This window comes from Wolffia australiana, chromosome 8, assembly GCF_029677425.1.
Source record: "Wolffia australiana isolate 7733 chromosome 8, ASM2967742v1".
Taxonomy (NCBI): Eukaryota; Viridiplantae; Streptophyta; class Magnoliopsida; order Alismatales; family Araceae; genus Wolffia; species Wolffia australiana.
Genome location: NC_135842.1, coordinates 13,966,494 through 14,110,672, shown reverse-complemented (window position 1 = coordinate 14,110,672; position 144,179 = coordinate 13,966,494). Strand labels below are relative to the sequence as shown.

The 144,179-nt window shown below is 40.5% G+C and overlaps 5 protein-coding genes across 6 annotated transcripts; 2 read left to right on the top strand and 3 right to left on the bottom strand.

Annotated features, from left to right (window-relative positions):
* Positions 1 to 12,141: 12,141 nt before the first annotated feature.
* On the top strand, positions 12,142 to 16,263 carry LOC144706678 (transcription factor BHLH148-like). Of its 2 annotated transcripts, none has more exons than XM_078579680.1 (3): positions 12,142 to 12,250; positions 13,353 to 13,631; positions 14,440 to 16,263. In XM_078579680.1, exon 3 carries the CDS (start codon positions 14,565 to 14,567, stop codon positions 15,840 to 15,842), a length of 1,278 nt encoding a protein of 425 aa, XP_078435806.1. In that variant the 5' UTR covers positions 12,142 to 12,250; positions 13,353 to 13,631; positions 14,440 to 14,564; the 3' UTR covers positions 15,843 to 16,263. The 2 variants fall into 2 exon arrangements, with proteins under 2 accessions (XP_078435806.1, XP_078435807.1); XM_078579681.1 differs by having other exon boundaries at positions 12,148 to 12,250.
* Positions 16,264 to 29,396: 13,133 nt separating this feature from the next.
* LOC144706707 (transcription factor BHLH148-like) lies at positions 29,397 to 32,363 on the bottom strand. The gene is made up of 3 exons (XM_078579705.1): positions 31,854 to 32,363; positions 30,463 to 30,741; positions 29,397 to 29,654 (listed from the first exon to the last, which is right to left on the bottom strand). Exons 1-3 carry the CDS (start codon positions 32,205 to 32,207, stop codon positions 29,550 to 29,552), a joined length of 738 nt encoding a protein of 245 aa, XP_078435831.1. The 5' UTR covers positions 32,208 to 32,363; the 3' UTR covers positions 29,397 to 29,549.
* A 34,327-nt stretch (positions 32,364 to 66,690) lies between these two features.
* On the bottom strand, positions 66,691 to 77,327 carry LOC144706526 (CRM-domain containing factor CFM3, chloroplastic/mitochondrial-like). Its single transcript, XM_078579526.1, has 9 exons — positions 76,435 to 77,327; positions 74,609 to 75,086; positions 74,398 to 74,528; positions 70,849 to 71,199; positions 69,121 to 69,277; positions 68,717 to 69,009; positions 67,299 to 67,358; positions 67,133 to 67,225; positions 66,691 to 67,047 (listed from the first exon to the last, which is right to left on the bottom strand). The coding sequence occupies exons 1-9, from the start codon at positions 77,209 to 77,211 to the stop codon at positions 66,838 to 66,840; spliced, it is 2,550 nt and encodes an 849-aa protein (XP_078435652.1). The 5' UTR covers positions 77,212 to 77,327; the 3' UTR covers positions 66,691 to 66,837.
* Positions 77,328 to 85,550: 8,223 nt separating this feature from the next.
* On the top strand, positions 85,551 to 126,938 carry TPR10 (ankyrin repeat family protein). The gene is made up of 13 exons (XM_078579274.1): positions 85,551 to 85,675; positions 85,758 to 85,820; positions 85,897 to 86,070; positions 100,531 to 100,662; positions 114,129 to 114,268; positions 114,672 to 114,758; positions 122,272 to 122,397; positions 123,265 to 123,417; positions 123,564 to 123,620; positions 124,153 to 124,254; positions 124,807 to 124,977; positions 126,045 to 126,124; positions 126,780 to 126,938. The coding sequence occupies exons 1-13, from the start codon at positions 85,645 to 85,647 to the stop codon at positions 126,832 to 126,834; spliced, it is 1,371 nt and encodes a 456-aa protein (XP_078435400.1). The 5' UTR covers positions 85,551 to 85,644; the 3' UTR covers positions 126,835 to 126,938.
* An 8,436-nt stretch (positions 126,939 to 135,374) lies between these two features.
* Positions 135,375 to 135,731, bottom strand: LOC144707139 (ethylene-responsive transcription factor 4-like). The gene has a single exon (XM_078580256.1). It carries the CDS (start codon positions 135,729 to 135,731, stop codon positions 135,375 to 135,377), a length of 357 nt encoding a protein of 118 aa, XP_078436382.1.
* Between the last annotated feature and the right edge of the window lie 8,448 nt (positions 135,732 to 144,179).

Below are 144,179 nucleotides of genomic sequence, written 5' to 3'. Positions count from 1 at the left end.
ATTTCAGCCTCAAACTCCTTCTGGATCATAAGATATCCTCGTTTCATTTTGGAGTAATCTGAGACCATCCAATTTTCTCTCTCTTCTGATTTTATTTCTCCTTCGATTTGTGTTGCATGTAAAGCAATTCTGGGAGTTGAAAAATCCACGAATTAATTCATAATATGTTAATAAATTAAAAAATATAATTTTCGGACATATAAAGTTATGTTCTTTATCAATTTAATGTCAGAAAATTCCATACAAATAACAGAAAATCCAGAAAAATAAGAATATCATTCTATAAATATAATGAACCGTTATAAAATTTAAGTAAATCTAAAATTTTATATTCTGACTTATAAATATATTTTCCTTATGAAATTTATGTCTGAAAATTATGTTAAATATAATAAAATATAGACAAATCAGAACTTGATTAAAAATTTTAATAAATAATTTTAAGCCTAAATAACATAGGTTTATGATTATTTTGAATGGTAACAAAAACATAAAATACATGAAGTTACAATGAAAACTAGTATGTTATTTGTGATTATATATAAGCCACATTGTATTTCTATAGTCTACCCCTGATCATAATATAATATAAATATTTACTCCTTAATTACTCTTTTCATTCCGAAATCCCCTCTCTTATGCCCTCCCTCTCTTTCTAATTAATTTAACTCTATGGAAAATCAAAATATATGTTCTCATATCCTATATCTACAATCCACCTCATCCTTTATATATATATATATTTATATATATATATATATATTAAAATAATATTTTTCTTATTATCATTAATATTCTTATCCCTCTCTTCACTTTGTCCTTACTCTTATATGTTACTGAAATAAAATTCCTTATTCAGTACCAACCTAAATTTTAATGTCCTTTACTTACTATATCTATCTATTCTACCCAACATGTAACCTAAGTATCACTAAAAATAAATAAGAATACATTAAATATCTTCTACTAAGAATATTATCATATTATCTCGATAACTTATCACTCTTAAATATTAATTAAAAATCTACAAAAAATCTTCCACAACCTACATTACTCCCTTCTTTCAATATAATATTGTTAATAAATTTCTTTTCCCACTTAACTCCCTACTCTAATATCTATAAAATTATTACTGCTCATAATAATGATATAAATAATATATTCTTCATAGAGAGATACTACCTCTACCTAAATTAATTATTATTATACATAATCCTAATTTATCCATTATGATAATTACTTCTTTCTAGTTACCTACCTTCCACCTTTTCACTACCTTCTTGTTATCGCTTTATTACTTCTATTCTTCTACTTTATAATTAATATCTCATATTACTCACATTATCATCTTATTTTTCTTAACTCTAGCTCGATTATTATATCTATCTATAAAGAGAAGTCCCTGTGGAGACGACCCCATGCCTACAATAAATATTTGAATGAGTTTATACAATTAACAAATTTTATTTGATTTAGGTGAACTAAATTTACAAGGACATTAAAATTAACATTATATTTTGCCTTCGTATGACTCCATCGATGAAAAAGGAAAAAGGGTGAGAGATGTTGTTATATGGTAGAAATAATTTGGTCTCATGTGACATTGCATCTAATTTATTCTAAAATTGAGTCATTTGGGGACAAGTCAACGCCGACAACTCAGGCTCCATATCCCTTTCAGCTTGCCAGATTATGTGATTGACGTTCATTTTTGGGTTTCATTTTTATGCATTATATTTCCTATTTAATTGTCTAAAATGAACATAAAATAAGAAAAAAAAATTATACATGAATAGTGTGTGTGTAAATTCATGAAAATGCATTATTTTACTAACTAATATGCATACAATGGTGATAAATTCCATAAAAATTTAGGATATGAATGTATGTTATCATTTATACTCTTACACAAAAATCGACATAGTGTTTGTGGTTATTCGGAGCACATCTTTCTCAATTAATGTCTAAGAGTTAATGTATAGTTTTTGGGGTGTGTGTTCCTTCTCTCTTCAACATGGAAATATAATGGAATATTTGTAAATTAATTTTTACAAAAAATCATTCCATATAGCCTCCTTGATGTGAGACATCATGATCATAAACTATCACTGATGTTTTAGTTTTAAAATTTGATACAGATAGGTCTCACCAACACATGTTGAGTTATCCAGATTGGTAGTAACCTGAGAGGATTTGATCTAGCTATTTAAAATTTTACAAATGTTGAGTTTATCCAGATCGGAAATAATCTGAGAGGATATGATGAGGTATTCAAAATTTTTAAAGGAAATTCCATGTAGGTACCTTGTTATTAGACATTTTCACTTTGGCCTTGTCCACCTCAAGCCCATGTCTCAGACTAGATGCCCTAAAACTATTTCCTCTTGAACGATAAAATGGGAGTGAGACATTTCCCAACTAAGGACTAGCTTTTTCTCCACCCATATCTGCAAGACATTTTCTAAGTTAGTCAATCATGCATCAAAATCCTCACCGAACATAGAAAAAGTTGTCCATAAAGATTTCCCTCCAAAACAAGGTCTGAAAATGGGGCAGTCTTTCATTTGTGAAATCTAGCTGGAGCACATCATAGTCCAAAAAACATTCATCTAAATGCAAAAGTTCTAGATGGATAAGTAAATGTAGAATTTTGTGTATTTATGGTGAATATCTATCTGAAAATACCCTGAATATTCATCTAGAAAACATAAATAATTTAGACCCGCTATTTTTTCTAAAATTTGATCAATATAGAGCAAGGGCTAATTATATTTGTTAGTCGCTGACTTTAACTGCCTATAAATAATGCATATTCTCCAGCCAGTTGGTAACCTAGTTTGGATTTATTTCTTTTGTTCATTCTCAGTCACTGTTATTTCTGTTTTCTTAGGAACTTCATGCTCATGACTAATCCAAGGACTATTAGAAATAAAAAAAAAGAATCCAGATCCTAACCATTTCAGTTTTCTTTCCAAACCAATTATTGCATGAAATGATTCGATTTGATTTGGCATTCTCTAGTAGGCTTAGTGTTATTGTCAGTGAAAATTCTATGGACACATGTAATTGCACTAATTCTTCAATATCATAAATGGACCAACGAATATAAAAATTTATAGTTCCTAAGCATGGACGGCAATTTACTACCTGAATCAAAATAAAAGATGATGAAATAATATCATGAAACTCGTGATTTAGTCCTAAAAATGTGTATTTGAATTTGAATGTAGATGAAAATGATATCAAATATATATTTGAATCAGTAGAACAATCATTATGCTCAAAAGTTAAACTACCTTGCAAATGATGAGACGAGGAACACAACAACATAATCAATTTCATCAAAGGAATGAACTAGGCCAATTTCCTCACAATACTTTTATAGATATTTTGTCAACTTAGCCATATTTATTTCTATTTTTTCTTCTCCCACTTTCAGTTCAACAATCCTTTTTTCCCCAATCTGTGTTTTCCCTAGCTGTGGCTTAGAAAGGCCGGCCTAAGATTATAGGGACATTCTTAAGGTCTTTGGTGACTTTCATGTTGGTTACAATACATCTACCTGGAAATGAAAGTGTTCTCTTTTTATAACTACATCTTCCAACAATCCGTAAGGTTACCTAATGGAACCATCCAGTAGCTGAAGATAAGATATGATCATTTAGATAATATGGATTGCACTTTTCTATCTATCCTAAGTTAGGATACGAGCTTATATGGGATATTTTGTTCGCACAAATTTTCTATTCACTCGTGTCAAATATCTCTCTAGCATTTAATGAAACTAATAAAGCAAAAGTAAATGTAAATCTAACTATTGGCCCAACTATGTAGGCGCTTATCTTAAAGAGGCTCCTTAATAAACCAATGAATATTATTAATGATATTTTGTTAGTATAAATTAATAAATTATTTATTTAACCCAATAGATAGGTCCAGCTGCCCACACCTGAAGTGCCAAGCTACTCTACGTTCTCTTGAAGGTACAAAGGAGCTAATTAGCTATTTTGGCAAACCCTTATATCATTGGTTATTGTGCATGCATAATAATTAATCTATGTGATAATTATGCATAATAATTATAAGTCAACAGTCAAACCCAACATTTGAATTAGGATTGATACATTGGCACATCATTAAAGTACTAATTTCTTTATAGTTCCACTACCTTGGCCTATGACTTCAGCGCATCATCTTCATAAAGTCAGTGTCCTCTTATACCAGGGGTAGACAATCCCATCTAGACTGGAGTTTTTTTTCAGAGCTTAGCATGTTTGGATTAAAAACATTATCAGGGAATCATATGTAATTATGAAATGCAACCATCCATCCATAAGACATTCTTAATCTACAACGTAGAAGCACCACTTGAACAAAAGAGGCATGAATCAGCCTGGTTTACAATTAGGTATAAAACCATCAAAGGAATCATATGGATCAATTGATGAAATATCTCTGTAAAGAACACCTACTATATCTCCTTAATGTATACTCACAAATGAATATGGGATCAACCATCCAGTAGTAGCATTTAATATTATTTTATTAGATATTTTTATGCCCTTCTCGAATATCCTATGAATAATAATGTTTAGGATACATGTCTCACGATAAGTAATCATTACAGTATGATCTAATGATGAATTCACATATTATTGGTATTCATTGTAGGCATCACTAAAGTATTATAATGAATATTGTTTGTATTAATGAATGTTTTACAAGATGTTGAATGTGGTATTGGATTGCAGCTTTATATAGTTTCATTAGGGCACCAATGCTAACCTTAAACTCAGCTGCATTTGTCACAATTCCACACACATATGTATAACCAGTGTTATTTAATTAATATATGGTGTGTGCAATCACCAAACTAGAAAACACCTACTATTCCATTACTGATTAAAAGAATGATAACACTAGTTATAATATTAATCTCATAATTTTTCTATTTTAATGAAATGATCATATATGCCTGATATGAGGCTCAAAATGACTTAATATATTATTATAATGATTTTATGTATTTTTTAGATTTTGATGGAAATTTATGACATATTCATAAGGAATATAATTTTTAAGTCAGAAAAATATTATCAGGGATTTATCTAAATGGTTTTATGAATTTAGAATATGATTTATTTTGAGTAAAAACTGTCACACCACATGTCGTATCTAAATCACTATAACCAATCATTGGTTGTGATCAATGATTGCCTGCCCCAATCATTACAAAAAGGTGCCCGTATGTCATTAGAATTCATGATGCCATTTTGTGACAATGATTTAACTAAAATTTCATTTTTTCATTGGGTAGAGGCATGTGGCGACCAAAAAATTTTGGGGACTTAAATCACAATAGATGCAATTCAATGCATCAGACACTTATGAGCAGCAGAAAAGGGTCACGGTTAAAATCACAAGACTTGGAGATTTGAGGCCAACACATGCATGCACATGGTGAAGTGATTCGATCAGAGATAAAATGTGTAAATTCTTTCGCAAAAACAAGTTTAGGGGTGTGATTAAATCAGATATAAATGTGCAGAAAAATTAAAACTGTCGCAAGATACATGTAACAACATGAACAACCCATCAAATAGTGCATGCGACTCTATCATAATCATGACCTCCAACTTTTTTGGTCGATTTCACGATATGTATGGCGGGTAGCAGTCTGCTCGTGATTTTTGTTTGGTTTCATCAACTGTTTATGTGGAGGCATTATCAGAAACATGCCATGTGTTTTCCTCCCTCTATTTCATTTTGCTTCGGATATTGTGTTGTTCGGATCATGGTATGTGATGGCCTTTCCTGGCTTCATGCTCCATCATTTCTATTGAATACTTGATATGCACCTGAAAGACACAACATGGCACACACAACTGCATCTCAAGTAAACTTGGATAGTGGTTAGGATTAGAAGTAGATCCTTTGGTTCATAAATAAACTCAGGAACCATTCAAGTACAAAACATTTGATGGCATGCAATTTTTTTATGATTATAAACCCTGGAATCTATTAGAATACCTAAGACTATGATGTTTATAGATTTGAAAGGAATTGACATGTGACTTGGAGGCATAACACAGTCAACCAAGTAGTAATAGAATGTGACTCTCAAAATAGCAACACAAAAATTGTAGTAGTGTGCAGCTAGGATATATTCCTCAGTCCATTGACTTGATATCCAAGATGTGCATTTGAGGAGGGTTAGCATTGACCTTTATTAGGGAAGGGGCACATTTCACCATTGGTTTTTGCTTGAACACAATAGTCAGTTGCTTTGATGGGCTCACTTTTGCTGCATTCACTTCATGTTGAGCTTGGGTTTTATTTTGGGGAACATTTTTGAGTGCTTCCCTGATTGATATAATGCCCTTTTTCCTGAAATTGTTCAACAACTTACTTCATGTGGTCTTTGGCATGTTGATGGGCATTTGTAGATGTCTTCATGCTTGCAATAACATGTGGAATTTTTTTCGTCAATTTCCTGCATAAGCCTCTTTCCCGCTTCTAGTCATGGTTCCCTCAGTCATCTTCACATACTCAAATAGCAAGCCCCAGACTAAGACGTATACTCTGGCTTTCCCCGGTACAGAGTCTGTGTACTGCATTGATTATCATATATCTATGACTTCATGATTGACCCTGGATATTCCCATCCTATCTCACTTTCTCTTCTGCTAGAAGAATATAAGCTGTCTAATCTTTTGGAATTCTCATTCCATCATGTAAGACCTTTCGAAAAATACATTATGAGATCTTACAATAAATGTAAACTAAAAAATACATCATGTCTCATTACAACATAAAATACTTATTGAACAAGATATATTTACATTTCATTTCGTCCATTGAAATTTTGAATTGTTTAATAATTCAAATTTTGAGACAGAAAACATACCTCTTGGCTTACCAGTATCTTGTCAATGATTTTATTTTTCAGCCATGGATTTAAAGTATTTAGGGTATGTCACACCTAATTTGTCCATGCGGCATCTGCCTTTCTCTTGAGTTGGTAAATATTATACCCTGCAAAACAAAACATTCTTGTTTTTGTTTATGTGTCTTATAATCTGATCCCACCAGTCTTTTAGTTTCCATAAAGAGCAGATTTGATTTTGTATTATTTAAAAAAGTGCTGCAGAATCAGATTCCACAATTACTTTTTTGATGCCTTTACTTTCACATAGTCTTAATCCATCAAGTAGTGACCAGCATTCTGCCTCCATATTAATTCCTTTTGGGTATTCATAAGAGAAGTAAAAAATCATCGAATGTTGAGCATGTCTTACTATTCCTCCTGCTGCTTTCCCAGGATTCCCTTTTGATGTGCCATCCGCATTATGTTTATCCATTGATCCTTGGGGTGGCCTACAAGTAATGAGTATAATATTGTGTTTGTATTGAAGTGGTACCGGATTGATATTCCAATTTATCAAGCTTTGAACATCTTTGTGTGCTGTGATTTTTTGTGGGTGTAATGTTAGGTTCAATAATTTTTATCCATTCCTGTATCTTATGAATGACAGTCCAATATCCCTTGTCTCCATTTTCCCATTTCCTTAGATTTATTTTCTTCCATATTACCCATAGTAATTGTTGGCATCAACATTTCTGTAAGATAGATGCTTTACTTTCTTTGAATGTAGGTCTCACTAACCATTCCTTTGGTGAAAAATGCAAATTATGAGTCACATTTCACTTCTGCATTAGCCAAGTACAGAGAGGTCGCTCCATTCCCCTACAAAGAAAAGGTAATATCTATCCTCTATGCAAGGGTTCCGCTGGTAGATTGAACAATTTGATACAAAATGGACCCCAATTTTATGTATACTCTTGTCCACTGGCAAGACATCATTGAAAAGTCTCCACATGAAAAAGTTCATCTTAGAAGGCAAGCTAGTTTTCCATATTGTTGTATTTAGAATATCTTGGCTTTTCTTGCTGTGGAAACGTTGCCATGATGACTTCGTAGTAAATTGCATGTGTGTAGAACGAGTCCAAACTGATGTGTACTAAGAGTCTGTCTATCTATCTATCTATCTATCTATCTATCCATGTATCTATCTATCCATCTATCTATCTATCAATCTATCTATCGATCTATCTATCTATCTATCTATCTATCCATCTATCCATCCATCTATCTATCTATCTATCTATCTATCTATCTATCCATCCATCTATCTATCTATCTATCTATCTATCCATCTATCTATCCATCTATCTATCTATCTATATATCTATCCATCTATCTATCTATCCATCTATCTATCTATCTATCTATCTATATATCTATCCATCTATCTATCTATCCATCTATCTATCTATCTATCTATCTATCTATCCATCTATCTATCCATCTATCTATCTATCTATCTATCTATCTATCCATCTATCTCTCTACCCATCTATCTATCCATCTATCTATCCATCCATCTATCTTTTTTTTTTTTTTAAAGCAAATTTCATCAAATATAAAAATTTGTACATCAGTTTGTTGGAGCTGACCAGATGTCAAGCACCTGAGAGAGATGGGATAGAAAATCAAAAAATATTTGGCAGCATCTCCCCTGTTTCTTTTCCCTTCAGCTAAAACCAAAGTAGAGTAATCTAATCATTTTCCTTGTCAGATTTTCCTTCCTCATTTTGTTGATGTTTGGGTTCATTTGTTGGCTGTCACGTTCTTTTCCTGTTGTCTTCTCTCGTATGTCGTGGTTGTTCCCTATGGTTCGTATTTAAAGTGTATTCGATCACCGCGGATGCTTGGACTCAACCAAATCTTCTTGGGACGTTGCGGTGCTGTAATTCTTACCTATTTCTGAAATTATCAAGCTATGTCTCAAGGCTAACCTTGAACTTGGAATTTTGATGCCAAGTTTATTGTCTTAAATTTGATTGAACTTCTTCACAAAGGTTTCTCGATCTTTTTAGTTTGTCGAAGATATGGTAATCCCATCTGCTCTGTCCTGATAGCCCCCTTGCATGAAAGTGGTAATTCTTGCATAGATGAAAAAAATATTTTCCTACCTAGCCTAATGCCATGGTTAGCCAGCGCATCTGCAACTGAATTCCCTTCCCTATATATGTGTTTGATTGTCGGTATCCCTTCAAGCAGTTTTAAAATTTTATTCCATCTTTTTTGTTCTTTCCAAATGGCACAATGCTGCTTTTGTACCATTTCAACCAGTGACTGTGAGTCTGTTTCAACAATTATATTCCTTATTCTTAGACTTCTACATAGTCTTAGTCCATCCAAAAGCGCTCTGATTTCTGCTACCATGCTCGTTTGCACTTTGTAGTCTTTTGAAAATGCAGCTACCACGAAACCTCTTTCATCTCTGATTACTCCTCCTCCTGCACTTTCTCCAGGATTGCCTTTAGAAGCTCCATCAATGTTAAGCTTGAGAATACCCGTTGGAGGTTTCTGCCATGTGACTATTTTAACGGAATGTATATAAATCTTTGGGCCCTCGGTGAGCCCCCAGTTTTTCAGACTTTTTAATTCTTGAATACACGTGATTTTCTTTGGTTGGACTTGTCTATCCATGTACTTGATTGTATTTAGAAGCCTATATCTGAAAGCCTCATTCAAAACCTGACCTTTCCATTTTCCATTATTTCGTTCCTTCCAAATTTCCCACAATATTGTAAAGAAAGAGTTTCTTTTCAATATTTGGGCTTTTGATTCCCTGATGGATTTTTTACAAAAGAATTGAAACCAACCACCAAATGTCTTTGTACTTTTTTCTGGCAACTCCCATTGATTTAAAAACCAGTCTCATGTATTATTGGCACTTTGGCTATTGAAGAAAAGATGTAATCTGTCTTCTATTTGAGGCCAATTATTGCAACATACACATTTTGAGGCTAAACTGATTCCTACATTCTGGAAGTTTTTGTCAAGAGGAAGTTTATTATGGAGAAGCTTCCACATGAAGATACTGATTTTTGTGGGTAAGACTTTATTCCAAATAGTTGAGAATAACAATGATTTTGCATTACTATCCCTGCAAAATGCCCAAGCTGATTTTGTGGAAAACTTTCCTGAATTTTCTATACTCCAGATTGGTTTATCATCACGGTCTGAGAGACTGACTTTTTTCTGCTTAATTGCGTGAATATAAGCTTCGGGAAATCTAGCTCTTTTCAATAGTTCTTCCCAATTTTGTCCCAAAAATTCAGCAACAGAGGAATTGCATATTTCACGAGAGATATTTCCTATGTCACAAAGTCTTCCCAATCCTGTCCAATTGGTTTTCCAAGCATCGATGTTTCCTTTTCCAACCTCCCATTGAATGATAGGCATCATTTGTAACCATACACTATGCAATGATTTAATACAATGCGGTAAAGTTGAGTCCTCTGCCCAGTCCTCTATGTGACCATATTTGGCAATTATTAATTGACTCCATAAAGAGGAGTTATTAAAAAGATTCCATACCCTTTTCATTTTTAGTGCTTGGAGTATATCTTCTACCTTTCGAATGCCTAGTCCCCTTTCTGCATATGGCCTACATACCATTGACCAACTTATCCATGATCTTTTATGATTCTGAAGGTTTCCAGCCCAAAAAAATGTAGCGAGATGCTTCTTGATAGACTTCAATATAGATTTTGGTGGATCATATACTGATAGAGTGTGGATTGGAAAACTATTTAGCACACTATTCAAAAGAGTCAATCTACCTCCTACAGACAAAAGTTTTCCTTTCCATCCCTCTATCCTCTTTGTAATTTTTGTAGTCAAATGCTCAAAGTAAGATGCTTTGGATCTATCTATCCATCTATCTATCTATCTATCCATCTATGTATCTATCTATCTATCTATCTATCTATCTATCTATCTATCTATCTATCTATCTATCTATCTATCTATCTATCTATCTATCTATCTATCTATCTATCTATCTATCTATCTATCTATCTATCTATCTATCTATCTATCTATCTATCTATCTATCTATCTATCTATCTATCTATCTATCCATCTATCTATCCATCTATCTATCCATCTATCTATCTATAATGTGCGAGTGTGTCCTTTCTTAAAAGTATCTTCAATTCTTTCTTGCCCTTTTTTAAGTTTCGATTAAGCGGGCTACACTTATGAAACTCTCTCTGGGAAACGATTATCTTTCACGACGCGTTGGACAGCACGTTGCAAAACTGAAAACTCTCCCAGCCAGACAGCACGTTTCGAAAGTGCCATCTGTAAACGAAAACGAGTAAGAGAATGCTGGATATAACGAGTTGGACTAACTTTACTCGGTCTGCTTGCTATCGCAACAAACCCAGATACTTAAAAAATAACATACAACACTTCTCTTTTTATTTATGTTTTTATCCAGCAATATATCAGTGTATCCATCTATAATTTAATCAATATATCTATCTATTGATTACTGTGTGAGTGTGTGGTCAATGCCAAAAATTCTCTAATTCTCTCTTCCTCTCTCTTTCTCGTTTTGTTAATGAGGGCTCCACTCATAAGCCTATGTCTGGGAAAGGTTCAAGTATCTTCCACGAAGCGTACGAGATTCCATCGGTAGACACGACGTTTCAATTCTTTATAATTGTTTGTAAAGTGCTAGCCGTAAACGAGAACGACTGAAAGCTTGCTGGATATACCGAGTTAGACCAACAAACCCGCGTACTTAAAAATAAGATAACATACTGCACAAGTCCTTTAAAGATGAGTGAAGTTCCCGCCCGCGTTCGTTTTCTAAGGAGAAAAAACACAGCGTGGAACACGTTTTAGTTTACCATCTTGCAGAAGAGTCCGTTATATGTGCCTCGAGAGGGAGAAGAAAGAAGTAAATTCTACAGTGCAGGTGATGAAGAAGGATCATATCGTAGCCCAACGCTGCGATATTTTGTTCGAGGAGAAAGATGGGGGGAATGGATCAGTTCCCTTCGTTTATGGAGTCTTTCGCGGCGCCATCTATGGACGAGCTTATGCTTTGGGCAGACTCGGTGATCGCGGCGCCACCGCCGAAGATTCCGTGCAGTGCCTTTGAGTGTTATAGGAATCAGAAGAGGGATCTTGGTAGCTCCTGCCAAGGAAGCGGGATGAATGTTAATGCGAGGATGTTGGAGTATTTGAGGAAAATGGCAGCGGAGAAGAGAGAAAGGGAGGGAGTGCATCAAGCGTATGAAGCATACGACGAGAGAGAGGCACCGGCGGGAGAGGCTGAGCCAGAGCTACGCTGATGTCTACCGGATGATTGGTCCTCAACGCAAGGTTCTGGTCTTCTCTTTCTCTGTTATCCCTTTTTTGCGAGGAGCTAAGTTAGAGAGAGAAACAAGGAAAGAGAGTTTTTACGGCAGACTTGTTTCGTAGAAGGGGAGGGATAGAGATAGATAGATAGAAATCTAGATTGATTGATATAGAGATAGAGATAGAGAGGTAGATTGTGTGGGTGTGTGAGAGGACAGGAGAGAGGGGGATCGACAGATGGATAGATAAATAGATAAAAAAGTTGGAGAGGTAGGGGAGGAAGAAGACAGAGGGAGAAAGGGAGAGACTGAGAGAAGATGAAAGAGAGAGGAGAGAGGAGGAGAGATGTAAAGAGAGCGAGAGAGACAGAGAAGAAGAAAGTGAGATGGAGGGAAAAAGGCGAGAGACGGAGAGAGTGGGAAAGGGAGAAGGGGAGTGAAAAAGAGAGGGAGAGAGAGACAACGAGAAGAACAAAGAGAGAGGGAAAGAGAACTGGGAGAGAAGTAGAGAGGGAGAGAAAAGGAGAAAGAAAGAGAGAGAGAGAGGGAAAGAGAGAGATAGATAGAGAGAGAGAGAGAGAGAGGGAGAGGTAGATAGATTCAGGGGGGAGAGAGGGAGGGAGATAGATACAGGGAGAGAGAGATATAGATAGATAGATACAGGGAGAGAGAGATATGATAGATAGATTCAGGGGGAGAGAGAGAGATAGATAGATAGATTCTGGGGGAGAGAGATAGAGATAGGTAGAATCAGGGGGAGAGAGAGAGAGAGAGAAAATAAACAGAAAGATTGAGAGAGAGCGAGAGAGCACGAGTGGAGTGGAGGGGATAAACAGCACAGAGGAGAGACAGAGATAAGTTTTTTAATTTGGGGTGTGTGTTTTCTATGTGTCTACATTGTCTTCCTGAAATAAGGAGGACGGGACAGAGAAGCCCTTCAAAACATTTTCTTCAATGCCCTCCTCGACAACCGAATTTTTCTCTCACCAGCTCGAAAGAACAATAAAATGAACGCATTTCCTCCTCCCATCATTAACCAACCTCCCTATCCTTTGCAGTCTTCAATCTCGACAAAACCCACTAATCCGCATTTCTCTTTCTAAACTTCTCTCCTCTTCTACTTACAGACGGGCAAAATCTCCATCGTAAGGGAAGCAGCGGAGCATCTCCGAGGGCTATGGAGAACAAGAGACGCTCTTCAGCGGCGCAGCCACGAGCTCCGCGCCGCCGCGGGAAGAGTGGACGGCGGGGAACCCATCCGGCTACGCGTGGGCAACCCCCTCTCTCCCGTCGATTCTATCATCGCCGTTCTCGAGAGGCTGAAGAGTCTCGGCGTACGAACCCAGTCTATACGCTCCTGCGCCCAAGACTGTGAGCTCACTGCCGCCATTGACGTGCAGACCGAGGTAACGAACCATCATCGCGCTTTGTCCTTTGCTATGTTTTTCGACTCGGTCTTGCGATCCAAGAGTCCTGATCACCATCACCATCGCAATTGTCTTACGCATCATCATTATCATCATCGTCATATTTATTATCGTCGGGTTTGTCATTCTCATCATGGTTATCATCATTGTCATACTCATCATCTTTAGAATCATTGTCATACTCACCATGATCAACACCATTGTCATGCTCATATTCATAATTGTCATTGTCATATTCTCCATCATCACCATCGTTAACATATTAATCGTCATCATTGACAAATCATCACTCAGCATCATCATCATCATCATCATCATCGTTAACATAATCCTCATCATCATTCTCAAACTCATGAACACATTCACCAGAGGTAGCATCATTAACAGATTCATCACCATTATCAGCCGCATTGTCATCACCAGCACCAGCATCATCATCATCAGCATCATTATCATCATTATCATCAACATATTTATCATCATCGTCGTCATTATCATTATCAACATTATTGTCATCATGATCAGCATCGTTGTCATCATCAATTCATCCTCTCTACCATAATCGTTTTTATCGCTTCATCAACATGCATGCAAACCAAGATGAATATGCAATTATGCGTACAACCATCATCGTATTCGCTCATGGATCATTTTTTATCGGCTTGCTCATCGGATCAAACTATCGTGATCATCGTAATCCACCACATCCCTTATCTGCGGTTTTCGTTATCATCATAGTCACAGTTATCCGATCAGTCTATGTTGACAGGGTTTTATTTATATGCAGTTGCGGACGGATGAAGTGCAAGCCGCCCTTCGACGTGCCGTCGTAGAAGTTGAATGGAAACTTCGGAAAAGATTAAATAGTCAAAGTTTTCTTTATTTGAGTTGACTAGTTTTCCACGTAACTGTATGCTTTCATTAAGTTATGTCAATAGCCGTTCGTTATTTTGTCTTACATTGCTCCACCATTCAAACATGTTGGCTGTAAGTAGGGAAGGAGACGGTATGACCGAAATTCGGTCAGACCGGACCGAACCGGACCGTCGGTCAGCCTTTTTAGGGCTGACCGAACCTTCCCGACCGGTCGAAACCGGACCGAAGACCGGCCCTTTCTCTCACCCTCTATCCCTCTCTAGCTCTCTTTTTCTCGCCCTCGCCCACCCTCTTCCTCTTTCCTTCCTGTTTTCTCTCTCTCTCGTCATCTCTCCCTCTCTCCACTTGTTCTCTCTCTCTCTCGTCCTCTCTCCCTCTCTCGTGCTCCTCTCTCCCTCTCCCTCTCTCGCTCTCGCTCTCTCTCCTCTCTCTCTCTCACCCTCTCTCCCGCTAGTTCTCTCCACCCTCTCTCACCCTCTCTCACCCTCTCTCCCGCTAGTTCTCTCCTCTCTCTCTTTCTCGTGCTCTCTGTCTATCGCCCCCTCTCTCCCCCTCTCTCTTTCTCGTTCTCTCGGTCCCTCGCCTAGTTCTCTCCCCCTCTCTCTTTCTCGTTCTCCCTGTCTCTCACCATCTCTCTCCCCCTCTCTCTTTCTCGTTCTCTCTCTCTCCTCCCCTCTCTCTCCCGTAGATCCAGTCTCGTTCTCCCAAATATTTGCTCTCCCTCTCTCACGTTTCTTACCACCTCCCTCTCGCCCTCTCCCCCTCTCTCACTCTCTCCCTCTCGTTTTCTATTATTCTCTCTCCCCCTCTCGTTTTGTTTTCCTCTATCTCTCTCTCCCTCTTGCTTTCTTTTCCCTTATCTCTCTCTCTCGTTTTATTTTCCTCTCTCTCTCTCTCTCTCTCTCTCTCTCTCTCTCTTATGTCCTCTCTCCCTCTCTCCCTCTCCTCCGCTACTTCTCTAGCCCTCTCTCTCGCTCGTTCTCTTCCGCTCTCTCCCTGTCTCTCTCTCCCTCGTTCCGGTCTCACCCTCCCTCCTTCCATATCGCCCTCTCTCCCGCTCTCACTCTCTCCCTCTCCTTTTCTTTCTCTCTATCTCTCTCCTACTCTCCCATTCCTCCTCCCTCCCTCCTCTCTCACCGGCTCTCCCTCTCCTTTCTCAAGTCCCTCTCTCTCTCGCCCTCTCGCTCACCCTCTCTCCTGCTCTCCCTCTCCTCCTCTCTCACCCTCACTTTCTCTCTCCCTCTCTCTGTCAACCTCTCTCCCCCTTTCACTCCTCTCTTCCTCTCGTTCTCTGCTCGCTCGCCCTCACTTTAGTTCTCCTTCTCTCTCTCTCTCATACTCTCTCCCTCGAGCCTGCTCCCTCTCCCTCGCGCACTCTCTCCCTACTGAACTCTCTCCGTCTCGCCTGCTCTCTCTCCCTCTCACTTCCCCTCTCCGGGTCTCCCTTGTTAAGGATAGTCCGCCACCTGGCTCCTCAAATGATCACGCCTCATCGCCAGGTGGCAGGACGTCACCAGAATCTTCTAGAAGCCCGACGTCACAAAGATCAGCCGGCGTATCCATCCGCCACCTCGAGTCCAGCCCGCCGCCGCCTCGAGCCACGACGCCATAATTACCGTTGCATTAATTCACTCCAACGTTCATCCTCCTTCTACAAATAGCCACACCTTGTACACTTCGAACCAGCTCTCTTCTTCTCATCTATTCCATTTTACGTTCAATAGATCCTTGATCATTTTATCTTGTCACTCTCTCTCTACCTCATATTCTAACATCCCTCTTACCCTTTCCTCTCTTGCTCTCTCCCTCTTCTACTCTCCTTAACTACTCCCTCTCTTTCTCTCTCTCTCACACACACACACACAGAGTCTCGCCCTCTTGTGAAGAGGAGTTCAACTCGCCAAATCGTCAAGACAAGCTATGAGGACTCAACGATTGGCGAGCTCCTGATAGGGACTTAATTAAGATTAGATAGTAAAATTAATCATATATTATGTACCCATTAGAAACTTAGAAATAGGATCAAATATAGGTTCAAATATAGAATAGGATTAAACATAGGTCGGATCAAAGATAGGATAGGATTAAACATAGCTAGGATCAAAGATAGAATAGGAACGAACATAGATAGGAACAAGGCCAGACCGAATGAATGGGTACACAACAACGATCAATGGTCAGGATTGATGCACCCGGAGAGTTATAACGATCGAGATTAAAAAGGGTACACGATACCGATCGAACGGACGAGATCGGTGCGCCCAAAGAAGTTATAACGGTCGAGATTTAAAACGGCCGTTCGAGTACGCGATACCGATCAAACGGACGGGATCGGTACATCTGAAGAGGTTATAACGGTTGGGATTTAAAACAGCCGAATATATTTGAAAAACCGTTGGGGTAGCTACAACGGACATATACGATTTATTCTATATATTCTCAACCAATGTACGGTGATTCTTCGAGGAAAATAACGATCTAATTCGCTCTTTTCTTGGTGTTCTTTTCTTTCTCCTTCTTCCATCAATCTCTGTCTGTCCGAATTTCTTGTGCAACGGCCAAGAAATCTCAACACCTCTCACTCTCACTTTCTTACTCTCTCCTTCTGATATTCTCTGTTTTGCACTATCTCAGTCTCACTCTCACTCTCTCAATCTCTCCCTCTCACATTCTCACACTCTCACTCTCTAATTATATTCCTCTCTTTCTCTCTCCCACTCTCTCATCATCCAATATTGCTTTGGCTACGGAGAGAGATAGAGGGAACTTAACATGTAGATGTGGCGACACGGCCAAGTCAACTTAACATGTAATTGCACATTGACTAGTCAACTTGACCTACCAAAGACTGGACCGGACCGAGACTGGACTGAGACTAAGACCGGACCGAGAATGAGACCGGACTGAACTTCAGGTCTAGGTTTAGGTTTTTGGTAAAACCGGACCGAGACCGAACCGTGTCCTTCCCTAGCTTTAAGTATAGTGCAGGGACACGAACGGGATGGTTTTTTTGTTCCAGGATGAAAAAATCGTCCCGTCCACGAGGTTGGAGGAAAATCGGGGCTGAAATTCATCACGAGACCTCCGGACAGGATGGTCTTCGTCCACTTTGACAAAAAAACCATCCCGTCCAGAGGTCTCGGACGAAAAAGCCATCCTGTCCATGTCCCTGCACTGATTCCAGACGTTGGACGGGACGATCTTTGTCCCATCCCGTCCATCAGCCACATCCCGGACGATCTGGATCTAGAGAGTGCAGGGATGCGGATGGGACGGTTTTTCATTTCAGGACAAAAAATCATCTCGTCTGCGAGGTTGGACGAAACTCCGGATGGAAATTTTTCCCGAGACCTCTGGACAGGACAGTTTTCGTTCACTCGAATGAAAAAACGGTCCCGTCCAGAGGTCTCGGACGAAATAACCATCCCGTCCACGTCCCTGCACTGATTCAGGACGTCGGACGGAAGGATCTTCGTCCCGTCCCGTCCATCGTCCATGTCCTGGACAATCTGGAACTGTAGCTGTAAGGCGATCAAAGAAAAATGCAAATATTTCATCCCAACCGTTGACGTGAACCAGATCATGGGTGTCTGATCTGATCGTTGGAAAGGTCAAGTACTAGGATGCCAAACTCTGTCCCTGCTTTCTATCTGATAAGAATGGGTGAAATAATCACTTCTGTAAATACTGTTTCCGTTTAGGTTACAATAATATATTGTTTAATCCCACAGTAATGACATGAAAACAATAATGTACATCAATGCAACTCTTATACAAGTGCTTGAGCAGATATAGCTAAGCTCAGCAGAGAGGGTAGAGATCATTAGTATCACCTCCATTAATTTTGTTAACCAATAATATAAAAACTACCATTGGTTTCTGAGTCATCTTAAGGCTTTATTAAATTAGGGAAATATGTAGTATCCAGAACTCAAATTAGAGAGTGGCGACACCATCAGGTCCTCTCCAGAACCTTTCATTTTGGATGGAATTTCTCGATCTTTAATATTTAACTCTCTTTTTTGGTGTTGGATAGAGGCCTTTGACTTTGATATCTTTGATGACTCCTCGGGGATCCTAGATGAATAAGGCATCTAATTAGATTTTAGTGACAGGTTATCAACATGAAAGTTTTGTATGAACTTTGGAGGCCAAAGGAGGAGTTTGCCTTTTGATCTGGAATAAAACAGGTACAGACTATCTAAATTAGCATGTTGTAGTGAAGTGCCTCCTAACAATATAGGTGGACAGAGGGATCGGGGTTAAAATTCAAGGATAATAAGGGTAAGAATATCACCAAATTTTTTACAGATTTCTCTTGGTAGTTTCAATAACTCTAGTGACAATGAAATATAAGAGAGTATCGCGTTAATAACCATTTTTTGAATGATTTATATCACCACCCATTCCACTCGAGTGACAATGAAATATCAGAGAGTAATTGGTGGAAGACCACCTCCTGTTTTTTGCTCTGCGGCTCATTTTTATTATGGCATCACATTGATCATGGAAGATTTAGTATTGAGATATTATATATATGCCCCCCAAAGTTACAAACATGGTAAATTATCAAAACAGGTCTCATAGCCTACACAGCCTTGTATACCAAGTGTTGTGGAAGTCCTTGATTGAGCCTCCAACATGCCTAAAAGGTGCACACTAACGAGGTGGTAGATGATATGGGAAAGTTGACCACTGCCATATAGAATTTTTCCTATATTTGTGTGCTCTCACTTGTTAAGCTCGACTAAGCCTGAAAAGAGGGATCCAAGCAAAAGCCCAATCCGATCGGGTCAGATTGGATCTGATTGCAAAGAACAAATAATATTTATTTTTTGAAAGGTTTTGAATTTTGAACCTGAAATAAAAAACATTAAATATACTCATAATGGCCCTTTTATGGACGTAATGATGTCCTTGATATAGTTTTTATAAGACAACTAGTCATTAGATTAATCAATAATCTCACTTTTGATTGGGCCCTCCTTGAAAATCAAATACTATTTCTGAAAACCATCATTAGATTCCATTTGAAATAAAATTAAAATAAGAAATGCATAGTTAGGAGCCAGATTAAACGTCATCAGAAGTTCCGAATAGCAGATTCATTCTATCTTCTTTCAAATCACTAATCTATACAAATCAGAGTATCCCAAAATCAAACTAGTAGTATTTACAAATGAAATTATGGCATTTACAGGATAATCATTTTGACCCTGAATCCTAGTATTCTATGATATAAACTTGGTCTCAACATGGAAGAATAGGAGTAAACCAAAATGATATTTGATGTTCCTTGGATATCTTATATTTTGATAAGATCAATATATCTTAACAAATGAATTATTGGGTATCTTACATAATGATAACAAACAAACTATTGGATTATTTATATGTACTATTTATATATATGTATATATTGTGCATCAAAATGATTATTTATGTGTGTTATCAAGCTTAAGATGACTAAAACTATTTTTATTCAAATTATGATTCAATTTATGAAAATTTTAACAATTTGTTAAAACTACCTGTTTATTTGTAAATACTACTTCAGAGTATATATTTATTATGTTTTCACGACATAACTGATTATATATTGATCAATAAATATATTTTTTATCTTCAAATTGCGCCTTACCATGTGTCACCATTCGACTTGATTAAATGCCATAATGGCCGATCAATGACTGAAGCCTTTTTATTTTTTTATTCATAGGGATGATGTGGACAGTTAGAGAAAAATATCAGATTTAAATCTTTATAAACGCAATGTGAAGATTGAGAGAACAAGTTATAAAATATAATTATTTAAAGGTTGAAAGGTGAAAAATTGTTGAAGTATATATGTAACGCATAAGTTTAATACCACAATTGGTTAAAAGTTCAATGATGCTGATGTGTCATGCGGAAACGCGTCACCACATCATCTGATTATTGGGTGTCTCCTGCCTTATATGGCACAAATGACACATCAGAATGTCGTTTTAGAAAGAAAAAAAGAGAGAGAAAGAACTGATGTAGCGCAAGATGACACGCTGCCATATCACACAATGATAGTTAATAAAAAGTACATTTTCATCTTCCTCCACACAGGGACACATGGCGCACTTTGAGTTGGTGTTTGCAACAGGTGAGTGATTCGTGCCAGTCATTGAAAGAGGATAACATTGAATTTTGAACCACAAACAGAAAAGGAGGAAAGGACAGTTCCGCTGATCAAGTGAGAGAAACTATAGATGTCTAGGATTTCTCAAATTTCAGACTTCATATCAACAATCCAGAAGGATGATTGAGCTAAAATTTTGAGGGTAGCTTCATCCTTCCCCCTCTTTCCATCCATGAAGAAATTGAGGTTGTTGATAGGGTGATAAGATTAAGACGATTATAGTAGATACTCAGATCCATCAAGCTTGTTCTTGGTGTCTTGGGTGTGTGAGAAAAGGCAAGAAAGAAGAGGGGGAGCTTGCACTCCCAAGTTGTTGTGATCTTGGCAGAACATAAGGATATACAATTAGCCTCCTCACCTTACTCCATTATTTTCAGCATTATCGTCAGCCTAGATTCATTTCATCATTCCATTCTACCAGACATTACGTCTTCATATCTTTCAGTCATGTCTTTGCCCTTTCACTTCTCTGTATGTTTGTAATGTTACCATCATCCCATTTACTCAAACCATTCTTCCATCACAAATTTATCTATCGATTTACTACCTTCTTTCCTAATTCTCACTCTCTTCTTTGTGGCAATCATTTTTATAATATCCTATCTATCATTATCTACTATAATCATCTGAATTTTAGTACCCTCTCACCTTGAATTTTTTCATCTTTCAACCCCATATGTTTTACATATATCATATCATCTCATTAATCACTATATAAAAAATATTAAATCCTAAATTATCATTCCCGGTGGAGACATTCTGACCTCATCACTACCTAGATTTACTTCACAAAGTACAGGTTCATACCTTTATTGATTTAAATAAAAAACACCAAAAACAAATTAAAACCCTAATTTGAGTTTGTCATCTATCTCATTAACTTTCCTCCTAAAAGATACGACCTTCATAAACCTCAATCCTAGATGACCCAATTCATGTACACTGTAAACACCCCTGCCAGAAGTAGGTAAAACATTTTAAGTCTATAAAAAATAAAAATTTCTCCAGATTAATATGGAAATACCAAAATAGTAATCACAAGTTCTTTCTACTAAATATGTTTCAAAATACATTTTTCTTTAATACTAAATGAAATACCTAGGTCTTGAGGCACTAATTTTACTAATTTTGCATGAATGCATCATTATTCACGAATGAAAATAATAATTAAAAATTCAAAGTTATAATGAACTTAAGAGTTACGTTTTGGATATAACTAACCAGAAAATCACGAGGAGAAATTGCTGTCAGAATAACAACATTGAAAAATAAAAAGAGTTAGGAATTTCCATGAGTTATAGTATATAAAATACTTTTTTACATTTTAATAGGATTCATAGATGAAATACATTTAATTATGAATAATAAATCCGATGTTGTCATGTTGATTAATTCTTATATAAATTTTTGTTGGTGATCTCATGTTGTTTTTGTTGTGATGCTCTCTTAAACATTATATATTAACCATTGTCTGATGTATGATTTTTTTATATGATAATTCTTATAGGTTTTAATAACATGCAAAGAAGAGCTAATAAAATGCTAATTTCATGCTTAAAAACATGAAATAAGAAATTTTTAATGCATGTTAATGCTTAAAAACATTAATTTTTAATGCATGTTATCATGATTTCAGGTTAAAATAAGAAATTTCTTAAATTTCAAGTTAAACAACACTTTGGACAAATAATTAAGTCAATTTATACATTTTAAACATTTTCTAAATGATGTTTATAAAAAACAACAAGGGATGTTAGAAGATTTGTTGCCATCATATGCATTTGTTTTTCCATTAGTTTCCTGCAAAAAAGATTTAAAAGTATTATTCATATCTTCCATTTTTTTACCAATCTTGCTCATGCCTCTTTCCAATTCATTCATTCTGATCACTGGTTCAACTGCTTTGACGTCAATGATTCCTCCATGCTTTGGGTCTGCATTTCGGTTAGTATATGAAAAACTTTGTCTATATGTCCAATCTTCCACTAAGTTTTCCATAAGTTTCATGGATTCATCTGCATATATCAAGGAACATTCCTCCACTAGATATATCCACTAAGTGTCATTCCTGATCATTCAATCCCCCATTAAAAATTTGAACTAACTCATGATTATAGTGCTGGGACGCGGACGGGACGGTTTTTTTGTTCCCGGACAAAAAAATCGTCCTGTCCGGGGGCAAGGACGAATTCTGGACAAAAATTCGTCCGGGGGACCGCTGGACGAGACAATTTTCGTCCTCTAGGACAAAAAAATCATCCGTCAGGAGGTCTCCGGGCGACGGACGGACGAATCCGGATGGGAAACCGTCGGATTCACATCCGACGGTTGAGATGTTGACATGTGGCCTGGCGAGGACAATGTATAATATATTTTAATATATTATTAATATATAATGTATTTTTTCGTCCGGGACAAATTTTGGGATGAAAATTCATCCCGGGAGGACTGGACGGGACAAATTTTTGTCCCGGGATTATTGGACGGGACGGTTTTTTTGACCGCAGACGAAAAACCGTCCCGTCCTTCGTCCATACTCTAACATGGGAGGTAGGACGAGACGAATTTCATCCCGAACCGTCCACGTCCCATCCCGTCCGCGTCCCTGCACTATACTCATGAGATGGAATTCCATGATGTGGAAACTTCCTAGTAAGTGCCATGAACCTTTCCCATGCTTCTCCAAGGGTGTCAGTTCCTTGATAGAATTCTCTTATAGCCTTCCTAATTGAAGTGGTGTTTCCATAAGAATAGAATTTCTTTAAAGAACCGGATTACATCTCACTCCATGATTAAAATTCTTGACCTATTCCTTTGAACCACTCCTTGCCCTATCTTTCAAAGCAAATTGGAATAGCCTAAGTTTCAGAATTTCTTGAGGGACACATGCATAGCTATAAGCAGAACATATCTGGTTATTTTCTTCTAAAAACTCATAAGGTTCCTCATTGAATCGTCCATAAAATTTAGGTAGTTGATTAATCATATTTGGGTCAGTTATAAAGTTGACATTTTCAGGTAGAGGGGCAGAAATTTTAGTGTAGGTTTCACTCTCTGCAGGATCAGAATACTCTGTCAATCTCATTCTTCTCATTCCTTGTTCAGCGCTACAATTCTGGTTATCCTCCATTCTCTCACCGATTTGTTGATTTTCTCCTTCGGAGCTCTCAAAAATATTATCGAAACTAGGACTTCTTCTACTGATCGTCTCTAGGTTCACTAAATGGGGATTTAAGGATCTCCTACCGTTCATGCAATGTCAATCACACAAATATTAAAGACAATCACCTTGACCGAACAAGAAAAATCAACATAAGAGAGAAAGAAATGACAAATTTGCAATTTTCACTATTTGTTTTGAAAATTCTAGAATAAATGCAAAATTGAAATCAAGAATGTATCAAAAACAGTTTGGCACACTAGATATAAATATTCTTGATGTATAATTTTTAATACTCACCGTGCCTCCCCTGCAACGACGCCAAATGATAAGCCTAAAATTGGTGTGTAATAATGTCATTGTTTGAGCTTTTAGACTTATGGAATATAATTTATAATATCCCTTAATCACTAAATACTATGTATAGAGTAAGAAAGGAGTCGAACCATAGGGAGGCACTAAGCAAGAGTTTTTATCCAATTTAAAATTAATTAATTCAAGAATGAATTAATTTTGCATTAAATAGACTTTAATTATGTTTAATTCTGTTTATAATTAATCAAAATTAATTAGAAACTTAATTTTGATATTAATATTTTCGGTAAAGATAATTTTGATAGGATAATATTGATTATTTTATCAAATTAATTCAGAGTTCTAATATTTAAATTAGGCTGATTTATGAAGACAATTTTTATCCCTTAAAATTTGGGAATTAATAATCGAAAAAGGGGGTTTTCAAATTGGACTTGAAGATGGATGAATTTTTGGATGACATTTTGGACTTAGATTTTATATATATTGAATTTAACTTTCCAACAAGAAGTTTTGAAATCTAGAGAGAGCAACTAACTGATCTAACCTAGAGAGAGAAAGTAGATGAATTTGGGGGAAAATGGATTAGAGAAGAAATTTGACCCTAATTTAAAAATCTAAAACTGCAAAAGGGATTCAAATCAATGTAAAAATAAATATTAAAAGTCATATCTTGAATCAAAACCAAAATGCAATACTAATTTCATTTCAAATCAGCTTTAAGGGCATGTACATTTCACCCATGCCATGGCGTTTTAGAATCTTTCAAGAAGAAGTTCAAAAAGCAAATTAGAAACTTACAACTTTCAATGATGAATCAGGATCTGTCCACTTCCAAAGCAAGTCATGTGTCCTTCCTGGCCAAATCCTTGGGGACATCTTCAAAAAGTGATTTTCCCCTTCTTTCCGACCTCTATTTCAAAATCCAACCGTCTAGATTGCAGAGGGGGGAAAGACCAACTTAAAATTGCAGCTCAATCGGACGGCTAGATCTCAAGATATCACCATTTTACTGGCGTTTAATCTCAACCGTTGGATCATTTTATCTCTCTTCCATATATCTAAAAAATGGCAATTTCTGATTGGCTAATGCTTTTTTCTCATTTTTGCCATCCTCGGGTCTCCTTCTGACATGTGTTTGAGCACTTCAACAGGTTGCAATCATCACGAAATGATGGTGCATTTGAACGGAGGAGAATGTGCCACGTTGCCCTTGTATTAAAAAAATATATAAGAAAGACAAAAATGCCTTTTCATTACCATTATTACATGCTGTTTTCTATTTCCCCACGCATTTAATGCACACGGCGAATCGATTACCTCGTGTGTTAAATACGGCGAACGTGGTGTTGCTTGCTGGATGCAATAAATGCACATGGCTACCCAACTGTGTGTACGAGGAACAATTGTATGTCATAAATGCATGCGGCTACCCAATCTCCGCATGCATTTATTACATGAAAAAGTTAATAAAAAAACAAAAACCAAAAGACAAAACGTACCTTTTTCCTCGCCGCGCCACGTAGCCTGCGTGCACTTTTAAAAAAAAATATGATTTGCTCATTATGGCATCGCCCTTTGCGATGCCATAATGAGCCAATAATGCACTCATAAAAGGCATCCAATCATTCGCCCAAATTTTTGGGCGAACGACGTGGATGCCACAAAATTCAATAAAAACTCATTTTAAAAATCTTAAATAATTCGTAAAAATATTCTTTTAGTTCTAAAATTCATTTCTTGGCTAAAATAATGGTCAGAAAATTATAAACAAATACGGAACAATTCCATAAAATTAGTAAAACCCTTACCAACCTCTAGCCAAGTATTTTATGCCCTGTAAAAAATATTTCTTCTATGCACTGAGGTTAAATACTATATAAAAATACTAGAAAATTAGAAACAATAATAAAATCAAAATGTAAGTGGATGATCTCCATTTATATATGATAACATGCAAATATGACCATTAAAACACATAAATGTAAAGTAATATCCATCAATTAAACAATATAATTGGCAAGTTATCACTAAGATCACCTCAGATCAGCAAATCATAACCACGACTTGCGAGTAGGGCATATTTGCAATTTCAAATTAACCGAGGTAAAATTGAAAAATGCAGTTAAACATTACCTTCTGATTTTTAATCCGTGAGGAATTTGGCTAGACTTTGCAAAAAGGGTTGGTAATAAACCAACTAGCATTTACCATCTGTTCCAAATCATTTCTAATTCAGTGAATAACCCAAAAATATAATTCAAGCTGAATTAAATCTTTTGGTTAAATAAATGAAGCATGATTAATGAGCAACATCTGATCTCAATTTTAGTAATGCTAACATCCTAAAAATCTAAGATCAACTGTACACATAAACAATCTAGTTAGGTGATTAGTTAGTAATTCTTATCAAGAATTTCTAACTAATCATAAATTTGGTTCTCATCGATAAAAAATTTAGAAATTGATCTCTATTAATTGATATCTTTGATAAGGTTGTATAAGGTTGAATACATGTCATCTTAATCAAAATTATATTTCTAACTCCTACGTCGATAAAAATTGAATTTTACCATCGCCTCCCTAGGATTCGACCCCTTACTAAAGCACTACGGGATAAATACATTTTATTGATTAAGTTCGAAAAAAACCCCCAAAAATGACATACATAAAAAGGTATTTTTGAACTTATCAGGTTTCATGTCATTTATTTTTACCTGTCCATAAGTTTTAAAATATTCAATGTGGCATGTTGTCGACACGTAAATTAAGAATTTCAAAGAAGGGAACCCCAAGCTAAAAAGGAGCTTAAATGTTTTTTACATTAAATACCTATTTAAGAACACTATTATTTGTCTCTACTTTAAATATTTGGAGAGCCCAGGCCATGACCAAGCTTGTGAATTATAAAAAAATATGAAGATCCAAATTAATAAACTAATTTTTCGATCGTTAAGTTCTTGGATTTTCTTCATGAACTTCGGAGGAACAACTGTTGCTGGAAGACACCTGATCTTGGAGACACTTAAAGACTCAAGGCTAATCTTCCGTGTTTATTTAAATTATTTATGTATTAAAAAAATATTTTTAACATATTATATTTTAATCTTTCCCTTAGGAAAGTTCTCAATAATTAATCTCTTTAATATTTAGACATCTTACTGATTTTATTTAACTTTTTATTCTCTTGAGCTTCTCCATTTAGGGGCGATTTCTTCATCCTAGAGTTCTCTTATTCACGTTTTCTCACCATTCACCATATTTCTTCTAATTCTCATTTTATAGCCGGCTGATATTTTGGAGACCTAGTTCCCTGTCAATACTAATAATTACCTTGATATAGATCCTGATAAAAATCTCATACCTTATTTTAATCAAATTTAGAAGGATCAGAAACCTTCTAAAACCATAACGCAGACTTAAAAATTTCAAAAGTAGATTAGTTTGTTTGTACATGTCACTTGTCATGCAGGACTTTTACATGCATCAAATCATCAAATGTTGACAAATCTATTACTTAGCTTTTCAATAGACATTATAAAGAAACTTATCAGAAATGTTACAGATATTTATAAATCCTAACTTTATTATGCAACATTGATTAATATAATTCAGTTTCTTTAAAATTATGGAACGAATTTCATTTCATAAATATATTTTGGCATAAATAAATTATTTGGACATACAGTGAAGTATTCAAATAATTAACTGAGATAAATAAATAACATATTGGATATTTTTTAATTTTACTATCAATAAATAATCATCTTTTTCGCTCCTAACTCAAATATGAATTTCGTTTTAATTTCTGACACTATGTTTTTAAGAATATCCATGATTCCTGGGATACTAATTCATAAAAAATCACCCTTTGTATGTAGAATCTTTTACTTTTGTTAAATATTATATTGTTAAAAATAACATAATGTTTCCCTAACTTAAACAAGAATTGCATGTCGTATAAAATTTTAGGAATGAATATTTTTGTTTTACAGACCTTTCACATCTTTCCTTAATCAGAAGTAAGAATTTTGATGGTTATTATGTGGGCATAATCATATCATTTTACGAATCAGGGAATATCATAACTAATATATTAAGTTCAGACACCAAGAGAACTAACTTCTATTATACCTGCTACACAGGTATCAAGAAAATGTAAAAGAGACATTAAAACCAATGGCTGTGTTTATATTGTCGATTTTTTAAATTATTTTCCATAACTCCAATGAATACGGTGATACTGATGCTGTCCTACCATCTTCACTGAACTTAGATTTCTCTGGTCAAGCAATATTTAAAAGGTTACAGAAGACAGAGTTGCATTGATGCAATTGCACTCTTGCAAGTAAAGTATTGTTTTCATGGCATTACTTCGTCAGTATGCAATATAAATCGGAACTAATAAATATACAAACGATTATTTTATTAAAGTGAGTGATAGAGTTAACGTCCTAGTATTTCTCCTCAATAAACTACTCAATTCGGATATTATGATAATTCAGCTCTATTATAATTTACATGCACGTATTCAAGATCCATTTGTTGAACGGAAGCCTTAAAGTGACTCAGAATTCAATGGACGTGTTTACATTATTGGTTAAGAAAAATTAATGGAGTGATACTAATGATCTGTACCAGTTCTGCTGAACTTAGATTTATCTGCTCATGAAATACTATTACAGTTCCATTGATATTAACTGCAGATCGGCATGCACATGTTTATTGTTTTCATATCATTACTCAGACAGTAAACAACTGATTATTCTATAACAAATGATTATGTTATTAAAGGGAGTGATACAGTTTGGCGTCCTAGTATTTCTTGTCATTAAACTGTTTATATTTATGTGAATTCCTCTCTGTTATACTTTCTATGCACATCTTCAAGATCCATTTGTCGAAGCAAAGTCTTAAGATGACTCAGAAACCAATGGCTGTTTTTATATTATTAGTTAACAAAATTAATTTAGGTGATACTAATAATCTCTACCACTCTGCTGAACTTAGCTTTATCTGCTCAAGCAATACTATACGAGTTGCATGGATGCACATTATTGTTTTCATGCCATTACTATGACAATAAACAATATATTATTGTAAAATAAACGGAAACAGTACTTACATGTCTGCATATTTCACCGATTATTATCTGATCGAAGGCGGGGACTGAGTTTTGTATCCCTGTACTTGACCTTTCCAACGATCGGATCAGATACCCATCATCCGGTTCGCATCATCTTTTGGGATGAAGTATTTGCATTTTTCTTTGATCGCTTAACAGCCAACATGTTTGAATGGTGGAGCAATGTAAGACAAAATAACGAACGGCTATTGACATAACTTAATGAAAGCATACAGTTACGTGGAAAACTAGTCAACTCAAATAAAGAAAACTTTGACTATTTAATCTTTTCCGAAGTTTCCATTCAACTTCTACGACGGCACGTCGAAGGGCGGCTTGCACTTCATCCGTCCGCAACTGCATATAAATAAAACCCTGTCAACATAGACTGATCGGATAACTGTGACTATGATGATAACGAAAACCGCAGATAAGGGATGTGGTGGATTACGATGATCACGATAGTTTGATCCGATGAGCAAGCCGATAAAAAATGATCCATGAGCGAATACGATGATGGTTGTACGCATAATTGCATATTCATCTTGGTTTGCATGCATGTTGATGAAGCGATAAAAACGATTATGGTAGAGAGGATGAATTGATGATGACAACGATGCTGATCATGATGACAATAATGTTGATAATGATAATGACGACGATGATGATAAATATGTTGATGATAATGATGATAATGATGCTGATGATGATGATGCTGGTGCTGGTGATGACAATGCGGCTGATAATGGTGATGAATCTGTTAATGATGCTACCTCTGGTGAATGTGTTCATGAGTTTGAGAATGATGATGAGGATTATGTTAACGATGATGATGATGATGATGATGATGCTGAGTGATGATTTGTCAATGATGACGATTAATATGTTAACGATGGTGATGATGGAGAATATGACAATGACAATTATGAATATGAGCATGACAATGGTGTTGATCATGGTGAGTATGACAATGATTCTAAAGATGATGAGTATGACAATGATGATAACCATGATGAGAATGACAAACCCGACGATAATAAATATGACGATGATGATAATGATGATGCGTAAGACAATTGCGATGGTGATGGTGATCAGGACTCTTGGATCGCAAGACCGAGTCGAAAAACATAGCAAAGGACAAAGCGCGATGATGGTTCGTTACCTCGGTCTGCACGTCAATGGCGGCAGTGAGCTCACAGTCTTGGGCGCAGGAGCGTATAGACTGGGTTCGTACGCCGAGACTCTTCAGCCTCTCGAGAACGGCGATGATAGAATCGACGGGAGAGAGGGGGTTGCCCACGCGTAGCCGGATGGGTTCCCCGCCGTCCACTCTTCCCGCGGCGGCGCGGAGCTCGTGGCTGCGCCGCTGAAGAGCGTCTCTTGTTCTCCATAGCCCTCGGAGATGCTCCGCTGCTTCCCTTACGATGGAGATTTTGCCCGTCTGTAAGTAGAAGAGGAGAGAAGTTTAGAAAGAGAAATGCGGATTAGTGGGTTTTGTCGAGATTGAAGACTGCAAAGGATAGGGAGGTTGGTTAATGATGGGAGGAGGAAATGCGTTCATTTTATTGTTCTTTCGAGCTGGTGAGAGAAAAATTCGGTTGTCGAGGAGGGCATTGAAGAAAATGTTTTGAAGGGCTTCTCTGTCCCGTCCTCCTTATTTCAGGAAGACAATGTAGACACATAGAAAACACACACCCCAAATTAAAAAACTTATCTCTGTCTCTCCTCTGTGCTGTTTATCCCCTCCACTCCACTCGTGCTCTCTCTCGCTCTCTCTCAATCTTTCTGTTTATTTTTCTCTCTCTCTCTCTCTCCCCCTGAATCTATCTATCTCTATCTCTCTCCCCCAGAATCTATCTATCTATCTCTCTCTCTCCCCCTGAATCTATCTATCATATCTCTCTCTCCCTGTATCTATCTATCTATATCTCTCTCTCCCTGTATCTATCTCCCTCCCTCTCTCCCCCCTGAATCTATCTACCTCTCCCTCTCTCTCTCTCTCTCTCTATCTATCTCTCTCTTTCGCTCTCTCTCTATCTATCTATCTCCTTTTCTCTCGCTCTCTCTACTTCTCTCCCAGTTCTCTTTCCCTCTCTCTTTGTTCTTCTCGTTGTCTCTCTCTCCCTCTCTTTTTCACTCCCCTTCTCCCTTTCCCACTCTCTCCGTCTCTCGCCTTTTTCCCTCCATCTCACTTTCTTCTTCTCTGTCTCTCTCGCTCTCTTTACATCTCTCCTCCTCTCTCCCTCTCTCTTTCATCTTCTCTCAGTCTCTCTCCCTTTCTCCCTCTGTCTTCTTCCCTCCCCCTACCTCTCCAACTTTTTTATCTATTTATCTATCCATCTGTCGATCCCCCTCTCTCCTGTCCTCTCACACACCCACACAATCTACCTCTCTATCTCTATCTCTATATCAATCAATCTAGATTTCTATCTATCTATCTCTATCCCTCCCCTTCTACGAAACAAGTCTGCCGTAAAAACTCTCTTTCCTTGTTTCTCTCTCTAACTTAGCTCCTCGCAAAAAAGGGATAACAGAGAAAGAGAAGACCAGAACCTTGCGTTGAGGACCAATCATCCGGTAGACATCAGCGTAGCTCTGGCTCAGCCTCTCCCGCCGGTGCCTCTCTCTCGTCGTATGCTTCATACGCTTGATGCACTCCCTCTCCCTTTCTCTCTTCTCCGCTGCCATTTTCCTCAAATACTCCAACATCCTCGCATTAACATTCATCCCGCTTCCTTGGCAGGAGCTACCAAGATCCCTCTTCTGATTCCTATAACACTCAAAGGCACTGCACGGAATCTTCGGCGGTGGCGCCGCGATCACCGAGTCTGCCCAAAGCATAAGCTCGTCCATAGATGGCGCCGCGAAAGACTCCATAAACGAAGGGAACTGATCCATTCCCCCCATCTTTCTCCTCGAACAAAATATCGCAGCGTTGGGCTACGATATGATCCTTCTTCATCACCTGCACTGTAGAATTTACTTCTTTCTTCTCCCTCTCGAGGCACATATAACGGACTCTTCTGCAAGATGGTAAACTAAAACGTGTTCCACGCTGTGTTTTTTCTCCTTAGAAAACGAACGCGGGCGGGAACTTCACTCATCTTTAAAGGACTTGTGCAGTATGTTATCTTATTTTTAAGTACGCGGGTTTGTTGGTCTAACTCGGTATATCCAGCAAGCTTTCAGTCGTTCTCGTTTACGGCTAGCACTTTACAAACAATTATAAAGAATTGAAACGTCGTGTCTACCGATGGAATCTCGTACGCTTCGTGGAAGATACTTGAACCTTTCCCAGACATAGGCTTATGAGTGGAGCCCTCATTAACAAAACGAGAAAGAGAGAGGAAGAGAGAATTAGAGAATTTTTGGCATTGACCACACACTCACACAGTAATCAATAGATAGATATATTGATTAAATTATAGATGGATACACTGATATATTGCTGGATAAAAACATAAATAAAAAGAGAAGTGTTGTATGTTATTTTTTAAGTATCTGGGTTTGTTGCGATAGCAAGCAGACCGAGTAAAGTTAGTCCAACTCGTTATATCCAGCATTCTCTTACTCGTTTTCGTTTACAGATGGCACTTTCGAAACGTGCTGTCTGGCTGGGAGAGTTTTCAGTTTTGCAACGTGCTGTCCAACGCGTCGTGAAAGATAATCGTTTCCCAGAGAGAGTTTCATAAGTGTAGCCCGCTTAATCGAAACTTAAAAAAGGGCAAGAAAGAATTGAAGATACTTTTAAGAAAGGACACACTCGCACATTATAGATAGATAGATGGATAGATAGATGGATAGATAGATAGATAGATAGATAGATAGATAGATAGATAGATAGATAGATAGATAGATACATAGATGGATAGATAGATAGATAGATGGATAGATAGATAGATAGATAGATAGATAGATGGATAGATAGATAGATAGATAGATAGATAGATAGATAGATAGATAGATAGATAGATAGATAGATACATAGATGGATAGATAGATAGATAGATGGATAGATAGATAGATAGATAGATAGATAGATGGATAGATAGATAGATGGATAGATAGATAGATGGATAGATAGATGGATGGATAGATAGATGGATGGATAGATAGATAGATGGATAGATAGATGGATGGATAGATAGATAGATAGATAGATAGATAGATAGATAGATAGATAGGTAGATAGATAGGGCAGAGTACGGGAGGAACTATTGGCGGAGCTTGGGCGGAGCAAGGGCCAATTTTATGGGGGGATATATATTCGGATGTAGATTTAAATGGTGATTTAGGTGGATATCGGCATCGTCTACGGTCAGGGTGGGTGGTAGAGCAGCTAGAGTCTGTAACTGGGAATCAGATTGAGAAAAGGGTGGACGATAAATGTGAAATCTGGCGGGTGAGCAAAGGCAGCGTACGGTGTCACATTGGCGGGAGAGCTGAAGCATAATGAAGAAGGAGATTATGTTGATGTGAGAAGACGACCTGGCAGAAAATATTTACATTTGAAATGTCAAGAGAATTCAAATCGGTGGAAGTTTGATCAGAAAATGCCATCAGAGGAAGAACAGAATTCTGCAGCGATCTCTCATGAGGCCATGTTGAAGTGGTTTCCCCGCATCAACAAGGACCATAATTGGATCCAAGTTGAAGAAAAATACTGGCAAAATATCTTTCGAGGAAAGAAGCGATTCAGGTATCCTCTCAGGTATGGTCAAACTCAAAAAGATTAAATTTTCAATTTTTTTTTAAAGGCTCGTGAAAGATTTAAAGATCCGTATAACATTTCAATAGTCGAGATTTAAAGGTTCGATCGAAATAGCTGTGTTTTGTTTTTTTTTGTGGTTTCAACTAGAAGTGAGCTCATTTGCTGTCTATCTGGTTTAGTTCAATCTAAATTTAAGCTAAATTAGACTTGACAAACTATACGTAGAAACCTTCGTTAGAAGCAAAAACAGAAATTGAAATCAATTTAAGAGTCTTTCTTAGAATAATAACTATATGTATCGTTAAAGAGAGAGGGGGAATCTTTAGGACGACAAAATATAAAGATCTAATTAAAAATCTTTTAATTACAAAATGAAAGAGTTTAAAACCCTAACCGGGTTCTCACAATGCATCAAACGTAGGAATTTATCTACGGAACGAAAAGATAGATGCAACTCCCGTATCCAAAGCTTGGAAAATAAACTTGTGATTGTTAGTGGGTCAATTTTGGGAGATCTTGATTTGAGGAAAAATGGAGAATTCCTGAGAGAAGCTGGGTTATGGAAGTTAACAGAGATCAATTATGAAGAACCCATTTGCAGAGAAATTATTATCCAGTTATTTGCAAACTATGAACCCAAGGCACGGAGAAGTTGGGTACACGAATCTAGGATATCGATGAGTAACTGGCATTGACTGGAAAAAAGAGAAATTTCAGAATACTCGATTGATTCAATCAGATATGGTACCAAGTGATTGGGCAGAGAATACCATTATGCTCACAAATATCCTCTCAAATTGGTATGACTTATCCTTTACTGCGGATCAGAGAGTCACTTATGAGTTATCAACCGCAAAAAAATTCTTAGAGGAAAAAAGATCTCATCGGATAGAATGGAGCTCTATCATATGGTCTTTAATGGAACATGAGATCCTTGCAGAAGAAGGCCCTTATCTATGCCGCTTTGCTCACTTATGGCAAAATATGGTTAAATTCCAAAAGCACAAATTATTCATAGAGATCTCTATGCCGAAAAATTTTACTGACAACAGAATCAATGAGGAACAATTCGTGGAGGTAGATGATCTGCGAGATAAAAGAGATATAGAAGTAGATCACTGCACCAACAAGAACAAAGATCAGGAACAAAATTTTACCATAGAGACAAATGAGAACAACATGATCGGTAGAACTCCAAACCAGGAAACTGAAATGGAAGATAAGAAATGTTAAAGGAATAGACTAATGGAGTCATGGAGAATACATCAACTGACAACACCCGATATGAGAACTAAACTGGACGTACGGAGAGATAGTAACCATTCCCAAGGAGCATAAAAAAAAGTTGTAATGGAAAATTGAGAAATAAACACTATAGGTGTTTTCCCTTTAACTTTAAAAATAATACAATTAAACGGTCACAAGAAAAAAAAAGAGTATGCTCTAAGTTTAAGTCCCAAAATACCTTAAAAGTCCATATAGTTAGATCTCAGTTACAACAGGATACAAACCTATTAGACAAAAAGAAAACACAGGACAACAATTTGGATGAAAAGAAGTCATATAAGGACATCCTTAACAGCATTGAAGGAAAGAAAAATAGTCCCATCCATGAAATTAGGAATGGATTTATTCCCAAATTCATAACTGATATCCCACCAAGGGAATATACCATACAGGATGGACTTAAAATGATTAGTTTTTCAGATGAGGAAATTAGATCCATGGCCAAATCCTTTGAGGATAAAATTGTCGGAAAATTTACATATAGAAGACCAGATATAAAGAATATGATAGAGGCATTGGAGCATCTCAACATTTTCAAACACAAATTTCATGTTACAGCTCTAGATGAAACGCATGTGATTTTGCGGTTTAGGAATAACAGTGATTTTCAAAGAGCTTGGAGCCAAAACTTGTGGCACCTAGACAAAGTGACTATGAAAACATTCCATTGGAAAACCGAATTTTCCTCAGAAAAAGAATCTAGTTTGGTCCCAATTTGGGTGGGATTTCCGGGACTCAGGCCACAATTTTTTAATCCGGATCCTTTCAAATCCATAGTCTCTATTTTGGTAACTTACATTGCTATAGATTAAGGTGTTTGCAATTTTACTAATCCAGGTTATGCCTGAGCTTGTCAGAATTCAAAGCCCATGTCAGAATTCATCTTGATACAGAATATATCACAGGAAATTATTAAACAAAAGATAATGTTTGAGAAATATCTGATGTTCTGTTCACATTGTCAACTGATTGGCCATAACCATGATATATGTAGGAATAGTGATGCTAAAAAATTCATAAGAATAAGTCATAACAAACCATCATATCACAACAGACCAAATATTCCAAGTGGGGGTACTTATAGGACAATCAACAAAAGTCCAGTCATCTTGGATGGATTCCAAAAAAACAAAGCAACATGCAATGGAGAAAAAAAGCGGTCAAAAACTAGTAGACCCAGATGACAAAACAGATGAAGGACTGAGATCACAAATAAAAAAAAACAGTACTAAATCAAAGGTTCTCTTTGGAAGTTCAGAATAGTTTTGAGATAATTAGTAACTTACAAGAAGTACAACAACCCACAAATGTACTGAAAGGAATTAGTAACCTCACACAATTGGATAGCAGATGGAAGTGTGAACCAAACAGCAACTCACAAACAACCTTTAGAAGTACCAACCAAGTACAGAGAATAAAATCCTTAGACAATTTACCTATGAAGACAAAAAAAACTGTGCAAAACTGAGATTCACTTCACTATCTGACGATGAGTCGTGCATACCCAGTAGGAGAACATATTCTAGGCCCTTAGAGATTATGTGGCTATCCGAGAAGGAAATTAAATGATTAATACACTCTTTTGGAATTGTAGGGGTATAGCTAGAGCAGAAACCTGTTTAAGACTTAAACAGTTAACTAAGGAGTATAAGATTCAAGTTATAGGTGTCATGGAACCAATAGCTAATGCAAATAAAATAGAGAAATACAAACCAAAAATAGGACTTCAGGAATGTTGGACCCATGCTGAAGGGAAGATTTGGCTGTTTTAGCATAGTGATATTATTATACAAATTATTGATCAATGTACACAGAGTATTACGATATCAACTCAAAAAGGAACTTACATGGTACTGTTTACCTTCATTGATGCATCTTATCACAGCCAAATCCGAACAACATGGTGGGACCACCTAATGCAAAAATTTAGTGCCACACCCTTCCCCTGGATTGTAGGAGGTGATTTCAACATTATTTGGGATGTTCAAGAAAAAAAAGGTGGAAATAATCCTAGTCCAAGAGTTATGGAGGAGTTTAATCATGCAATCATGCAATCATGCAATCATGCAACTAGAACTTCTGAGCCGCAGCATGATGGCAATAACTACTCATGGTGTAATAGACGGAGAGGCTGTCATTGTATTTATGAAAGGTTAGATAGAATCTTGATGAATATGCATACTAGTATATTGTCGTCATATACTATCCAATACCTCCCAAAATGCCTTTCAGATCATTCGCCCATGTTATTAACATTTCAGCAGGCCCAAAATAAGATTAGAAAACCGCCATTCCATTTTCAAGCTATGTGTGTCAACCATCCAAATTTTTTTGAACTCAAAAAAAAAAATTGGAATATGGTGAGTGACATTAATCCTATGGTTAATCTAAGCATGAAGCTTAGATCACTAAAACAAATTATTAAACATTTGAATAGAGAATCATTTGGTAACATTTATAAAGATAAATAAAAATTCAAGGAACAAATAGAAAAGCTTAAAATAGAAATACAACATAACTGGGATGATAAAAAAGAATGCTCATGGAAACAATTGACGAATGAGCTGGCACTGAGAGAGGAGCAATATGAAATGTTCCTAAAACAGAAAACAAATAAGAAATGGCTCACAGAAGGAGATCACAATACTAAATACTTCCATTCGATTGTCAATGCTAGATCTAAGAGAGATTTTTATGCAAAAATAAGAGATCATTATTCTAATGACCAAAAACAAATAGTCTGCAGCTATGAATTTTTACCAAACTCTGCTAAGTGCACAACCTACACAGATAGATCAAAGTTTACTTGATGTTATTACAAATAAAATTTCAGCTGAAGACAAAGTCATGTTATGTAAACTACCTGAAATGAACAAAAAATTTGATACCCTATACAGTGCACCTGGCCTGGATGGTTTTACTCCACATTTTTTCATTACCTGCTGGTTAATTATTCAAAATGATGTTTTCGCAGTAGTAAGTTCCTTCTTTAAAGGTAATCCATTACCGAGAGCATGGAAAGTAACTTTTATAGCACTTATACCCAAAACACAAATTCCAAATTCCTTTTCTGAATTAAGACCGATTAGATTATGAAATGTTGTGTATCTAATAATTTCAAAAATTCTGAATCAAAGATTGAGTATTTTTCTATCAAAACTTATTTCTGAAGAACAATTTGGCTTTGTTAAATCTAAATCGATCCATGAGAGCATTGGCTTAGTACAGGAAATTTCCCAATCTATTAATCACAAAACTCAAGGACAAAATGTGATCATTAAGTTAGATATGGAAAAGACATATGGCAGGCTAGAATGGAATTTCTTATTTTCAGTCTTAGGTAAATTTGGATTCAGTGAGGCGTGGATAGGTATGATTAAATCTTGTGTAGAGCACAATAGTTTCTCATTGCTTGTGGATGGGAACTCTACTCCTTTTTTTCAAGCTACCCAAGGACTCTGACAAAGTGATCCCATCTCATATAGTCTGTTCATCCTCGCAGGAGAAATTCTTGGTAGAAACATTAAAAAAATTATGGCAACTAATCAGATCGGGAATTTTTTACTAAAAGAGGTGCGCCCCTCATATTTCATTGTTTATTTGCAGATGATACAATCATTTTCCTTTATGGGAAGAAAACAATCATTGAAGAATATGATGTATCTATTAGGTATATATGAGAGTTCCTCATGGAAGGGAATTAATAAAACAAAAAGTGCTTTTTATGTGGCTCAAAACACACCTATACATCGGAAAAATGAAATAAAAATACACACTTCCTTCGCTGCTAGCTGTTTTCCATTTCTCTATTTGCGTTGTCCAATATTTACAGGTCAAGCAAAGTCCATATACTTCGATGGTATTCTAACGACTATCAGGAGGAAGTTAGAAAGGTGGAAAAGCAAATTTATATCTCCAGGAGGATGGATTACCTTGATAAAGCATGTCTTTAACAGTATTCCTATTCAAAATTATCAGTCTATGATGTTCCCAAAAAGTTCCTTGAAGCAGTCAATAAGATTCTGGCACTTTTTTTATGGTAGAGTGATGTGGGAAATAAGAAACGACACTGGATAGCTTGGTCAAAACTATGTTTTCCAATAGAGGAGAATGGTCTGGGCATACGTGATAAGCCTACAAATGCACGAAAATATGTCGTTGATCTAGCGTTAGACTTATACAATAAAATTTCTAATTTCCCTTAGTCACTAAAAATAGAATATAGAGTAAGCAAGGGGTCGAACCGCAGGGAGGCAACAAATAAGAATTTTTATCCAATTTCGATGAATTAATTCAACGATGAATTAATTTTGCAATTAATAAATCTTAATTATGCTTAATAATGTTTTTGATTAATCAAAATTAAGTAAGACTTAATTTTTATTTTAAATATTTCGGTTAGAAACCCCAAGATAGAAATATTTCAATTTTAAGATCAGATTAATTCGGATTATTACTTTCCCAATTATTATAAAATTTTAAGACAACTTTTATGAGTTAAAATTGGGAATTAAATAATCAAGAAAGGCATTTTTAAATTGGGCTTCAAGATTGATGAAATTTCGAATCAAATTTTATTTTTAGGTTTTTTATATATTAAATTAAATTCCTAATCAATAAAAATCAAAATCCAGAGAGAGAAACTAGACAAATTAACCTTGAGAGAGAGTGAAGAATTTGGGGAAAAGATGAAATCCAACCCTAAATTAAAAATCTAATGAAGCAGAAATGTTCTAAATTGATGTAGAATTAAGGATAAAAAATCAGATCTTGAATCAGAATCAAAATCAAGTGCTAATCATTCAAAACCAACTTCTAGGCCATGTACATTTCGCCCATGCCTTGGCGTTTTAGAATTGTTCAAGAAGAAGATTGAAATACAAATCAGAAATTTACAACTTTGAGTGCAGAATCAAGATCTATCGACTTCCAAAGCATCCCTTGTGTCCTTCCTGGCCAAATCCTTGGAGAGAGCTTAGAAAAGTCATTTTCACCCATTTCCAAACCTTTATTTAAAGATCCAACCATCTGGATTGTAGAGGGAGAAAGGATGAACCTACCCTCAAAATTTCAGCCCAATCGGACGTCTAGATCTCAAGATATCAAGGTTTTAGTGAGGATAAATCTGGGCCGTTGGATCTCTTTTATCTTTCTTTAAAAAATAGGATTTTTCTAATGGCTGGCATTGTTTTTTCTCGTTTTCCCCATCCTTTGATCACGTGTCGAACGTCGTTGTGCGCGTCCACCGTCCGCAATCATTGGAGAATAATGCATCTATTTGAATGGCTACGAAGAAGCCACGTCGCCCCTCTTCCCGTTGAGCCGCAATTTTTTACCTGTATTATAATAAAAAAATGCGGTGAGCTTACCATTTTTTTTTTTTTTATGTTTTACGGCGTTGATTTTCGCATGTACGTGGAACATTGACGCCATAAAACGTTGATTTCCAGAAAGGGTGTTGGTTAGCGCGTGTGTCGGTTGCCGCATGCATTAAATGCCCGCGGCAACTCGACACCGCATGTACGCTGTTTTATTTATCATTGCACATGCATGTCGGTGGCCCCTTTTTATTTAAAAAAAAAATCAATTGCTCTCTCTCTCTCTTATTATTATAAATGATAATCATCCACTCATTCGCCCGAATTTTGGGCGAATGACGTGGATGCCCTTTAATATATAAAAATCAGAAATAAATTAAATAAATTAAATATGTATTAATTAAATATATAAAAATCATTTCTTGCCTATATAATGGTCAAAACATTATATAAAAAATATGGAAAAATTCCAGAAAATTTAGGAAAGCCTGTACCAACCTTTAGCCAAGTATTTAAGGCCCCGTAAAAAATATTTCTTCACTAAAATGAGGTTAAATTCCATGTAAAAAATGATAAAAATCAGAAATAATAGTAAAATCAAAGTGTAAGCGATTTATCTTCAATTTAATATGATAACATGCAATTAAAGTCATTAAACACATAAATATTATGTAAAATTCATTAATTAATCATGTTAATTTGCAAGTTATCAATACGTTCACTTGAAGATACAATGAAGATATTATTTATGAAAAGAGCTTGGTACTTTCACAAGAGTACTTCTCTATGGAAAAACTTATTCGAGCCAAATTTGGAAGCTGGGATACCATGAACTCACACCAACGTTTAGTTCAAAGAATACAAACCCTCAAGACCATATGGCAAGAGATAGAGGATGTTCTACAATGGAATCTGGGATAAGGCAATATCAATCCTTGGTCCACGAATTGGACTGGAATGGGTTGTCTAGAAAACTATTCAGGCTATACAAGAAGAAACTCAACCTTACAAGTCAAAGACCTATTTTCTCAAGACTGGGAACTCTGTCTCAGACATAATGGCATACCTGACGAGGTAATCACACATGTGACGACAAAGAATTATCAACTCACTAACAACCCAGATTCAGCCTATACATGGGATATTTACTGCAAGATCAGCATGGGAATATTTTCGTATCAAAAAACTGCCAGATCCCATCAATACGACAATATGGAAAAGCATCCTTCCTACCAAGATTAAGTTTTTCATGTGGATATTATTTAATAATATATTGACTTTGGATAGAAATATACAAAACCATGGTGTTCATATTGCATCAAAATGTACATGTTGCTTACGCAATCCGCACGTAGAGGATAGTGATCATCTCTTTTTTCGTAGAGAATGGGCAAGATATACCTGGACTTGGCTAATACAAAAATGTTTAAAACAGAATACACAATTGACACCAAAGGAATGGCTACAGTACCTATTCACAAAAAGGTCCAAAGAAAGCAAAACCTATATCCTTCAAGAAGTTTCTGGACAATTATTATTATGCGGATTATGGAAGAAGAGGAATTTACGGAAATGGGAAAATGGAGATATGCGATATTGGAGTATCACCCAAAAGATACAAGCATGGATCAAAATTATTGACCTTCTTATCTTACCTACAAAAGTTACAAAAGATAGAGACATTCAAGGTTTGAGGAACTAGAAAATTAATCCAGGACCATTGCATTACAAACATACTATCATACTCATTACTTGGAGGCCTCCTCAAGGGTTATTGTATAAACTTAATGTGATTAAGACTATGTGAACAAAGAGTACGAGATGATCAACACTCGATGATTTTTGCTTCCTCTCATGGGTACCCGGATAGCAATAATATGGAGGCAGAAGCAAGTATATGGATTAAGACTATGTGAACAAAGAGGTATTCAAAAGATAATAGTGGAATCAGACTCTGCAGAACTTTGTCACATAATTATAAGTTGTACATGCCTATTATGGAGACTTAAGCCATTGTGGGACCAAATCATTCTGCATATAAATAATATAGAGCACATGACCCACATCTATTGTGAAGGTAATTCTGTAGCTGATGCATTAGCTAACTATGCTATTGGAATTGCCACATATTTAAGATCAGACGTTTTCGTTTTTCAGGATTAAAGAATTGCTGCTCCAAGCCAAAGGTAACTATCGAATGGACAAATTAGGTATGCCATGTATTAAATACTTTAAATCTATGAGATAGGACTTAATGTTAATCAAATGATAGGTATGGTAAATGCAAGCATCATATAATATCTGTTGCTTATATGTTACCATTAATTTTTTTAAGAAAAAATTATTTCAAAATGAAGAACATGAACTAAATATTCTGTTTAAGGTAATGATTCTGAAAACCTTCAATTCAGCTAGACATAAATTATGTTCTACCCATGCAAGGTACTCTATGATCTTAAATATGATTTCTGAATTGTGATAGTACTTATCTTCACTTACTACATTCAATGTAATACAGGTTTCAGAGATATTTCCTGACTTCCAGATGTAGCATATTAATTGACAGGTCAAGAATTGGGGACTGCTGGGGTGTTGTGGCCAATGAGTAAGTACTAGAATTTTGATCCTCAACGCAGTAATACAGATTCTGTAACAGAAAAAGTCAGAGTATATGTCTTAGTCTAGGGGCTTGCTATCAAAGGAATGTCTCAATGACTGTGGTAGCCAAGACTGGAAGCAGGAAAGTGATATATGAATGGGATGAAAATGGCAAAAAATTCAAGAAAGTATACAAAGGCTGGAGACCTCTTTAGAAGCATGTCAAAGAAGCCTACAACAAAGTAAGAAAAGCAGAAAAGACATATGCATGAGCAATGAAAAGAATGACTACCAAAAAAAAAAAATCAATGCGAGATACCAAAGCAAAGGCTATGATGCACAAATAAGTCAATGCAGCAAAACTATGCTGCACTTCTCAGCATTGAACAGTCAAGGTGGAGGATTCTCTCTTTCCCAATAAAGGTCAATGCTAACCCTCCTCAACGACACTTCCTTGGTCACAGAGTCCCTAGCCTGAGAAATAAACCATGGCTGACTTTGGTACAGAATCTTTGTTATCAAGGAGATGGTCATTTTTTACTTCTATGGGATGACCTCAACATTGCCTCCAAGTCACCGTTCAAGGCCTACATGATTATATGAGCATCATGGATGAAGGTAATATCATTTGAATGGTATGTGTGTCACAATCTTGAAAACTGATGACATAAACTAGATGGTATTTCAAATTGATTGATAAAAATGCTTGTCATTGCCTTTCTATGAAATAACAGCTCTCACGTTGATTCTAACATCTATCCAAGTTTTATTTGAGATACACATGTGTTTTTTAGTGTTTCCATTTAAAACAGCATAGGCCTTCAACAAACAAGGTTGACGATGAAGCACAAAAGAGCATCTTTTCATCACAACTGGTCCAAGCCAAGGAAACAATAGAAAGAAGAGAGGGATGGAGAAACAAATCCAGCCGTGTACAGCAGACAATCACACAGAGCCTCAAATAAATGTCAGGTGGTGCAAACAGACTGACAATGTGCATGCTAGAAAAATTCACCAATGGAGATAAATGGCAGTAAATCTTATCCTACAAGACAGCAACTACCAACAATGGAGCATCAACCAAGCTGTCAATAATGCCTTACATCAATGCTTTTCAACAGCTCAATGCTCTTCAAGTCATATGTTCACTGGAGCTATAATCTCATACAAGTGATGTTTGCCCAAGGGCACCTAAAACAATGTACTTGAACGTTCACATTAATAAATTTTTTTTTTAAAAAAAGATAGATAGATAGATAGATAGAAGGAATTCATCACTACGCGTGCCATACTGGTATCTTTTTGCAATGTTTGATGGCACCAATCATTTCGCAAAGCACTAAATCAAGTGGCACGACGTGGCACAGCAGTAATAAGACCTTAAAGTCATTGAAAATCCTTATTAATTAAATATGAAGCTAAAAAATATAAAGGAATGTATTTTCTTTTTTTAGAATAATTATATCTTTGTAATTTTAATGTCAAAAATTTTATAAAAATATTTTTCAACTCAGAAAAATAGATTATTTAAGAATATGATGTTGGGAATGGCATAAACTACAAAAATCCAAAAATTCATAATATGAATCTAAAAATAGGTTTAATCATTTTAAGCTTCACAATGTTTATATGATATTTTAATACATAAACCATGTCAGTTTTACAGAAGTGACCGAAAAATATATGTATTATCAGGTCGACCGTAAAATTAACAAAATTCCCTACTTTCTTGTAATAATGTATGATTAGCTAAAAATTTGGGTAAAGCATTACCTTCTCTAAAAGAGTTGACTCGTGTGTTTTACTTTCCCCCCAAATTTTTTTAGTTTATTTCCAGCCCTTTTCTAAAATAAAATGTTTTGCTACTGGTATTCAGCAGTATCCAAGTCATGTATGAGTACATGATATTGAAGCTTCATATTTTTGTGACCCAATTATAATACTTTGAAAACACCATCGACAGATTCCCTTCACATCCAGGATTACCTTCTGATGTGCCATCATTACCTAGTGTTAGAAGTGGCTGTGATGGAGCCTTTCCTGTATTTAATTCAATGTGAAACTGATAGGTTTCTGGATCATTTGTGATTCCCATTTTTATAATAATTTTTTTCTTATCTAATGGGATAATTACCTAGTGTTTAACCGAATTTTTGGTTTCAAAATGGATTATTATGGAATCTCTGAAATTTTCATCCCATTTCCTTTATTTCTCTTTGTCTATATGTCCCGAAGGACAAATTAAAAATATATTTGTTTCATGATTTCCATTTTATTTTATTTTTATTCGGTGAACAAGAAAATATTGGAATTTCCCTCATGTGTTTGTAGATGATCTGGAGTTTCCTTTTTGTAAAATTTTAAACCATAAATGTTACATCCCTTCATTTATCTAAAAACAATTCTTTTTCCTCCACACATGGGGAGTTCTTACAACAAGTTCATTTTGAGACTACTTGAACAAAGACGCTTGCAGGTTTTGGAGACTACATATCAGGTTTTTGAGAAGTGTTCAAAACAAATAAATTTATTGTCAATGGTAAGACATTATCCCACAATTTATTGAATAAATTTTGGTTTTTTTACTGGGGCAAAATTTCCATGCCAAGGGAAATTGTGATTGATCTTATTGTGTTTAAACATGAGTCCTCTTCACTTTGTAGGGATACCTCTTCAATAACTACTTCCATATTAGTCTAAATAAATGTAATATTTGAAAAGATAAATTCAGAAAGCTAACTCCTAAAATGTTGCTCAAACTTCAATGGCCTAACCAGCTGGTCTGCGATAATCACGAATAACATTATGTTTTTAATAGTAATTTCATTTATTTAATATCTACAGACTGATTGAAATTATCATAACTTCATGCTATTAAATCTCAAAATGATTTAGTACATGTTTTGAATGAAGTTCTGATTTTCCCCTATTTTATGGTATTCTAACAGAACCTTATTACACTAATTCATAAAAAGAACAAAATTTTAAATCAGAAATATATTTTTGATATAGTTAGAAATAAATCATAATTGAAAAATGATAATAAGATTTTTCAAATTTGAGTTAATTTAATATAATTTGTGACATCAAATCCATAAAGAAGATAATGTAATAAGTTGTGAAGTCAATATCTGGATATACTTAAATACTTTTAAGGGTTTTTAAAGTGGAATATGTTTGATTAAATCCATTTTTCCAGGTGACCCAATCAGACTCTTTCAGATTGCATCTAATTCAGCCAATGAGTGGTTTGATTGGCACAAGACAATCATTAGCGGTGGCCAATGATTGAATCAGTATTTTAAATTAAATTCATTTTTCTCACCTAAGGCAGACTGGAACCAATAGAACGAAGAGTTGATTTTCTTTCCTTATAAACACTCTTTAATACGCAGCACACATGGCAGATGGAGAGGGTAAATATTTAATTCGGAATCAATGAGCCTACTCTTTTCATAAAAGCATGATGACACATAGCATTACGCCATTTCATGAACAAAAAGGCACATTAATGCACCAAAGTTCCTTTAGTTCTTTTTTAGGTCTTCAGGTATTAGTGGTTGGAACTTATTGGGTGTGGCATTTCAAATGGAGGAAAATCATGCCAATCGTTGGAGCATACTGACAAAATTGAGGTTTGTCTCAGCCCATTAGTGTGCTACCATTCAGATACCAAACACGAAAATGGATATCAGATTATGATATTGTTAAGATTTTTGTTTCACTTTTGTCCATAATTGATGAATCCATTATCTATACCTGATATCGAATATCAGATATTGATAACAGAAACCAGTGAGTGTTCCCCTTCATTATTAGTATTCAGATCTGTTATCTGTGAGTGTTCCCCATTAACAATGACTTGAGAGAGGGAAGGGGAGAATGAGCCAGAGATTAGAGAGAGAGCAGAAGAGGGAGAGTGCCACAGAGAGAGAACGGGAGAGAGAAAGATTCAGAGAGGGAGGGAGAGAGAGAGTGAGAGAGAAGAGATAGAGAGGGGGAGAAAAAGAGAGAGAAAGATTGAAAGATAAGGAGCAAGAAAGAAAAGGGGAGAGAGTGCGAGAAAGAGTGAAAGATAACGAGCAAGAAAGATGGTGGGAGAGAGAGAGTGGGAGAAAGAGTCCGAGAGAGGGAGAGAGAGTGTGGGAGAAAGAGACAAAGAGAGAGGGAGAGAGAGAGAGAAGAGATAGAGAGGGGAGAACAAGAGAGAGAAAGAGTGAGAAATAACGCGGACGAGAGAAGGAGGGGGAGGGAGAGAGAGTGGTGTGAAGATCACTCAAGAGGAGTAGCGAAATAGAAGAAGAAGAATAGAGATAGGAGAGAAGAAGAGATCACACAAGCCAGAAGAAACAACAGGCAAGATTGTGTTTATCCTCATTAAAAAGATTAGCAACACATTTGTTTGTATGTATACACTATAGATAAGTAATAAACAGTTAGAAAAGAGAAGTTACAGATAGGGTTTGACCGTCCCGGTCCGGTCCGGTTTTATGGCATGGACCTAAACCGTACCTAAAGTTCGGTCCGGTTCCGGTCCGGTCTTGCTCGGTCCCGGTCCGGTTCGGTACCCCGAAGGAGCAAGGGGGGGAGACAAAGGCGTTGTGCATGAGAAGCAGCATCAATGAGCTTTGGGGCGGGTTATTGAAAGGGAGATGGGGAGGGGAATCGGTAGTATGTGGGATAGGGTCCGAACCAGTCCGGTTTTTTGGCATGGACCTAAACCTTACCTAAAGTTCGGTCCACTTCCGGTCCGGTCTTTTTTCGGTCCCGGTTCGGTCCGGTCCGACCTGTCCCCGGTCCAAAATGTCAAACCCTAGTTGCAGATCGAGATATGTAATTTCTCTTTTCAGATTTAATTTTTACTGTTGTTCTGTAATGGTTAGATTATCCTATCTAGATTTAATCCTGCCCACTAGATTTCTACTAACTATATTTAATCCTAGTCTTCTATGTTTTCCTATGTTCAATCCTGAATCTCCTATTTCTCATAACGAGTATAGATACATATCCTTTTCTTACTACTCTAGGTTATTTTAATGTCCTATTGGTCGATGGCATAGTGACATAGCCGTTGTTCTTCTTCAGCCCCTGCAACCTCATCGGCGATAGAGACAACGTTGAGCTTGAATCAAAGCTCCCAAAATCATTGCTTGGAGAGAGGCTTGGTCCGAGCGTCTGCTATTTGTCCATCACTTGTAACAAATTTGATGTCCAGTAATTTGGAAGCAACCTGTTCTCTTACAAAATGAAAATCAATTTCAATGTCCTTCATGAGTGCATGGAAAACCGGATTTTTAGCTGAGTAAGTTGCACCAATATTATCACATCATAATGTCGGAATAGAAGTGATTATGTGTAGTTCTTTAAGCAGAGAATTAATCCATAATACTTCAGACGCCACATTTGCCAAAGCTTTATACTCAGCTTCAATTCTAGATCTGGCCATAGTAGGTTGTTTTTTTGAACTCCAGGAAACTAAATTCTTACCTAGAAACACTAAATAATCACTATTTGATCTTCGATCCATATTATTACTTGCCCTGTCCGCGTCACTATAGGCATCTAAAGATAAATTTGGATCAGAGTAGAAAATAAGACCATGGGTAAGTGATGTCGGACATTGACACAGGCGTCATCCGACGGGTAAATCACTAAGTGAATGTAACTAGGTGATGCAAATGTCCTAGATGAATTGTACGTGCAGGGTCGACAAGTGGGGTTCACCGAGTTTCGAGCTCCAAAGCAGGCGACCGATGATGATGACGGTGACCTTCTAACCCTCGTCGGAGCAACAACGACGACTACAGTGCCGAACGGAATAGTTCCGTAGGGGCTCGCACATAATGAGGGGTTCGACCCAATCCTAAGAAAACGCTCAATTCATAGTTTTCTCGAAGTGATTCTCTCACCTAATCTAACCTGAGCGCAGTGGAGTGCAGTCAAAAGATATACTGAAAGACGTAGGGGAATGGCGTACCTCGTCGTTGGCGGCGTTCATCGTCAACATCTTTGTCGATGCACAGAGTGATTCGAGTAGGAGCGGCGGAGACGTGTCGGAGAGGGTCGGCGGGCTCAATCGGTGGCACAATGCAGGAGCGATCAGTGGAGGTCGGAGGAGGATGAGAGGCTGGTTCGAGCTACCAACAGACACAATGTCGCTTGCCGCATTGGATCAGGTGGTCGCCGGTGACGTTGTGGTCAATGGAGGGGTCGTCGGGGCCCAAGATCACAAGTCTCAATGAAGATTACGGCCGGTCCCACGAGACCCCTAATGGTCACGAGGCAACTGCTCGGTTGCAGATGGATTCACAGGCGGACACGAGCGAGAGTCATTAGTCGCTGGCTCAAAGAGGTCGCTCGCCCTCGATTGCATTGGGAGAGAGAGGGAGTCCCAATCCCACACCCAATGTCGTGGGAAAGGGACTGCAATAGTCCACCGTCGTGATTCCATGGTTTTCTAGAAGTGTTCCTGTCGTGGGAATCAGGAGGAAAGAAGGGTGGCCAAAGAAGCGCCACGAGAATCCCAACGTCGCCACCGAAAGGAGGTCTAAGTCCACAGCCAGTGCGGGATCAGTCTCAGCCAACCCATCATGTGTGATCATGGCCCGGGGGGGGGGGTCACACACACACGCGTGATCCGTAGGTGACAGACTGCACATCTTCCCTTTTCTTGTCAAAAGATCATGGTCTGCGGCCGCAATCATCGTGGATTGCAACGCATAAGTTGACTCAGTGCGGAGGGGTTCTCGTGTGTGATGGCGGCTCCCTGCCACTAACTCTAGCAAGGGCACGCCGAGAGTCATTGAGTCACGCAGGCACGCAGACTCCCCGTCGGTGCAACTCCAAAATGGCTGACCAGTCCGCAGAGGGGAAAACAAATGCACAACAAGAGACTGACCTGGCGACAAGCCCGATGCGTAATTGTGCACTTCAAGGGTGTTCAGTTTTCAGGGCAATCTTCCTCAAAAAGGTCATCCACAGCGATGGCTTGGGTGCTACTCGACGTGGACAAGTGGCGACTCAGCGGTGCACCCTCTGTCTCCTTCTCTTAACTATCATTCCACTTCTCCTTCTTCCTCCTTCCTCCTCTTCCTCACCCTCTTCTCCTTCTTCCTCCCTCCTTCTAGAGTGAGATCAGAAATAAGAATGTTACTACAACGCAAATTCCATATCTGACCTGAACGTGGTCCCATCATGGCCTTATATAGGGCCATGATGGGCCCTTATAAGTAGCCCAGAAAGGGGAGCCCAATAAGAATCTACCCCCCGTTTACAACACAAATAAGAAAATAATGGATAAGACGACGTGAACTTAAAATGATACGAACCAATACAAAAACATAGTGATACAGACGCGTCACAATGAATAGAGTGCATCCTCGTCATGACGAACACTAAACATAAATCAAAACAACTGAAAACAGATAACGAAAACACAAAGATATGGATGCGGACGTGCTCTACACGGAGTATTTAAACCCGGGCGTCTTCACGGACTCTTTGGTGTGCCGGTCGGGCTGGACACGGGCCGGCGGTGATGTTGCTGATGATGAAGATGGCTCCGTTGATGATTCATTGGCATCGTCTGGACGCGCTCCATCAGTAAGACTTCCTTTAAGATATCGAAGCAAATGTTTCAGAGATCACCAGTCATCGGGAGAAGGATTGTGCATTTTATGATATGCCTTGTTAACAGCAAAAGCAATATCAGGACGTGTTAAAAGTAAGATATTGTAAACCTGCCACTAGACTTCTATAAGTAGAATCATCAAGTAATTCAGATGAAGAAGAGGATAGAGAAGATTGACTAAGTGGGCATGGAGTTGGCAATGGCTTGCTATGTTCTAAATTAACACGTAATAGAGTGAGTATATATTTATATTGATATAGAAGAAAACCATTGTTAACAGGAATAAGTTCAATACCAAGGAAAAAATGAGCTGGTCCAAGGTTTTTTATCACAAATTTTGTTTGAAGATTTTTAAAAAGTTGATTAATGTGTAAGAGATTAGGACACATAATTAAAATATCATCAACATAAATAAGAATAAAAATAAGTATAGTGGAGTCAGGTTTCTAAAATAGTGAAGTATGAGTTTTTGAGCCAAGGAAACCGAGTGTAAGAAGAAAAGAAGTGAACTTATTGAACCAAGCTCTTGGTGCTTTTTTTCAAACCATAAATTGATTTTTGAAGTTTACATATATGATCCGGATATTGAGAATATCAAAATCCTGGAGGTTGTTCCATAGATTTCTTCTGAAAGATCACCATGTAGAAAAGCATTAGAAACATCCAATTGATGGATGTTCCAATGACTACTTATAGCAAGAGATAAAAGCAATCGAATAGTTGTATGCTTAATTACAGGACTAAAGGTTTCAAAATAATCAAAGCCCTCTTGGTGACTGTATCTTTGGCAACAAAAATTTTATATCAATCAATTTCTCCTGAAGGTTTGTACTTTAATTTATATATCCATTCACAACCTATTATATGTAGATTTGGATTTCGAGGAACAAGCGACCAAGTGTTATTTTCAATAAGGGCATTATACTCTGCTTTCATTGCAAGCATCCAGTTATACTCTTTGGATGCTACCGAAAATGGATGTGGGTTCTATGCAAGAGTTAATAAAAGTATGAAAACAACGAGGAAGAGGGTGTTTTATAGAAACCGAGTGATTTTTGAAAGAATGTATAGTAGGACATGCCTTTGGAAGAGAAGAAGGTCAAATATGATTAAGATAGATCTCCGATAAACACTTTACTTTAAAATGAGTACCTGATAACATGCATTTTTAGTGCCTTATATTATTATATTTATGCGTCTTTATGCATTAAATTACTCAAATTCGCATGTTATCAAGCTTAAAATGATTAAATCTATTTTTAGAACAAATTTCTGAATTTTCTATATTTTAGGATTTTTCTAATAGTATATTCTAAAAGAATATAATTTTTTGAGAAAGAATATGATTTTTTCTGGAATTTTTGGATATTAAATTTGGAAAGATATGATTTTTCTGATTCAAAAAATATATTTATACGTATTTTTTGGGCTTTTATTTGATTTAATATGAAATTTTAAGTATTTTGGTTTTTTTATGGCATAGTGTGACGTGGCGTGCGGATGCGCCGCCACATCAGCATTGAGAAAGAGATTTTTTCTTTGTTTTTGTCCTTTGACATGTACATGTGGCACGGAATATGAAAAGTTATGAATACGAAAAGCCATGGAATACGAAAAGCCACGGAATACAAAAAGGCATGGAATATGAAAAGCCACGGAATACGAAAAGCCACAGAATACCAAGTGCTTTGACTTCTTAACATGCACAAACTGATGACATTGATGAGGAGAGAGAAGAAATTAAAGGCTAGGATTGCTTCAACTTCCAACGGCCATAACTTTTCATCTTCCCCTCCTCTTTCTATCCATACCCTCTAATCTATAAATAGAGGCCTGGATCATTGTAAAAACCATCTTGAACTTGCTTCCCACTTTTGTGGGCTGATTGAAAGAGAGTGAGTTTTGAGATCCATCAAGAGTGTTCTTGGTGTCTTGGGTGTGTGGAAGAGACAAAAGAGAAGAGGGGGAGCTTACCGGCACTCGCAAATCACCGTGATCCTGGCGGAACGTAAGGATCTAAGGTAAGTGTCTTCGCCTTACGTTGTTTCTCTCCCAACATCATCGTTATCATAGTTATAATTTTTTTTATCAACGTTTCATTTATCACTTCACTTACTTACGTCCCCACTCTCTCATCTCTCCATCCTTGCCATCGTACCATTCCATATCCAACCACTATCCTCGTTCATACCATAGTTCATTATCGTGTCCGTCACAATCACTTACTCTTTTATTTAAGTTAAATTAACATATAAATTAAGTACTTCTTAATCGATATCACTCGCTCATATCCTTGAATTGTGTTTTTGTCGATCGCTCATTGATCATCACTAGTTTAAGAAAGTAATTCCTTAATCATCGTTCCCTGTGGAGACGATCCGTAATCATCACTAACTACGTATTTTCAAGTACGGTCAAATATATTTTATTGAATAATCTCAATCACCAACGACGAATTTTGACCCTAAAATTGAGATTATCAGTACCTTTTTCTGGCGTTACGTCTAAAGTAGGTAATAGGTAGGCATCTAAAATGGTTTATTTTCTCGAAGAAGAAACATAAGTTGAAGATATTAAATTCTGAGAATTATTGCTTACAATGGTGAATTAACTGGTGATGTTGAATTATGTAAATCATGATTTATAGAAGCTGACGAAGAATGAAGTGAGTTTAAATGTGATGCATTGGAAGAAGATGAATGTTCCATGGATTTCATCGATTCTGTTGTAGTTGACAAAGGAATAAGAAATGAAGATTAGGTTGAAGAGGAAGTTGTACCATTTGTATGTGGGCTGCTTCCAAGAATACCAGGCATATTAATATTAGTTTTAATGTTTGCAAGTGGAAAAATATCTTCATAAAAAATAACATGTCGAGATATAAAAAGTTTACCTGTATGGATAGATAAACACCTATATCCAATATGATGAGTCATGTACCCCATGAACACACACTTCTGAGATCTGTTATCTAACTTATGTTTCGAATATGGCCTCAAATATGGAAAACAAAGACATCCAAAAGTTCTTTTCCATGAGTAATTTGGGAAAATATTGAAAAGAACCTCGAAAAGAGATTTATTTTTAAGAACATGAGTAGCCATCCTATTAATAAGAAATGCTGTTGTAGAGATTGCTTCATCCCAGAATTTCCCAGGCATATTAGCTTGATGAATCATAGATAAAGCTGTTTCGACTAAATGTCTATGCTTTCGTTCAGCTGTACCATTTTGTTCAGGAGTATGTGGACAAGATACTCTATGAACAATTCCATTTTGTTTGAATAATGAATGCAAAACTTGAAATTCCCCACCTTAGTCATATTGAAAATATTTATTTTTTGAAGAGAATTAATTCTCTAATCGTTTCTGAAATTCAATAAAAACATTTAAAACATCTGATTTTTTTAAAGAGGATAGAACCATGTGAACTTACTAAAATCATCAACAAAAACAACATTATAAAGAAAACCAGAATGAGAAAGAACCAGAGATGGTCCCCACAGATATCAATGAATAATTTCTAGTGGAGTTTGTGAGACATGATTGGTAGAAGTAAATGGTAGTTTATGTGATTTGCTAATACAACATGATTCACACATAAAATGTTTTCGAAAGTGAGAAACAGGCAGACCAAATTTATTTATAATAAGCTGTAAAATCCGAAAATGAGGGTGTCCAAGTCTTGAATGCCAAGTATCTGATGTAGCTTTCTCTCCAATGTAAGCTCTTGGCATTGTCAATGTTGAATCAAGACAATATAATCCATCTTTAATTGATCCCTGATGAAGGATCCTTTTTGTTTTCTTTTCCATCACAAGACAATACGAAGAATGAAATTCAACATAAACATCATTATCCAAGGTTAGTTGTCGAATAGATAATAAATTTTCAGTTATGTCTGGAACATGTAAAATATCTTTTAAATAGAGATTTTTATCATTTGTGACTATTTTAGATGATCGAATGGAGAGAATTTTCAAACCTGAACCATTACCTAGTTGAAGCTGATCATTGCCAAGGTTGCTGGTCAATGAATGTAGCATATTTTTGTTTGTTGTAACATGATGGGTGGCACCACTATCAGGATACCATACTTCATTCTAGGATGTTCCAGCGTTGACTTTGAGATGATGTTGTTCCATGAACCCTCCGCTGACCTGTGTTTCTCCAGGATAGATTTCCTTTGTTGTGGAATTCACTACATTCACGTGCACGACGTCCAAACTAGAAATAAGTTGACACCTTGGTAGAAATCTATTGTTTCTTCCTCTTCCTCTTCCATGACTTTGATAATAGTTTCTATTGTAGTATACATCCTTCCATGGCTGAGTAAAAGACTGGGTGTGTCGAATTTGAGTATTATTTGCAGCTGGATCAAACAAATCTCTAGTGCAGTCTTGTTGATAGGCAAGATAAGCACCATGTGCTTTTAAGTTAAGGATAATGTCATCAAGCTTCAGACTATTTATATCAGCATTAATGCTAACAACAAACTGATAGTATTCAGTGCCTAATCCTCTCAAGAATGTAAAGTCATAGTCGGTTCACTGATGATTTGATTTGCAATCTCAAGTGAATCAACTATTGATAAAAAATAGGTGATATACTCATCAGTTGTCATAGTACCTTTTTATGGTGTGATGCTGTTGATGAAGTTCCATAATTTTACACTGACTTTGATTGGAGAAGATGTTTTCCAGTTTTTCCCATGCTTCTTTGGATGATCGTGCTTTTCCGATGTAGGGTATGATGGATTCAGAAAGTGTTGAATGCAGAAGACCAAGTACTTGTTGATCTGATTTCCACCATATCTTGAATGTTGGATTCTCAACAGCATTTCCTTCAGAATCTGTAACAGAGATCGGAGGGGGTGAATCTTCAATAAACTAAACCAATTCATACCCGTTGAGGATGGGAAGAATGGAGCTTTTCAGGCTTGATCATTATCGTTAGTAAGCTTGATCGATATCATTGTTCCACTGGGAAATATCGCTGGGACTTGTCCTACGACTGATACTGCAGCAATACTTAGAGTACTCATGCTTGAATCCGTGCAATCAGGGGAGAAATCAGCACCAAAGATAGCACCAAGGCGAACGCGAAGATTAACAGCAAATTGATCGAATATTGTCGCCTTTGATCCTGTCGTTTTTCTTTGTGTGGAGCAACGGAGAAGAAGATACAGAGGCAGAGACGCGGCATAGAAGAACCAAATGGCTCAGTGTTTCGTCGTGCAGCGTAGATGATCCGAGAGAACGTTATTTGTAGATGTAGATTGACGTCTAGATCGACGTCTATTCTTCTGGGGCGGAGAAAGGAAGAATAACAATGTCTAGATTACCGTTGATTGAGAGATTGTCATTGATTCTTCTGCAACTATGGAGGGGACGATGCCAAAGAGATCTTTTGATTGAGGATTCGATGGCAGAAATATTCAATGCCCCGTTGCAACGGCTGGTTTGGCCCGTGAAGAGAATGACGCCAGAGAGGTCGTTTGAACAAGAAATATGTAGCAGAAAGCAGAGTTGACTTCTTTTTCTTTTCTCCGTTAGCTTCTTCAGGTCGGTGCCTCTGATACCTTGTGAAAATCATTCAAGATGAGTAGGGAAGTAGAAGAAGAATAGAGATAGGAGAGAAGAAAAGATTTCTCGTTCCCAGTGAGGGAGAGTGAGGGAGAGAGAGTGGGAGAAAGAGTAAGAGAGGGAGAGAGAGGTAGAGAAGGGGAGAACAAGAGAGAGAAAGAGTGAGAGATAACGAGAACGAGAGAGGGAGGGGGAGAAAAAGTGAAAGAGAGAGAGAGTAGGAGAAAGAGTCAGAGAGAGAAAGGGTGAGAGATAACAAGCACGAGAGAGGGAGGGGGAGAGCAAGCTCAGGAGAGAGAGTAGGAGAAAGAGTCAGAGAGAGATGGAGAGAGAGGAGAGAGAGAGAGAGGAAGATAGAAAGCAGGAGAATAAGAGAGAGCGGAAGATAGAGAGATGACGAGCATGAGGGATGTATAGTTAAGGTTTGCCATTTTTTACCAAATTTCAGTAAAACCGGACCGAACTGATACCGTTGGTTCGGGTTTCATGGTTTTATCGAAAGTTCGGTAAAGGTTTTGGTTCAGATCGCAAACCGGACCGAAAGCCGAACCGAAAAATAAATATGCAAAATATTTAACCCTGACCTCCTTTTCCTCAGCGGACACCTTCTAGCAACTCTGCCATAACCCTTTTATGAAAAATAAATAAATTACTTATATAAATATAAATTTATTAAAATTACAGATTCAAGAGGAAACGGTTTCCCACCTTTCTGGCTTCTAAGGGAGGATCTTGCATGAGTCATTGCTCGCAGTCGCCGCCTGCATTTTGTGAAAATTTCAGTACATTTTTCCTCATGAAAATTTCAAATAAAGAACTCTTAAAAATCTTACATGAATCTTCTTTGATTATGTGGTGAATCAATGGTGAAAACGATTTTATTACATTCTAAAATTGATTGACTCACTTTTTAATTAAGCATTTTACCTATATTTTGATTTTGATTTTTTAACTTTGATCTTGATTTTGGGTTGGTATTCATGACCGAACTATAGGTTTTACGAAGCAAACCGATCTTGGACCAAATCAAGACTGTGCCGAAGTTTAGGTATAGGTTTAGGTTTTTTCCAAAAAATTGGTACCCAGACCGACACCGTCATTCCCTGTGTAGTTCCAGATCGTCCCTGACGTGGGCGATGGATGGGACGGGACGAATTTCATCCCGTTCGACGTTCAGATTCAGTGCTAGGACGAAGGATGGGACGAATTTTTTGTCCGATAGTACAAAAGCTTCCCATCCAGTCCTCCCGAGACGAATTTTTGTTCCATCCGGGGAAAAACCGTCCCGTCCCTTGTCCCGAACGAAAAAAAAATTATTTTTATAATTTAATTAACGGTATGTTAGCATTTTTTACATATCGTTGTCCGTTGAGTCGTTTAGGGTGCAACATACTAATAGAAGCAAGAAACAAGGCCGACGGAGACTTGTTTAGGGTGGCTATCCGCCCCTCACCCTCCTCCATCCCCTCTAGTGCCACCTCTCCCCTCCTCATCGTTGGCATATGCTTCCATGATGTCCTCCGCGCCCGTCCTCATTGCCGGAGATCGCTTCCCCAACGATTGCGTGTAGCAGGCGTAAATATCTAATAAAAATAATTCCAAGGTATCATTTAATTAATAAGGATTTATCAAATTTTTTTAGGGAAATACGAAGGGAATAGAATGCGGTGGGACATATGCACAATTATTTTTTAGCGGCATCAGTTTGCGCTCGCATAAAAAGACAGGGACTTTGATGCAAATTGTCATAGCGAGGCCACATGGCTACATCTCAACCATCAGATGTGAATCTGGCGGTTTCTTATCCAGCATTAGTTTGTCCATCGTCCGAGACCTCCGACAGGATGGATTTTTCATCCCACAGGATAAAAACTGTCCCGTCCGATTGTCCCCGGGACAAATTTTTATCCCAAATTTTGTACATACCCTTGGACGATATATTTTTCATCCTGGGATGAAAAAATCATCCCGTCCGCATTCCTACACTATATCAGAGAGGGAGAGCGAGAGAAAATGAGGGAGAGAGAGAAGGAGAAAGAGTCAGAGAGAGGGAGAGAGAGGAGAGAGAGAGAGAGGGAGGGAGAGAAACAAAGAGAGGAGGGAGAGTTACAGAGAAAAAGAGAGAGAGAAGTGACAGAGAGGGACACCAAGAGGGAGGGAGACTGATGTATTGTAATCTGTAATTAGTTTCATTATTTTTTTTCATTACTATCATTATCAAGCTTAATGATATTGGTATCGTGTATCATTATCTTCTGAATTATATTTTTTTTCATTATCCGTTCTCCACCAAAACATTTATCCATTTTCTTTTTGTTTTATCGTTATCATCCGCATTTTCATATTTTTTTTTATAACAGATATTGTGAAGTAAGATATGGATACTATTTGCTGCATCCTACAACGAATTTTTAAAGGATGTTTTGAGTAGCAAGGTATGACATGGAATCCTTGGGAGATCTGATGAGAACCCAGCCATGTTGATGATGCATGATGAGGAGAGAAACACGGAAAGAGCCCTGATAACTCCAACTTCATATGATGATATATATTGATTGATGCAGGACAGCTGGGAAAAGGATGACTGTGGGGACGGGTAGGGCGACAACGGGTGGAGGATACTGGATGGGATAGGATGGATGGATAAAACAGACCACAGAATCCACGCGATCAAATTCAGAACTTAAAACCGATGAAATACTGGTGGTGCAGTCCCGTTCCTCGTCGAGGGTGGGAGTACTGTCTTCAACCACCGCGACGATGCCGAAGCACCAAATCCAATACACGAATTCACGTCGCTAAGGAAACTCACGATAGAGAGAGAATTTTAGGGAATCCAAATCAACTCAAATCTATGGGCGTGGAGAATTCTCGGGGAACACTGGACGAAGAACACGTCGACACCAAAGAGTTCAAGCGTACCTCAGCACCGTAGTGCGTGAAGAGGATGCGGGGAATTCTGTTCATGATGAGACTGGGTGATTTCTGGGCGTTGAATGGCCCACTGGACTGGAAGGTCTGGGCGTTTCGGGCATTGCATGGCCCTGGCAGAAGGCGAGACGGACGAGCGGACACGGACAGGGCAAGCATGTGCGGCCACCGGTGTGATGGCGTGCCTTGGGCAGCACAAGGATGGCGGTAGCCTTGGGTGGCCCTAGGCAGTAGCCTTGGGCAGCCTAGGGATGGCTGTCTTGGGCGGCCTGGGGTGGTGGCCTTGGGCGGCCCTGGGCGGTAGCCTTGGGCGGCCCTGGGCGGTAGCCTTGGGCGGCCCTGGGCGGTAGCCTTGGGCGGCCTAGGGCTGGCTGTCCTAGGCGGCCTGAGGTGGCTGCTTTGGGCGGCCTAGGGCGGGCTGCCCTGGGCGGCCTGGGTGGCTGCCTTGGGCGGCCTAGGGTGGGCGGCCTTGGGCGGCCTGGGGCAGTGCCCTTGGGCGTCATGGGGTGACAGCCTTGGGCAGCCTGGGATGACGGCCTTGGGCTGTCTGGGGTAGCAGCCCTAGGCGGCCTAGGGTGGCTGCTTTGGGCACCCTGGGACGGCTGCCTTGGGTGGCCAAGGGCGAGGGAAGAGAGAGGGGAAGAGAGAAGGGAGACGAGAGGGAAGGAGAGAGAGAGAGAGAGAGGGATGGAGAGGGGGAGAGAGGACGGGGAGGAAGGCGACCGGTGACGCAAGGCGGCGATGGCGGCGGAGGCGGCGGCGGTAGGGTTGGAAAAGGGATACGGGAGGCTGGGCAGTCCTCCAAGAAGAGTTAAAAACAAACTCAATTCTTGAATAATGACTGCCTAACTGTTTCTTGAAACAATGGCCTATACATATAGGCCTTGGAGGAAAGAGAAAATACAAGCTACTAAAATTAAAGACGAGGGACGTGGTTCGTGTCACGTCAAGGGGCAGTTGTTGATCTGCCTTTGCCGACATGTCATGATGCGTGAAGGGGCGTGTGTGCGTGGAGACTTGCATGGCGCAGGCTCGTTGACTTGTTCCGGCGATGATGGCGGCATGTCTTCGGCAGTCGTGTTGACTCAAGACGATGGTGGTTACGCGTCCGGTGTCGATCCCTAAGGAGTTTCAGGTTGAAATTGAAGGATAGTTAGCCTTTCTCCTTTATACATTCATGGTCTGGGATCTATAAATAGAACTCCAACCTTTCAAAGAGACACCCTTGTAACTTTACCTAGTTATGTTTGGAGAGATTTTTATGCATCAAAATCTTCTTTGGGTTTTGAGAGTTAAGGATTGAAGAAGCAAGGTTTTGATCAATACTGGTGAATAGAAAGCGCCACTCAGCAATTAGACACGTGACAACAAGTTTAGTGCTATCTTCATCTTTTTAAGATTTACCTCTTAATTCTTTTTCCAAGGTTATCATCGTGAAGAGTTCCTAGGTTTTCCCCATGCAGCATGCTTCCACTCACTCCATCACTCATTGAAAAATATCCTCCTCCGTCTCCTTTGCACCAGTGGTGGTAAATGCATTCCTTAACCTCACTCTACCACTTGTCAATGTGCATGCATACAACTCCATCTCAATGTGTCAGTATATTATTCATCTCCTCCACTCTATTCATAACACCGCCATCAACCATCACCCAACACTGATGAAGCGTTGGCTAAGGTCTTTGATTGCAATCAATTATCATTACTAGCTATTAAATTTACTGAAATTCCTGAAGTTATTTTAAAATTTTGAATAAATTAGGTTAAAAAGGATTAGTATTTCTTCACATTCCTAGAATATTTTGAATTAATTTTTAATATTTTTAAAATTTTATTTAAGTCCTAAAATAGAAATGAAAATTATATTTTTTTTATATCCAGTAATTGCTCATTATGGATTCAACGCTTATTTTCTCAACGCACATAGGTAAAATTATAAATAATGAGATATAAATCAAAAGCCTTCGACAACATAATCAATCCCAATTTCTTGTTTATCAACTTGCGCCTCTGCAAAAGAGTAGATGGAATTGAGTTAATTATATTTGTTTTTATTCATTTTCATGATCATATTTTTTATTGAAAAATCTCTTTAATGGAGGGTTTCATCACATTTCTCTTTTTCTTTTGAGAGATTCTTAAGATAAATAAACACAAAAGCTTCATTTCAGTTTCATGGCCCTATTTCTCATCAATATTATAAAACATACATGAACAATCATGTACACAAAACACCAACTTCTTAAATTAAGACACATCTGAAACTTTGTACGATGTAGTCTTAATCATTTAATTTGTTTTTAGCTTGTGGCTTCGGTTGAACATGAAGCCTATATCATAAACACTAACAAAATATGCCTCTGGACGGAGAAAAAAAGACTAAAAGTTTTTATATTTAATGGGATAAACCAAAAAATGACATAATAAATTATCACATCCCCTTTTATAGAACCAAATTCACAATTGATTAAATCGGTGAGTGTGATGCTCAAAGATGTGAGTGTGCCCAAAGTCTAGTAGTATGTACTATGTCCTTTCCATGAAGGGCATCCTCTCTTATGGATATTATGTGGCTGGAAACCTGATGGAGTGCACCCAAACGACATCGATGGAACATCATCGCAGCCATCATCGCTGTCAACAACATCACCGACGGTCCGTGTCCAGCCCGACCGGCACGCCCAAGCATCCTTGAAGATGCCCAGGTTTAAGAAGCCTGGGTAATGCACGTCCGTGCACGTGCACATGTTTTAATTCTCCGCTTTTCTTTCAATCAATTTCATGTTTCATGTTCGTCACAGCAAGTACATCGTACTCTTCGTGATGTGTCCATATCATTATGTTTTTCCATGTCCATATCCGTCCGTATCATGAATTCTCGCATCGTTTTAATTTCTCTAGTTTTCTCTTTGTTATAAAAGGGGGGATTATCTAATGGGCCTCCCTAATGGACTCCTTGTAAGGGGCCCATCATGGCCCTTTATAAGTCCATGATGAGCCCCACGTCTGGTTCAGATCTGTTATTTTTTTGGTAGTTATTTTTTGAGAATCAGGTCTCATCGAGAGAAAGAGGAGGAAGAAGAGGAAGGAGGGAAGAAGAAGGGGAGAAAGGGGTCGGGAAAGTCTATCTCTGCTTCATCATCCCTAATCGGCCATCCCCACGAGGGTCAGTTGCGTACAGAGAATCCGTCACGTGTGATACCCAGGAACGGACACGCATTGGTAAGATGCTGCAACCCTTCAATTGGTATCCTTGCACAGACCCACCGTCAGTCAACAGAGTTTGCGACCATCTGGTTCGTGCATTGGGAATACTGTGCGACGGGAGCCTCCGCAACTCAGTTCTACATTCGCATGGTCGCGTGGAGGTCGATTCTACAGAGCTGCCTGATTGCATGCAACACTGCGGTCGGTCAACCTGGTTTTGTTATTATGCTCAGGCCGGCAGAATTAACCCATCACAGCTTCTGCTCACGGCAGTATTATTGGTCAACGCTCATGGCGATTCCACCTCTAGTGAAGGAAGTGCCATAGGGCGACTGCTCAACGCTGTCTGGGTGCCCTGTTACCTGACCGACGAGCTTGCATTGGCTCTGGTCGCATTTCGGCTCTCACCCCGCCTTCGACATCCTCGTCGTGTTGCATCGCTGGTGTTATCACCACACTGCTCGGGCGACGTGCTGGTCTGTGTCGTGGTTGAAACGTCGTCCCCAGCCTCGCGCTGCTACCGCCATGCCCATCATTGCCCTTGCACTAACGGACTACGCCTGCCCCTTCTGTGCGCTCAAAGCACCAATACAAACACACCCGTCAGGTTGCAGCTGTTCACGTGTGTCGCTTCGTTAGCCGCAGTTATTGCTCTTCACCTATGATAATCTCAAATTATGGTATTTTTTACTGGTTTTTACTAGTTATTCGTGTGAGTATTGAGACAGTCAAAAAATAAATTTAACCTCACAATCGTAGGGCGAGCAAGGTGTCTAACCACAAGGAGCAGGTAATGAGATAGTAATTTTCTTTCAGTTTAACTTGTCTTATCAATTTCTTATAATTTATGCTGACAATAAATTCTAAGATCTTCAGTACTATGATTCGACAGCAAAGGTGTCTGTAGAATCTCAACTTTTGGTCACTGAGCAACTTATATAATAATAATCAAGAAGAATGGAGTAGGATAATCTTCAGTACATAAGTAATGAAATGATCTTCAATAAGTAAGTTAAAGATAGATTTTCAGTAAGATTATAGAAAGTATCTTCAGTAGATTTAGTTTAGAATTATCTTCAGTAAATTCAATTTAGAAAATATTTTCAAAAGGTTAGATTTAATTCAGAAAATGTCTTCAGATGGAACTGAGCAATTACAGGCTCTCGCCTGTAAAATTGCTCAGTTACAGGCTCTCGCCTGTAACTTGGGCGAGAGCAGGCCAAGCGCGCGGTCTTGGCTGCGTGTGGCCTTGGTTGCGCGCTTGGCCTTCTGCGCACCGGGCTGCACGCGGCCTTCTGCACGCTGGGCTGTGCGCACCCTTGGTTGCGCGCGGGGCTGCGCGCGGCTTTGGCTGCGCTCGGCCTTCTACGCGCGGGGCTGCGCGCTGCCTTGGTTGCACGTTTGGCCTTCTGTGCTCGGGGCTGCTGCTTGCACAGCTTGAGCTGGGTTGTTGAGCTGAAGATCTGGTGAAGATGGGTGAATTGGTGGAGAGGATGGTGATGGAAATGGATTGTGAAGATTGAATTGGATGGAATGGAGGGAACACAAGAACACTTTTGAACAATAAACTTCAAATTAACCTAGAACAAATGAACAATTTTAGTTGGAAATGTTGGAAAGACATTGATTGGTGCTTTCCAACCCAACCTAGATTGTCTTAGAGGGAGAATTACACAAGACTGAAACTGAGCAATCACACATACCGTGTGTCACGACCCGTTCGGCAAGGATGTGATCTTCTTGCTCAAGCTATTCCTCAGCTTGCTTCTTCTCCCCAACTCCAATGCTCATCATCTCTTGGAGGGTCTGCAGAACTCTTCTCTTCCAAGCCCTAAACCTGTTTTAGCTGAAATTCCAGACAACCTCAAATAACTCTTTGAAAGAGTATTTATAGGTTTCCTCTCTTGGGCACAACTCTTGGGATTCTTGGGCTTCTTGGGCTTTTAGGATTGGCCCAAGTAAATGATTTTCAGTCCTTTGAGAATTTGGCCTTCATCTTGTATAGGATAAGTCAGTCTGCTTAATCATGTGCTTGCCTTGTTGGATTTCATCTAAATCTGTACTCATTTAAATGAAAGATAAGATCCAATCCACTTGATTCTAAGAATCAAGTGGGGTTAGTAAAAATCATGCTTTGAATGGTAAATATGGAACTAATGCTTGCAAATAATGATTTGATTAATGGCAATTACCTGATTATTTTATGACATAATCATGGTCATCAGCCTCCCACTTCCGACAACACATTCCTGCGCCGTTTCCTTGCTGTCAGTCGAGCCAGGCCATACCTGAAGGGGCCATTGCACCGACAAAGACACCCACGACGAACACCGGCACCGACGAGGTACATCGTTCCCCTTGGCTCGTTAGTTACGTTACTTTCTACAGTATATTTTTGACTGCAGTCCACTGCGCTAGGGTTAGTTTAGGCGAGAGATTAAATCGAGAAAACTACGTCACGAGAGCTTTCCTAGGTACGGGTCGAGCCTGTCCGTTACGTGCAAGCGCCAACGGATTTATTCCGCTTGACGCCATAGTCGCCATCGTCGCCCCGATGAGGTTTAGAAGGTCACCGTCACTGTCACCAGTCGCCCATCTCGGAGCTCGGAGCTCGGCAAAACCCCATGAGTCGGGGCCTACATGTACATCCGCCTAAGTTCATTCGCATCACATAGTTACATTCTCATTAGGGAATTATCTACCGTGCGACGTCATCGACGACGTCCGACATCACAACCAGTCACACTTCCCTGTCATATTTAAGTTTATTGAAATCATTATTTGGTTATTAAATTTACTACCTTGTGATGTTTATAAGAAATTCTATAAATGCATTAAATGACTTAGTGAATTATAATGAAATCATAACACAGCAGCAATCATTGGTCTTTATTAATGGATCTTAATATTCCTATTGAAAGGATACTCGAGACAAAGATTGAACTACCAAGAAATAATTAAATTATCTGAACTAACTTACAAATAATAAGGCTGATCTTGGGGCCATTAATGTGGAGTCATTAAGGACAAACAGTGAGAATGTTCTTTTCAGAGACAACTATTTATCTTGGGTGATAAAGATTCTCCATGAAATTTGCCTTGAAATTGTCAACTTGTCTGTTGCGACCCATTTTTCTATAAAGATCCACTTACACCCAATTTATACTATACCCTCAGGAGGGTCCACAAGTTCTAGACTTGGCAAACCAAATAGTAAAATCCATTTAGGGGCATGGATAAAATAGTAAAATCCATTCAGGGGGATCGATAAAATTTTAAAATCCATTTGTTATTGTCAGTTCTTAAATCTAGAGTGACCTCTTCTTAGGACAGATACTTCCATCTTTGAGATTGAGTGGCTCAACATGTACTTGAATCATTATGTCCAAAAAATCTTAGTTACTCTACTAATCCTATGGCGTTCTTTTGTGAGTATCTGAACAATATATTTCTCAGTTGAAAATCAAGTTAAAGACTCTTTTATATACATCTGCTGTCCATTAATAAAGCGGTGCATGTGTGTCTATTGGTAGCAATATATTACATTTTTTAATGGGTAAATATGATTCCCAACTAAACTTGCTTTCCATACTCTATGAAGCATATCACCCAGTACAACAAATGAATTTTTGAAACAAGACTCTTACATTCTTTGCATTTCCGGAGGGCTAAAAGTTTCAAAAATACATTTATCAATGATTTTATGAAAATTGGGAAATAGAACTAAAATTTCAATCTGAAACATAAAAAAGTTTCTAGAAATATCTCCTCTATTTTATAGAAATGAGAATAATTATAATCAAATTTTCCATTAATAAATTATAGCAACAAAACCTTTTCTCTAAAATATGAAGATGGCCAATTTAAGAAAGAGTGGGGATGGGCTTGCACACACCATAATGGAACTCACGACCTCAGCGTGTTCAGGCGTTATATGAAGAATGCTCATCTACATGAGTAGTATATTTTTTATTATTCTGCTGAATTTTTGAACGGTTTGTATCCAAGGAGGTTGTGGCAGAACCAATAGAGGAAAAAAATTATGAACGCTGAGAGGGAAATCAATTAATTCAATGAGGGAACCAAAGGACTGTGGACGAAGGTTATCTCTGAGAACAAGGGGAGATCGTAAATAGCATTATAAACCTAGAAATTATTGGGATCAGTCTTCTAACGAATCGTGTTTTGACTTACACAGATCTTCCTGTACACAGATTTCCTTGTACTTCCAGAAATATTTGGATCTTTGTCTTTCTGCCCCTGACTCTTGATCATGTTTTCTTGTCTCTTCCTCCAATATTTTCAACAAAGTAATCTGCATTTCCAACATAAACATCATCATCCTCATCATCATCAACATCATAAGTATCATTGCCATCGTCTTCATAGTCATCAGCATCGTCATCATCATCATTGTCATCTTCAACATCACCATCCTCTGGTCCATCAAAAACTTCAAGATACGCTTCATCGCCCTCCTCCTGGGCAAGGATTTGGAAACCACAAAGTTCATTAATAAAAAAAAACTAGAACAAAAGAAAATTGATGATTTTGAGAAGCACCAACCTCAGATTCCTCATCATCTGCCGTTGAATAAGATGCATCAAGTCTATCATATAGACCTTCATTACCTTTAACCTTGGCATCTTCCATCAACTCCTAGGAAAAACAAAGAAAAATGATCAGCAAGAAAATCTCTTAAGTTCAGATGAATCAGCGAGAGAACACATACAAGCTCGGACTTTAACTGCGCCACCCGTTGCTGCAAGCTTGAGATATGCCGAAGAAGAGCCTGGTCAAGAGACAGGAGACGTTCAAACAAAGAAAACTCTCTCATGATTTGTGGTAAAGACCTTGATGTAGGTGTCTATGAAAGACAGTTTTTGAATGGAAGAGAGAGAAACATAGAACCAGAAAAAGAGAAGTTGCAGCTATTAGTGTTCATGGTAGCCCCTGACGATGATGTGTCATCATCGTCCCCATCATTTGACCTTGTTAGGATGTTGATGCATTAGTCATCATCATTGTAGCTTGTCATCTACAGGATGATAATGATGATGACAATGATAACATTGTCTTCTCATATTTCATCATAATTGTGCCTTCATTAACCTAGCTCAGATGACAAGAGGTGATGACAAAATCATCATCATTTGGCTGCGGCAGGATGATGATTACAAAGACAAAATCATGACAGCCACCCTAGCTGTGGACGAGGATGATGGCGATGACAAAAACGGATTTTCTGAATGACAATGATGCTTTTTGTCATCATCCACCAACACTAGCAGCTACATGCCCGGATCAGTGCCTGCACCTATTCCCAAATTGGCTTACTGTTATCTTTCTTGCCTTACCTCCTTAGAGGAGAAGAACTACAATAAAAAGGGAAAACTAATCTAAATGGAAATGACAAAAGTACCCATGCAAGGGGTTAGGGTTCATATCAGTTTGTTTCATGCAGAAAATTTTCAGGGCTGGAGCAGACATCTTCTCTTTCCTTAGTTGCTTTGATGCCCATTGTAAGTGAGATACATGTTATAAGAGGCCTGCTGCCGTTTCTTCTCTTTGTTTTGAACCTTTTTGTATTAGGGGGGTACACTCCTATAAGTGGAACACTCCGTTTAAATCTCTTTTAAATCGATAATCTCCCACGTGTGAAATAATGACTTAAGTGAGACATGTCCAGGCCCGATTATTAAAGCCAATATTTAAATGAAGGCGACGAGAATTGTTAGATAAAGGCTTCTACATTGTACCATCATTGTATTTGTAACCCGGTCTTGGGCAATTAATGACCCCGTCCACACCGGTTCAGGGGTATTTCCTTTCTTTATGTCTTTAATTCTGGACCCATTATGAGTTACCCAGAATGGACCCAACCCTGGTCACCGGTCTTTATACCAGACCCTTATTCGAGGTAAGAGAGATTTTATTTCCATCTAAACCCTAGAAGATCTCAAAAACAGCTGCTAAACCTAACATCAGCTGCTAAAGCCATCAAGAATCAATGCGTATCTTTTTGCATTTGAGAGTTTTGTCTAACCCTAACAGGGTAGGTGTTGGCGGTATCTGGAGGTCAAGGGGCATCAAAAAATCTAACAGATAGAAATCATTAAATATAGAAAAGGATGGCAGTTGAAGAATCACCTCTCGTCTCTGAAGTTCAATAGATCTGGCCAAAGCTTTTCGTTTGGTCAAGAGATTTTTGGGCCTTAAAGAAGAAGGGCGCTGATAATCTTTCCCTCTGAAGACAATTATGGCAAACCCTTTGGAGATTTTATCCACAGAAACTAGAACACCGCCACTTTCCGCCTCCAAAGACAAAGCAACATCTCGAACTTGGGAGAAGTTCTTAGCCTTCACTATTATTTTGATCAGTTCTCGGTACTTCCAATGCAGGTGCATGTTTTCCACCGTCCCACCAAATACCCCCCGCCGCCCTAATTTAGATTGTCACAGAAAAAATATTAAATTTACAATTTTTTTGAAAGAAATATTAAATTTACAATAGGACTATATACTTAAGAAAAGAAAAAGAATAAGAGGGTTACCCAGGAGCAAGTAGGCCTTCATTCGTAAGCCGAGTTTGCGAAACATGAACCTTTCTTCATCAGTAATACTCTCTGGATCTTGTTTAGATTCAGATGGCTTCAGGAATTCCTCCACTTTGCCCAGAACTCTCTCAGCTTTCATTAATCTTCGATCTGCCTGTTCGTCACAAAACAAAGGCTGATATTTTTTTTTGAAGAAACAAAGGACAACGATTTAAAGAGTACGGCAGCAGACAGTATAATGTCAAGTCCAAATTTCTTTCAAACGCATACACAAATACTATCTAATGAAGGATATTTGGTGCAGGTATTAGAAAAAGGAAATATGGGACAAAATTGAGTTATTGAATTGCTTATGGCAGCTGGAAGATCCCTGATGGAGAAATTCAAGGGGTAAGAATAGAAAGATTTAATGTCTGGTACATCTCTACAACGTTTATGCACAACATTGACGTATGTTGACAATTTGTTGATGACATTGGCATCGTCCACAGGCATCAACTTCCATATTTCCCATCAACATCATCGTCGACTAAGCTGGTTGATGTTAACACATCATTGATGTTGACTGGGAGGATGACTCTTTAACTAGAAACTTGTTGCCATGTCAATCATCGTCAACATAAGCTGACAACTTTAATCTCATCAATATTAATTTCATCGTCAACATAAAGCACCCTTAAATTATTTAATGTCACCATCAACAACAACGAGATTTGATGACGTTTATGCTGATGTTGATGTTGAAAAGTGCCAATTCCTAGAAATAGATTAGTTGAAGTATGATATTTCTTGTAATATTCCCTTGAGGATTCCTGCCCCTGTAAAAGAAATAAGGAATCTTAATGAAACATTGATTTTGGTTTAATCTTCATCAACTGCAAGATTCCCCGAAGTGGTCGCCCTACTTTCTTCTCTCCCAACCTCTCGTCTATCTTGTTTCTCTTCCCTCTCTACTACTACCCCTCTATGGAGTTCAACGGGATTCAGCATGGAATCTGATAGGTTCTATGCCAAGAACATCAGAAGAAGTAAACATAAGGCAGGTCGGCGCCTAGTTGACTAGAGGTGTTTGACCCAAGGCGGACCAAATAAAGTGGGAGGACTAGCTCCCTATAAATAAGAGGGCGATCCAGGTATGGAGACTATTCAGTACTTTCTTGAAAGTCGACTTGGCGGTTACAGCCGAGAGGCCGAGCCAACAGGAGGGAGACCCCGTCCTGCTGATCGGAGGGAGGAGCTCGACTTGTCGAGCCGCCCGGGATCCTCGCGAAGGCGCCATTTGCCAGGATCATCACGATCCGGAAGGAGCATCGTCGAAGGAGGGGAGTGCTGATCTACGAACATCTGTATCGATCCACATTGACGACTGAATTGAAGAATTACAGATACAAATTTGGGAAAATACATTTACTCAATCTTGATACAATTGCATCGTATCAGAATCCCAAGGATTATGAATAATGGAGGATAGTACTTGAAAACCCATGTCATGATAAATATTAGCATGAGCATTAATGAACCAGTACAAGTTTAACTGCCATAACATGAATAACGCCTATTTCAAACACTATCGTGTAATTTAACCATGGCGCAAATATCTCAGAATAGTAGACGAAAAAAACGAGTGACGCATAAAAAAAACATGGGGATCAAAACAGGTGAAAGATTAATAGGCGACAAGGGAAAATTAACACGAAAAAGTCACAAAGAAATTGAGATACTTACCATGGAAAGCTTCCTTTCAAGCTTTCTGACAAGCTGTGCATGCCTAGCCACCTCAGAAGCCTTCATTATCTTATTTTTATGATCTTCGTCTATCTTGTTTCCCCATCTGGCATTAGCTTCCAGGGTTTCCCCAAGCGTACCGGCATTCCCAGAATCTTCTGCTACTTGAATGCTAGGAAGAACAGAAGAAGAGGCCTGCAAGCGTGCTCGCTCTTCGTCTTCTTGCAAAGCCTTTGCTGATCTTTCCCTCTCCATCAGAGCTTCAGCTACCTCGGGGGATAGGAAATCCTTTCCTCTGTAAAATACGATATAATCTTTATTCCTTGAAAGAAGGATGCCTCCTGTCAATCTCTGAAATAGATCATATGATTACTGTATCAAAACCCAGCCTCTAGAAATTTCAAAACATAGTATCTTGATTTGAATTGATGAATTAGATATAAGAATAACCCCAATGGCAGATTTATGATAACCAACTGTGGAAAAGGATGATATAAGTGAAATACTTTTGGACCAGAACAGTCGAATGGGAGAGAACAATATTAAATAAATCACTTTTGTCAGAAATAAAAATGAAATCAACATTCCTTTGAATTTACAATTAATGGTTTGCTATTTTTAAGTTACTTGAGTCCAAATGATAAAAGCATGCCAAGCTTTTATCGGGTGAGATAAATATAAGAACAAGTCAATGTCCTGTCAGAGGGTGAAGATGAGAAAGATGTGAGGGGACATGTGCAGATTCAAGAAATAAAGCAGGTGCGAAGGGGGAATGCACATCTAAAAAAGAGGGAGGGGAGGCACTTCAAGATTCAGCTGGATATGTTTAGAAGGTTGAATTGCAGAAGCGGTTTGGGACGGCAACAGGGTATCCTCCCAAGTCAGACGACACCTCTAATTTTGTGGCATTCCACCATATATCTACCCACTTATCCTCACTGTCTCTTGATCTCTACATCTCTCTCTTCATCTGGATTAGATCTTGTGATGATTCTTGCATTTCATGCGATTTTTTCTCTCCACACAAGCCAGAGCCGTATCAGACTGTCCTTATCAGACAGGAACAAAGACAAGTGAGAATCCAACTAAAAGAAGATATCATACTTTCCCTGCCGTATCCAGAACTCAGACATAAAAAATGTAAGGAATGCAAGTTATACAACCTATCTGAAACTGGGTTCGAAGCATATTGTAGTAGACTTATTGGGCCCACCTTTCCTCTACTTCTCTTCTACGCTTCCCATATGAAACATTATGCATCTTCTGTCACCTTTTCCCTGGACGACCGGATGTTGCTAATCATCCACCGCACATAGCCAAACCTCCCTTGCCATGCTTGCAGGCCGACCGCCATTTCTGCATTGTCTGCATTAGTTTATATTGAGAAAGTGGATGAAGGTGAGGTAAGACAGTGGAGGCAGGGAACAATCAGAGATGGAATTGTCCAGGGGTGAGGGAGAAACCATAAGACAAGGTAGGGCTTGGATTGAAGGGAAGCCAGTCAAGTATCCAGTGAAGCAATCACAAGGAGGCAGGAATCACTGGGAGTGGAACGAGTGAGGTAAAGAGCCTAGCAGCAACTCACTTTCAAACATGACAGCCCTCCCAAAGGGGGGAGAATTAAACCACCTGAGCAATCAAATGACCAAAATGTCCCTGATGAGTTAAGGCTCCGAAGAAACCATTTGGGTGTGGGTATAAGATCCTTCCCTCACATCTACCACTTGTCCAGTGCATTATCCACTGCACTATGGGTCTCCTTTCTTACATGTTCTTTCTCACTACAAAGTCAGATATGCCCACATCCCACTCTGTTGGAGGCAATGTCGTCCCAGCTGGCAGGCTGCGACAGCAGGCCAACCATATCTACTCCTTCATTCCACTTCCTTCCTCAAAAGCTAAGGTCAACTTCAAGTAGGTTCAAATAAAGAAGGATGGCCGTGATTAGAAAGTTGAGCAGCCCTAAAATCTGTTGCTCTCTTGAGGGTTTATGCAGACGTATGTCGCATACTAAGCAGAGGCCTTTGCCTCAAAGGCCAAATTTCCATTTGTTTACATCCTACATACATTTGCAGCTCAGTTCTGTGAGATATTGCATCAAGTGTATGGAAAAAGGCATTCTTTTATAAGGGGTTTATTGAAGCGGCACCTTAGCTTTATTGCTTCTTTTGGACCAGTATTGGCATGTCATCTTCAAAACTCACTTTGTAGTCTCAACCAATCACCAGGCGTGTAGTTTAGTTTCTTCACCAGCATACTTCTGGAGTTCGGTTTTCATTGTTGTGCCTTGTATCACTCTATTTTTCTCTTTCCATACGTCTGTAGGGCATCTTAGGCTTGTCATCTGTGTGGATGACCTTATCATTATTTGGGACAGTGTGAGGCCGTTTTCTGACCTCAAGTCCTTATTTCAGACTCAACTTGCAAATAAAGATCCGGGTGCATTGTGTAATTCCTTTGGTATCTAAATCGTTTGCTCCATCAATGATCTTGTCCTTAGCCAGTGGAAATATTTCATTAATTTCTTCCAGGATGCAGACCTTTTGGGCACCAACTTAGTGAAGAGGCTTGTTGCATGATCCCAGTCTCGATCACCACTTATAGTAGGGCCTTAATTATCTCACTCTCAAGCAATCAAAAAGTTTCTTCATCGCTACCATTGTCAGTCAGTTTCGCCATTCGGCATACCACTCATCTAGGTGCATTAAATATTATTTGGCACAGTGTGACACAGAACCTATTGCACAGTCTAATTAACCAGAATAACGGCTATTTGGACCTCACTTTGATTGTCGGGCTGCAACTGGCTATTGTGGTTATCAAATTTCTTGGAAGAGCACAATGTAGTCCATGACCTCCCTCTCCAGTGTTGATGCTGAACATCAAGCTATGGCTCATGCTAGCTGTGAGCTTCCATGACTCGGAGAACTCAAGTTTTGTTTCCCACTAACCACGGTTCTGAATTCTAAGAATATGGCTGCTTGCACATCCCCGCAAGCACATTGAACAGGACTGACACATCAGCGAAAATATAAAGAGTTTTCAACACATTCCCATTGTGCTTCCCTTGAAGGTTCAACTTTGCCGATTATGTTACCAAGTTGCCGCCCAGTTTGATGGATTATTGTGCTTTAACCTCAGTGTCTACCACATCTGTGCTCTGACTTGAGCGGAATTCTAACACGTAGTGTTATGGACCAATCTTCCTCTGTCCCCTTCTCTTTTTTCGATATGTGTCATGTTTCTCCACAGGATTATGAAACATTAAGTGCATTTTCCCCCAACAACCTCAGTCATCTGTTTCTATCCCAATTCAATCTTCTACACTATTAGCTCAAGGCCCACTTCACAAGATGAGCACAAATTTAGGACAAGATTTCTTAAGTTACTTGATAGGCAAATCAATTTTAAAATTCTCGCCTGCAATTTCTGTTTGGCAGTATTGGGACATTACAATATTCCACTAGTCTAAACGCAGAGTTCAGAAAATCAATCAATCATCAAAGTCTGAAAATGAATTGACTGGAATAGCAAGGATGACAAACTTACTTGAATCTCAACAGCCATCCGTTCACTAGCTGTAAGCTGCACACCCCTCTTCAAAGCGATTTTCACAATGGAACTTTTTTCCCATAACTTTACAATTGCAGAAGCCAACCCTTGATGTTGCCTACTTCTCCCTGAAATTAATGAAAAAAAACTTTCAATACATGTAAAGCACAAAGATCAACCATCAAATATAAATGAGAGAAGCACTAACCCAGGGCAAAATGCGGGGGCAAAACCCTAGCAAGTCTTCTTAAGGCTGTCCCCTCCTTCATACCGAGGGACGGCCGAACACCATAAGGGAGAAGTCGAAAGGGAGGTGTAAAACCTGGAACAACCCCTGGAAGCAAGTCTGCGTCAATCGGCAGGGGACCGGGCCCAGCCCAGTCGTCATATCGGGGGCCCAAATTATCCAATAACTTGTCCACCTCATGCTCATAGTTCGTCTCTTTGGCAGATTCATCACCCTTTTTACTTGTAGTGGAAGAACTTTGTTCTTCAGACACAGGTTTCGAGAAACTTCTGCTGACATTCTCTGATGAATTCTCCGTAGACTCATCATAGGAGGGATTCCTATTCCAATTGGCAAGCTTGGTTGGTTTTCTCTCCAAATGTGCCTGCTCGTACCCTAGTCCTCGGTACAAAGAGAGAGAACTCCCTGATCTCCAGACCACCAGCCCTCCTGTTTTCCTCTGAAACCATTAATCACACCCCATGAAAAACAAATAAAGATAAGTCAAAGACATCTGACTGGCATACGAACATGATCATATCCTTAAGGTGATATTGAGAAGAAAAAGAATAAAGAAAATCTACAAATTGATGAAATTGAGTCAAATGTGGCATGATGGTGCGAAATTAATTTATTCCAGGAGTCAAGAAACTGGTCAGGAATCAGATCTTCTGAAATTAGAAGATAGATGCCACTTTTGACCTAGAACAAGAGCAAAGCCTTTAAGATGACATTCAGAAGAAAAAGGAATAAGAAAAATATATATTGATGGATATGGAAAGATAGAGAAATCGAAGCAAATCATATTTCCTGATGATGACAAAATAGTTTATTTCAGGAGTCAAACCCCTGGTCAGGAGTCTGAGAAAGATCATATTTTCTGAGAAAATGGAAAATAGATGACTCTTTTGACCTAAAAATGAGTATTTTCCCTTTGAATTTGGGTCAAAGATTCGCATTTCCCCATACTAAAAAAAATTATTCTCGATGATTCTATGATGTTCAAAGCTTCTTGAAACTTCTAGAATGCCCACAAGATAATTATCTGAATCTAAAATAACACTGGATAACGATAATGGAAATGGATAAAGGTAAAGATAATCTAAGATATAGAAATGGATAAACTCCTCAATCAAAGACAATTACTCAGCTTCATGAAGGTCACCCAGAATTTCATGAAAGAGCTCACCTTGAAAATTTACAACCATTTCCAAACTCCTCAATCAAAGACAATTACTCAGCTTCATGAAGGTCACCCAGAATTTCATGAAAGAGCTCACCTTGAGAATTTACAACCATTTCCAAACTCCTCAATCAAAGACAACAATTACCCAGCTTCATGAACAAGCAAAAGTTCACCCAGAAGAGAATTGGAAGAGCTCACCTCTAGAATTACAACCATTTCCAAACTCCTCAATCAAAAACAACAATTACCATCTGAACAGGCCTTCTGGGATTCGGCACAGAATTACGTGGGAAGAAGAAACAAGGAAGGGGGCTGAGCACTAGTGGTGTTGTGGGCCATCTGGCTACGTAGAAACGAGGTGTTGTTCAGAGGTAGAAGGGCTTCTACCTCTGAACTATACATGAAGCAGAAGGACTTAAGGCAGCATGGTCCTTGCGAGCGACGGGAAGTGAAGGGAGGTTTTGATGGTGACTGATAAGCATGTAAAGGGCCTGTGAGGTCCTGACGGGAGGTTCACCGATTCGTCGGGTGTTCATCCCTTGTTATAGTTCCAAAAAAAAAAAAAAACAACAATTACCCAGCTTCATGAACAAGCAGAAGGAAGAGAATTGGAAGAGCTCACCTCGAGAATTTCATGCATTCTCTTCATGTTAAGCGCCGGCGGCCCTTCACATTTGATCCTGACAACCTCTTCAGTCCTCCACTTCTCCTGTATCTTCTCGACGATCTCCCTCGTCACGCCGGCACCGCCGACCTTGATCTTCGCCTTCGTCCGCAGCGCCGCGTGCCGCAGTCGCCGGAGCTCCGTCTCCGGCAACGTCAGCTCCGCCAGAGACGTCCTGCTGGCCTTCCTCTTACCCAATTCCCCATCATCCCCTTCAGAGCTCGCCCTCTTCTCCCAAGGGAACAGCACCTCCTTCTCCTTGGTCAAATCCCACGACAACCCACCTCTCGTATCAGGGAGAATTCCATCTTCAGAGTAGAAGATATCCTCCACAGTTCCCTTCTCCGGCAAGGAATCTGAACTGGGTTGGTCTTCGATGTACCCAAATCGCTTCAATTTCTCTACAATTCTGTCCATGGTGCTGCTTCCCGAGTTTCGGCTCGTACCCAGATCGTCGTCGTCGCTGGAGAGGCCGGCCCGGTAGTCTACCGCTGAAATCGGACGCCGCTGGCAGATGGGTACTCCTCCTTTGCCCCATCCTTCCATCCATTTGAGCCGGGAAGGTCTCCCTGAAGAAGAAGAAGAAGAAGAGGAGAAATGGGCATGGCGGGTGAAGTTTGCTGAGAGGCGCCGAGCTTGGAATCCGGGAATGGAGGTGTAGAGAGAGCCGAGGAGGAAGAAGGTGGCGGTGGTGCCGCCATGGAGGTGGGTGGAAGCGAGGGGGAAGACCCCCATCTGGGGAAGAACAGTTGGGCAAGGAAGAAGGAGAGGAGAGAAGATTGAGAGCAGGAATGGGGGAAAAGCCCTGCTTAAGTCTTCTGCAATTGCTCGCTGAGTTCTTGTTTTGAGTGGATAGAAGGATTTGTTTGGGGAGAAAATTGGAGAGGAATTTGTGGGCTTGATTTTTTTTTCTCCTTTTTGGCCTGCATGAACATAAATTTAGATGAACACATATCGTATGGTTGGAAGGATATATGTATGATGCCACAAAGGAATATCACTTCATCTTTTTAGATCATTGAAAAGAGTGGGAATGGGGGGAAAGCTCTGCTTAAGTCTTCAGCAATTGGCCGCTGAGTTCTAGTTTTATGTGGATAAAATGATCTATTTGGGGTGAAAATTGTAGAAGAATTTGTGGGCTTTATTTTTTTCGTTTTTTTTAGCCTTCATGAACATAAATTTAGATGAACATATATCATATGGTTGAGACTCTTATGACTGATGCCACAAAGGAATACCACTTCATCTTTTTATAAAATTGAAACACAGGTAGTAAGACCACTGGAAATAATATGTGGATGAACACATATCATATGGTTGGATAACTCTGTCTGATGCTACCAAACAAACACCACTTCATCTCTTTAGATCATTGAAACACAGATTCTAAGTCAACTGGAAATAACATGCCAATGAACCCAACGTATCGTTGGATAAATCTTTTTGTCTGATGACACCAAATGAATATTACTTCATCTATTTATGGTTAACCAGCTATATATTTGCTAGATCACTGAAGGAGAGATCCCTGGAATTTTATTGTCTTTATGAGAGTTAGCTTCATGTTAACTGACTCCTAGATAGATTAGCACCCACTTGTTTTTTTTCCAAAAAAGTGTGTTAGATGTAAAAGGGGGTGACCCAAGGTAGTTTGGTCAAATCCTATCTTTCAAACAGAGTAAAAATTTCATTTTGATAATGATTCTTGACCTATTAATTACCATCGCTAACAGTCCCTTAAAAAAATTATTGCATTTTCTCGTCTGAGTAAGAATAAAAAGTATATCATTAAGCTCCTGTTTAATCATCTAGCTCGCTTAATCAAGCTAGAATTATAAAATCTCATTCTCCTCATTTTTCCCCCAATCTAGGCACTTTTAAAGATTTTTCTGCCGCAACATTTTTAGTATTTTTTATTTTTCATGTCAAATGCCAAATCCACTTTTTGAGGACAAGTATCCTTTTCGGCATTTGTATTCTTGACTTATTATTATGAATATGTTAGACTTGATCATCTTATTTTCCGACATTTGGCTTTTGTAAAGTTTCACCAATTATTGGTAGGTTAAGTATAATTTTTTTTTTGCCTCTTCAGAATTTAATTAATATGTTTTTAGTCTAGAATAAAAGTGTGAAGGATAGTTATGGTTTGCAATTGAATCACACTCTTTGGCCTAATTTAAATTCCTTGAAATTAATCATGATCATTATTCATCACGAGCAATTTTTTTATAACAGAGAAAATGAATTTATGCAATCATTCGTGTAATATGATGAGCTCATAATACTGTTATTCTTATATTTGAACATTTAAATTCTTATTCATAGGATACCCAATAAGGACATCAAAATATATAGATAAAATATTGTGGAGACGCTGTGGAGAGAAAGTGGATGCTCAACATAAATAAATCACTGAACTTAGTTTTATGAATCCCTGAGTGCTTTTATATCTATCTGGAAATCTGGTTTATTCATGTCGCGGCGTGATCCTCATATATGTGACTCTAAAGACATACGATTGATAGATAGTTATTGTATGTCTATTATCCATGAGTCCCTAACCAGGGCATTAAAAGTGGTCTTACCTTGAATATATAAATAATTATATGGTGATGATTGAGTGATAAATATGGGACCATTTGCCCTCAGTATAAGAAGAGGCGGACTACAGGAACACGGTACAATAAAAAATTGGCGTAGGTAGTGGAAATATTAGAAAAAGAAATTCTATAATTTTCTAAAGCATGTCATAAACGGATTGACTGATTAGGGTTTGATAGATGACTTTACCACAAGTCATCATATATGAGACGTTTAAATGAAGGATTGTGTGTGCATAAGAAATGGTGATAGAAAAGTTCTGTGAAAGTACTGGTAAAATCTTGTATATGTTATAGACCACACATGGTAGCATAGCTCCGCACGTGTTGGAATTTAGCATATTGAGGGGGTTATTTCAATTCATGATTAATTAATTTAAGATATAGTAAAAATAGTTACTTTTTTAGCCAATAGAGAGTCACTGGGCTTTTAGATTTATTAACTAGACCATGATATGGGTCTACAGGGTCACATGCATGATCTTTAGTGGAAGTTGGAAGGATATACTCAAATTACAGGGGTTTTAAGAAGAATTCATGTTCAATATAAAAGGACAAAATCCCCGTTTTGAAAAAAACCTATCAAGTTTACCGAGTACTTCCCCTCAAAGTTTCTTCTCGAGCACACTTCCTGTGTCTTTGAGTTATTAGAATGGTAAGAAGATATCAATGGATCTTGGTTATATTAGATTAGTAAGAAGATATCAATGGATCAAAAAAATACCCACAAGGATATTAAACATACTATGGATCATGTGGATGCATCTAAAAGGTGCACAATTGAGGAGACTCATTCAATGAATCAATCATTTGTGGGTTTGACTCCATGCAAAGATATTGTTTGATAAAACCATAGTATTTGTTGGTTTTAAAGATGCCCTTAAATTTTATCATATTAGTTCTGTCTTCCCATAAAAATATTTTTCCATCTATTTATGCTCGGGTTTCAACAAAAATGTGCCCTTCTACTGGTATTATTAGGGATGGTGTTCGATGACCGGTGAGAATTTGTGCGAAAAAATTGCATCGCACATCTCATAAATTCACACAAAAGATTGTGATCAGAGACGGAGGGAAGATATAGCCAGCGAGACAGAGAAAAATGATAAAGAAAGAGAGAGCGAGAGAGGGAAGAGAGCAAGAAAGAGAATGAGCGGGAGGGAGCGCTAGAGAGAGAACATGAGTATCCTACAGAGGGAGGAATGAGCAGGAGAGAAAATAGTGAGAAAGAGCGAGATGAGAGATAAAGAGAGAGGGAGAGAGAGAAGAGGGAGAGAGAACGAGAAAGAGGATGAGAGAGATGAGAGAAAGAGTGAGAAAGGGAGAAGAGCGTGAGGGAGATAGAAGAGTGATAGAGAGAGAAAGAGGGAGAGAGAGGAACGACAGAGAGAGACCAACACGAGAAATAAAGAGGGAGAGAGAGGAACGAGAGAGAGAGAGACAAAAGGGAGGGGAATGAGAGAAAAGACTTTGAGAGAGAAAGAGGGATAGAGAGGAACGAGAGAGACAGAATATCGAGTAGACATGGTCGTTCTGTTCTTTTGGTGCGAATTTGTGCGAATTTTGTGTTAGTTTCAAACTAACAGAATAGAACGACCATGTCTAATTAGCGAGGAATGAGAGAGAAAGATGAAGAGAGAGAGAATGACAGAATACCGCAATAGAGAGTCGCCGTTGCATTTGAAAACTTTAAAAAAAATCGCATGTAATCGCACATTTGCACGGCACACGCCCATGGTCTGGAAAATTGAACCGGACCACACATCACACTACTTTTGGACCGGTTGCATGAAAAGACCATCCCTAGGTATTATTAGCCTTTTGATCCATGATAAAAATTCATAATGAATGCCTACGATATAGATACAAATGTAGAGTGAGTTCTGAAGTTTTAAATTTCCCCAATATGAGGGATCTTTAGGTAATGACTCTTTGCTATTATTTCTAGGTGCCCTGTACTCACTACATCCAAAGAAACCCGAAGACGTATATTTGTTTTATTTTGGAGTTGGTAGATCAGTTAGCTACCATACTTTGCAAAATATGTGTGAGTCTGGTTCATTGAATGTCAATGATCATACATCAATGATGTCTAGTTCTAAACTGTTTATCAATATCAAATATAAATGAAAAATGTGACGAAGAATCAAATACAACAAATAATAGTACTAGGTATTCAACTTGTTTCCATGAATGGCCTTCATAGTTCATGGCATATACTCACTTGCCCAATGATCCCTGTATGTTTACGCCTTTGTTTTCCCTAATGAGGTTTGGTGTTTTGTCTTGAGACGAGTCCAGGAGGATATGAGGTTAAATTTTATGAAAAACATGTGTAAGTATCGTTAAGCATCTCATATCATGTAAAAGTGTTAAGATGTGTCGAAATACAGCTTTAGATTATCTCATTATTAGAACCTCAGTGTGATGTATTACTCCATTATATTCAGTTCAATACCTCAAGATAAAACTTCATCAAGGTCACATTTTGAGAAAGTGACTTTGAAAACCCGCAGCCATACCTTTTTTAAAATTTATGATTCTTTTAAATGCTACCTAATGTTATAAAACATTAATTTTAGTTCTCATGATTCCAAAAAAGTAATGTTATCGTTTGGAGATACTCAAAATCACAATAATTTTTTTGACTCTCACAGACGAATATACAGTAATTGAAATATCAATATCCTAGTCATCTTAAAATGATAATACCAAAATTGCTTCATATAGACTCACTTAAAAAAACAGATATATATATATATATTATATTTATTTCAGCTTTCCACACCGTATTATAATTTTGAAAACTTCATGTTCTATTCTAGATTATTTTGTTTTAGGTTGATATCACAAAAAATATATTCATAAAACCAAATATAGGAAAGGTTGAAAAAATATGGAAGCTTAAAAGAATAATAATACATGATTATAAATTTCCATATCAAAATTTCATGATTAGAGAAAAGGAATTTAAATAAAATTCCAGGCCAAAATCAACCTGGATTTTATTAGATGTATATCAATATAAAAACACACACGAGAATTATCTAGTAAGTCAAAGGCAAGAATATGAATCAACTCTCAGTTTGATATAATGTCTAAACACTGATATATGAATAACAACTGGACACTTATCTCTAAACGTACTTGCAGACTTTCTTATATTGTTGAGATGACTTCATTCATACATTTTATGCGCTAATTTTTACTTTTAGATGGTACTGCACTGACTTCGGTCTCTAGAAAATAAAATTATAAAATACATTACAGATAAATAAAGTTTTCAGCTTTCCTATTAAATTGAAAATGCTTGTGCACAAATTTTTAAGATTGACAGTGTGGCTTATACAATTGTGGGCCATGATACTTAGTGTAGCCAAACATCTCATCAAAATTTAGCAAGCGCTTGCACTCCGAAATCACAATTCACTTTCCATTAGCATTAAAGGATAGCTGTTTTTACTCATTGTGCTAGTATCAAAATAAGTGTGTTGTCTGTCCACATATTTTAGCTGCAGCTTTAAGAAGATGAATACCTTAATTTTCAGTATCAAGGAAAAAAGTTACCCTCCAAAAATATGAAAATTTTAAATCATGCAAAACAGATCTAAGACCCTGAACTTCCGTGATCAGACATTCAATCCTTGTAGAAGGTGCGCGGTGAAAGGTATCACTAATATACTTATCATTGTTGAAGCTGTAATGTAGTATTATTTTTTAAACGAGTAAGATAAATTCTGACATTGGGGTTTAAGGGCAGGGACAAGTCATTAGTGTCTGCTGTGGATGACTAAATGTCACTATCATTCAAAGGTCATTTGTATCATCCCACAGATGAAGAATGACGACAACGATGATTTTGGCATCATCTCACATGGTTTGAGCGTGTTTAACAGAGAGATGGTGAAGGTTTTGTATGGAGAGCTATCACTTGTTTTATGGTCTAGTTTATGAAGTAGCCACTGTTTGGATGCAAATAATAAGAGCAAAAAAATTGAAATTTTCATTTATTATTGTGTATGAAGATCATCAAAGTACATTGTACATTTTATATTAGAAATATTAACATATTATTCAAACTTTATGAAGTCAACGAATTACATAATTAAACCAACAATAAAACTGTAATTCTTTAAACTAAGAAATAAATACGTTAAGTTCAAGAAAATACTGATAGACAAGCAACAAGATAAAATGCCAAAATTGTGAGGAATAACCCAGAGTCTGAGACCATGAGAATTGGCTCTAGGAATCAGCACATCCCATAGATGATGATGAGTGATGATGACGTCAATGGGGGGCATTCTGAGGTTACAATGAAAAGGTTCGACTTTAGGAGAAGCACTTTACGAAGTCAACGCAGTTCTGAAAGAAATATACACGGAAAAGTCATTTTTCCAGATGGTAAGTTGGGGGGCTGTTGAAGAGTGGTCCAAAAACTTATGACCTCGCAGATGGAGAGGGATTCGAACCCCCGGTATTCCTATCAATACTTCGGTTTTTGAGACCGACTCTTTCAACCACTCCGACATGCATCCCTTCGTGCTTCGCCCGTCCTATCTGTCTGCATGACAAAATCATGATGACAATAACATGTGTCACCGTTATTGTCGATGTCATCTGTCTGCAATCCCTTGGATTCGTTAACATCTATGTCAGCGTCTTTGTCAAAGAATAAAGAAAGGCCATACAGCGCTGTTTGTGGAGTAAAAGAAGGAAGTGGCAACCTGCCTCGAAAATATCCCCACTCGCCACTTGCCGGAGATAATACCCATAGGCTGCGCCCACCACTTGACTTTGGTAATGAGTGTCTTTTTGTCTTTATTTTGCCTCAATGGAGTGGCTATTGTGAAACACATCTTTAAACTATTTCATGGGACAAAGATTATGAAGTCATCAACATCATTGAGGAAGTCATCTATGTTGTTTATTGATGCCATATAGGACATTGACTGTCGTCATTGTCACTGTCATCATAGGCCAATGATGTTGACGGATGCAGACATACGGCAACTGCCGATCCCTAATTGGCAGTTATCTTATCATCAGCGTCAACTGTAATGGTGAACCAAGCTTCATACAGATGACGAATGACCAGATGGAATGACATTTTGGCTTCTTGTGTCCGAAAAGATGACTGAACGGACAACACACATACGAGAAGGGTAGTGAAGAGACGGATGACGTTATGGAGGACGTGACAGATGATGTGATGGAAGACATGTCAGACAATGTGACGTAAGATGTGAAAGACAATGTGACAGAAAATGTGACAGACGATGTGACGGATGGCATGACGGACTACACAACGGACAATGTGACGTAAGACATGATGGATGACATGACAGATGAAGGGATGGACGACATGACGAATGAAAGGGTTGATGACATGATGGGTGGACGACCAACGTGACAGATGAAAGGATAGATGAAGGGACGGATGAAGGGATTGGCAACGTGACAGATGAAGGGACGGATGAAAAGATGCGCGAAAAAGCCGGAGTTCTTGTAGTTACTTCATAACCTGTATTGAAGCTATCATGCGTAGTCTTCTTCTATGAGCAAGACTCTATACGAATCTATGGATCTCCCCAGCATCCAAGTCCATCAACGCCACTCGTTGGGTGATGCCTTTTTGTGAACTGAATGGTTCACTTTGCCAGGGGACTAATGAAGGGACGGACGACGTGACGGATCAAGGGACAGACGACTTAGCGGACAATGTGACTAGGGAACGCCACGTCCGGGACGTGACACCCCAGACGTGATAGAACGGATGACAAAAAGTGACAGCCGGTGATGTGACGAAACTTTTGTCACGTCACTGTCTTGTCATACATCCCACATATGCAAAAAAACCGTCACGTTCCCATCACTATTCCTCCATAGATCGTCCCATCACGTCCCGTCACCGTGACGGCGTCCCGTCACCGTGACGGCGTCCCGTCACCGTGACGGCGTCCCGTCACCGTGACGCGTCACTGTCACCAGTGACGTGAATAAAACCCTACTTTGAACAGAGGGGTATATCTCCAATTATTTATAGGCATCATCGGTTTGCTAGTGCAAAAAAGGAACTTCTGTGCAAAATGCTAGGAAATTGAAAGTGCCATGTCACGTTGCAAAATCACAGCCTTCGAAAGGATTAAAAATAATGATTTTTATTTGTATTTTCTGTCAGTTTGAACTTTTCAAAAGTTCGGTCACGGCCGTCATCTGTGATGGCCATTCCGTCACATCACACTTCCTGGGCACCCTGTCACCGTCATGATCACTAAGTCATCCGTCACCATCACCATCACGGACCCCATAAACCGTCACCGTCACCGTCACGTCATCCGTCCCGTTTTCTGTCACGGTGACGCATGACATATCTAGGGGAAAAACATATCTAGGGACGGACGACGTAACGGATGAAGGGACGGACGATGGGCATCGCCTATAAATATACCCGCCATCTAGGATTTGAGAGGGTTTTTGAGTTCAATTTGAATTTCTGTGTGCTGTTCTCGATTTCCTCTGCCGTCCCGAGGAGAGATTTCGCGGGAGATTATCCCGGTCGACGATGGCTTCGAATCCGTCGGCTGCTTTGGCAGGTTCTTGCGATTAGAAATTTGTTCGGAGAATTGATTTTTATTGGTCTCAATACTGATGTTTGTTGTTCTTGGGGGTCTTCAGTCAGAGACAAGGTTCAGAAATTCCTGGAGGCGGCTCGTGCTGGAAATGTCGATCTCATGAAGAGTAAGTGATCGTTTCTTTAATTTTCTTCGTCTATTACTTTCGTTTTCATCTGTGATTACATTTTGGGGCGTTCTAGAGCTTGCAAAGCAGCTCGGCGAAGGCGGGAAACAACTGGGTAAGACAGTTTCGGATGTTAAGGATGCCAACAAGCGGACTGCTCTGCATTTTGCTGCGAGGGAGGGAAAGATCAATGTATGCAAGTATCTAATCGAGGAGCTGGGCTTGGAGGTCGATATTAAGGATGAAGAGGGTACGAATTCGACCTCTCTTGTTATCTTTTATTGCTTCAGTCGGGGAATTGATATCAGGCTGTGCCTATGTACACCCCAAAAAAAGGATCGTGTAAATTTGGATGTTAAACTTCGGCTAAATCTCTTGCTCTCAGCTTTCCCCCTCCAAGTTGATTATTCTCTACGGTGTATCCACTGATCAAAAATCGAATGTTACGTTGGATAGTGTACTTCAATTAGACATAAATGTATCATTTCCAGAAAAAAATTGGTATTTCCTCAGCGGGCGACTTTGAGAATTATCATCCTTCCCTCTTGTGATTAATGGAAAGAGAAAAAAGAAGAGAGAAGAATTTGGGGCAAGAAGGAATTATTTTTATTGCTGAATTGGGCCCCCTTTTATAGAAGAAAAACTTCACTTGTTAGAAAGGGAATATTCCTAAGGAATATTCCCTGTTTCCAACGGTCATATATTTTGAATATATGACTGTTTGAAACAGAGAGGTCCAGCTGCTTTTAAAGCAGCTGGACTCTCCAACGGCTGGGTTTCAGCCGTTGGAGAGTTGGGCCTGACTGTGGTCAGGCCCAACATATATTAGGGCCTACTGGGCCTAATATATGGGCCCTACTGGGCCTACACTAATGGGCCCTTAATGGGCCCTTAGTGGGAAGTTAGGCGGCCCATGTTGGGCCTGAAGTAGTTATTTTTATTAATATCTCCTAGGGTTAGGCTATTACAGAGTACAAGGCCTCGGGCCCATTAGTTAGCTTAAACTCTACTAAGTGTCCTCCATGACCTAACACCCCCCCGCAAGTTGGGTATAGATGTTGATCATGCCCAACTTGGACACCAACACCTGGAATTGTGGGCCTGGGATGCCCTTCGTGTTAGTGTGGACTTCTTCCTATTGTGTGTCTCTCTCTTTACCTCTCCCTGGTATATAAATACCTCATGTACCCCCTTGGGTCCTTATGTCATTATCTTTATCTGAGTATACCCACCTTTCCCCCTAATCGGAACGGAACTCGGTGAGACTCTGTTCCCTGAATCTCTGGGAAAAGAAACCCTAACTGCAGAAGAATCCACTCGTTCGTTCGACGCACCACCCTGCCACCAAGAGTGCTCAGTCAGCGGCGAAGCGCGCCGCGGATGACCCGGCCGTGTCCTATCAGAATACACTCGAAGAAGGCAGCCACCCCCATGCTTCCCGCAGCCACTCCGGCCTGGCACTTTTGCCATGATGGTCTTCTCGGTGATGTGGCCCGGTCATCCAGCAGCCGTACGCCTCTGCACTCCCCTGGTTCTCGCCGCATTTTGGGGTTGCGGTGCGCATCTCTCTCCGGTGTCTGATCAGTGGACCTGCATCTTTATATCTCTCCAGTCATCTCTGGTCCAGTTCTCAACCTGGGTGCTTGATTCGGGCTACCGTGTGGCGTGTATGGGCTCGCTGGTATGTTGGCGGTTGTGAGTGTGCATAGTCCGTCGCATTTGCTCCTCACGCCGGTGGTGGACGCTCATGTCAGCGTCGTATCGGGCAGTCTTTTGCACATTAGTTCACCCTTGTCCGTGTGGCCCCCCACGCCCCCGACTCGCGAAGCCTGGCCATGCGAACCGCAGCGGCTGCTTGTGTGGGTTGATTGTTCGTCGCGCGAGTGCTTCGCGGTACCTCGTAGCCTCAGCCTCCGGCGTGAGCAGCAGCAGCCGCGGCTCTCGTGGGCTCATCAGCGCTGGAGTCATCCTCGTTTCCACTTTGGACCTTCGCGTTGATGTTTGGGGCCCCACCCACAGGCGCAGCGAGCGGCGCTTTTTATTCCTTTGATTCTCGCTCGACGACCGCACGCACACATACCTACCTACCTTGTGGCGTAAATCTAGTTCCTGCCTCCGTCGGGTATTTCATCTCGCAAACGCACCTTGCCAACCAGCGACATGAGTCCTATTTCGTGACTCCTCATCGTTGGATGGATGGCTCTTATGACTCCCCACACCGTTTCCTATTTCTTGAGGCCCACTGCTCCCTTGCCCTCCTCCATTGTTTCTCCCCACTTGATCGGCCTTCCATTGGCCTTCCTTCCGGTGGGGCTCGCCGGAGCTCTCCTTCCCACCCCCCTCCCCCTTCCGGCGCTTGCCCCCACCTCTACCTTGCCGCCGTACCCCCACGCGGCCGCCCGACACCTCCCTCCCCCCGTCCCCCCCTCCCGTGTGTGTCATGCCACACACATCCTCTTGGCCCTCTCCTCCTCCTCGCGGATTCTTCTCCATTCCCCGTCTCCGGAGTCTCGAGCTCCACTCGCTTCGCTCGCCCACCTTCGACGATCCTCCCCTCTCTCCGATCGATGACAGTTGGGACGGCCTCTTCGCCCGGGCCCCGGAGTGCCCGCACTCTGCACCCGCTCCTCCCCTATATCTCCTCCTATATCTCGACGGCTGAAGTACTTCCTACTTCCCACTTCTCCACTATCGAGACGGACCCCATTCGCGCCCACGCGCCCTGCCATCGCTTCTCCTCATTGGAAGCGGCGATGCGGCGGAGAGATGAGTCCCCGCTCAAGAACCACACTTGGGATTGTTCTCCCCCCTCCCGCAAGCGGCGGTGGGGTGCGCGGATTCACACCAAGAAACATCATGCTGATGGCACCCTCGGCGCTACAAATGCGCGTGGGTGGCCGAGTTCCTCACTCGATCCTGGCGCGGGACGCTCGAGACATTCTCACCAGTTTATGCACTATGCGGGAGATCATCGTCCGCGCCGAGCAGGTAATCGGTGCTTGCGTACCTTAAAGCCCGGGCGGGAAGGATCCACCCGAGTAGTCTGGATCGGCGTGAAGGTGCTACTGACAGCTGATTTGCCGTTTCGATTGTGGTTTATCGCCCCACGACTGGGTACTGCATTTAGCAGCAAGCAGGGACAAGCAACCCCGCCCAGTGCTGAAGCCGAAGTACGGCCTGGCCAGCATGGATGATCACCGAGGCCAATGGATACGCGCATTCTCCGGGCGATCGGCCGGATGTCCTCTCACCAAAGGGACCCTGCCGCCCCGTCACGTGTGCAGTGCTCCAAGCCCTGATGGACCACATCCTTACTCGCAGGGGGGTGTTAGTGTGATGTACTCTCTCTCCTACTCTCCTAGAGGTATAAATACCCTCCTCTAGCCCCTTTGGGTCCTTATGTCATTATCTTCTTTCTCCTCTCCCTCAACCCTTCTAGGGTTTCACACTTCGTGAAGATGTCCGCGGTCTGTTCCAACGTAGGAACATATTGCGGGACTATGTGTCCCTCGTCAATGTTCTGCTTGATGTAATGCCTGGCCACTCGTGCGTGTTTCGTGCGCTCATGTTGGACGGGGTTCTTCGCCATCGCAATGGCTGATTTGCTGTCTGACTGCAAAATCATACCTTTACCGTCATATAAGCGTAGGTCCTTCAGGATGCCTTGGAGCCACATGCCCTCGCAGACTCCCTTCTTCAAGGCTCAAGCTGCTTCCGCACTTGAGAGGAAACTTCCTTTTGCTTCTTGCTGCGCCATGTAACAAGGTTGCCACCGAGGAAGCTGCAGTACCCGGAGGTAGAGCGGCTGTCTTCAAAGGACCCTGCATAATCAGAGTCAGTTTATAAAGTAACACTAGGCTCACCTCCTGTCCGGAAGTACAGTCCCTGTCCAATAGTTCCCTTCAGGTAGGCTAAAATTCTGTCTGCTGCGCCTTGATGAGACTCCCGTGGATCATTCATGAACTGACTCAGGGAGTTAACTGCAAACGCAATATCAGGTCTCGTATGATTGAGGTATAGGAGTTTACCAATGAGCCTTTGAAACGAGGTCCTGTCCACCGGAGCATCCTTCTCATGCTGTTGTGCCTTCAGTTTGAGATTAATGTCGACTGGTGTGGCGGCTGGACGACAGTCCAGCTTACCGGTTTCTTTCAACAAATCTAGAATGTACTTGTGCTGAGACAGTACAATCCCAGTCCCTGAGTATGCCACTTCAATTCCTAAAAAATACGTTAGAAGTCCAAGCGATTTAATATCAAATGACGAAGACAGGTACCTTTCAAGGTTCTGAATTTCTTCGTAATCGTTCCCTGTTATGATTATGTCATCCACATAAACAATTAATATTGCTACCTTACCTTCCTTACCGTGCTTTATGAAAAGTGTATGGTCTCCTTCACTCTGGAAGTATCCTGCTGTCAACATGGCCCGAGAGAACTTACCGAACCATGCTCTGGGGGATTGCTTAAGTCCGTATAGGGACTTTCTGAGGCGGCAGACGTTGTTGGGTTTGTCGCTTACCTGATATCCAGGAGGTTGTGCCATATATACCTCCTCTTCAAGTTCTCCATGTAGGAAAGCATTCTTCACGTCGTACTGGTGTAGTTTCCATTTGTAGATTGCTGCTAGTGCAATCAGAATTCTGACCGTGTTTAGTTTTGCGACCGGGCAAGCGTCTCATTGTAGTCAATCCCATATGATTGCGTATACCCTGGGCCACCAATCTGGCTTTTTGTCTTGCAATTGACCCATCTGAATGGTACTTAACCGTAAAGACCCATCTACAACCTACTACCTTTTTTCCCATAGGGAGAGGGCCTACTTCCCAGGTGCCGTTCTTCTTAAGTGCTTCCATCTCCTCGTCCATTGCCTTTCTCCATTCTAAGGATGTCAGAGCTTCTCTGACGTTCTTTGGGATAGACACAGCTATCATAGCCTGCACAACCTGAGTGTATTCTGGGGAAAAACGACTGTAGGAGACATAGTTGCTTACCGGATAGAGTTTGGTCTTCGTACACTTCCGGGTTCCTTTACTAACCGCAATCGGCCATCCATAGTTGCTTCGGTTTGGTTCTTCTGCTGGTATTTGTTCTTCACTTATGGCGTCGGCTATCGGGCGTGGTCCCTCATTTTCCGTCAAATCCGGCACAGTGCCCTCTTCAAGTTCCTCTGCACTATCCCTATGGGAAAAACAACTAAACTCCATACTTTCGGCATCCCCTTCCTCTGAGTCCAAGTAGTCCCCGGATCTGTCTGTTGTCTCATAAAACATCCTGACCTCGTCGAATCTTACATCTGCAGAGATGTACACTTTCCTTGACTCCGGATGGTAGCACTTATACCCTTTCTGCGTGGTAGAGTAGCCCAAAAATACACACTTTACTGCCCGATGATCCAATTTACCTGCATTGTGGACATAAACATATACAACACAGCCAAATACTTTGGCCGGCAGGTTAGTCTTTAATGTTATGTTAGGAAATTCAGCGGATAATAGGTCGATTGGGGCCTTGAGTCCCAATGTCTTTGACGCTGTCCTATTTATGAGGTGTGTGGCCGTAGCTACTGCCTCAGTCCAGAGATGTTTAGGGCAATTTCCCTGAAATAGGAGTGCCCTGGCCGATGTCATAATATGGCCAATTTTCCTTTCAGCAAGCCCATTTTGCTGAGGAGTATTCACACATGAAGATTGATGAACAATTCCCTTCATTTCCATGTAGTTATTTACTTCTCCACAGAAGTATTCCTTGGCGTTGTCTGATCTCAAACATTTAATCCTTTTCCCAAACTGATTTTGAATCATTTCGCAAAATAACAGAATAATAGATGGTACTTCTGCCTTGGATTTCTTTAGATATACCCATGTATACCTTGTGAAATCATCTACGAAGAGAACAAACCATTTCTGGTGGGATAAACCAGATATGGAGCAGGGGCCCCATACATCACTATGAACACACTCGAAGGCTGAGGAGGCTCTGTGGTTCGTACTGACGTATGGGGATCGTTTGAGTTTCGCGAATTGGCAACTCTCACAAATTAAATTTTCAAAAGGAATTCCTTTAAACATATGAGGATGCAACTGTTTTAAGATATGAAATGAGGGGTGTCCTAGTCTCCTATGAAGAAGGATGACCCGCTCCTCGCTCTGGGCAGTATAGACCATCGACTGCCCTTCTCCTTCCCGTGATTCATCTAGCATGAGAAGACCACCTCTCTGGCTAACAGATGAAATCTTCTGTCCGGTGTCCTTTACACATAAAAAACAGCAGTCAGAATCCAAGGAGAACCGCCACCCGGTATTCTCCACTAGCTGAATTAGAGACAAAAGATTTGCCTTTAATTCAGGAACGTGAAGAACACCCTGCAAGATTTTTCCTTTAATGAGGATTGTTCCTCTTCCTTCTACCCGTAGGACTCTGATACGATGCAGTATCGAAGGTAAAGGAACTGCAGTAAACGTAGACTTACAGATTGATCTTGCTATAGCTCCCCGTATGAGAACACTCCCACGTCGCTTTCGAGCCTCCTCCTTCAAGCTCGCCGGAGAAACCTCTCGCCGAATGCAGCTACGATCTCCCGACCCCCTTGCTCAAGAAAAGCCGAAATGCTTGCACCCCTTCTTGTCCCCGACCTCCTTATTTATACCCATTTATTCCCTACTAACTAACTCAAGAAAGGGGTTATTAGGCCAGCTCAGCTCCCGCTGGCCCAGTTCCCGTCCCTCCACTCCTCTTCCTTCTTTCATAAACTCTTATGGGTATCGTATCATTACCCCCCTCATCAACTATCACCTTGTCCCCAAGGTGAATATCTGGAAACTGATTACGAATGACTGATAAGGGCTCCCATGAAGCATCTTCATCTGGTAATCCTGCCCATTTGATCAAAACTTCTACCACACTATTCCGCTTTCTGGCAGATACAACTTCTGCTGGATATACTGGCCACTCCAAGTTATCAGTAAACGATGGGGGAAGTACTTGAGTTTGCTTGCCCGAGCCCAGAGCCCTCCGGCTTGATATATGAAAAACAGGATGAATAGAGCAGCCTTCAGGCAATTCCAACTTATAGGCTACAGGCCCAACTCTTCCTAAGATTCGAAAAGGGCCAAAATACTTCGGACATAATTTTTCATTTATTCTTTTAGCCAATGATTTCATGCGGTAAGGCCTGATCCGCAGATAAACTCGATCACCAACCTGCAGCTCAAGATCCCTCCTATGGTTGTCAGCTTTACGTTTCATGCTAGACTGAGCGGCTTGTAAATTATGTTGCAGTATTTTCAGGGTATCATCTCTTTCCTTTAGAAGGTTATCTACAGACGCCAGAGGCGACGATGGAGAACCATAGTGTAGCAATTTCGGTGGATCCCGGCCATATACTGCTCTGAAAGGTGTCATTTGGATCGATGAATGGAAGGCTGTGTTATACGAAAATTCAGCCCAATGAAGCCACTGGGACCATGACTTAGGTCGTTCAAATGCAAAACAACGTAAATATGCCTCCAAACATCTGTTCACCACCTCTGTCTGGCCATCTGTTTGAGGATGGTACGATGAACTCATGCGTAATGTGGTGCCTTGTAGGCGGAATAATTCTCTCCATAAACAACTGGTGAAGATTTTATCTCTGTCAGAAACAATGGACGAGGGCATCCCATGCAAGCGCACAATTTCTCTGACAAACAGATCTGCCACTGTAACGGCTGTGAACGGGTGCTTCAATGGTAGGAAGTGACTCAACTTACTCAGTCTGTCAACTATCACCATAATACAATTGAACCCTTTTGATGTGGGTAGCCCTTCAATAAAATCAAGGGATATATCTTCCCAAATTCGTTCTGGAATTGGTAACGGTTGTAACAGCCCCGCCGGTGATAAGGAAGATATCTTGTTAACCTGGCACGTGTGGCACTGGGTGACATAGTTCTTGATGTGGTTCTTCATGCGTGGCCAATAAAGATGTTGCGCAATCCTCTTATATGTTCTTTTGCACCCTGTGTGTCCTCCTGCTGTGGAATCATGATAGGTCTGTAAGATCTTGGGTAGTAGTGATGAATTCTCAGTCAACACTAGTCTGCCTTTATAGAGTAAGATACCATTGTGCAGTTTGAATTTCGAATGTGATAGAGGATTGAGCCTCAAGTCCTTAACCACCTTTTGAAATTTTGGGTCTTGATTGATCTCCTCCTGAATAATGGATTGATCCAGAATTTGTTGGCGGGATATATGCAAGGCTTTGAATTCAGGTATTATCGGAGCTCGAGACAATGCATCTGCTACCACATTACTCTTGCCCGGCTTGTACTAAATCTCAAAATTAAAACCGAGTAGTTTGTAGGCCCACTTGCTATAGGGCTCTTGGATCTGCTTTTGGCTTAACAGATATTTAAGACTGTACTGGTCGGTGCGTAATATGAATGGCATATGCGTCAGGTAGTGACGCCACTTCTGAACTGACAACACAATAGCCATAAGTTCTCGTTCATAGGCTGACTTAACCTGGCTTCTCTTTGGGAGGACCTGGCTGTAGTATGCAACGGGTCGCCCATTCTGTAGGAGTACTGCACCGATACCCACTCCTGATGCGTCTGTTTCAATGACGAAAGGCAAGCTAAAATTTGGCAATGCTAATACTGGTGTGGAGCTCATTGTCTTTTTGAGTAGTTCAAATGCATTCTGTGCCTTTTCATTCCACGCAAATGCATCTTTCTTTAGCAGTGCTGTTAATGGTGCTGCCTTGATAGAATAATCCTGTACGAATCTTCTATAATAACCAGTGAGCCCCAAAAACCCATGCAGTTGTTTGATGTTCTGAGGGACTGGCCAGTTAACATGGCCTCCACCTTTGCCTTGTCAGCCATGACCCCTTGTTGAGATATCCAATGCCCCAAAAACTCTAACTGTTCACACGCCAGTTGACACTTCTTCGGATTGACATGAAGATCATTTTCAGCAAGGACCTGAAAAACTTGTTGTAGATGCCTCTCGTGGTCTTTCAGTGAGTGACTGTAAACCAGGATATCATCGAAAAACACTAGCAGAAATTGTCTGAGATAAGGGTGAAACAGATGATTCATCAGAGATTGGAATGTCGCAGGGGCATTCATCAGCCCAAAAGGCATGACTCTGAATTCATAATGGCCTTCATGGGTTTTAAAAGCAGTCTTCGGATATCTTCTTCTTTCATCCGGATCTGATGGTAGCCTGATTTAAGATCCAACTTGGAGAATATGCTTGCACCATGAAGTTCATCCAGTAATTCTTCTCGACAGGATAGGATACCGATTTGGTACAGTTATCTTGTTTAATGCTCTATAATCTACACAACATCTCCAACCTCCATCCTTCTTTGTGACCAGTAGAACTGGGCTGGCAAAAGGGCTATGCGACGGCCGGATGAAGTCGGCCTGCAAGAGATCACTGCTCAGGTTCTCAATTTCATCCTTCTGCAAATATGGATATCTGTATGGCCTTTGATTGATCGGTTGCGCAGGTAACAGCTGTATGGCGTGATCGGTAGGTCTGGCAGGAGGTAGTGCAGAGAGAGGTTCAAAGACCTTGGAGGACGTTTGTCTCAACTGTGCTTCTAGCGCACTTCCTTGCACCGTCTGAGGTTGACTGATACTCTTCTCGACATGATATAACTCCATCACGAGCAACTGACTTTTCTTCATCTCCTTGTCCACTGAGTTTATATTCATTGATGCCCTGGTCAGACTATGGTCCCCCTTCAAGGTAACCACCTCTTCACCTTTTCTAAATTTGAGGATGTGCCTTTCCCAATGAATATGAGTCCATCCTAACGAGTACAGCCAGGCCATTCCTAGTATCATATCGACCCCTCCCAGATTGAACGGCAAGAAATCACTGATCATTTCAATCCCCTGAAGTGTATATTCAACCCCTACGCATAAGCCCTGGCCCTTGTTTGACTCGCCATTACCCAATGTCACCTCAAACAATACAGAGGAGTCACTTGGGAATCGGAACTCCTTCACAAGTGTTGCACAGAGGAAGTTATGAGAAGCCCCGCTGTCAATTAATACTGTAATTTGTCTACCCCGTAGTTCTCCTTTCAGCTTGATGGATCTTGGATGGGTCCATCCGAGCATCGAATTAAGTGAAACATGGGCTGATAATAATTGTGCCTCCGGCGGAATGTCTCCTTCTTCCCCTTCCACAATGTCTGTCATATCCGGTTCGTCCTTGTCTCTTTCTTCCTCGCTTATGATGAGTATTTGTAAAGTCTTCTTGCATCGATGACCCGGCCCAAAATTTTCACTGCAGTGGTAACACAGGCCCTTCTCACGTCGTCTCTGAAACTCTTCCCCAGTCAACATTAATTTCTTTCTGTATGCTGGTGTTCCCTGGACGGCCTCTGTTTCTTTGAGCTTATTTTGGGTGAGACTCCATTCTCCTGTTCCTTGCTGATACGTAGTGTGAACTTTACTTCCTTGTAGGCGAGATGCTTGGTTGGGGATTCGCCCCCCTTTATGACAATGACTCTCCCACGCTTTCCACAGCGCCACCAGCCTTTTCTCTGTCTTCAGAGCTAGATCCATCAGTCTTCTTAAGCCTAAAAATTCTTCGACATCCATTTCTGTCTGTATTTCTGTTTTCAGCCCCTTGAGGAAAATGTCATACATGATGTCTTCCGGCATTGGTGGCAAATAAACCGACAGTCTTTCAAATTCCTTCTGGTATTCTTTCACCGTCCCCGTTTGCTTGATGTCCATAAACTGATGTTTAATGTTGTCGCCTAATGTATCATCAAATCGCTTCCCGATTTGGATCTTGAAATCGTTGCATCCTGTAAATGCGTAACGATCCGTAGTCCATAGATACCATTGCAATGCTTCACCCTCGAGGTTGGCCATTGCCACATCTATACGATCTTCTTCTAGCACTTCTTGAACTTGGAAAAATCGTTCCATTCCTCTTACCCACCCTTCTACATCATCTCCCCGGAACTTCGGAGCTTCCATCTTGCTCTTGGTTTGTTGCATCTGGATTCTATTCATGTTGTCAGCTTGCTTTTCCTTCCTCGTATCCCCATCCCCTACTGTTTGATCTTTCTCCTTCTTCTTATTTCTCTGGACGGCGTCCCCACTACTTCGTTCTCCAGACGTACTTCCTTGATTCATCATTGCCAGATCTCTCAGTACCTGCCTTAACAGTTCACCATTTTCCTTGGATTCCTCTCTCAGTAATTTCATTTCTTCCCCGATCCTCCTTTGTTCTTCTTTCATCTCGCCCATTTCCACCTCCTTCGCTTCCAACCTCGCTTCCACGTCTTTCAGCGTCATTGGATAGCCAAGACCGCGGCTCTGATACCAATGATACGATGCAGTATCGAAGGTAAAGGAACTGCAGTAAACGTAGACTTACAGATTGATCTTGCTATAGCTCCCCGTATGAGAACACTCCCACGTCGCTTTCGAGCCTCTTCCTTCAAGCTCGCCGGAGAAACCTCTCGCCGAATGCAGCTACGATCTCCCGACCCCCTTGCTCAAGAAAAGCCGAAATGCTTCGTACCCCCCTTCTTGTCCCTGACCTCCTTATTTATACCCATTTATTCCCTACTAACTAACTCAAGAAAGGGGTTATTAGGCCAGCTCAGCTCCCGCTGGCCCACTTCCCATCCCTCCACTCCTCTTCCTTCTTTCATAAACTCTTATGGGTATCGTATCAGACTCCACCATTGGCGGTAAAAACTTTAAGATTCCCCTTCTCAGACTCATAAGTCTGAAATAAGGACCTGTGGGGTGACATGTGATCTGTCGCCCCTGAATCCAACACCCATGATACTGAAATTGATTTAGTATTTGTAAAAGTGGTAAATGCGAAACACTTACCAGACTGCACGAGGGATGTTGAATAAGCTTATTTCCGCTTGAATAAGCTTCTGAATGTCGCTCCCTGATTCCTCCTTCTCGGTGGAGGGTGGTTGGTCGCCTTCGCTGGCCACGTAGGCCTTCTTCTGCTGACCTGGGTTCCAGGTCCCTTTCTTGATCTGCTCCTCTTTCCACGCCAGCCTTCGGCAGTCCCGCTTGATGTGCCCTGGCTTTCTGCAGTACCCACAGATCAGTTCTGAGGTGTTACCTTCCTTTGGAGGGGCTTTGGCTTGCTGAGAAGATGGTGCCACAGGCTGTGGTGGTGCCCCAGGTTGAGACTCCTTTTTCGCTAAGTGAGCAGCAACGGTAGGTTTGGAGGTTTCCCCTCCCTTGCTACCTAATTTCTTCCTGCTTTCTGCTCCTTGGAGCTCTGAAATTGCCTCTGCTAGCGTGGGAAATCTTTCCCGGTGTAGCAGCTGACTTCGGAGGGTCTCGTACTCGGAATTGAGGCCCATCAGAAACTGCAGAGTTCTGAATTTTACTTCACGGAGGTATGAGGGGGAATTTTTATCACCTGTGGGCCACAGGAGATCTAATTCCCGCCAAATCGCCTTCAGCCTGGCCGAATAGGTGGAGATCGTCAGATTTCCCTGCTTTAGCGTCCGCTCTTGCTCGCGGAGATCATAGACCCGAAAATCGCTGTGCATTTCTGCACATGACTTGTTGACTTCTAACCAGAGGTCCCTGACGCCGTCGATCAGAAGGTAGTCATCCTTCTGTTCGTCTTCCATATTCTTCAACATCCAATTCATAATGAGAGCCTCTTCCGACTCCCTTACTTCCCAACCGGCTTCGTCTTCTGACGGAGCTTCTTCAGTCAGGTGTCTCCTAAGGTAGGCTGCCTTGAGAGCCCTCTGTACCATAGTGATCCATTTTTGGTCATTTAGGCCATTGTACTTCATGTCCAGGTCGGGTAGGACAGGCCTTCCCTGGACTGGTGTGGTGAACTGCATGGCGGCAGGGGCTGCTGGGGCAGCAGCTGGAGTTGAGGCAGCTAGGGAAGCAGCTAGGGAAGCCAGCTCTTCAGCCTCCTTTTCTGCTTTGGCTGTGGCTCTGGTTCTGGACTTTCCCATAGAAATTTTTAGAAGAAAAAAAAGTCACAGAAATCAGAACTTCACTAGACCTTCTGGTGGGCTTCAAACAGTGCTTCAGAAATGCCTCGAACAGGGCTTCAAACAGTGCTTCAGGAATGCTTCGAACAGAGCTCTAATGGAGACTTCAATCAGGGCTTCATAGGGCTTCAATCAGGGCTGCACTAGGTTCAGATCAAACCTTGCTCTGATACCATGTGATCAATGGAAAGAGAAAAAAGAAGAGAGAAGAATTTGGGGCAAGAAGGAATTATTTTTATTGCTGAACTGGGCCCCCTTTTATAGAAGAAAAACTTCACTTGTTAGAAAGGGAATATTCCTAAGGAATATTCTCTGTTTCCAACGGTCATATATTTTGAATATATGACTGTTTGAAACAGAGAGGTCCAGCTGCTTTTAAAGCAGCTGGACTCTCCAACGGCTGGGTTTCAGCCGTTGGAGAGTTGGGCCTGACTGTGGTCAGGCCCAACATATATTAGGGCCTACTGGGCCTAATATATGGGCCCTACTGGGCCTACACTAATGGGCCCTTAATGGGCCCTTAGTGGGAAGTTAGGCGGCCCATGTTGGGCCTGAAGTAGTTATTTTTATTAATATCTCCTAGGGTTAGGCTATTACAGAGTACAAGGCCTCGGGCCCATTAGTTAGCTTAAACCCTACTAAGTGTCCTCCATGACCTAACACCTCTCCAAGCTGATTATTGTCAAAGTGATCCACCGATGTAAAGTTGAATGTTAAGTCAGTTAGTGTACTATAAACAGAAAGAAAAGTAGGCTTTCCAGAAAAGGTAATGTATTCTCAGTGGATAACTTTGAGAATAATTAGCTTACCCTTTTGAAACTGATTGTTCTCAAAGTTTTCCACTGAGGTAAATTTGAAATTTAGCTCTGATAATGCACTTCAACTAGATCAAGGGTAGAATTCCCAATCAAGAAAGGTAGTATGCCCTCAGTGGACAACTTTGAGAATAATCAGCTTTCTTTCTCCTTGCAGATTATTCTCAAAATGAGCTTTATTTACAGAAGCTGATTATAATTGCATGTTTAACGCAGCTTTACGTTCTGGTGCCTTGGCCAAATTTGCAAGGTCACCAAATTTTCCGATGTTCTTATAAGGTAGTAACCTACCTGAGGAGAAATATAAACTCACTTCTTCGTATGACATGTGCTGAGTGAACAGCACGTGCCAAGCATCTTCAGATAAATGACCGGAAGATTCAAGTTATATATAAGGATGGGAAATCCAAGACAAGGTTGTGAAAGTCATCTCTTGAAGTAGTTGCTGCAGCTGCTAAACTGGTGCACAGGATATCCTTCCAATCAAGAGGGAGCATTGGCCAATGTGGCATTGCTTCCAAATCTGTATCTTGTTCTTCGCTTCTGACCTATCTTCTCTTTGATCTCTATTTGTTTTAATTCTAACTTGAACTTCGGGAACTACAGTGTCGTAGATTCTACAAAATATCACATTTCCTATTCTTGATACCTCCAGGAGTCGTTTTAAAAAGGATGATACTACCCCTGGTTGTATCAAGAATAGGGAATGGAGGTTTTATCCTTGCTGTCTAACATTACCTCTTTTCACATCAAAGTTCGTTGGCTCAAACTCTGCATGATACGTGAGGGGAACCACCTTTAGCTTTTCTTTGATGATATTCTCTGTAAATGTTTGTACTTGCATGTCATCTGCGTGATCAGATGTGTAACTTTCCAATCTCCAGGTGAGACGCCTCTTATCCATGCATGCCGACAAGAACAACTTGAAACAGTGAGATATCTTCTTGACCGTGGTGCGGATCCTTCTGCCAGCAGTGATCTTGGGGCCACTTCACTGCATCATTCCGCTGGGACAGGTCTACATTAATTCTATATTTTCACTCTGTTTTATTTTAATGCGTAAAAAATTCCATCTGATTTCACCAAAATGTCAAATTTTTAGAAACCATTCTGAATGATCGAAAGATGAGTAAAAATATACGATGAGATTAATGAAGGTGGTGACAGAAAACTCAGGGGCTGGAATAACTAATGATCCTCTATCTTATGCGGTCAATTGAGAAATGTAATATTCTTAAAAAAATGAGAAATGTAAAAGAAAACCTTCGTTATCCACAACTGTGATTTTTACAATCTTCATGTGAAGTGTCTTTTTTTATGAATCATCGTGCTTCATAATTGTCGATTCCATAAGGAGGAGATGCCAGTCGGAAGTGTTTCTGATATAAATCTTCCTAAAGTATACAAAGAAGAAACAAATCATTACTGATTATGAAAAATGACAGTTATTATGGGTATGACAGTTATTGTCGCCACCCATATATACCGTTAGAAGACTGGGCATCAAGACAACATAATCAAGCAACTAAGACATCTGAAGGGACACTAACAAAGCATCTCCTGAAGAACCCAGGGGGGGTGCCCAACAGACACCACCCTTGGATATGTTCGTAGAAGGTGACTGAAGGGGCAGTATAACTGCCTAAATAAGAATAGTATATATATGTGTAGATAAGTGTGTATAGATTATGACAAACACTCGAGGAGAAGAGGGAGTGATTCCTAAGGCTCTTAAGTTAATTCTTAAGGGATTGGGAGACGAGTGATCATCTAGTAGGTCAGATCCAGGAGGAGAGGGTCTGGATACTTGTATCATCAACTCTGATCAATATATTGTACTTTTCTTTCTAGTTTGTTCTTGTCGGAACTTGAATATTTCTGAGAAGACTGTATCAGCTTCCCACCTTGTATTTCTTCTTATTTCCCGTTTTGTATCTTTCTATTTCTTTTTCCTTGTTTGCCCTTTCCTTTTAGTCGTAATCCAATGGGCGCAACAATTTTTTTTCCGATACTTGTGGGTTTACAAGTGGGCGCAACTATATTCTGGCCCACTTGTAAACCCACAAGTATGGAAAGAACTATGAAGAAAGGATTTTATTGTTTTCTCTACAACTTTGTCTCGCCAAAAACCTAGTTCCTGCCAAGCTCACCACCAGCTGGAGAAGAGGCAGATCAAGCCGTTGACATGGAATCAGAGCATTTGGGTTAGTTCTTTGCCTGATCTTACATCTACCTGACTGAAGGTCTCGAAGTCATCAGGACCTCGTGACACGTGGACGTCAACCAGCGTCTGGGATTTCATCTCAACAACTCAGGGTTGACTGTCGAAAGAGGATCGGAGGTTGAAGATGTGGAAGTAGGCTACAGGAATCACTCTACTGCAACACCTACAACTTGGCAACGACCAAGCTTGCTGAAGTTGATGTTGCAGTGAAGATTAGTAGGTTAACTGCAAGGATTGTCCATCCACAAAACCTACGATTTGGCGACACCGGAAACAATACCCCGACCAAGATTGCTGAAGGTTGAAGCCGGAGGAAGATTGCTGTCCGAGATTGCCTAAGATTATGGCATGTTAGATCACACAGTACTAACTTATGGGCCAGAGGCCATGTATATGTAATAGAATAACCCTAGGGGATAATGGAAAACCTAACTGAGAGCAGCTGACTGAGAGGGCCCAATAGAGGCCCAATAAGAGCCCACTAAGGTCCCATTAAGGGTCCAATAGTGGGGAGCCCATTAGGGCTAAGTATTAGGTCCAATAAGGACCTAATATTTACTGGGCCTGATGAACATCAGGCCCAGTCTCCAACGGTCAGGAAACTGACCGTTGGACATCCAGCTGCGAAAAGCAGCTGGATGTAACCTTTCCAACGGACATATTTTTCAAAAATATGACCGTTGGAAAGGCTGTTCTCTCTCTTGTTTAAAGTATATAAAAGGGGGCAATGGTGAAGTAAATAGATGATCCATTTTTTCTGCCCAATCTTCTGTGCATCTTTCTCTCTATCTCTCTCCTCTCCCATCCTCTCTCCCATCACTTACATGGCAGAAATCACATCTTAAGCAGGCCTGAAAGTGGATGGGAAAGAGCAGAGATAGTGACGGAGGTAGCCTTCCCAGTCGTTCCCAAAATTGTGAAGTTTAATGGCTTCAATTTGATGGGTTGGAGCCAATTTGTTGAATTAATCCTGGAAAGGAAAGGGTTAGTTCACCATCTCACCAAGGATGTGGATCCTGTAAACAAGAAAAGAACAATTCTTGATAGCAAATGAAAGAGATTACAGGGTTTTATAGGAAGCCCTAATGGGCTGACTAGAGAGGGCCCTTAATGGGCTAACAAGAGAGAGAAAATAAAGACATGTAGTACTCAGATCAACACTCCCCCTCAAGCTGGAGCGTGGATGTTATCCACACCCAGCTTGGAACAGAGCTCCTCAAACCTAGGGGCATGAAGCCCTTTGGTGAAGATATCTGCAAGCTGTTCAGCGGACGGAACATAAGGCGTGCAAAAATCTCCCGATTCAAGCTTCTCTTTGATGAAATGGCGATCGATCTCGATGTGCTTTATGCGGTCATGCTGAACGGGTCATGAGCAATGCTAATCGCCGATTTGTTGTCGCAGAACAGCTGGACAGGAGAGGAACTGGACACCGTAGCTCACGAAGAAGCTGGGTAATCCAAAGTGCTTCACACAGACCATGCGCAAGGGCACGGAACTCCGCTTCAGCACTCGATCGAGAGACCACTTTCTGCTTCTTGCTCCTCCAAGTAATCAGATTGCCGCCCAAGAAGGTGCAATACCCAGATGTGGACCGACGATCAACCACAAAGCCGGCATAATCTGCATCGGTGTAGTCTTCAAGACGCAGGCCGGTATGGCGACGAAACAATAATCCACGGCCAATGGTGCCCTTCAGGAAACGGAGGAGACGATGAGCAGCATGAAAATGGCTCATGCGAGGAGTCTGCATGAACTGACTCAGAACACCCACTGAATATGCAATGTCCGGGCGAGTGTGGGTGAGATAAAGCAGTTTTCCCACAAGTCTTCTATATGGGCCAGGCTCAGCAAGCTCCTCATCCGCATCGGCACCAAGTCGATGGTTCGCGTGTCGGTGTCGAAGCAGGCTTGGCGTCCTCCTTTCCAAGCTCACAGAGAAGGTCCACCGTATACTTTCTCTGACAAATAAAGATCCCGCTGGAAGAATAGGCCACCTCTATGCCAAGAAAGTACCTCAACGGGCCAAGATGGCGAATAGCAAATTCCGACGAGAGATACATAGCCAGCTCAGTAATGGTCGTCGTATCATCACCCGTAATAATGATGTCATCCACGTACACAAGAAGAATAGCGACTCCCCCTGACGTGGAATGGCGGTGGAAAAGGGTGTAATCACCATTACACTGACGGTATCCACGACGCTGCATGGCCGTCGTGAAACGACCAAACCAGGCACGAGGAGATTGCTTCAAGCCATATAATGCTTTCTTCAGGCGACAGACAACAGACTGCGGAGACGATGGCACTAAGGAAGTGTAGCCAGGAGGTAATGCCATGTAGATCTCCTCAGTCAACTCTCCATGCAGAAAAGCATTCTTCACATCATATTGTTGCAAAATCCAGCCCCGATCCGCAGCAAGGGCCAATAAGATCCGCACAGTATTCAGCTTGGCGACGGGAGCAAAGGTCTCCTGATAATCAATGCCATGTTTCTGAGTGAACCCTTGCGCCACAACCCGGGCTTTGTGGCGCTCAATAGAACCGTCAGAATTATGCTTCACAGCATACACCCAACGGCTAGCCACGAGATGCTTCCCGGCCGGTAGAGGAACCAGATCCCACGTTTCATTGTGAGCAAGAGCCTAAAGTTCTTCCGCCATGGCCTGACGCCAATGCGGAAATGAAAGGGCAATGTCCACCGTCTTGGGAAGGGAAGTGGCATCAAGGGAGGTGAGAAGGGCATGATAAGAGGGTGAGAGGCGATGAGAGGAGATAGATTCCGCCAACGGATAGAGGGGAGAGGAACGGGAAGAGGGCAGCACGGCTAATGAGGAGGTGGCAGGAGGGTGGAGGTTGAGGAGACGGGGCAGCAGGAGACGAAGAAGGAAGCCGAGGCTTGCGGCGAGCAAGGGTAATACCGTGGCGTTTTCAGGCGGGCAGCGACGGATAGGAGGCGGAGGAATCGAAGAAGGTGCAGCAGAAGGGTCGGCGCAGGAGCAGATACTGGAGGAGGCTCCACAGGAGGGACTGAGGCGGCGGCCGGAGGCGGGTCGGGAGGCACAATTGCTGGAGGAGCAACAGGCGGAGACACGTCGGGCGGGGCCGGTGAAGAGGGACGAGGGGCGAGGATGAGGAATTCGAGTGGATCGGAGGGAGATGGGGCGATGAGGGTTCAGGAGAGGAGGCGGAATAGTAGGGAAGCAATTCATCAAATGTGGCATCTTTGGTGACGACGAACCGACGAGAGGGTGGATGATAGCATAAATAGCCTTTTTGGGTGGAAGAATAGCCAACAAACACACACTTGATAGCACGGGGATCCAGTTTATCACGACCAAGTTGGTGGTTGGGCGCATAGCATACACATCCAAATACACGAGGAGTAAGATGAGTTCGAGAGAGAGAGTTGGAAAGGAATGCTGAAGACGGTCAATGGGAGTGGAGTAGTCAAGCACTCGAGATGGAAGGCGATTAAGAAGATGGATGGCGGTGGAGGCGGCTTCCCCCCAAAAATACTTGGGCACATGCATAGGGGAGAGAAGGCTCGGAGTCGTTTCAAAGATGTGACGGAATTTTCGTTCGGCAACGCCATTTTGCGGTGGTGTATAGGGGCAAGAAGTTTCATGGATAATGCCTTTGTCTTGGAAGAAGGTGCTTAACGTGGTGTTAACGTAGTCTTTAGCATTGTCGGAGCGGAAGCGACAAATGGATATAGAGAATTGAGTTTGGATAAGGGAGTAAAATTGAGGAATGACACGAGATATCTCCGATTTGTTCTTCAAGAAATATGCCCACGTGAATCGAGTAGCGTCGTCAATAAAGATGCATAACCACCGAGAACCGGAAGTACTATGAATAGGGGAAGGCCCCCACACATCGGTGTGAATAAGGGAGAATGGGGTCGAAGAATGAGAAGACGAGATAGGATACGTGGTACGATGATGTTTGGCAATTCGACAAGCAGTACAAACAAAACGGTCCACAGAATGGCCTTGAAAGAGTTTAGGAAAGAGACGATAAAGAGTAGCAAAAGAAGGATGGCCGAGACGTCGATGAAGAAGCCACAAACGCTCGTGGGAAGCCGAAAGGGAAACTGCCGCAGCAGCAAAAGCAAGAGAACTCGAACAAGGACGAACAAGATAGAGCCTCTCATGCTCCTCAGCAATGGAAATCGTCCTCCCCGACACCTTATCACGATAAAAACATGAATTAGGAGAGAAGGTAAAGTCTTGTTTCAAGTCGCGAACAAGGCTAGATAGGGAGAGAAGATGATGAGTAAGGCGAGGAACATGAAGAACTTTAGATAGATGCATAGAAGAGGAAAGGGCCACACAACCAATACCCGCCACGGTGAGAAGATCGCCGGAGGCTGTTTTAACTTTGGAGGAGCCAGAAACGGGTGCATAAGTTTGAAAGGCTCGAGGATTTGGGGTCATGTGGGCGGTGGCACCGGAATCAAGAAGCCAAGTGGAAGAGGAAAAATAATGGCCAGGAGGATGTAGGTGTGGGAAGACTGGTGGACATACCTCGTGGGCCAAGGAGCATGAGCCCACGACTGGAGGATCAAGCAAGCGGCGTGACGCTCCATCTCTTCGGAGTGAAGCTAGCGGCGAGGCACTAGTCGGGGAAGACCGTACAGCATAGGCACTTGACCGGGGGCGCGGGCGGGCGGCTGCAACAAGGTTGCTTGGTTGTGCGCGTTTCCGTTGAAGCTTGTAGCCGCGTCTCCTTAGAGTGACCTCGCTTCTTGCAGTAATTGCAAAACAGCGAAGGATCACCCTTTGGAGAATCCTCCGTCCGAGCCGTCGGACCACGTGGCAAAGAGCCGGGTGGTGGAGTCGACGATGGGCGTGCATACGAAGAGGAATGAGCTACAAGTGCCGAAGCCGAGTTCTGGGCCTGCTGAAAGCGGGATTCTTCAACCCGCACACTGTGGAGTGCATCCTTGAAGGTAGGACCAGTCTCCCGATGAATAAGCTGAGCCCGTACAACTTCATATTCCGGGTTCAGTCCCATAAGAAACTGGAAAACCCGAAGTTGAAGAGTATATTGGCGGTCCACCGAATGGGGGTCGGGCGGCATGTAGTAGTCAATTTCATTCCACAACGAAATGAGCTCCGTACTGTACTCCATGATAGACCGGTCCCCTTGACGCAGGTTAGCGGCCCGATGTACCAATTCGTACAGAGTCGCAATGTTGTGCTTCTTGGAGTGGCTCTCAAGTGCTGCTTCCCAGACCGCCCGAGCCGACTCTAGAGACATGAATTCACCTTTAACACTAGGTGAAATACTGTCCAAGAGCCAACGATGAACTACCCCCTCAACGTCCAGCCAGTCATAATACTTGGGATCGGTCCGGGAAGGTCCGTCTTCTAGAAGATGGCGCATGAGACGCCCTTTTAAAGTTATCTGGACGTACTGGCGCCATTGCAGGAGATTGAATCCAGTAAACATACCATCCGGAGGCATCCGAGGCAAAGAGGATGGTCCAGAGGAGGACGACCAATTCCCGGGCTCGAGAGGCACCGCAGATGCATGTGGCGTAGATACCGGCGTCGAGTCTGGCGTAACAGTAGAGGTCTGGGCTTCAACCGGGTTCGTCATGATGAAAGCAGAGTAGACCACAGTCAGAAGGCGCCGGAACGACGAGAAGCCGGGACTGCAGGCGCCGAGACGTCGGGCGCCGGGACGGCGGGAGCCGGGACAGTGGGAGCCGGGACGTCGGGCGCTGGGACGGCGGGACGCCGGACGTCGGGTGCTGGGACGGTGGGAGCCGGGACGGCGGGTGCAGGGACGTCGGGCGCCGGGACGTCGAGCGCCCGGGGCGTCGAGCGCCCGGGACGGCGGCGCTGGGGCAGCGGGCGCCGGGGCGGCGGTCGCCGGGGCAAGCGCCCGGACGTCGGTCGCCGGGCGGCGCGAGCCGGGCAGCGCGAGCCGGGCGGCGCGAGCCGGGAGGGCGCGAGCGAGCGCGCTGGGCCGGGCAGGCGGCGCCGGAGTGGAAGACGCTGGGACGGCGGATGTCAGAACGGCGAGCGCCTAGGAGGCCCGGAGCGAGACGGCGAGAGACCAGAGCGCGAGATCAGGCGGTCGTGAGAACCGCCGAAGATCGGAGCGCAAGGTCGAGCCCAGGAAACCCAGATTAGGGTTAGGGTTAGGGCTCTGATACCATGTAAACAAGAAAAGAACAATTCTTGATAGCAAATGAAAGAGATTACAGGGTTTTATAGGAAGCCCTAATGGGCTGACTAGAGAGGGCCCTTAATGGGCTAACAAGAGAGAGAAAATAAAGACATGTAATACTCAGATCAACAGATCCAAACAGTTCAATGTATAGAACCTGGAAGAAGGAAAATGAAAGTGTCCATGCATGGTTGCTGGGCGGCATGGCGGGCAGCAGATTCCAAAAATACTTGTACCTGAAGAAAGCCAAGGGAATATGGGTTCAACTACATAGAACCAGCGTGAAGAAAAGCCATGCCTGGAAGATCTTCGAATTGGTGACCATGGCCACCACACTCGTACAAGGATATGTCAGTCACTGATTTTGCAGAGGAATTTCAGGTGCCATGTCGGCAAATCGATCGATCATCTTAGGCCTATCAAGAACCCATAAGAATGAAAATCTACACTACAGGATCATATGTTTAGTTCCTTATGACCTAAACAGAGAGTATGAGGGATTCCAAAGCCAAATCCTGAACTGAGAGCGTGTTCCAGACTTGGAAGAAGCAATTTAACTGGTACTGGATAAAGAAAGGCGCAGGACTTACGGGAATGACAAAGAAGATGCTGGGTCAGGACTCATGTCTAAAGCTAAATCACAGAAAAACTTGACAGATGGACACAAAGACACAGCCGCAAACACCCAGAATAGGCATGGGAGAAGAAGGTAGGGACCAGAAGGCTCCAGGGGTTAAATCTCAATACAGATCCAACCAACATCCCTTTTATTGCAAAAAAGGGAATCACACCAAAGACGCCTGCTGGGTCCTCCATGGGCAATCCCCCAAACAAACACAGGCCTATGTCATTGACTCTAGAGAAGGCTACTTGTGTGCAGGAGGAGCACGAGGAAATCAGCCTCCCAAAGTCACTGCAGAATATTATATCCACCTGGAGAAGAGTTTGAAAAACTCAAGACCATGATAATCTCCACATTCATGGCAAGAACAGGTGAGCTACCTCCTTAGCCTAATCATATATCTGATTGGATCATCGATACCAGTGCACATACAACATGTCTCCCTACTGTTCTAAATTTTTTAATGACAACCCTTCCAAAGGAGATAGACAAGTATTTACGGAAGGAGGGGAGAGTTTACCTGTCACTGGTACCAGATTTGTGAAAATATCTGGCCTGAGTCTTATTAAGCACGTCCCACATGTACCTGGTCCCAAGGCGCAGCTCATATCTTCACAGAAATTTGTTAAAGATTTGAATCTTGTTTTTTCTGTGGCTCCTTATTGTTTTTTTTATGATTAGGCAAAGAACCAGATGACTTCAACTTTTAAGGTGAAAAATGGCCTCGTGAATGTGAGTGATGTGGACGGTGATGGTTAGACTACTTTTTATGCTGCAAGAGACAGAGTGGAGTAGACAAGTGGAGCAAATCAATCTGGTGCATTATAGACTTGGACATCCTTCATTTGAAATTTTGAGACTCATGTTTCCTATGTTTTTCAAAGGTGTTTATGTTCTAATCTTGGTTGTGAACTGAAGAAATCTCTTTATGAACTTAAGCAGTCTTCTGGAGCATGGTTGGGAAGTTCTCATGCAGCATGAAGATTATGGGCCACTCATTCTGAAACACTCCAATTCTGGCAAGGTCTCAATCTTGTTGGTACATGTAGATCATATTGTGATGATGAGGTTGGGAACTATACTTTTAGTGTCAAATTGTCTGCGACATTTGAGATTAAGCCCCTTAGAAGATTAGATATTTCCTGGGGATTGAAGTAGCTTACTCTCCCCTGGGAATATTCATATCACAACATAAATATATCCTTGGTCTCCTGGAAGAAACCAAGATGAGTGGGTGTAGACCATGGCCTGTGCCCATTGACCCACACATGATCACCTGGGGGAGCAAGAATTAGGGGATAATCTCCTTATCGAGTGCTGAAGCTACGTTCAGAATGGGGGCCGAGAAAATTGGAGTCTGTTAAGTCACAAGCATCCTGCAGGAACTTAATGTGGATCTGGAAAGGTCAAGGACTCTGTATTGTGTCATTAAGTCAGCAACCAACATAGTGCATAATCTGGTGCAGCATGATGGGAATGTTGCGGTTGATCGTCACTTGATCAGAGAGAAAATTCACCGGGAGTCTGTCCAGTCTAGCCAGAAGGTGGAAGATGTACTCAATGAGGGCTCTCCGGAATTTGCATTCTGCAGACTGGTGAACAAGCTGGGCATTAGATGCATCCATGCACCAATGGCAGGGGGGGATGTCAACCTGCTGTGGTTAATAACTGCTTTTGAATTAGTTCCTATGTAGACCCCTATGTGGTCCATTATATTTAGTCCATAGGGGGCCACCTCCCTTGCTTCTTTAAGATGATATCTTTGTGGGCTGTGAGATATTAGGCCTCTAGACAAGTGTATAAAGTGAGACTACTCATTTCGATTAGTTATACTTTGTAGATTTTGGTTTGTGACTATTGTTTTTCTTATGAAAAGTTGATTTGTGTGTATTGTATCCTTTCCACTAGGACATGATAGGTGCCCCAAATTCCACTTTGGCTGTAATGGGTAAAAATTGCTGACTGTTTCCAGCTAAATCACAACGCAAATTGCTTCTTCAAGGCACAAGACCTTTTTTGTGTTGATAATCTGACTTATGATCCTTAAGATTGTCAAATCTTGGATGATCTGGGAGGGAGGGAGGGAGAGTGTTAGAGTCCTGATGAGATAACCGATTCTTGAAATTTTAGGGTTATAAATACCTCTTTGTAAGGTCATTAGGGGGACTTTTGATGAAAGATCAACTTGTGGTTTCTTGGCACGAGTAGCTGTATCCGGCTTTCGTGAGGGCAAGAACTCCCGATTCGGAGGTTCTTGAGAGTTTGTTTACCTATCGTTCTCTCTTCTTCTCTCTTACCTCTTCCATCTCTCCTATTCTCCTCTCTACCCCTTGTTCCATTTCTTGATTTTGTTAGATCTCCATGGGGATCGTAACAGAGAGACATAAAAATAGGCAGATAGAGACATAGAGTTTTACATAAAACCCCCTAATAAGTTTGGGAGTTACATTTCCTGCAGTCTAACACCCCCCCCTCAACCTACCTATGATGTACTTCATTGCCAGCTTGGAAGTTGAGCGCAGGGTAGAGAAAAATGTGTTAATGACGTGGCACCTTCAATAGCATGGCAGTACCTGCTGAGGTGGCAGGGGTTGCTGCCATGGTGATGCCTGCTGATTTGGTGATGTGATAATGGTAATCAGAGGAGAGAGAAAGTAGAGAGGAAGTAGAGAGAGAGAGAGAGTGCACAAGATTGGGGCAAGAAAAGATGTCTATTACTGCATCATAGTTCCCCTTATATACAGAATTAATCCAGGGCAAAAAGCCCTTTCAGACAGAGTTACTTGTTTAACAAGTAATTCCTTACTTGTTAAACAAGTAACCTCCAACGGTTACTTTTGAAAAGTGACCGTTGGAGGGTCCAACGGCTAGTTAAAAAACTAGCCGTTGGAGGCTGGGCCTGTCCAGAACAGGCCCAGAATATATCAGGCCCTGATTGGGCCTGATATTCAGTGGGCCCTTAGTGGGCCCATAGTGGGCGTGTAATGAGCCCTTAGTGGGCCATTACTGGGCTGCTAATGGGCCTTGCAGAGGTCCATTAGCAGCATCCTAAGGTCATTAGTTCTTTTATTAATTATCCTAACAGTTCTATTACAATTACATGGCCTTAGGCCCATGGTTAGTGCATTAATCCTTAACAGGTGACATCCATTCCATGGGGTTCACTTGATGACCTAACTCATCTGCTGATGTGGCTTCTCCCCAGATGCAGCTTTCTCTGCTGATCCGGTTTTAGATAGCAAGGCGCTGCTGCTGACATGTCATGGACTCTGTTGTGGCACTGCCTCCGATGCAGCTTCTCTGCCTCTCAGCTATGGCACATAGCTATGCCATGTACACCATGCTGCCCGCTGATTTGATGATCCTCTGGCACTGATTTGGACCTCTGTGGCGCTACCTCTGTGGTTAGACCTGCACTCAACACAGTCCTTGCCACAGTCTTTGTGTTGTCAAACCTAGTTAGTATCATATCTGCTGTCAATACTGCAGTCCTCGCTACAGTCAAACCTGGAATCAAACCAGCCGTCTTACTGTGGTCAACACAGCAGTCAACTCCCCAATGAAAGCTGAGGTTCTCTGCTGCAGTGAAACATGTGTTCAACGCCATGGTCTCCTCCATGGTTTGGTATGGTCAACACCAAAGTCATCTGCTAGGTCAATCCCATGGTCAATCAATCAGTCAATGCCTGCTGTCCAATCTGTAGCAAATGTCTGCAGTCGCTGCCAAGTAAAGGCCATGGTCAACACCCAGCTATTCTGAGGTCTGTCGCTATCTGCTGCGATCAATGCTGCAATCTACTTGACAGTCCATGCCACAGTCAGACCTGCAGTCAACAACTGCAGTCTTTTCGTGGTTGACATCTCCAGCCAACGGTCAGGCCTTTTACTGCGGTCAACACTGCAGTCAACCCCTGCTCAAGGCCAAGGCCCTTTGTCACAGACTATGGTGTGGTCAATCCTTGGTCAATGCCAAAGTGTCATGCCACAGACATCTGTGATCAACTTTTGGTCAACGCCGAGGTCTTTTGTCAGTCTTCCTGTGGTAACTGACGCATTCTTCACTATGGTCATCAAAATGGTTCTCCATCTCCCCATGGCTCTCGCTCTGGTCTTCTCAGTCTTTCCAGTCTTCTGGTCCCAGGCTTTAGAGTTCCTCCCAGGTCTCCCAGATCTGTGGGAGGTCTCCTCCTGGGTCTGCCGTGAATTCTCCCGCGTCGCCCAGATTTCCCAGTCTCCTGGATCCTTCCCGGATCTTCTGGCACTCACCATTACAGCTTATTGGCCACCACAAGTATGTTTTCTTGGGTGCTTGTGTTTAGTCAATTTGACACCGATTTGGTGCCTCTGTGGTGCTCATGAAGTGCTAATGTGGTAAAGTTTTTCACCAGGTATGAAATGAGGGTGCTGCCGGATTGTCCATTTCATCAAACACCTGGGAGGAGAAGATAAGTTGGCCTTGCGTATATCGTCGAACCCCTGAGGTCCTATTAAATTCCCCAATAGATTGGTTCGCGAAAGATTCTTAGATGTGTCTGATAAGTCTGCAGAAATAGGGTAGTACCCTATACTTGATAGCGAATCCAGAGGGGGGGGGGAACTATGCGGGAAGTTTATGGCAGGTAGGTTATCTGAGAGGTGCAGGAATAGTCTGAGTACAGAAGTTTTTTGTGATGCCGAGAAGACAACCAACAGTCCTGTCATCCATTCTGTTCCTTGAATCTTCTCTGTTACCATGTCAATCTTGCGTTGATCAGAGGACAGAGAGATAAGGCAGAGCAATGGGGGCAGCCAGCTGCCCTGGGGGTGAGGAAAAGAACTGTAGAAAATTAGTAGAATAGCTCATGTTTTACTTCAGTCATTATACCTTAAATATCCAAATAGAGACATACAATTTAAATAAAACCTCTAATAAATTTGGGAGTGACATTTTAACTCTGTAGTCTGACAAAGATGGACCCACAAGGATCTAGAAACGTAGGAGAAGCTGGCAACAAACCCATTACTTAAAATGGCTGATGCCATGCCCTTTTGCCCCATTATGAGTGCCTCTGAAGATAACAACCTCCTCCGCTCATTTCTTTGACTTTGGAAAATCCATGAAGGACAAACACCTACAGGCAGTAACTACATTGGCTTTCCTGGGCTGAATAAAGCCACTACTCTGGTTATCTTACCATTTAAGATTATATATGGAGGGATCCTTTTCATCTTGTTAGCTATTGCTCCCCATTCTCCACCGTAGATTCATTCGACAGGCTCTTGGAGGTGAGAGAACAGTGCCTCGCCTTACTAAAACCTTATCTTTTAAAGGCCTGTTTCTGAATGAAAAATCGACCTGCTAAACACAGGAGAAACTTTTTTTAGTGATTTTGTGTTTTCATTGTGTTCTACCTTTTCAATGATGTCCCAGTGTTGATTTTCATCTTACGTGATTTTTTTCTGGAAAATTGTAGGAAACATTGAGCTGCTCAACCTTTTTCTTGCGAAGGGCGTCAATGTGAATTCGCACTGTGACTCTGGTACTCCCCTGATTTGGGCGGCTGGTCATGATCAAGTAGAAGCTGTGAAAGTTCTTTTAAATCACCAAGCCAACGTACGTAACCCTCACTAAGATGCTGCTGCAGGATTTTTTGGGTAGTCTTTTCACTTCAATTTTTTCCATTGGCCGCGTGACAGTCATATTAAACAAATTTTCATTTTTCCTCTGTAGAGGCAAATCCTCGATATTTTTGATTATGATCATGGAAATGCAGGTTGCTTGTGGGGTTCTGGTGGTGGGAGCCTTGTTTCTGTAAAAAAATTGAAGTATTACTGCATATTCCAAAAGTTCTTTGCCTTGTTCTTAGTGGTTTAGCTATGATGTTAGCTTTTTCTTAACTGTTAATAATCTATTTTGCATTTTTTGAAGCAAATTAGTCTTCCCATTAGTGGTATTCTAATGAAACGGGATTACACCTTTCAGACGGATGTTTAAACTTCATTTCTTTTCTTTTCAGCCTAATGCCCGAACTGATGATGATATAACTCCCTTACTGTCAGCTGTTGCCGCTGGGTCAGTGTCCTGCTTGAAGTTGTTAATCGAGGTACTTTTTCTCCTGTAAACCCCTGAAAAAAACTGTTCTTTTACCCTATAATGGATAATATTGAGCTCCAGTTTTCTGTTCTCTACCTGTTTCCTTTCATTTTTTACATTCACTTATACTAATTGAGGTTTCAACGTTAGACAGGCAAGAGTATTTTCAGAAGGGAAAATACATGCTGATGTCCTGGCATAATTACCTGTTCCATAGTTTATCTTTTAACTCAAATATTTGTGAATATAATAAGTTAAGGCCTGATATAAAAGGCTTGAGCTCCAGCCTCTGGGGTAAACCCCTGAAGCTCCAGACTTACATCGGTGCTGATACTTACCCTAAACGACAAATAGAATGATTGTGTTGGCAGAATGTGGGAAAACACCACTTATAAAGTGGCATATCTTGCGCCTGTGCTGACATTCTCAGTAGAGTTATAAAAGGAAAGTCCTTATGGGCTCTGATAACAATGAGTCCATAAGGGTACACTTCATCTACAATACCAAAGCGATAGGGAAAAATAATTTTCCATACTCAACAATTCGGTGTTGACTATCTAGAGACGTTTGCCCCAGTTGCAAAAATGAACACTGTGCGTCTTCTTATCGCACTTGCTGCTCATCATGACTGGCCTCTTCAACAATTTGACGTCAAGAATGCCTTTCTTCATGGTGATCTCCTGGTTATGCGGCTCCTTCTTCGGCGCTTCCCTTGGTATGTCGCCTCAAGAAATCTCTTTATGGTTTAAAGCAGTCTCCTCGCGCTTGGTTTGGTCGCTTCACGCACTCGATGAAATTATTTGGCTACTCTCAGTGCAATGGAGACCATACCCTTTTCTACCATCATTCCACGTCCGGGGGAGTCACCCTACTTCTTGTGTACGTGGATGACATTATTATTACAGGGAATGATTCCCAGGCAGCGGCAAAATTGGCATCTCATCTTGCCAGGGAATTCGATATTAAACATCTTGGCTTACTTCGCTACTTCCTCGGAATTGAAGTGGCATATTCTGCAGCTGGTATTTTCCTTTGTCAGCGGAAATATGTTGTTGATCTCCTTCAAGAACTTGGTAAGGAAGACTCACAACCTCTATCTACTCCTGTTGAAACGAATCATCGATTATCCCTGGCAGAGCGTGAAGAGGCTGTTGATCAAGGAAGGTACCAAAGATTGGTGGGTAAACTGATATATCTCACTCACAGTCGCCCTGATATTGCTTATACCGTGGGCGTGTTGAGTCAATTTATGCACTGTCCAAAGGTGTGTCATATGCATGCTTTCAATCATGTACTTCGCTACCTCAAGGGTACTGTTGGACTTGGTCTTCAGTTCAAGCGTAAAGGTGGTCTTCAACTGGATGTCTACACAGATGCTGATTATGCTGGTTCTCACGTTGATTGTCGCTCAACAACGGGCTACTGTACTTTTCTTGGTGGCAATCTTATTACATGGCGCAGTAAGAAGCAAGCTGTCGTATCTCGATCCAATGCCGAAGCTGAATTTCGTGCCCTGGTACAAGGTCTCTGCGAGGCATTATGGATCACTAATCTCCTTACAGAGCTGAAACTATCGTGTCCTCAGCCAACTCAAATGTTTTGTGATAATAAGTCGGCTATCAGCATCGCCCATGATCCAGTGCAACACGACCGCACTAAACATGTTGAAGTTGATCGGCACTTTATAAAAGAAAAGCTGGAGTCAGGACATTTTTGCCTTTCATACATTCCATCCGCCCATCAACGAGCTGATAGTCAGGACTATCTGTCCCACGTTTTCGAGAATTATGTGGCAAACTGGGAACGGATAATATCCACTCACCAGTTTGAGGGCGACTGTTGAATGCGTTACTTTTATATCCTTTTTCTTTCTTTTTTATATCCTTTTTTGTATCTCTCCTATTTATGTATCTTCTTGCAAGAAGCTAAATTAAGGGAGAACTATTCTTTTCACTGTCATCTTCTCTCTACTCGAAGCTCCATTTCCCTTCAGAGCTTCTTCAATACCATCGGCAGATACATCAAGGATGCATATGAACAGAAACTATGCATCCAAATATGCGCGGAGATAACCTTGTTCTTATCCTTACATTAGTTAATGTATTCACAAATTATTCGAGGAAATAATTTCAGGACTCTCATTTCCAGAGTCTTGGATGGTACTCTGTTGATCAGATTGACCTCAGTTAGCATCACTTCTTCCAACAATTATTTGGGCTCACTTTAATTTATGAGCCAAGTCCTTGCTGACTCAACCTCATGATTGATTTTCATTTCTGCCTAACCATTCTTCTGTGGGGTGTTAACCCAGCAGGACTCCTGCAATGTACCATATAACCTGAAAAAAGGATGACTCTTAGGCATTATAATGAATATTTCAGGTTATATGATACAAGTCACGTAATTTACCAGTGATACCTGGTATCTGCTACAAGTCTTTGATTTATGCTTTTAGTGAATCCAAGTCATATGTGTAAAATCACCAACCTGAATACCAAACCATCTGGCATCAGTGAGTGAGGCAACGCAAAATGGACCACGAACATCCCTGAGTAAAAGTGAAAAAGGCTGCTAACTTTTAGGATTTTTTATTTTAGATGAGGATTATTTGTGTTTTCCAAGATGACATGCATCACTCACAATCAGTGATAGATCAGTTTTTTTAACAAAATTTGGGAACAGCTTTCCTTGAATATCAAAAAAAGGATGGCCGAAGCAACAATGTACCCTCTTGATCGCCTCCAATGCCTGGGATCTGATACATAAATTCCTAAAAATGTAATTCAATCAAGAAACAGAACGCACCTTCACTGGCTTGGCAGTGATTCGACACTGAGCTGTATCAAACTATATAGCGATCCTGACAAAATCGCCTCCGATGAAGCTTCAAGATCTGGATCTCAGTTGCTCCTCTCGTAGCCTGGTCGAATGCAACCTGGAGCCTAGAGGGAGAGACTTCCAACTGATTCTTGATCCTCCCCCTTCCAAAGGCCCCCCTTCTCCTTATACCCTTCTCCTTACCGGCCTTATTTCACTAATGGGCTATTATCTCCTTTCTCCCTTAATGGGCCTGATTTCACCCTTTTATTAATAGGTTGTCATGTGCCAATCCACATGACGCTCTTCTATCTCTTTTATGCAGTAGACTTTGGGTCAGCCCTTGGTTGACCCCCATTGTGCTCCATGTTGACCATCGCCTCCTTAGTCTCTCATCTAACTGTTCCTTCCTTGGCCTTCTCTTGTATGAGATGTTTAATACCTTATCAGGGTCCATCTCCTGCTGGTGAGGCATTGTCAATTGGCAAATCAGCCACACTCCATCGTCCACTTATATAAGGTCGTTCGTTTCTTTTATTGTGCCAGGTTTAGAGCTGTTGGACGAAAACGGATTACGTTTTCAAACGAACGGAACGGGACTGAACGGATTTCCGTTCTGTTATCCATCCATGGAATTTTTTTCGTCTGGATTGTCATTCATCACAGTTTCGTCATTGTCACAAGTCTGTCATCAGTCCCGTTCCGTCATTCGTCCGTCCGAAGAAACCGTAACGGATAACGGACGTTTAGATGACGGAACGGGGGCCTTTTTTTAACGTTCCCCATCGACCTCTCCTGCTTCGTTAACGAGTTCATGTTCGTCGGCTTCTCCGCTGCCACCCAGGCCAGCACCGAGGCCCAGGACATCCACTGGTGGACCTTCTCTCTGCCGGCCAGGCGGCACCATCTCCTCCATGGCCTGCACCAGAAATGAGCTCTGCCGACAGGGACCCGGGGTGGTGGCCAGAGTGGCAACTGGCGGCGCCTTCTTCCTCGCTGTCTTCGCCGGCGCCGTCGTCTGGGCGTGCCGGCGGGCCCGCCCTGGCCCCGGCGTCGATCTAGCGGTGGAGATCGCTAGCTCGCCGCGGAAGATCTTGATCTCTGTCATCCCCCGGCGTCAATTTAACCCAGGGCTTACCTTCTCGCTGTCGACTTACCTTCTCGTCATTTTAGAGTGTTTAATTAATATATTATATAAATTGGAAAAAGTCATTCGTCATCCGCCACTTTTTGTCCGTCATTTTTGTCATCCGTCGTTTGTCACGAATGACGGATGACAAATGCCGTATGACAGATAGCCCTCCGTTCAGTCATCCCTCAGTCGCTCCGGACGAGGACAGATGACGCTCCAGCTCTAGCCAGGTTGACAGGTCATTGCCTTGGAAAAATTAGAACCACCATCACAACCCAGAAGTGGCAAACAATTAATATCTTTTAATAATTTCTGAGGATAGATGATTTGAACCTTTAAAAGATGCACGTCATTGGTGAGGAGACCCACGTTCTGATTATTTCAGTGACAACTATCACTGGAAGAGATTGTCCACTTGCAGTGGACACTTTTCTACTCCTCTGTCAGGGAGCACAAGAGCAAAATTTTGTGTACTATGGGATCATGTGATCTGTTGCCCAAGACCGAATCCAGAAAGCTATCAGATGGATCAACATGAGTAGAGACAGAGTACTTTGTGCATACTATGGAGGTGGAGCAGACCATGTTCTTTAGCTTAACTTCATACAATATTTGAAACTCTGACTTCACACTAGATGGTCCAGGGTGTGGGAAATCTCCGTCAAAGGTTTCATGATCCCCTTTGTCTTGTTCTGGCACATATGCCTGACCCTGTTGAGCCTATTTAGTCTGGAGATGCAAACATTTTTTCATGGTAATTCCCCATTCCTTTGACTGGGACGTTTTCCCCTTAGAAACATTTGCATTGCCACCTTCTCCCTGGTAGCTCTTCTGGGGCTTGATCTTGGCCATTAGGCTAGAGTCAGCGACTTTTTTCTGAGGCTCTGATACGATGATCATCAATTCTCAGCATTAATTGCCTGTTTAAGATATGGCACTGTTTCCCTGTTCAGTATACGACTCCTCAAGGCTTCATAATCAGCTTTAAGTCCCATCAGGAACTTATAAAGCCAATCTTGCATGGCGTATTGCCACACCTTGCACTTTGGATCTCCACGATACGATAATGATATAACTCCCGCCAGATGCCCTTAAGTTCACGAGTATAGTCCATTGCAGTCCGCGTCCCTGGCATTGGTAGGCCACCTTTGTCACCAGCTCATATATGTACCAAGCTTGATTTTGCTTGGCTCTATTTTTATGGCATCAGCAGAAGCCCTATTTCCTTACTCGTTTTATTTTTATTTTGTTCTGCTCTTTATATGTTAATGTGGGCCCCATACATAAGAGGCCCACTTATCTGCCACTGCATCTATATGTGCCAAGCCCATTTCTTGTATCTCACTGTTTTTAAAGAAGTGATACCCTGTCCAATCAATTTGTAGTTTTTTGCTTGTGTTTTTGATATTTTCTCATTTTGACCGGTGGCTAGGTCAACAGCCGACCAGCCAGGAAGCTCGCTAGCATATGGATATAATCCCATATGGCTTTTGACGTCTTGAAGTTCAAGAACTATAGGCTAAGGTTGCCTGTCCTGCTAAGCAGCCAGCATGAACTGTAGCATCATCCTTCGCCCAAGACTTGTAAGCTGTGTCAGATGCTTGCTTCTCCACAATCCAATTTTCCTTCAGGCCTAGCCCCTTCAATACAAGCTCAATTTTCTGGCTGCATTGCTGAAGGTTGAAACCATTATATTTTAAGAGTGCAAGGGAAGCCAGGGAAAGAGGATGTGCTAATCAGTTCTGCCACAAAAAAAAGAGAGCTCATTGTCGCAGAACCCTTAGCAACAAGTCAATGAACACGTGGACAAAAGAAGTGGGAAAACCCTACTCATGAAGATACCTGTGCTGGGCCTGTGTGGAGAGGCCCAATTGAGTTGTAAAAAGAAAATCCTCATGGGGTCTTTTTAACAATGAGTCTGTAATCGTACATCTACAATTACAAAGAGAGGGAAATATCAATTAGCTGAGAGACTCTGGGCTGAGAAACGGGAAACAAGTATCTGTAAAATGGCTGATCTCTTTATCATTTATTTAGAAAATGATTACTTATTGCATGTGTTGTTGGCACATTCAGTGAATCTTTGTGAAGCTCCGGACTAATGGTATTAAAAGAATCCATTTTTTCCGACTGAACCATTGAGACACCACTGTCATGTCGACGAAGCCACTTCTCTCCTAATGAATGGGTGTCCTATGTTCCTGGGTTTTGATATTGATTGTTTGTATTACAAGAGTACCTAACCTATGACAAATGAAGATTCTTAACTTTGGTAAGATAATATTCTGAAATACTGAGATCCCTAGCGCATTAGTTATCCTCTACGTCAGAAATCTATTTTAAGGAGATTTCTGCAAGAAAAAGAAAAAAAGGACAAGTACTTCAATTATTTTTATTTTAAGAACTGGTCTTTTTCTTCAAAAAAAAAGAACTGGTCCTTTCTTCTTTTTCTTGCATTTCTCTCCTTAAATAGATGCAGTCCTTCCCTAAGGATAGTGAAGTTGTTCTCTATCCTTCTCCCAGTTTTGTTGAATCCATCATCTCACTTCCCTCTTGCTGGCACCAATTCTGGCTCTTTCTTTATTCGGCGAACATCTTTGCGGTAATCTCCCCTCCCCTTTCTGTCGCTCTCCTTCAATCTGTCGTAAATCTGGGATTGATTTCTATTCAATAATGGTCCAAGGTACATTTGGATAGGATCCAACCCAGGATCTGATCACATCTCACACAGGATAGAAATAAACATTATTGGAATCTGTTTTTCTTTGGCAATGCTCGGAAGCATGAGAAGGAGAGAAAATATATATTCCTATAAAAGATGACCTAGCAGTCTTTAATGGGTCTTGCATCACTCTGATTCAATGATGAAAAGATTGTGGACAATACTTGTGACAACCCTAATTTCAAGACCTCTTGGTGGGCTTTATACAAACCAAAATACTAAGTGGCACTGCTCTCCCTTGGTATCCGTCCAAATATGGAGTTCAAGATTCAGATCTGATTGTAATTGTATCCTACAGACTATCTGATAATATTGTATAGTCTAAATACACTTCTTGCAAGATAGGCTCCAAATGTATCTGAGAAGGGTATTTAACTAATTAGTGGGAAGTACTTGTCAGGTTACCTAAAGAGCAAACATTTAATAGATAAATCCTCTCAGAAGACTTGACCCTCTTAAAGGATATGGACACACTCGGAATGTCCTTCATATTGTCAAATTCACTTTCGATTCACCCATTCCTCATGCAGTGTCTTACCAAATTGTTTTTGATATGATATCTGTGAAGGAAGCTCTGCTATTTCAAAATTGCTTATTGTTAGCTCTAAGCTTTATAGCATTAATAAGGTCACATCTCTGATGCTTTAGCATTTTTTTTATGGAACTTATAATGATAATTATAGTTTTTTGAAATGTATATTTTTCAAGGTTTGGATTGAGCAATGTCAGTGATTCTCTTAAAGATTGGAATAGACTTGGTTTCATAAATCAGGAGTAGATTCGAAGAAATTTGGGACCAATTGACAATTTTTTATATTTAAAACATCTAATGTTGCCTGTTTCTTTGTACAGTCTGGTGCCGAAGTGAATATTATGGCTGGAGGTGCTACACCATTGCACATAGCAGCAGATATTGGGAATTCAGACCTCATCAGTATTTTGGTGAAAGCTGGAGCAAATCCTAATGCGGAAGATGAGGTTCGTGCATTTACTTTGTTTAGTTTAGCTACATGTCTTGTGGAATAAAAGCATCAGACATTTAACTTTCACTTTCTGGTTTAGGCGTCATACCTTTTGCATGAACCCCATTATTCTCGGAGGATCACCAAGCTGGGTGATCTTCATTATTGTTTCAAAAAAAAAAATGAACCCCATTATTCTGTAATTGAAATGCAGTTATTGAAGATATGCATTTTGATACCTTTTTGTGTACTGCGTGATAGTTCAAATTGAGACATTGCCCGAGTAATTTTATCATGAAAGGAGAATCTGAGACATGGTGTTGAATTACATATTAATGGAGAATATTATTTAATTTATAATAATTTTTAATATATTTGAGGGCCTCAACCGAGATGCTTCCTGCATCTGGTCCACCCTCATTGGAAGGGTGGCAAGACGGGACACATACAGAGTGGAATAGGACGTGCGTCTCTGGTTTATGTCCTTTGTCCAATCTGCCAGGTCTGGATGATGGTTGCAATGCATCTCATCCCAGCCCCTCCCATGTCCAAAATCTGGGACACCTTGAACTCTAGAAGGTACTCTGGCCTTCTAACTCTAGAAGATTCTGTTATTTAGAGGGCAGGTGCAGCTGAGGGCTGGGAATGGGAGCCACCTGCAATGAGAAAGGGGGAGAGGATCACGGTTCCTCTTTCAACCTCCTCCATCTTTCTCTCTACTTCTTGTTCTAAACCGGTTCCATCGTTCGCTTGACTTTGTTGAATTGTCATCGGAAGTGTCTCCTGTGAAGTCTTATTGGAATTATATTCTTTCTTGGAGACCGTTGGTATTACTATTTTTTCAGTTTTCAAAAATGTTCTTACATTCATCTTTGCATGGCAGGAGGGTTTCAAGCCCATTCAAACAGCGGTTTTGCGAAGCAACCTTGAAGCCGTAACAATTCTTTTTCCTTTGACTGCTCCTATAGAGAAAATCAAAGATTGGACAGTAGAGGGAGTGATGAATTTCATGCAACCCGACCTCAGGAGTGAAGAGGTATTAGGCGATTCTAAGACTGAGGAAATTCTTGCCCCTTAAAACCTTGAAGCCGTAAAAGGATTATTTCAGCCCCTTAAAACCAGAGAGAGGGTAGAAATTCTTGCTGTTGATCATTCTTTGTCATTATATCTCGACTGTTCCAGGGTAAATCTAAGACTGAGGAAAAGGAGAGTCCCGTGGCTCTAATGGACCCGGCAAAGGTATTGATGTTGATTGTCACTTTTATGAACGCTGATTTCTATCAGATTTCAGAACCTTTCTGTTAGTTTTTTATGCGTTCTAGTTCTAAGCAGTTCATTTTGTGCTAGATTTCCTATTTAAGACGGATTCACCTTTAATGAATATACTGGCAGTTCACCTCAACATGTGTTACGGGGCTGCAGGTTTTTCTGACGGGCTATACCTTAATCTCATCTTCACTTGGTCAAACACTGACATATTTTCTCCCATTTTCCGTTTCAAATGTTTAAATTTCTGGTTTAATGATATTTTTCTAGAAAGTCATATGTTTATTAAGTGCCATGGCGCTCTAATTTTTGTACATAAAGTCCCAACTTACATAACTTTTACAGTGAAATATGCCTAATTGTCCCCTTGCGTTGATTCCTAAGCACAGCGTCAATTTTCAGATATTGAGTTTCTTATAACTTATGTTTGACCCAAATTTTAAGCTCTGGCATAGTTTCCAAATCTTTTGACGTGTCAGCATGACACATTTATTTCTTCATGCAGATTACACCAGAGGCAAAAAGGAAATCATCGGAAGCTAAGTCTAGAGGAGACGAAGCATTTAGAAGAAAAGACTATCAGGGAGCCATAGACGCGTACACACAGGTCCTTATTTCATTTTCAGGCATTAAATTTGGTATTTTGAATCAGAGATAATCACCGTCGGCTAATGTTGTGTTTTTATCAGCTTATTATATTTTACTTTCGTTTGTGGTGTTATAAATACTCATGATGAATGATGATTATCCTTTTTCCCGTTATCTGATAAACCTTCGCCTCAAAATTTACACATTATTCAAGAGCTTACACATTATTATCTTCAAAAAAATTTTACACATTACACGTTATTTTCTTCAAAAAAAAAATACACATTATTTACATTTGAGGCAAACATGCTGTCAGAGGTTACATCCTAGTTAGATAACCTTATGACCTATTATATTTCCTAAATTTTCTACCATCAATTTCTATGAAGTATCAGATAGGCCCCCAAAATCATTAATGGAATTATTATTCGAACTCTGTCGGCTATGTATTTCACTGCCATATATTCTATTAAATGGGGTTTACTCACACTTTGCGGGTGATCTTCCCCCTTTTATTCAAAAAGAAAAATGACACCAATTGATTTGCGGAATTTTATTTCAACGATTACAGGCTATTGATCTAGACCCAAGTGAAGGTATACTTTTATCGAACAGATCACTGTGCTGGATCCGGATGGGCCAAGCGGATCATGCCCTTGCTGATGCCAAAGCTTGTAGAAAGCTGAGACCAGACTGGCCCAAAGCATGTTACAGAGAGGGCACTGCCTTGCGTCTTCTTCAGGCATTTATCTCTCTCTCTCTCTATCAATCTGTCTCTCTTCTCCTAAATCTATATGCGTCCCTTTATTTACAGTCTCTATGTTATCTTGTATATATCTCTATCGTGTCTTTTGTCGTTATATTTTCACTCAGGGTTCGGTCTCAACAATGATGAGTTTTTTCTATGAGTCATCATTGTCATCGTCATTTTCGTCCTCTGATGGTGAATGATCATTTTCACACATGATTTCTTTCAAAAAAAAAAATCATTTTCATGCGTGATGATGACAGATTTGTAGTTATAGTGCACGGACGCAGACGGGACAGTTTTCGTCCACTCGGACGAAAAAAACCGTCCTGTCACAAGGTCTCGGACGAAAAAACTATCCCGTCCGCGTCCCTGCACTGATTCCGGACGTCGGACGGGATGATCTGCGTCCTGCCCCGTCCATCGTCCACGTCCCGGACGATCTGGAACTATTACTAGTGCAGGAACGCGGACGGGATGGTTTTTTCGTCTAAGATGAAAAAATCATCCTGTCCCTGAGGTTGGACGAAAACCGGGACGGAAATTCGTCCCGTGACGAACAGACGGGATGGTTTCGTCCACTCTGACGAAAAAATGTCCCGTCCTTACGTCTCGGACGAAAAACCATCCTGTCCTCGTCCCTGCACTGATTTCCGATGTCGGACGGGACGATCTGCGTCCAGTCCCGGACAATCCGGTACTATGTTTGTAGTTCACAATCACAATGACAATGACAAATCCTTATTCGTCAGCAGAAGAGGGGATGATGGGTTTTGCATCTATAGAAACTATGATGCGTCGATGGCCATGATTCTTACTCATTATCATCGTCCAGCTTTCAACAGTTACCATTATCATATATGCATGCATGCGATTCATTATCATCATTGTCATTCTTTCAAGAAAAATGCGAATGATGATGATGAATTGCTGGCCAACCATATTCACTTGCTGCCATTCCCACTCTTCTCTGCCCTCTTGTTTGTTAGAATTTTCACGGACAACCAAGCTTTTTCTCCTTCAACAATGTGGATTCTTTTGTGTTTGTTTTTGATGCTCAGAGATTTGACGAAGCCGCAAATGCATTCTATGAAGGAGTGCTTCTCGATCCAGAGAACATGGAGCTTGTCTCTGCATTTAGGTGATGATGCTAATTGACTTTTTTTGGTATAGGATCCTAGTATTTTGTTTTAAAGATTTATGTGGAACATATCTCTCACCATATTGTATCATATTATATCATATTGTATTGTAGTGATCATATCGTATCATACTATATTATCTCGTATCTTATGGTATCATAATGATCATATCGTATTGTATCATATCATATCATAATATGTTGCATCATATGATACTATAATGATCATATCATATTGTATCTTACTGTATGATATCATATCATATCATATCATATTGTGTCGTATTGTATGATATCATATCATATCATATTGTTTCATATTGTATGATATGATATCATATCATATTGTATCGTATTGTATGATATCATGTCATATCATATCTTATTGTATCATATCACATAATCTGGTACCATATCGTATCATCTAATATGTTATCATTTCATATTGTATTGTATCATATAGTTTTATATTATATCTTATCGAACCATATTATATCATATCATATCAGATTGCATTGTATCATATCATATCATATCATTTCTCTCTCATATATCTTCTCTTCTAGTGCTCTAGATTTCATCATTTACTGAAATTATCTTCCTCGTGCACATCATGATATTTTCATCTAAAGCATGTTAAATTGATCTGAAACAGGGAAGCTGTTGAAGAAGGAAGAAAGTTTCATGGCACTACTAATCTGCAGAAATGATGTATTGGTTCACTCACCAGGAGGTTTGATCTTGTGTGCTTCAACAGATGGACTTGTATTCTAAATTATTGGATGTTGTTGTTCAATTAGGCTTTCTTTACAGTTGAAGAGAGTTTTACAGGTCCCAATGAAGTGGTGATTTCTGCAGGAAAAGAATTTAAAACTTCATGTGCTTCTCTTGTCAGTTGAAGGCAATTAGGGTTGGTCTTTTCGTGCGACCGGTGCAAAAAGAGTCCGTTGTGCTGTCCGGTTTGATTTTATGGGCCGCACATCGGACAGTTCTACAGTACTTCGCACCGCACATCGACCATGGTCGTGTGCGGTGTGAACGTGCGATTACGTGCGATTTTTTTTAAGGCTTTTCTGTATTTCTCTCGTTCCTCTCTCCCTCATTCTCTCTCGCGGTCTTCTCTCTCGTTCCTCGCTTTTCTTTCTCTCTCTCATTTCTCTCTCTCCCTCATTCTCTCTTGTTCCTCGCTCTCCTGTCTCTCCGTCGTTCCTCTCTCTCTCGTGGTCTTTGGCGATGGTTTCCTTGGCCTTTGCCTTTAGCTTCTTTGGGCGATGCATGGTCTCCCTCTTGGACTTCACCTGCTCAGGGTAATTATCTCTTAATCCTCGGTAAGTTATTGCATGAGTTGGAATCGATTGTAAGCCATCATATCAGTCCCAATAAAATTATTTCAGTAAACTAAAATGGGAGTTAGGAATTCCAATTTTGATGGGGGTAACTTTAAGGATTGGCAAGATGAGAATAAATATTGGCTAGTCCTTTGGCCACTTGTTAGGTTGAGCTTCTCTGATTGAGCAAGTTCATGACTGTTCACTCAAGTTATGAACTGATTCATGTACAGATTTACCGATTCATCGTTTAACTTAAACTTTAGGGTAAGTTCCACATTCTGTTAATTAACTTACACTTGTTAGGGTGAGTTCCACATTCTGTTCATTAACTTGTGCTTGTTAGGGTAGTCTCGCTCTTCAATCTCTCTCTGAACGATAGATAATCTTATCTGCCCTCTTCTTAGAGCATTTTAGCAAACCAAGAGATACTGTATTTTACTCGGCCATGCATTGGGAATGAAACACTGCACATACGACTGACGAGGCTGTACTAGCGGCCATGCATTGTTCCTCTCTCTCTCTCTTGTTATCATTTTTCTTTCTCTCGCTGGCTCTCTCTCCCCGCAATCTCTGATCTCAATCTTTTGTGCAATTTTGTGTGATGTGCGATGCAATTTTTTCGCGCAAATTCGCACCGGCCATAGAACAGGAATTTCGTGCGATCGAAAAAATCGCACATTGGCCGAAAAATTCGGACCGGACCGCACGACCAACCCTTAGGCAATAAATTGGTAATCATGGAAAAATATTGTTGTGTTTCTATTGAACTTTGTTCTTAAATTCTAGTGTTTATGATCAGTCTTTTTGACCTTATCTTTTCATGATCAGAATTGAAATATTTTCTAACATATCATTGCAGAAATTTGTCATTCAAGTGGGTAGCCATTATAGTGTGGCTAACAAAGGTCTTTGTGAGTCAGAATTAACACAACTTTATATAATATGCAAAATTGAATAGTAGGTTCTGTTCTTTAACTATTAAGCCAAAATAATGAATGTTTAGGTGAAACTAGTCTCTCATACTTCCCCTCAAACTAGTCTCTGACTTTGAAAACTGTCCGTCCACAAGACGTCTTTGGTGTCTCAAGTCTAAGGTCTAAGGATCACTAGTCTTTAAGCATGTATTCTAAATATTCTAATTCAAAGGACACACGAGAAGGTCATCGAAGTATCTGGTTAGGATAACACTATCCAGTCTCACTCATATGATGAGTATGGATGTTCCTGTAGATATGATTTGTGTAAGTGGTCCTTAGACTTGAGACACCAAAGACGTCTTGTGGACGGACAGTTGTACTAGGGCTATGGCCAACGAGTCTTTAATCATGGGATTCTACACAGTCTTAATTCGGGTACATCAAGAAGTTCACGAAGATGATTGAGTGGTCAAGATGGGATCGTCCACCCTCGGTATAAGAGGTGAGAGCTCAAGGAAGACGATGTGATGAAGTCCTTGGCCAAGGCAGTGAAATATTGGAGAAGAGTTCTCCGATGATTTTCAAATGCATCAGTACTAACTCGGATGACCAATTAGGGTTTGATAGTTGACCATACCCTAAGTCGTCCAAGGAGTATCAAGTGGATGAAGGACTATACATACCAAAACCGATGACGAACATGTTCCATGAAGTGAGTCGATACACACACCTTTGTATCTTCTACAACACGAGGTGTAGCCTAGCACCCCACGTGTTGGAGACTCAATCTATCGATTAGGTTAAATCAATCCGACATTAATTAATCTAAATGATGATATATTTAATTAATTTGGAAGACCAATAAAGGTTATTGCGCCGATGAAGTCGTTAACTAGATTGATACATGGGCCTAGAGGGTCACACACAAATGGTCTTTTGGACATCGGAAGATATACTTAAGTTTTGGGGGTTTTTTTGAAAAAATACCCTCTTAGTATAAATAGGGGAATGCCCTAAATAAAATTCACCTAGGCCTGAATTGTTCAAGGCCCTTTCCCCTTCTTCTCCACTCTCCCCACACCCCTTCTCCATCCCGAATGCGATCGGGAAGATGTAATGATGACGACAAATATTGAATTGGACTCGTCAATGAGAAGGAGGATATTAAACGTGTCGAGGATTGTGTGGATACGACTAGAGGCTACACACTTGAGCAGTTTGATTCGGCTTACTCCAGGATCCAAGAAATCACAAATGCGACCTGTGTAAAGGTACATCGTTTAATGATTTTTTGTTGATGTCGTTCGATTTTGCAAAAGTTTTCGACTGTGGATCGTTTCCATTTGTTAATCCAGATCTAGGCCTCTAGAACCCAACAAGTGGATCACTCATACAACCGTGACTTGAATCAACCTGATTGACGTTTAGGTATAATACAATTCAGGGATTCATACAAATCAATTCATTGAACTCTTTCTCCAATGAGCACCAACTATATGTCCTTAGTGTTGTCACACTAAAAGCCACATGATCAGCTATACTTATTGTATAAGTAGGATCAGCTAGTGCTACTTTATCCAGATAATCTGATGTCCTTCTTGACTATCCATCGAACAAGAATATTTATAATGCAAGTTTAAATACTAGTGGTCACTGTATTATGATCTCATCATAATTCACTATGTCATTGCACGTATTCATGGACTTCATTATAAGCATCATACCAGAATAATAATGAACATAAATATTTTATTCAATGAAATTAAATAAACATGGTGGTGTGGTTGGCTTGAGGGCCACATAATATCCATCATTTCTATCATCCATGACATCCCAAACAAATGTATATCCTATTTTTCCCTTAAATTTTTCCGCAAGTAATCTAGTTTCCGCAAGTAATCTAGTTTTTCCCTTAAAATCTATTTGGAATGGAAGCATCACTCAAGAAGAGGAAATGAAGAAAGGGCAGAGAGCTCAAAATGACTCGCATGGATATCAGAGGAGGGTTCCCCCTTCTATTTATAATCTGATTCAAAATTTAAATAAAGTATTACGAAACTCTTTCATGGACCATGTACTCGTATAGTTGATAATGATATAGGTTTAATGAATCCTAAACAAACATTCTTATTGATTCACTACATATAGATTAATTAATCAGTAATTTATTTACCCCACCCAATATGTTGATTTGCTAACCCATTAGGTCTTAGGTTACATCTTGCACTATAGAAGATACAATGGAGCACATAAGATCTCTTATGAAACATTTAATGTCATCCATTACAATGTATGCATAATCATTCATCCCCTTGAGACTCTTAAATAAATGGAGATGTAGTTAGTATTGATGCATGGTCAAATCATAGATGAACATCTTTTATGATATTTCAACCTCCTTGGCTAAGGATTGTAATATCAAGGATGGATGGTCCCCTTTTGACAACACAATCACCTTCAAGGATTTTTTTTCTGCATTTGACCTAGGATGATTTGGAATCTCATGAAGACAGATAGGTAGGTCATTGTCAAAGCACAACTGTCCATCCACAATGTGTGTTTAGTGGCTTAAGCCTTAGGCCTTCTTACACAACTGTGGTATGAGCCAATTCATTTACATTAGGTAAAACACCCTTATGGAATTTGTACATATCAAATTAATGAACTCATTTCTCGTAAAGACCCTGCCAATTTTTCTTAGCGGCTACAGGATCTGCCATACTCATCATATGGGGGGATTTGACAATGATACTCTTTATGGGTATTTTGATGTCCCTTAGGAGTATCCTGCAAATATAAATATTAAGATCACATACTTAAATGCTATTGATCATTGTATTATGATGTCATCATAATTCGGTACATCATTACATGTATTGATAGAGTTCAGTTGTGAGAAGTACATGTGAATATTTTAATATTGATTGAGATGCAGAATGTCTAGTTGGCTTGCATGCCAACTAATTTATGTTCACTAATTAGATAAAATAATAATACTAATGATATTTTATTTAAGAAGTATGGATAAACTAGTATTTTTATGAACCAAGATTAGTAATACACCTAGAAGACTGACTTATTTTTAACTAGTTGAAGTGAAATACCTTAAATTTGTTATTCAAATTTTGTTTGATAAAAATAATACACTACACATTTTGAGGAACTTTTATCTATGGGATATCATAAATTAATATCATGTTTGGTTATCAATAGAGATGGTAGCTAATATGACTGGGTGGTCAAATTTTTTAACGAAAAAATAGTTGTGGAAAATCTTAGTGAACATAAATGATTTAGTTAGGTTTATTGATACTAAATACACAATAATATGTTGAATCAGTATTGAAGACTTGGAGATTTATTTTCTTATTTTAATTTTTCAAATATATATGAGTTTTTGAAGAAAGGTCTTGTACAGAGCTCAGATTAGATATTGGGAGGATAATATTTAAGTGGAGTCCTTGATGAATATTTAGAGGCTAGGACATGTATCTCTAATGGTAAATCAGGAGTTCTATATCTCGTGATTTTTGTTTATCTATTATTTCATATGAAATATGCTTAGTTGCCTACACATTGATTTGTGAATAGTCCTGTAGAAAACACATAGAATGTAAAAAGGAATACAGTAGGCAAAATCTATCCCACAAAAAAAAAGGTTGAAACAATGAAAATGAAAAATCAAGGTAAAGACTGTTAGACACTATATTTTATGCAAACTACTGAAGTCCTTTACTTTATATTAACCGGTTAGATAGATCATGGAGCTTTTCTGATTTTTTTATAGAATTCGAGGCAAAAGGATGCGTTCAAAAGTGGACCCAGAAAATCTGACACGCAAGTGAAATTCAGTGGTCCGGCCCTCGGTTTGGGGTGGTCCCCGTTAATAAATGACGAAATACCACAACCTGAAAATGAAGAACCAGCGGCAACTTGGCATTTATCAAAATAAAAATATAGGTGACGGCAATCAACTCTTTCTTGATCATAGCCGCCATGGGACGTCTATTCAAAGTTGAGACTTTTAAATTTTATACCAGTCAACAAAAAATTAAAAATAATTAAACGGGTGGAACTGCCATAAAGAAGAGAGATCATTTAATCAAGAAGAGAGATCATTTAATCAAGAAGAGAGATCATTTAATCAAGAAGAGAGAGAAAGTAAATTCGTTTTGGAGAGAGAGAAGAGAAAAGGTTCAGAGAGTTGGCCTTCAGTAGCCGTGTTTTGGAGATAGTTAGAGAGACTGTAGAGAGAGATGGGTTTAGAGAGGGAAGAAAAAAGATTCAGAGAGTTGGTCTTCAGTAGCCGTGTTTTGGAGAGAGTTAGAGAGAATGTGGAGAGAGATGGGTTCAGAGAGAGAAGAAAAAAGATTCAGAGAGTTGGTCTTCAGTAGCCGTGTTTTGGAGAGAGTTAGAGAGAATGTGGAGAGAGATGGGTTCAGAGAGAGAAGAAAAAAGATTCAGAGAGTTGGTCTTCAGTAGCCGTGTTTTGGAGAGAGTTAGAGAGAATGTAGAGAGAGATGGGTTTAGAGAGAGAAGAAAACGGGTTCAGAGAGTTGTTCTACAGTAGCCGTGTTTTGGAGAGAGTTGGAGAGAATGTAGGGAGAGAAGAAAAAGGCTGAGAGAGTTGGTCTGCAGTAGGCGTTTTTTGGAGACAGTTAGAGACAAATGGAAAGTGAATGTAGAGAGATATTTGTTTAGAGAGAGAAGAAAAAGGTTGAGAAAGTTATCCTTCAGTAGGCGTGTTTTGGAGAGAGTTAAAGAGAAATGGAGGGAGAATGTAGAGAGAGATGGGTTTAGAAAGAGAAGAAAAAGGTTGAGAAAGTTAGTCTTCAGCAGGCGTGTTTTGGAGAAAGGTAGAGAGAAATGGAGAGAGATTCTAAAGAGAGATGGTTTAGAGAGAGAAGAAAAAGGCTGAGTTTTCGTCTTCACTCTTCAGTAGGCGTGTTTTGGAGATAGGCCGAGAGAAATGGAGAGGGAATCTAGAGAGAGAAGAAAAAGGCTGAGAGAGTTGGTCTTCAGTTAGCGTGTTTTTCCGGGCTGACTGGCCTGTGCAATTTGCCAACGTCGGCGGCGTCGCTATTTTACTCTTGACTAGCCGCCGAAGAAAAACGCGTTTTATTTTTCTCCCCAACTAAATTTTCTATTATTTTCTAAGCGAATAATCTCCAGGAATATGCCCAGAATAGAACAGTACACTGAGGGGACATTCGCATGAAAGAATAGGTCGGGGAGGCAAGTTAAACTCTCAAGGAAACCACATTTTACGGAGTAAAAGATTGATTAAGATGTTGAATTAAGATTTTCTTCCACTTTTTCTCGTGAATAATCTCCAGAAAATATCCTTAACTGTACCCGGTGGGAAACAAATACTTTCACAATGTATGCAGAAGTTTGTTTTTCTTCTACTTTTATGTTGGATAATCTCTAGGAAAATACCCAGAAAAAACTGTGCTCGGTGGAGAACATCTAAAGTCGATATGCATGCATAAATATGTTTTTCTTCTATTTTTCTCTTGAATAATCTCTACGTAATACCCAGAAAAAACTGTACCCAGTGGGAGAAAAATATTTTCAATATGGATGCAGAAGTTTGTTTTTCTTCCACTTTTATGTTGGATAATCTCTAGGAAAATACCCAGAAAAAACTTTACCCGGTGGAAAACATCTAATATGTCGATATATATGCATAAATTTGTTTTCTGTTATTTTTCTGGAATAATCTCTAGGTACTACCCAGAAAAACTGTACTCGGTGGGAAACAAATCATTTCAATATGCATGCAGAAATTTGATTTTTCAAACTTTTCTGGCGACTGGTGTCCAGAAAAATGCCCAGAAAAATATAGGCCGCCCAGAGAGGAGGTCGAAAGGAAACCGCGTTTCTTTCGTAAAACTGGTGAGTATTATTTTCTCTATTAAAAAATTAAAATACACAATTACAGTTTTCTGATATTTTTCTCGGTGATCATCTCAAGGACAATATCCAAAAAATGTTACACTGTGGGGATCATTCACATGAAAAAAGAGGCGGCGGAGGCAGATTTGGTTGGAATTCCAATCATTTTTCCTTGAACTACTGATATTTATTTCGTTAAATAATTGAGAATAATTAAGCTGATATTACAATTTTCCTCTACTTATCTCGCGAATAATTTAAAGAAAATTATCAGAAAACAACTGTACACTACAACACATAAAGGGCAAGGTCGAACTGGTGAGGTTTATTCCAATAAATATGCATAAATGAAATTATCTTCTACTCTTCTTGAGAATAGTCTCCAGTAAAAAAAACACAAAAAGAAACTTTACACGGCAGAAATAAGGTTAAGGTCGAACTAGTCAGGTTTATTCGAATAAATATGCAGAAATTAAATAGTCTTCTACTCTTCTCGAGAATAATCTCCAGGAAAAAAATCGAGAAAAGAATGCGACAGAAAATAGAGGGTAAGATCTAACTGGTGAGGTTTATTTCGATAGACATGCAGTAATTAAATTATCTTCTGCTCTTCTCGAGAATAATCCCCAGGAAAGAAATCCAGATAAAAACTGTACATGGCAGAAAATAAAGGGTAATCTAAATGGCGAGGTTTATTTCAATAAAGATGCTAAAATTAAATTATCTTCTACTCTTTTCAAGAATAATCTCCAGGAAAAAAGCCAGAACAAACTGTACACGACAGAAAATAAAGGGTAAGCTCGACATGGTGAAGTTCATTTCACTAAACATGCAAAAAATTAGATTTTCTTATATTCTCGAGAATAATCCCCAGTAAAAAATCCAGATAAAAACTTTACACTGCAGAAACTCAAGTATAAGGTGAAAGCGGTGAAGTTTATTTCAATAAACGTGCATACATTAGATTTTTTTCTAATATTCTCGAGAATAATCTTCCGAAATAAACATCCAACAACCAATGTTCATTAAAATAAACATTCAGGAATAAAATTATCTTCCGCTCTTCTCGAGAATAATCCAAAAATAAAAACTTTACACGGCGAATTATTCGCAAGAAAAAAGAGGCGGCGGAGGCAAGTTAAGATCGAAAGGAAACGGCGGCTTGGCGGCACCGCCGAGCTCCAACCTCGCCAGTTCAGAGCGCCGCCAGTGCCACGTGTCGGCCGCGGACGGCGCCACGAAATTGGTCTTGGCCTTGGGCCCACGGAGGCTACGTGCCGCCATGTCATAGGCCCGCGCAGCCTCTTCAGCCGTGTCGAACGTGCCGAGCCACTTTCGGGTCTTCCTTAACGGGTCTCGGATCTCCGCCGCGAACCTGCCCCACGGCCTCTTTCTCACTCCTCGGAAGTGCGCTTCTCTCTCCTCCCCCCCTTTCGCCTTCTCTCCGGAGAGCACTGCCATTTTCTACCGCAGAGATAGAGAGAGAATGGGAGAAGACGGGAGAGGTAGAGAAATGGCGGAAGTGAGAGGAGAGAGAAGGATGGAGGGTGGGAGATCTGGGAGACGGGAAAGAGAGAGAAAGAGGAGAGATGGGTACGGTGGTAGAGAGAGAGAAGATGAGAGAGAGTTAGAGAGAGGTTGAAGAGAGAGAGAGAGATGAAAGATGCGAGATGGGTATGGAGGGGAAAGGCAGAAGATGAGAGAGAGACTTAGGGAGAGAAATGGGGAAGAGAGAGAAAGATGTGAGAGGAGAGATGAATAGGAGGAAGAATGACAGAAGATGAGAGAGAGAGAGAGTTAGGGAGGTATCGTAGAGTTATACCGACAGCCAGAAAGATGCGGGAAGAGAGAGAACTGAGAGGAGACGGAAGAGGTAAGGAGATTTACAGAGAGAAGAGAGATAAATCACTGGAAGAAGAAGCATAGGAAGAGAGAGAGAGAGAGAAGGGATACAAGACAGTAAGAAGAAGAAGAAGAAGAAGAGAGAAAGAGAAAAAGAGAGATACAACACAGAAAGAAGAAGAGGAAGAAAGAGAGAGAGGGAGAGAGAGAAGAGAGATACAACAGAGAGAGAGAGAGAGAGGAGAGAGAAAGATACAAAATAGAGAAGAAGAGGAGGAAAGAGAGAGAGGGAGAGATACAACACAGAGAAGAAGAGGAAGAAAGAGAGGGAGGGGGACAGAGAGAGAAGAAGAGGGAGAGAGAGAAGAGAGATACAACGGAGAAAGCAAAAGAGCAACAGATAGATAAATAGACAGAGAGAGAGAAGAGAGATGCAAGTGAGAAAGAAGAAGAGAAAGAGAGACGGATATTGAGAGACGAAGAGAGAGAGGGAGAGAGAGAGAAGAGAGAAAATAGAGACAACAGAGAAAGAAGAAGAGGAAGAGATAGATAGATAGATAGATAGAAAGAGAGAAAAGAGAGATACAAGAGAGAAAGAAGATGAGGAAGAGAGAGACGGAGATTGAAAGAAGAGAGAGAGAGGGAGAGAGGAAGAGAGAGAGAGGAAGGGAGAGAAAGAGGGGGATAGAGTGAGCAAGGGAAAGAGAGGAGGAGGAGAAAGAGAGAGAGAGAGGAAGGGAGAGAAAGAGAGGGATAGAGAGAGCGAGGGAAAGAGAGGATGAGAGAGAAACAGAGAGAGAGAGAGCGAGGGAAAGAGAGGAGAGAGAAACAGAGAGAGAGCGGAGGGAAAGAGAGGATGAGAGAGAAACAGAGAGAGCGAGGGAAAGAGAGGAGAGAGAAACAGAGAGAGGAAGAGAAAGCGAGGGAAAGAGAGGAGAGAGAAACAGAGAGAGAGCGAGGGAAAGAGAGGAGAGAGAAACAGAGAGAGGAAGAGAGAGAGAGCGAGGGAAAGAGAGAGAGAGAGAGCGCGCGAGAGAGAGAGAGGAGAGAGAGAGAGGCAGAAGCTGAGGACCAGGGGAGCGGTATAAGTAGGGGAGAAGACAGACTTGGATTTTCCGACAGGACTTCTTTTATTTCTAAAATTAATGCCCCAGACGACAGGCGGTAACTCAAACTAAAGTCACCGCGATGCCACTGCCACGTTAAAGCGCGAATCTGGTCACCGCCCTCGGTTTTCACGTTGGTCTTCTCGCAGAACGGCTGGCCGCCGTTCAAAATTCTCAGAGTAAATTATATTTCGCTGTATTTATGTCTCAGAAAATGCTTCATGAAACATACTACACGTGGCGATGAAAAATAAATCTCTCTGAATATTATTTACTAACCTCAAATAATCCTAATTCTTAGGAACCAAATTGTTATCAAATATAAGGATTGCAAGTTACAAATAAAGATTTATTTATTTAACTATACCTGAAAAGCGGTATTATTTCAAGAGTTCAAACTTGAATTATCATCCCTTATAGAAATGGGAAGTTCTTTTAGAAAAACAAATTATTCCAAGATATCCCCATGAATTAGGGCGTCTCTTAGGGTGGGCTTTTTCTAAGTTGTAGTTAGAACTTTGTACACTTGAGGTTTGCTTCCTGCTTGCGACGATCATTTAGATTTTTATAAGGAGCAGAAGCTTTGTTACCTAGGAGACACGTAGAATAAGGACAGTTACAGAAGTTTTGAGTCTTAGCATATAAAAAGGAGCTTCAAAGAATGGGATTATGATTTTTATACAGTTCCAAGGCTATTCCCTAGTCCTGTTTTCATAATTATCCTTTTTCTTATATCATGAACATCACTCTATCCCCTTATCAAATGTCTATGCCAATGAGGCCTTAGCTCACAAAAAATCAGAATGTATACATTATTAAATGAAAATGAGATCTGACTACTAAGATTCAGCCACCAAGCCTTCCACAACAAAAGACTGGTTTTTCCTTCTCCTTCAGTGGCAATTAACACACTCTTGAAGGTGATCAGTTATTTATTACTTCATAATGTCAATACCTAATGAAAAATAAAAAAAAGAACACTAGTTCCCTATCTCTTACACTTGTCAAGTCTCTCCCCATCCTAATTCAAGAGTCATTATCTCACTCTCTTATTCTAAATCTGTCTGTAAATTCAATAATATATTTCGTAGTATGGTATTTCATGTTTTGATTCAATTCTGAATATTGAAAATAAATCTAGAGCATTGCAGATTAGGTCTAGCTATCTCAAATCAATCTCAAATGTTCCAATCACTTCTATCATAGAAATTCCCAATATCTTATAATCACTTCAACTCTTGCATTTTCTCTATTTTGATAGAGCTCTAGGTCCTTTTTCTTACGCTGGATCTCAATTTTTCATCGATTCCTCTATGCAGTAGAGCCTTTGATTTTTTTTCAAAGAGGTTATGGATGCGAAGCCATTCTTTTTCATCTGAGCTGAAATTGCTCTCTCAAGCTGACATTGCTATTTGAATATCAGCTATACAAAAATCACAAATACATTCACTCACTCTTATGCAGTGTGGGTGTTTTACTAGGTCTTTGTAAAGAGAGAAAAATCATAATTCTCAATCCTTAGGTTAGAGAGAGAGTGTACATGAGGGAGATATATCAGAGAAGGAGAGATAGAAATATTAGGTCCTCATGGGCCGGAGTAGGATCTTCTAACACTCCCCTCAAGCTGGAGAATATAAATCAAACATTCCCACTTTGGTGCATTAGGTGTTACATGATACTTCTAATATGCTCTTAGCGAATATGTGAGGTAATTTCTTGGTGGAGGTTACTGTTATAAATATATATGACATGGAAGCCATTCACAAATTCCACATCTCATTATATATTCATTGATATAATATATAGCCATTATAATGCATGAAAATGCTTAAAATTGAAGTCCATGAATACATAAAATGACTAAGTGAATTATAATGAGATCATAAAACATAGATCACTAGTCTTTAAATATGTGTTCTTGATACTCCTATTTGAAGGATACTTGAGAATGACATCAAAATACCTGAATACAATAACATTTTCTTGTCCCATTATGAGTATGGTCCATAAAATAATATGACGAGTATGATAGATCTTGTAGCCATTAGTTTGAAGACATTAGATACAAATAGTGGGTGTTATGTGGAGGAGTTCACTAAATTGGTAGATATGAACCCCTGAATGATATTATAACTATTTTCAATTCGTTTGATTCATGTCACCATTTTTTGTAAATGTTCTTTATACACGAGACACCAGAGATGTCTTGTGGATAGACAATTGTGAATTGACTATGAAATAAAAGTCTCAAATCCAAGGATTCCAACTTGTCCTAGCTCGGAGGCAGCAACAAGTCCACAAAGGTGATTATATGGTCAAGATGGTATTGACCACCCTTGGTATTAGAGAAGATTAACTTGAGGAATATTTGTATTTAAATCCTTGGTGAAGGCAATGGAAATATCAGAAAATGCATTTTCAAATGATTTTTTCAATCATTACTACTAACTAGAATGACCTGTTAGGGTTTGATGATTCACTAGTCATTTGAAGAGTCTTGTGTGGATGGGGGATTATATATATGTGATCAATAATGATGGTGCATGTTACTTGTGATCTTTCAGGCCATCGCCCCTGTAAGTGGTGATACACTACAAATAGTGCGTGTGCCTGTTCACGCTCAAGGTGAGACGGATCAGGTGAAGTCCGCGCATGCTGGACGTGCGGGCTGACATGCGTGAGACCATTCACGCCAAGCTGGCCCAGCGCGAAGCACCACGCACGGGCGCCAACGCTATGCACGAGCGCCAAGCGCCGTGCGGGAGTGAGAAGTGCCACGCGCGGGCGTGGGACGCGTAGGCCGGGCGGCGTGCCGTGGGTGCAACGAGCGGAGTTGTGTGGGGTGTCACGCAACAACCATGTGAGCAGCGCGCGCATTGCATGTGCGGGCCGCGTGGTTGGGAGACTAAGGCAAGTGGCGCACTGAGAGCGCCGAGGCGACATGGGGGCGTGCGGAGTCCCCGTAGGTAGTGTTGGGTGCGCAACACCCAGCTTGAGGCGCCGAATGGGGCAACGTCGCGCAGGCTGCGCGCGAAGGTGTCACTGCGGGTGCCGGTGGCGTGTGTAATCGCCAAGGCAGGGGTGGCGTGTGTGATTGCCATGCTCGCGGGTGCACGGCGCCGGCCCGGGGGCACATGTATAGCGGCAGAGCGAGCGCGCGCGCGCGGAGCGATTGCCTCAAGGCGGAGAGGCGACACTACCTTGGCATGATGCGCCTCGCCTCGTTCGACAGATCACCCCTCGTCTTCCCCCTTGTAATCGTCCCAACTATGATGTAACATTTCTAAGATATTAATACAATGACCCTATTCCCTGATGGGACTACGTCCCCACCATCTCCTCTAACCCCTTTTTATGCGATCTTAAGCAATTGCAAAGACTTCCGCTGCAAGAGATCAAGGCTGCTTAGTGTTTTTCTCCGAGCACTAAGGCCGGCACACGTCAAATTCGAGCAAGAGACCTAGCTCGGGATTTGACCGTATGACGATTGGTATCAGATCTAGGTTGGATTGCTTCCCCCTGTGCTCCTGACCCGTTAGAGGAAGATGTAATCACTTTACACACAACTACGCGAAGAGCGACGTTAGAAAGAGAAACAATAGAGGCAGAAGATCTGCCTCCTTCAGAAGAACCTCTTGGGTTTGAAGACCCAAGTCGACAAGAATCGCGATGAGAGTAAATCAGACGTGGGAGAGCTAAGGGCTAAGTCCCACCAGAGGCATGAAGTCCTCAAAGACAATGTACGACAGCCTACAGAGATGGTTCTGTCCCTGAAACTGAAGGTGGAGAGACTGGAAGAAGCTCCAAGTATCCGTCCCAACAGTGACAGAGGAGAAAAAGTGATGCTCCCGCCATCGAAGTTCGACGGGGCCCGCAGAGAAGATGTAGTGTCAGATTTTCTGGATGATTGTGACCAATACTTTGGAAACAAGGAACTTTCAAATGAAAAGAAGGTTCTACAGGCAAGCTACTTCCTCATGGATGAGGCGAAGCTATGGTGGCGTCAACGAGAGGAGTGTGGGAACTGGCCACCTCCTACGTATGAAGATTTCGTGCGGGAAATAAACGAAAATTTTGTACCGTACAACACAACATGGATAGCGAGGGAAGAACTTGAAAAATCTTAGAATGACCGGCAATCCGAGAGAATATGTGGGCCAATTTGTGTCCATCATCAAGAGGATTACTAACATGTCTGAGGCGGACAAGCTCTACCGCTTCGCCAAGGGGCTCCCCCACTGGCTCCAGACAGAGCTGGAAAGAAGACACTACCGAGACCTTACTTCTGCATATCGAGTTGTGGAAGGAACGGAGCTCCGTGCCACCAAAACTACAAAGCCAGACGAGAAATCTGGGAAATGGAACAAGCCACGTCAAGAACACGCCGAGGCACCAGCGAACTCAAGTAGTTAAGGCTTGAAGAGAAAGCTAAAGTCAGGCCACGGCAAAGGCCGCGACAAGGGCAAGAGCCCGAAACCATGGAGGTCGACTCCAAGCGGTGGGGGCAACAAGCTAATTTTTTTTGCATGTGGAGGCCCCCCCCTTCATGAAGGATTGCCCGAGGGGTACGGCGGCAACCACCAATGTCAACGCGATGGTCGTGCCGCCTGCCCAAATCCATCCCCACTGTTTGCCATTCGCTCCCTCAATTTTCCATTTCATTATTTTATTCGTTATGCATTGAGGACCATGCATGTTTTAGTAGGGGGGAGCTAGTTCATTTTATATGGCAAACGGTGACTTATGCAGTTAATTTTAAAGAATATTACATGAATCGAACCTGCTTACAACCATATTTAACATGCACAACATGAATCATATTTTTCATCCATTGGTTTGGGAACATGTGTAGAGAAGTTAAGCTCCTAGAGCGGATCAAGAACATGTTAGAGGTGTAACACATGTGATTTTGAGCAATGTGGGTTCAATTTCAATTTGGGGATGGTGTCTAGTAGGTGATTAGATGATGGAAAGTCTAAGGGTAGAAGCTCTATGTTCCAAAGGTAGATTGATGAGTGAATTGAGGTCCCCTATTCCATCAGCTCAAAATAGCTGATCCCACTTATATATTTTGTCTCTCCATTAGCCTACTCTTATTTCATAATAGGAGTGAGTCATTTTCCAAATCCTATGCACAGAACGCGTTGTCTTCACCCGTCTCATTTTTCTACACACTTCACGTCTTATACATCATCAACTTTATTCCACAAACTCATTTTCCCACACATTTCACAGTCTACCCATCATCACTTTGATCCCACTACCGAGGATACACCTATCTCCCAAGTACGTCTATCTTCCTTTCCACGATATCAAATTGATATCGCCTCTTCGCCTATTTTTCTGTCCGTGCTTCGCTCTGCATTATCTCAAGCTTATTCGTCTGTCCTTTCTAACTTCACCAATGTGATTGATATGCCATTCATGTTAGTTGTGATATGAGGTTTAGAAACCATTTATATGATGGAAGATGTTTTATTTTTGTCATGCCCCTCTTCTATTCAAAAAAAAAAACAAGAAAAAAACAAAAAGAGAAAAATACATGTTACAAAAAAAAGGGGGTTTTGACATGTATGAATTTCTTATGTTAATATGCCATTCATGGCAGTATTGTTCTACGTGTATGGATCATCATATTGGTCATATCTTTTCTATCTCCCTCACTTCTTCCGAAATCTTGGGATAGGTTATCTTAAGTAGCAGGACATCCATTGGGCCAAAAATCGATATCATTGTTAACGCTTACCCTAACCCCTTCACACGGTTTCCATCTTCCCTATCACGATCTTTACAAGTCTGCCATATATTCTTCTTGTTATCTTCTATATTCTGTGGTCAACAGGAGGAGAAAATGGTTTCTTCTATTCTTGGGTAGGAGAAAAGCTAACGGAGCGACAAGTACTAGGTGGCTGCCACCCCGGGAGAGAGAGATCCTGCTTGCAAGAGATGTGAGGCCAGCTTCAAATGAGTGCAGCGAATTTACCTTAGGAGTATAGCGTCATACCTAGCAACAAGTACACTCCCTTCTCATCCACTTAGGCATCCAAACCAAGGAGAAAGGAACCCCACATTCCTGAAAAGGTCGAAGTTCAAATTGTCATTTAGTGTTTTATCTCAGCTTGTGATTGATATACTTAACACTTCCAACACTCGTTCTTTGACCTACAGGATGAAAAAAATGATAATTTGGTAAAATACCTAGATGTTGCTAAGGGACTATCAATGTCTAAGTAGGGGGGTATATGATAACACCCTAAAGTCGGTCTTTATTTCATGCTATTACCACAATTTTATGCATTTGAAGAGTTTAAAATGCGTTTGCTATCATCTATTTACATGAAAATACTGTTTTCAAGTGATTTCTGATTTTTCCCTAATTTTTGGTTAATTCTATGAATTTTAAGGGATTTATTTGAGCTTGAAATAATTAATTTTGAGATTTATTAGTACTCGGATGAATTAGTGAATTTTCTAGAATTTTCAAGGATTTTTTAGGATTTGTTAGGATTTTATAGGATTTTTCTGAGATTTATTTAAGGAAGAAATGCATTTTTTTCTAAGAAAAAAGATATATTTATAAGAAAGAAATGAGTATTAAGATTATTTTTAAACTTTGAAGGGCCTTTTTGTAAAATTTTGTTGCAATGACACCCTCAAAACAACTCTCGGTCTTGGTTGCAGGCGTAAAGATATTATTTAAAATATTCTAGGGTTTTATTGTAAATGATTTAATATTTGTTTTAATCATTTTAGGAAAAACCGAAGGAGAGAGAGTGCGCAAAGGGCATATACAAAATTATTTTTGGGCGGCGTCTGGCGGCAATTGTATGTTTTAAAAAAGACTTATGTGTAAATAACCAGGCGACCTTCTATTGCGACGACGTGGCCTTATTACAGCCATCGGATGAGAATCCGACGATGGCTAATGCTAGCGGCCAGCGGGCAGTAAGATTACCGCACG

What these genes read in the sequence shown, in the direction of transcription:
- LOC144706707 (XM_078579705.1), bottom strand. Translation starts at nt 32,207, where the DNA reads ATGGGGGGAATGGATCAGTTCCCTTCGTTTATGGAGTCTTTCGCGGCG. An exon ending in TGATTGGTCCTCAACGCAAG is followed by an intron (nt 30,742 to 31,853) that starts GTTCTGGTCTTC and finishes TTCTACTTACAG; the next exon opens with ACGGGCAAAATCTCCATCGT. An exon ending in CCATTGACGTGCAGACCGAG is followed by an intron (nt 29,655 to 30,462) that starts GTAACGAACCAT and finishes ATTTATATGCAG; the next exon opens with TTGCGGACGGATGAAGTGCA.
- LOC144706526 (XM_078579526.1), bottom strand. Translation starts at nt 77,211, where the DNA reads ATGGGGGTCTTCCCCCTCGCTTCCACCCACCTCCATGGCGGCACCACC. An exon ending in GGATGGCTGTTGAGATTCAA is followed by an intron (nt 71,200 to 74,397) that starts GTAAGTTTGTCA and finishes GATCTATTTCAG; the next exon opens with AGATTGACAGGAGGCATCCT. An exon ending in TTGAAAGGAAGCTTTCCATG is followed by an intron (nt 69,278 to 70,848) that starts GTAAGTATCTCA and finishes TGTGACGAACAG; the next exon opens with GCAGATCGAAGATTAATGAA.
- TPR10 (XM_078579274.1), top strand. Translation starts at nt 85,645, where the DNA reads ATGGCTTCGAATCCGTCGGCTGCTTTGGCAG. An exon ending in CGATATTAAGGATGAAGAGG is followed by an intron (nt 86,071 to 100,530) that starts GTACGAATTCGA and finishes TCCAATCTCCAG; the next exon opens with GTGAGACGCCTCTTATCCAT. An exon ending in GCTTGAAGTTGTTAATCGAG is followed by an intron (nt 114,759 to 122,271) that starts GTACTTTTTCTC and finishes TTCTTTGTACAG; the next exon opens with TCTGGTGCCGAAGTGAATAT.
- LOC144706678 (XM_078579680.1), top strand. Translation starts at nt 14,565, where the DNA reads ATGCTTTCATTAAGTTATGTCAATAGCCGTTCGTTATTTTGTCTTACA.
- LOC144707139 (XM_078580256.1), bottom strand. Translation starts at nt 135,731, where the DNA reads ATGGCAGTGCTCTCCGGAGAGAAGGCGAAAGGGGGGGAGGAGAGAGAA.